This window comes from Ylistrum balloti, unplaced genomic scaffold (assembly GCF_031769215.1).
Source record: "Ylistrum balloti isolate Yb309-2 unplaced genomic scaffold, AGI_CSIRO_Ybal_v1 Utg369830, whole genome shotgun sequence".
In the NCBI taxonomy this organism is placed as follows: domain Eukaryota; kingdom Metazoa; phylum Mollusca; class Bivalvia; order Pectinida; family Pectinidae; genus Ylistrum; species Ylistrum balloti.
The window spans coordinates 770,389-892,284 of record NW_026781993.1 but is presented as its reverse complement, the minus strand read 5'-3'; the positions used below and the strand labels follow the sequence as shown (position 1 = coordinate 892,284).

The window sequence follows — 121,896 nt, the reverse complement described above, 5'->3', positions numbered from 1 at the left end:
ATTTTAACATTGGGTTTCTAGATATATTCATCATGAATGTTATGACCTCACGGATGTTATGACCTCATGGATGTTATTACTTCATGGATGTTATGACCATTGAGTGTTATGACCTCATGGATGTTATGACCATTGAGTGTTATGACCTCATGGATGTTAAAACAGTAAAACTCATTCCGTAGATGAATAGTTTTTGCTTTATGTAAAAATGTAAAGAATTCCCGATACGATGTCAAATACTCGGTAATTATTTAATGTTGAAGTCCCGTTGTTTAATAATTTTCGACATTACAGAATTGTTTAAGTCCAACGTTAATTCAGTGTACTCAGTCTAAGGCGTTGCTTTACATCAAGGAGCAAAGCTATTTCCAAAATGAATACTGCATGTGTACCACTCTCTGCTTTTGCCATGATGTCGGCAAATTCCCTTTTCAGACTTGGTCATTTGTTTTTATACATCAGAAGACGTACACATCAGAAATGTCACTGGCAAATGTAAGTGAATGAAAGGAAACTAACTAAAGGCTCAGTTTAATTTTGTTTAGTTATCAAAACGTAATAAAACAATGTATGCGACAGAGGGATTCAGTTGGAATATCTCTTAAAGAAATTATATTCAAGATAAATGGGAATTAATATATTGTACGTAATTCTGTAGTCACTGGATGTTTTAGAATGCAGCAGATAAGAATTCGGATTTTTTTTAATTTACAGGCAAAAACACAGAAATAAATCGTTTGGTAATTTTAACGGGGGTTAAGCAGAGTTTTATGAAGAAGAGAGTTGGGAATTTGCAGTCCATTAGCCGTCTGCTTATCTGAAGTTTCGTGCGGAACAGAGAGACTTGGGAATAACAATACGGCGTGGATGATCACCGTGTGAGGGAACCAACTGACAAAAATCACACAGGCCTCAGAGTTATGTATCGAAGACATTATGGTAATTTCTGAAATACTTTTAATATTGACCAATCATTAAATTAGGTATAGTTTTGTTTGTTTATTAATATATACTATTGGGGGAAAAAGGAAGAAAAAATTGTAATCTGATTTTTTTTTTTATTTATTATTTAGTATGCATTTTCTTTTCTTTTCTGGTTAAATTGATACATTTGATGTTTTGGAAATAGATATGATCTTGAGCATCCATCAATTATAAGGTCCATATAACAATGAAATTCATATCTACGACAAACAAGATTTTTACTATTACAAAATGAATTTAAATTTGTTGTGCAAATACGGAAAGAAGTTATTTCTGTCGAAAAACTCTATCTCGTATCAACATTAAAAAATCAATTTTTTTGTGTTACCCGATATAATCATTAGACTTGATCAACGTTAATTTTAGAAGTTAATTTAAGCTGTCAGTTGACTTCCTAACATTAGATGTCAGAAGTTGTTAACGAAACTAAATCTAAATAACTTACCTTTACCAATTGGACTCACCATCAATTAGAATAGTCTGTTTTGTTCAAATGAATGATAAAAAATGAAAATAAAAAGTAGATTTTTTCAAGAAACACTTACATATTTTGCTTACCTTGATAAAACGTTACTTTTCTTGCGTGGCATTCTTCATTCTGAAATTTAATCATAAGATTAAATGTTAAACAAATATCTGCTGAACCACAGCCGATATAACTTTATTACTTTTTACACATTCGGAGAACATCGAAGCCTTCAATTCCATTAAATCGTTTGCTTTTTCAAAATATAAGTTAGAGCAAGATTCGATTTCTATATATTATGGTCGATGAAGCAGAAGACGCGTATGTTTTGGAACGCCAGGTCGTATTCTCCTTGTTCATTTTCAGGAGTCTCCGTGTAAGTGTTTTGTTCATATTTGCCCTAGTGTTATTGAATTTGAGTATTTATTGTGCTTCTGTTGATATGTTGGTATTTTGTTATTGTTGATGATGATGTTTATGTATGTAACAATTACGTAAGTATCCTGTTATGATGATTTATTAGAAACTAATTGCACTAATTAATATGCACTGCTGAATATTTAAAATTAAAAATCCACAAGAGCAACAGCAAATTAAATGTATAACCAAATCAAATCACAAATGAATTACTAGTACATTGGATGTTCTTGTAGTAATGATTATTCAAAACTAGCAACGGGTGAAAGTTGCATCAGCAGCACATCAGTAACATGTATCCAGACAATAGGATCAAATACATGTGAATACTAACCTGTGTATTAGATTGTATATTTGTTCTCACTAGCCTCCTATTGAGTGGTAAAGGTGGTCTGAAATTATTTTCCATTAGGCCGTCCCCTTTACCGCCGGTAAAAGTCATTTCTCGTAATAGATGAAGCTGAAAATAACAAAAGAGTAATATATCAGCGCTGTGGAAAAATCATATCTCATCTTAAATATTTGATAAGAAATTACTCTTTGCCAGCTTTTCACAACTATTCAATTTTTAAGGTTAATAACGAAGTTAACAGAAATTCAAAGTAAGTGAGAAATGTTGGCACCTTGCCACCATTTCTGAATCTAATAACTTACACATTAAGTTAAATTAACACATCATTTTTGAGTGGATGTCGGTACATGCGGTACCTCTACAGTTTCAAATATCACCACATGCGGTACCTCTACAGTTTTAAATGTCACCACATGCGGTACCTCTACAGTTTCAAATGTGAACACATGCGGTACCTCTACAGTTTCAAATGTGAATATATGCGGTACCTCAACAGTTTCAAATGTCACCACATGCGGTACCTCTACAGTTTTAAATGTCACCACATGCGGTACCTCTACAGTTTCAAATATCACCACATGCGGTACCTCTTCAGTTTCAAATGTCACCACATGCGGTACCTCTACAGTTTCAAATATCACCACATGCGGTACCGTCATACGTCTAACGTCAGTACGTCTGTTTTTATTATCTTTTAATGATTTTTCATTGTAAAGTATCTACTATTTTGAAACAACTCAATCATCCAGCACATTGATAGAATAAATTCAATTGTATAATGTAGAAAACAGATGTCTGCGTTGGAATACTTTCAGTGTATATTGCAACCAAAATGGTAATTAGATTATAGAAAAATAGCTATCGGTATCCTTTGGTGTTTAGAACATTTCTTTTGCGAAAAAAACCCCGAAAAATGATAGATATCGAAAAGCAAAGCCCGCCTTTAAAAGCCAACGATTAAATGCATTTACAAATACTGGATTTGTACTTATGATGTTAGATTTTGATTTCTTAAATGATTGCAACTCTTTTTAACAATACTATAACCCCGTATTTCATGCTTTACTCTCTACAATTAAATCAGAAAAAAAACGATATAATCCCTATTATTTCTGATATGTATAAAATAAGGAAATAAGAAAAGAAAGTACCCTGGCTGCACCTAAATCATCCCCCAAGTAATGCACATTTTGTTATCATATATTTATAGGATATATAAAAAATCTTTACGATTCCAATTTACCAGGTAAATCATAGGTAATAACTATCACTAAATGCCTGCCATAAACAGGGGTTACTATGCAACTGCACTTATGCACGTGTCCAGAAGTTCGGCAAACCTGTCTGGGTCAATCGAGTTCTTCAACATGTGATAGATGATTGCACTTTCTTTGAGACTTTGGTGAGAAAATAGTGTATATCGCCAGCCCTTAAAAGATTTAATGTGAAAAGCCATTGTACAGTATCACACATGTATATGAAAAAGTTCGGTCAGCTTGTTTTTGGTATGTCCTGATCGCCAAATAATGTCCAATAAAATGGACGAGCTTGATCAAAAGGTAATTACAAGATCCCGTGGCAATTATTTGTGTTAATAATAAAAACAATTTGAATAATTTTAAAATTCAAATAATATCAAAAGCTGTTCGGAACACTGGTTTGTCTTGCCTTTAGACTTCAACTCCCTGGTCAGAAGATTATCCCCTGAATAATTAACGTCGATGTTTACACGTTAATGTCTGGTGCATAATTTAAGATTGGATTTCAGATGAGGTGATCGAAATTTGATTGTCTCGCTATTCACTAGAGATTTTACAAAGTGTCTGTATGTTTTCCATTCTTTACTGCACTTATATTGTTAATACCTGCATCTTTAGTGTACGTATGTTAAGAAAACTTGGAATACAATCCTTTCACTAAAGGGTAATACGATTACATGTGTTGGGTATCACAAATGGTAGTAAATTGAGGGAATTACATTAGTCAAAGGCTGGAAAGGTAATTCACTGGTAACGGATTTTTCCCTCGTTCTTGTAAACATTATATAAATCTAAATTTGTATGAACAGTTACTTTTGTATGCATTCGGACACGTTTCACAGTTGAAGATGAAACATGACGTATGAAAGAACTTTTAGCAACCGTACATTGAAGAGAAAGAGACAGACATCGTCTTATTTCAAATGATAAGGGAGAATATGCATGTATAAAAAAACTATATTCATAACAGAAATCAATATGTAATCTGGGTGTATTCAATTCTCCTATCATATAGGTTGCATTGGGTATCATGTGTACGGCATTCTTACGAAGCGCCGCCAGTTTTTACTTGTTTACTATCGCAAAGATAATTTTGTCTACAGTAAACACCTCCTATACATATTTTGAAACTAGATAATATGTAGCAATCTGGTGTAGCCTTTCACCGCCCCTCTATTTATAATTCTATCTGACTTACCTTTTATTTTTGTAATCTGTGCAGTAATTGAAATTACACCAATACGCTTACGTTTTAAACTTTTCCCCGTAAGATACTGTAGCTAAATTTAGACAGTTCTGAATCTCTTATCCCTCAAATTCAAAATCTCATTTTGTTCCTTATATTAATTACATAAAATAATTAGCCATGTGATCACGTTAATTTCGTAATACGTGTTTATAGTCCGTTACTTAATAGCAAGAGTCCAATTAAAATAATAAAAAATAAGGTTTTATTAACATCCTGTGCTAAAATTTATCCTGAAATGAGTCATAGTGGTTTTTAAGTATACAATGTGAAGTTTATTTTAGGAACAAATATAGTTTTTCCTAATTGAAGCTTGACAATTGTTTGACATTCACTGTAATAATGACTAACAGTGGAGAAACGGCTATGATATATATGTTACACAGCACAATAAAAAATATGCTCAGGAAATTACTTCGACAGAATAATCCTTCACCATAAAGGTTGAAACTTGTTTTACAAGGTTGGGTGTTTAGACCCATCAATTACAACTGTAGAAGGCATTACATTTTACAAACCTCAGACTTGTTCTATCATAAATTAATAATGATTTATATTAGGATCACAATAATTAGTTGAAAATTAAGAAAACATTAAACACGTTTAAAGTCCATCGTGAAAATAACAGTTCATGAAATTGCTTTTGTGATAAAGCAGGCCTGGTAGACCTTCATTTACACGCGACAGAGGTAAAAAAAAAAGCCTTGACAGATGCACGTTATTGTGATTTTTCCCCTTAAGACCAAGTTTGTGATGATTAGGACTATGTACGGCGCTATGTTATTGCCAAGGTTTAGCTTTTCAGACAAACAACCTTCGCTGGTCGTATTTATGTGGACTTTGCACAAAACCATTTATTTTCGCATTATATAATTTTAGGTTTCTTATCTTAGATATCTGCATATGAATTCTTAAAAACAACGTCCTTTTGCAGTGTTCCATAGTTGGTACACAAACCTAGCTTCATTTGTTAGAAAAAAACACACATCCAAATAAGATTTTAGACGGACTTCAAGGCGGACACACCAAGGAAATATTGTGTCTGCGAAAACAAATCGTAGGTACATGTCATTGGTTGGAATTACTGTTTAATCTAAAAGAGCTGCTATTTGTCATGTGTATCAACATTCAATCACGTTGCAAATATGTAATTATTTCATTTTAACTTCAGAATTCGATTGAATTATAACTTGAATGATGCAGTTGCTAGGGAAGTAAGTACGCAGGCAGGGACTAGATTGCCCCTAACACGGTATAAGTCGAACACAATTTTGTTGAATTTGAATCGATATTATTTTAACATACTATCGGGACTTCAGGGCGACAACTTAATGATTGTGCAAAAAACACAAGAGAACCGTACCTTTTAATGAAATTTAGAGTTAGATACAGTAGAGTCAAACAGTGAATTACACTGCATCATTTAGCTGTGTCGTCTCTCTAGGACTCTTCAGTGATGCTAAGGACCTAACGTTTGAAGCCTGGGATGTGACTGAGGAAAATCAAAAGTAATTGAAAGAAAACTCGAAATCCTGATGGGAAGGTACACTAGCCCAATCATTCGATGTTCATCATATTAAGACGATTTGTTTATATATATCTAATATTTTTTCATGGTCTATAAATCAATAAATTACGAAGTAAGATCACATAAATAGCGTCAATGTTGATCAAGAGTTTAGTTAATATGTACTTAACAATCACTGACCACGTATTACTGACATAGGCTCTCTATACTGTCGCTATCAACTAATTGACAATACGATATTTTCCATTTGTCCTTTCATATAGAACTTCCTGTATCCCCAATAGCTTCCTACATCTATTTGATAGCCAGTGACATCTATCAGCAGGTACAGTAAGTTTTGTCTCTAGTTTGTGTATAAAGTCCTCCTACACTACAAACAGGTTCACTAGCTGTTAGGCATCGACACAATTCAGTCGATAATCAATACTTCGCATAATTATTAGTACGGGAAAATGGGGAGTAACTCTATCGGACTTGAGGTGTGCCATTCAAACACGGCCATTTTTTCATAATAGTATTGCTTTTCGAATACACAATGTATTCATGGTAAAGGACGCTTTCGCAATATTTTATACTTAGTTTCTGATGCCCATAAGATGACAATAACAATCACCTGCAGTGTTGTAGCCCCCACATTTTATGTAAACCATCGCTATTAGAATTTCATCAGTGTTGGTTATCTTTATCTTGCATTCAGGTTCCATTATATATAGAATATGTATACAGTACAGCTGGTAATTATCGCAATCATAGTTCACTCTATTCATATTTTGTCTACTGCTGTTGGTAAAGGCATAATCTTTTGAGTGTTATGGAGACGTTATGACATTTAAAAAAACAAACTCCTCTTTAAAAATGTCAGGGGTACACGCTGTTTTGCCAGTCGGTGTGAGAAAGCTTGCATAATGACCTAAATATCAGCTTCTAATGTAACGGGTTTAAAACTGTACAAAAAACACACATGTGAATATCACGTTTTAATTAAGATACACCACACAGCTGTTTCGGATTAAACCTGTCTTTAGGTCATTAAGATACATATCACAGCTGTTTCGGATTAAAGCAGTCTTTAAACCATTAAAATACATCACACAGCTGTTTCGGATTAAAGCAGACTTTAAAGCCATTAAGATACATCACACAGCTGTTTTGGATTAAAGCAGTTTTTATGTCATTAAGATACACAACACAGCTATTTCGGATTAAAGCAGTCTTTAAACCATTAAAATACATCACAGCTGTTTCGGATTAAAGCTGTCTTTAGGTCATTAAGATACACCACACAGCTCTTTCGGATTAAAGCTGTCTTTTAACCATTAAAATACATCACACAGCTATTTCGGATTAAAGCAGTCTTTAGACCACCAGTCCTTCACGTGTTGGAATATATATACATAATTGATCGTGTCGCTAACCCAGTTTGAGTCCTCCATGCTTACTTTGACTGTGTCTATGTCCATCATCTATTCGAATGGTAATGTGCATATCGCGTGTATTTTAGGATGCCACATTCTATCAACGCAAGATGTGGCGATTACATCTGTCGTCTTTAAACAGATCGTATTACTTATATTGTAAAATATTAATAAAGTGATACCGAAATAACGCTAGATTATTCAAACGATAATACCCATTAAGATCAAATTTATTTTTACTTAACTGAACCACGCAATAGTATTCGTGTCTTCATGGAAGCACTGTATGTTTTTGTATGGTGTTTTTTACCTTCGAGGATGAAATAATAAAACATATTTTGGTCAATAAACTATATCGTTGTTTGCGAATTGTAAATGTGTGGAGGTAATAAAACAACTCCAAACGAAATCAGATTTGACAATTTGTGTGGAATTTTGCCATTTCCTTTTATATCCGCCTATAACACGTTATATACCCGTAAACGGAATCGCTAATAAATGTTATTAGGGTAGATATCTGTATTTACGTCTGGCTTCGGGTGATGTGTTTCGTGACCTAATCTAATTCAATTCATTGCTTTATGCTTGATGGATGTACAGAGTCCTTCAGAAATGTTTTTTGATGTTTACGTCCAAATTCCATATAAATTACTGATTTCATATGTCTTTGTATAATCGCTTTGTATTGTTTTAATGCATCTGTGTTCTGTAATAGTTTTGACAAAAAAAACTTGTTATTGTCCCTGAAAACTATAACATGCTGGCTATCAAAGGGCCACCCATTAGAAACAACAAACTTTACAAGAAGCAATGAAAAAGGACAATTTCATGGAAATTCTCTGATGTATCCGAACTCGTGGAAATCAGCAATTTCAAACAGAGTAGAACATTTTTGTTGTTTATATGTAATATAAAAACCGGACAGAAAATAAATATGAATATATTTAGAAATTAATTTATGGACAAATAGAATTGAATTCACTAAAACAAACACATTAATAAATGATTCAGTACTATGTTACACTAGATGTTGACTCTCATTGAAATCATCCATTTCAAACCGAAAAGTACATAGTCGTTTTTTTATGTAATTAGAAGTAAAAAAGAAAAAAAAGAAACAATAGCAGTTTTTTTTTTAAAAAAAGTAACTCCCTTATGTATATAAACAAACAGGACACCTTTCACTTATTCAAACACATTAACAAATGATTCAGCCACTGTATCACGCTAAATGTTCATTTCACTATCATTCACGAGAGCCGATATGTTTAAAACGACAGGATACACGTGCTATCGCATCAGTGACGTTATCATAATTTGTACAATTTCAGGGGATTCATTGTACTTTAAGCACATTGCCAGCTGCATAAAAGATGCATAAAATCTATATGGTATTCAACGACATTTGAAACAATTTAACAATAAAAATCTCATGCAAGACGAAATCAGCTCATGTCTGTCTCGAAAATTCCTTTTAATGTAATTAATCCAACAGGTAAAAAATATTCCTCTAAACGAAACAGCTTCGTATTATATATCACAGTTTTTTATAACGTGGAAATACAGATATTGTGATGATCAGTTAAAGAGTTCTACCTCGAGTGTGAAACGTCTATTGCCATGTTAAAAATATCTCTATTCCTTTCTTCAGACGAACAATAGTTTCCTGATGTTGACTGGGTTTTGTTGTATGCGTTTATACAAAGTCCTTAATGTTGTTGTTTGGATTGATACAAAGTCCTTAATGTTGTTGTTTGGATTTATACAAAGTCCTTAATGTTGTTGTTTGGATTGATACAAAGTCCTTAATGTTGTTGTTTGGATTTATACAAAGTCCTTAATGTTGTTGTTTGGATTGATACAAAGTCCTAAATTTTGTTGTTTGGATTTATACAAAGTCCTGAATTTTGTTGTTTGAGTTTTACAAAGTCCTAAATTTTGTTGTATGCGTTTATAAAAAGTCATGAAATTTGTTGTATGCATTTATATAAATTCATCCGTTTTGTTGTCGGAATTTATATAAAGTGGATAATAATGCGACATTTGACTTCTATCCGTGTTTACGTCAAAGAATGAAATGACTACCTAGATATAAAAGAATATCAAAAATGGTACATCTTAGATCGATAGCATCACCGCCGTCATAAGACAGATACATTCTCATTTGTAATATTCCACATTTACATGTTGTCAACACATTACTAGTTTTCCATGTCTGAAAATTGTCTAATCTGTTGAGTGAGATATTTCGTCATAATTGCCTTTCTGTTTGGAATTATATTTCACAATGGCGCCATATAAGGGCGAAGCGGACAATACATAACTGTAAATAGCATTGAAAAACATGTTGTTTATATCATGTATGTATTCTATGTCTGATGAAGAGTAATGGACGAAAAAACAGAATGATTTAAGGCTGGCGATGCGTTGTTGTCTAGAATAGCATGCCATGATGACATCAGCAACATTAAGCGAAATAGAATTACGGTGAGATTTTTAATAAAGAGAGGCAGTGGAGTTAGTCACCGCTGTCATAGGCAAATGTCTTTCTGGCTTCAAATTCTGTAAAAGAACATCCCCCACATTGCGATTTAGTTTCATCCTTTCTAATGTGTAGTGTTACACCTCTAACAGATAAACGCTATACTTGACTAATAACACTTCTCACCTGATCTTTTGATACGTGTATCGGCTTATTTAAAATTATCCACGTGACCGTCTCATGGCAACCAGGTTGTGTGAGTGACCCCTCATACGTTATGAAATATTCTGACGTTGGTAACATTTCTGATACAGAAAAGCCTTGTATGTCTTTTTGCATTCCTGTAACATAAATAGAATGCACACTAAATCAGAGAGGCAGTATGTCCCATGGGTCTGACTGTTCCATTTTTTATTCTCTTTTCCCAATACTATCCTGATTAACCTTCTCCGGTCTGTGCAAGATCTTTTATTAAGATTGCTCGAACTGAACGACTCAAGGTATCATGAGTGATTTCCCTTTGAGATAGATCCCGTTATGCCTGTGAGATTAAATCGCGTTTTGCTGATTGTTTATTGAACAATTAACACACACATATTATTTTCTTTCAAAAATGCGCTATACAATGTAACTTTTTTTTACATTATTGATTCATAATATTCGTCTATTTCATAACTAAAATATCATAGAAGGACTGAACAGCTGTATTATTAATGCATTTTATAAAATATTCGGATTACACTGTTGGCTATTGTCAAATATATTCAAGATAAATTCACCTGTGTATTTCCTTGCAAGTGCTTCAATTGAACAAATCCATAAAGCATTTACCTATGTTTTCACTATGGAATTGTAATAATCTTTAAGTTACAGCGTCAGCAAATTGTACTTGTATAAATAGAAAAACCGGTAATGAAATTGGACGTTATAATATGGTGCTATATAGAACTTACGTGAATAATTCTAAAAAATACCATGTACCCCTACACTTAATGAGGCAGTGAATACATTGTATTGTTCCTTCCTTCTTGTGTGCTATTAAAATCATATCCACACCTCGTGAAAATACAATAAATAAATAAATAGTTTATCAAATAATATACCGCTTTCATGTTACTTACAGACCCCAGCATTAATTTCCACATACGTATTTTCTCTATCTCTCTCTTTTCATTATGAATTACCTACTCTATCATACGTTTTATACATTGACAGAGAAATACCATACCGGAAGTGGGGTTATCACCGAAAAAAATACATACCTCTTTGTTGAATACTTCTTGACATATCTACCAGTTTTCCAAATTGTTCGTTTCCTGATTCGGTTACCTAAAACATAACGTTTAAAAGTGAGAAAAAATTGACAAAAAGAAAAAAGTCAGATATACCATTACACCATGGTGACGTAACCGCAATCTCGGTCTATCTGTTAATTTTGTAGAGTTAACATGCCTCGTTTCACCTGACTAGACACAAACAATAATTATAGCTATTCTTAATTAAGATCGTTACTTAGATAAATGTTTTTCTAAGATATTTACGAAGACCTCCTGCAGACAACCGCTTGCGCTCAAAAATCGATAAATACAACACAGAACACATCAGCCAACGACAGAAGTATAGACGGTACCAGTTTGTGGAAAGAAATCAACTTGACGGTATGCTTACTGGGAACTTTGACAAATTTCAGAACTGAAATGGACCGTAATTATTCCCAATTAAACAAAAAAATATTATTAGTTCATATTTTACAGAATATGTGAGAAATATAAAAATCCATGTGATGAAATCAAGCTTACAAAGTTTGAAATGAAAATAATTGTTTTATTTAGTTTACTGTGGCATGTCGAATACAATTGTATGCGGTCAATACATCAAAGGCAGAGTGACATTCACATTGTTTTGTCTATGTTATACGGGTAGTTAAGGTAGACAGGTCACAGAACTGTTGTCTGCTCGCAGGAAAATCAATATAAATCCAGTTATACATCTCCATATCCTTGTCAGCTTGGTACTGTTTACATATGTTTTAAAACGCAATTAAACTGAAATTGTTTGAAATAGTGTAATAGTATTTCAATAGTTGAAATTGTCTCGATTTAACCAAAACCTTGAAGAGAAAAAGATATTGTTCTTGTTTTTTTGTTGCTTTTTTTTTTTTTTTTTTATTCTTCCTTATTTGAGGGTTTATCTCTATAATTTCTATTTTCAACGGATATGCCGTACTAAATCCTCGAATATAGAAATATATCATTTAATGGTCAGTATGTTATATAAGATCAATCTGTTGAAGGATTTCTCGTGATATCTTGTTCAAAAACTTTCTAAATTCGAAAGAAACTAGGTATGATCTTCGACCCATCAGCATGACCAATAGACACGTAGTCCTCAGGTTGAACAATATCTTTTATCGCCATTAAGTCTATGGAAGAGGTGACTACATACGGAATCTTCATGTTTTCTCATTTTCTCATTCACGTCTCGGTGTCATGTAACTTTACTTTTGGCCCTTCGAGAGCAACCATCCAAAAGAGGGGTTCTTTCATCTGACTTAAACAAACCGGCATCATTTGAGCGGCAAGGATAACTGTTTCTGTCATCAATACAATATGACCAAGAGAGTTGTCTTTCAGTTGGATAATGTGGATAGTGCCATCATGTTATTTACAAGTGTCATCAAGTTATTTACAAGTGTCATCATGTTATTTACAAGTGTCATCATGTTATTTACAAGTGTTAATGGTTGTCTACAGTGACTTACAGATCGGTCTTCCATTGGCTGTTTTCTTTTTTGTCTCGCGTGCGAGAGAATCAAGATACAATGTATTGGCGTTTTTTACAGTGACAGCTGTACATACCTTAGTGTTGAACTCCAAATTATTCATTTAAAATATAAAACTATTATCAGAAGACCTTACTAACGGTAAGATATTAGCAAGAACATCTAAGCACATGATTTCAATTTAGTTGACAATTAATGAGACTTTTTAAAAATAAATTTTGCCCTGACAAAGTTTTGCGTGAAGGTCTACATTGAACTCCATTTACGTACACAGGCTATCATAACAAAACACGGAATATTTCTAAATATATCCATCCAAACATAAACTGTGGATTCACAATCACGTGAAATCTACTGTTAATAAGACTTTGTTGCTGTATGTATAACACACAACAGACGTCACAAATCTTCAGTTTGCTGTAAATTGAACTAGTTAATTGTACCATATAAAAGTTTGCTCTTGAAATGATGATGATAGTACTACCTAAAATAGAATGTAATGTTCGATCAAATTTTCTGTATTGTTACAAAACTTTAGTTTTCGCGTTGTATCTATCGCTACCGACATCAGCTTTCGTCGTTTAAACATGTCTTCTTCATGATGTATTTATGTTGGTGATACTATTCCAAATAGTAATTGTTACTGAGGAATGTCTCAAAATAACTTTTGAAAATATATGTATGAGTAACCGTTGATTTGAAGCTCACGAGAGTTTTAAAATAACGAGGCGGTCTGATTATAAACTTTAGAGAATCATGTCAGCGCATTGTGAAATGATGATGGGTGAGAGCACTTTCAAGTGTTCCGAGGTGACGTGTGAAACTAGGTTTGTTCAAAGGCTTACAAACCTCATAGGTGGTAACCATGCTTTCAATAATGATAATTATTACCAATCTTCAGTTTTAATAATACTCCTTCTGATATATATGGCTGCGATTTATTTTCAATATTTCATCGAATCGAATTAGAATCATATTTTACTATTTTCGGAAAAAGGAGGAACCACAACAATGCTCTGTCCAATAAAATTACTTCTCCGAGTTTTGACTCGTCGGAAGTTGATATTGTAACTCGTCGGAAGTAGATATTGTGACTCGTCCGAAGTTGATATTGTAACTCGTCGGAAGTAGATATTGTGACTCGTCGGAAGTAGATATTGTGACTCGTCCGAAGTTGATATTGTGACTCGTCGGAAGGTGATATTGTGACTCGTCGGAAGTAGATATTGTGACTCGTCCGAAGTTGATATTGTGACTCGTCGGAAGTTGATATTGTGACTCGTCGGAAGCAGATATTGAGACTGCGTACTGCAGCATAGACAGGATGTTGGTTAACACAGAAAGATACTGAAAAATATATCAACTTAGCGATTTGACAGGGAAACGTTCTCAGAATTAACGTCATTAATTCGTTAATATGCTGACATCGTGCTATGAGCTATTGGATATCATGGTAAGAGATCACCAGCAATTATGACGATTGTCCATTAGCTAACGAAGACTTAAATATTACGAATTGCTGACCCTAATATTATCTATGGTATAGTGTAAATATGATATCCTTTGACATAAAACATTCTATTTCCATATCATAGGCGTCATGACCTTCGAACTTTAAACTTTGGCTGATAACTACCAAACTATACTAGGTGTATATAGTGACGTCGCAATACAATGATCAGCTTTATCTGTTTCGGATACATGAGATATCGTGTTGACGTTTTAAGATTCTGACATACTGAAAGTAACACACACAACAATGCTGACAAAATAACTACTATTACAATGGTAACTAGTTAAATACATGCTAGTAAAGCTGAATATGAAAGTTATTCGGGAATCGGTTGACAGGAAATTAATTGATTAACAAATTTAAAAGCATGATTTTAGGATAACACGTAAAATCGATGGAAAGCGGTAATTGTTCGACTCTGAGACGCCAACAGTGACCAGCTGGTCTAAATTATTAAAACATACTTTGTTATATTTGAAAACAAATGTTGACTTTTTGTGAGTTGATATGAGAGTACGTCGCCAGAGAACGCCGAGCTCGGAAGAAAAACAATGATATCAGTCATGGTGAAACAAGGGGAAAACTTACCATCGCCATAACTGATATTGCTGCCAGTCCGTGTGGTGAAAGGAGGGCTTGTGATGCGTTGGTATAAAGATCTCCATTGTAACCCACTATTTGTATCTGAAATCATACAATATTTCACAAGATATCAAGAACGCGTTAAAGAAATTTTATAATATATATAAATAATGTGGGTTTCTTTTCGCTTTAATCGTTTTTGTTCCTGCAAGTAATGCAAGAAATGAGACATGCGCTAAAATTCCGGATATATCATGAATAAGTATTTTTTTATATTGGAGCATTTTTCATGGTCAAACGAGTCGAGTTAAACGTTCGCTCTGGTTGAATGGAAGGTATTAAATACATTAAATATCATCTTTATATCTAAGTACATTATATGCCAAGTAATGAATCACACTACCCCATTCAACTGTGTTGTCCTAGCAGGACTCCTTAGTGATGCTAGGGACCTGTTTTTAAACCTAAAAGGCGGGTTTGGTATATCAAAACCTGACTATTCATGGTAGAGAAAGGAAGATGGAATTATCTGATACTGCACCTCAATAAATTTCATAAATGTTCAATATTGGATTTTTTAAAGAATGTTTAGTACAAGACATGGCTATTTCAGACACGTAGATGTCCATGTTGATAATATTGACTGTTTGCGTGCGAAAAAGCAATCGATCATCAGAAATGCGTCAATAACTCGCGTTTTTTCCTGCAATTATGATGCATATACTACTTTGAATTTTTACCGACGGTTCGATTATTTATACATAAATTTCCCTCATAAACAAGTACAGTCTTTTGATAGCAGTCGTTACATAATTTTGATGACCTAAACAAAGACAAATAATTATTTCAAGTCGATATTTTTATCAGATGATTATAAAAAGCAGCAGTTATTAATGAAACAAACTTAACATTTTGATTTTAGCCAATGATATTTTTTTGCAAATTGGAAAAATAGCCCCGACTTTTTTTCTAAGCTAATTTCTCTACAATGGTTGATGAAATTCTGAAATGACCCATCGAGAGGTAATTGCACAACAGCTGTGTGTTGTAGCGTACCAAAGAACTAAACATATCAGATACAAAATTCACCGCACGCGATCTTCGTTAGCCAATGAAATTTACCAGCAATATTATAAAAAAGATATGGATGTTATGCATGTGATTCCTGTTACGGACCAACTGTTTGTGGAAAAAAAGGAATAACGAAATACGGCTTACTAAAAAGGATAGATTAATCATCCAAACAGGTGCAGTATCCAGCTTTCCTAATTTTCAAAACGGAAAGCGGAAGAACATATTTTGTTATGACAAGTCCCAAAGATTGGACAAAGACACAACTGTCATTAGGACTTTTGAATATAAATTAAGACTTAGATATAGAGTAGCCAAATGTTGAATCAAACTGTATCATACATCTGTTTCGTTCTTCTAAGGCTCGTCAGTGATGCTACAACATGCAGCTGTTTCGTCCTTCTAGGACTCGTCAGCGATGCTATACCATACAGCTGTTTCGTCCTTGACTGTGAAAAACCCCAATGGGTCTAAATAGATGACGAGATAGAGAGGCATGCTTACTCAAATATGCAATAATCTTTATTTGCAATATTCAAATACTTTACAAGAATGCCAAGATATTTATATTCTGAACCTTGCCACTCTTAAATTCAAACGAATAAAACGTGATATGATGATTATGGCAAACCTCGGGGGTTACATGGCTACCAGGTATGCAAAATTTTTTCTTCCGATGTCTATTGAAACCGAAATGACCAAATATGCAGATGATGCAGCGATGCATTACCTTGACGATACAAATAGCACTTACAGATGATAATAAATATCAACATCTTATAATAACAAACCATGATACTTCACCCTCTAATGTGAATCAGCGGGCAGAGCAATAATGACAATGAATCATTTAATTCAGATAAAGTTTTCAGTGCATTGCAGAAAAAACACTAGCATTATTGTTCTTGTTTTAGTGGGTCGCAACGGTGGTACAATTGATAAAATTGTACATATGGATTGAAAGTCAGTTTTTAAACGTTCTTGGTGCTATAAAATCAGCGATTACATCCATATGGCATAAAACCTGTTAAGGAACACATTCGTTTATAGGGATTATCTGTCTTTCTTACGTAATTTCTCAGAAATGTGAGACATTTGACAACTGGAGAATTCTCCTTTAAAATATTTTCACAAAATGTCACGTGATTTTTCATAGCCTTTTGGGGGTAAATTTTTTACGTATTTAAAATCAATTATGAAAACATGCCGACAATTCATAACAACAACCTGTATTTTAAGTAATTGGAATGCGGATAAAGTCTCAGTTTAGACGAACCTTTGTTTAAGGTGTCCAATTATTTCTATTGTGCCTCGGAAAGTGTGTACATCACGAATTGCCACTCGGTCACAAGATATCAACTCCTGATCTTACATAAGCACAATAATGTATTCAAAATGAATACCCTTATCCTCGGGGACATATACATTGTTTCGAGAATGACGACCCCCGATCTGTCGCGCCCAAGGGAAGTAATGCGCGTCTTTATGTACGGTAGGAAGAGCGTAGTTTTAATATAAAGGTCAGCACTTGGAATGACAGCTGAACTGTGATCTAGATACAATATCGACTGATGTGCTACTAAGGGCGGTAGGAATCTAGCATGAGAGAGAAACAGAGTCATGTAGGTCGTGGGAGTATTGGTAATTAATTTGATGGGTAACCTTTCGTTAAAGCTGCTGTCCTTCCATAGCTAATGGTCTCACGAAAGTTAAGGGAATTCCCTAATGGAGTAACTTTAGATTCTGTTAGGTTCTATTGATTTTGAGTCTGGTTTATGATTATGTTGATCTCTTGGTATTTTTTACTTCATTTTACTTGACACAGCTACATGATGTAATTTCTTGTTTTGCTCTACTTTACCTAACTCTAAATTTGTATTAAAAGGTGGTATTTATTTTCGCGTTTTTTGTATAAGCATTTTATATAAATGTGAACTTAGTGTTTCACGCATTTTCTGTAATTTTTTTTTTTTTTTTTTTTTGCATCATAGACATGGGTAATCATTGGATTACGAAGGAACATTATTAAGCGTATTGCCATGTGTGTACCTAATTTAGCAACTTACTCCAGTAAATAATAACAAATAAAAACCCCGAAGTAGGCTATAAGTCGGGTCGTATGGCGTTAGTTGTTCTTGAGCCTTGTTAGTATGCATGACGATTCCATTGTTCAACTTATTCTCTTTTGGAACGTGACATTAATGACTTTGTTTAACCCAGATTTACATAGCGAGGTCATAGATCAAGCCGAAGACGCTTAACCTGTCAGAACACGTGGGTTTTTCCTCGTTTCCGTGTTGATCTGTGTTTTGTCTTTTTGTTTTGCCAAACTTTCGTCGAATTTGAGTTTAGATTAAGAGTCTGCAGTTGGTAATTACTTCGTTGTATGTGTATGATTTCCTGTGTTTTGATGATTGTAGCAGAAGTCTTGCTTGCTGCCAACGAATGCAGGAAATAAAAATATAATTTTATCACCGGTGTACTTGAAAACAGTTTTGTCATCCGATTAAAGAAAAAAATAATTAATTACATTATAAATAGTATCTTTTAACAGTTGAATACGTGTAATTAACCCGCACTCCAATTAGTATCTTGGATTACAAATATCCACCTTCTATACACTGTACTGTCTACGGTTTACACGTGTTTAGTAATAAGATGTTTACCCTATTCAAGTGTATGCATATTTTAGCGAACAAAACAAGATTATTTAATGGCGTTTTGTGTAAACTTTCAGAATTCCGAATTATGATAGCACAGTGCACATGAGACCAGAAACATTCTGGGTTTCAGGGTCGATCAGGCTATTTACGTCATTAACAATCGAGAAAATTGTGCACGGTAGATCATGTTTCTTCTGTCGAAAATTACTTTATTGGCCAATCAAATTTCCTTTTACATCTCGAATTAATTGGAATTTAGTATTAAGGATTGGCGACATCTGAAAAACAAATTTAAAAAAATATCATCGATGAAAGGCTGCTTTAAACAACAACCATTACAGGTTTTTGAATGAATTTTGATGACATCGTTTAGTGCGTTTTCGCCGATCAAGGATCAATTCTTGGATTATAATATGAAACACCCAGCAAAATAATTGCTTTCAAGGCAAATAGACGTTAGCGTTGAACAAAATGGTTGACTAGATAGCTAAGTCATTTTCGTTCACATTTGTCATTCCTTTATTTGTCACAATACAAAAAAATCACTCACGCTAGGTATAATTATTTATAAAATCAGTAATATTTCTACTCATTTGTTTATTTAACTTGCTTTGTGTAGTATTTCTTCGTACCAGTCATTAATTAGCGACTCTTTTCTTTGAAATATAAATCCTCCAATTAAAAGTTGTAATCTAAATCCTCAAAAAAAAATCTACGATATGTACCTTAACGAAATCCATTTTCCAATAAACAACGTTCTTCATTCCTGTCATTAATGTAAGAACAGCCATTTCGATACAAATAACCAATAGAGTTTTATCACTAAGGATAAGTATGAGTGGGGTGTACTTTACATGGCGTGGCACGTTGTCATATCATCCATCCCGTGCTACGTGTATCTGTACATTCATTACATTAATTATAGAAGATTATTTGCACTGTAACGAGCGAGGTATCAGCACAGCTTATAATGCTAGATATGTGGTAGAATGAAACCGGATTATAAAACATTGCTAATGCTGTATAATTATAGCAGAAACTGAACATGAGAGTTTACAGTAAGAATGGGATTATGGATTTTGTCTGATTTCTCAGAATATATGTATAAACATTATGTGAGGAATAAATCAATGGGAAATATAAAACTAACTGTTTAATCGGGAGCCGAAGCGAAAACAGATTGCTCTTTTTACCTCTTAATTTCAATTCGCCTTTCGGTGGTATTGTCATGGTTTATCATGTAAATCAAGCTTGCATGCTGCTACAGGACGGGAAATTAGTCACTCTCATCCAAGGATATGGTGTGTTATTCAGGGTAATGTTTTGAGCGTATTGACAGTCATATGACATCACGTTATGTTGCTTATCAACATAGTAAGTACGTTAATATCACTGATATACCGTGAAAGTTGTCTTTTCCCTTGTTTCAAATTTTCACGATTTTACCAATTTTTATATACAAAATAGGTAAATTTTTAGCGAATATCATTAAACGAACTCTTCTTTATCTTTGTTTATAATATTTTCAATATATCGTAATTTCCATTTATGAAAACAACAAGAAAATACTAACATGTCAACATAATCATAATCAAAACTCAAATGCAACAAAACTTCAGCAAGGTACGAACAAAAGAAAGCTTCAGATAAGGAGAAACCTGAAAAAGTTCAAGGATAACAACACAAGGTGTTTCGGAAGAGTAAGCGTCTTCTGCTTCATCGACGACACCCGTCATGTTAACCTTTGATCAATCCGTGTAAATAATGTCAAGTTCTCAAATGAGAGCCAAGGTATAGAACAACGGACACCAAAGACGTACTATTGGGCATCAAATACATCTTCATATCTCAAGAACATAATTAGAGCCGTTGGAAGATAACAACCTTTCAATTAGATTGTCTCTCATTAACAACGGACTCAGTGCTCTTTCTTGGATTGTTGATACCATATAGGAAGGTGGCAATTAGTTGTCAACATATTAAGGCATTCAAAACAACGTCTAAATCAATGTTAAATGGACGTTTTACAGGAGATAATCCCTTACATCGGTAAGCATTCAAACTATATCCGAATAATTGATAAGTCATGTATATGAGCGTCTCTGCATAGTCAAAGGAGCTAACATAACACACGACACAAAGATATTCTCTATTGTAATTATTCCTAGCGATAAGAGAACCCCAGCAATATATTCCGTGAATCTGTTGAAAGTTGACACATAAAAAGTACATACCTGACGAACAATTAATTTTGAAATTAAATTACTGCGATAAATGTTCCTTGAATAAGTTCTAAGATTAACTGATAGCTTTAACACGCAATGATAAAATAAACACTTATAAAAAGTGACAAGTTTCAATTGGAAAACGTCCGAGAATTTTATTATTGTTTTCTACAATCCAATCTAAGGTACTGTATTTATTGTGTGTACATTAAATCAAATCGGTCATTAAAACCCGTCTGTACACGCACTTTCAACGAATTCACTATTCCAAGAAAGTATGACGCTGATGTTGGAGATTTTGTTCAACTTTTTACTATATCTACACATGTGATAGCCTACTAGAGATTCGCGTTGCGCTAGATAGCGTTTATTGGCACTTAGCACGTTTGGTTTTCAATGGAAGGATGGACAACATGTAACTTATCTAAACAAAGGCAGTGGACTGTATTTCTCGTTCTTTTTTTCTGATTATACATTACATCAAGTATATGACCTTTTTCTATTCACGTTAATTGCGTGCACGAAAACTGAAATCTACCCAGTAGCACTTTTCTAGAAATATATGGCCATGAAACAAGAAATAGATATATATGACAATAAATATTTCAGAATACAGAAAAGGTACTTTTTTTCGATGGATTAAATCTTACCAATATCACAATTTCGAAGAAAAAAAATCAAGAAAGTTCGAAACAAACAATGGCTGCCTGTATTGATTTCGGTTCCAAGGTACGATGTGTCTATTTTTAGTTGTTTATCCTATGGCTTATCCTATCCTATGTATTATTTTATGTTTGTGAAAAAGATGAGTAAGATATCGGATAACACAACGACATTATACTGAAGTAACAATGAAGCGTACATATAAGCAAAACTTTATGTGGTTGAAGTTTGTAATGACTTGTCCATTCAGTATCCTTTTCCTATAAGCTGCTTCAGCAGGCATGCTTATTTGTCATGTTGCATTAACAACAGAGAAAATGCTGACAAGTCAACAGAATCTTAACGCCAACCCCAATTCGGTGAGACTAAGGCAATATATCGAAAATAACAGATAGTAGGAATAAGATTATGTGTTCCGCAAGAGTAAGCGTCTTGTGATTATTTGACGACACCCAGGATATGATCTTATATACCAGTAACGTAACGTCACCAATTGAGAACAAGGGAAATAACATAACGGAACCTTCAAGCATTCTTACGAATACCAAATCCCACCCTTTATCTTCGTACCAGGAAATAGAATAGTTCGCAACCAAATCAAAATGACGACAATCGGCATGTCTCAAAAACCAGTGATATCTTCGATGAAAGTCAAGATCTTGGGAACCAGACCACAAATTTCGAATCAACTATGACACTTAACTACAATAAGATGGAGAAGCAAGGATGTTGCTATCTTGAACTGAAAAAAAATCACAGTAGGAAATGCCATTATCAAGCTTATCATACAGTTAGATAGAAAGTTGTCCGTGTTGAACTGTGTGAAAAGAACTAGGAAAGTGGCTGATGGAGAAGAGTATGTGGTGTCCTTGATTTCTGTGGGTTCATACGATTGGCTGGGTCAATAGGTTTTGCTATTCAAATATAAGACATTATTAATATATCTAAAGGTGAAATTGGAAGACATTTGTAGGTATTTTTAAACAATTTTGAACTGTTTTTTCGATAAGTTCAGACTCGTATGTCAAGAAAAAAATCAGCCAGGAGAAGACGGTTTGTTTCCATAGGAACATCAATAGTCTGTTGGAATATTTTCCAAACATATTTTTAAAAAATGTTTTTCAATCGTTTTAGAAGCAACGTTGATAATACTATGACAAAACATATCTCAGCCAATATTCAAGAAGCCGTAGATCTGACCAACGCGTGCAAATCCTATTGTAAAGTCGGACGACCTACTTTGTTTCAACAGGGATTAATTATAGATGGAAAGGTGAAGAGAAGCAGACGAGGCCACAAGCATTCTAGCTTTCCGACCAAACTTCGACAATATTTGCTGCTCCCACAGCAAACTCGTTGTTGAATTAGAAGTGACCACTTTCCGTATTTCCATCAGCATAAATCTACCTCCTCATTGTTGTTTGACCGTAAACTTTACCGATGGCAATCATGGTCAGCTAATTTCACCACGCGATCAGGAAGTTAATCCCGCGTCTCTTGTGAATCATTAACAACAGAATAAAGAGGACAAACGGTCGATATAAATTGACTGAAAAGTGAGAGAAAAGGTAATGAACAAATTTGATAAGAAAGAAAACAATCCATACACTAAATTGGAATTATCGGAAGGTGAAAAAACACCGTATGGAAATATAGATAGTTTATGGAAAAATAGGTTCACGTTTCATTGTTTTTTTATCTGAATTTCATGTTTATAATGAATGGGTCAGTATTTTCTCTATAACCTTCTATTTGTTAATTGAAGGGTTTTTTTTCATATTGTGTTTGTTAGGTTTATCATCCTATAAAAAGATTCATTTTGAGAAAGCGTTTCCTTGTCGTATCTGGTGGCTACCTCACTGAATATCATACAGAAGGTTCTTTGCATACCCTTCAGAGCAATTTGGAAAGGACACAATCATGACAACAAAGACGGATACTTTTCACTGCTTCCTGAAAAGGAAGCAAACCGTCAAGGAAAGGTAACGTGGGACCAAGGTCACATGTTACACACGCCATCGTCACTAAAGGGTTACACATATATTAAAGGGTTACAGATATAGTAAAGGGCTACACATATAGTAAAGGGCTACACATATAGTAAAGGGCTACACATATAGTAAAGGGTTACAGATATAGTAAAGGGCTACACATATAGTAAAGGGTTACACATATAGTAAAGGGTTACACACGCCATCGTCACTAAAGGGTTACACATATAGTAAAGGGCTACACATATAGTAAAGGGCTACACATATAGTAAAGGGTTACACATATAGTAAAGGGTTACAGATATAGTAAAGGGCGACACATATAGTAAAGGGTTATATATATAGTAATATAAAATGCTGATACCATTATTATAAAACATATAGATTATGTTATATATATATATATGGACCATTCTAATATAAATAGTAACTTGATACTGACTTGTCACACGATTTAACTTTTACGTGATATAAAAGAGCAACCGTTTCGAAGGCATTTGACGATGCAATCCACACTAATGCTTTTTTATATTTTTTATGGACCTTTGATTGAAATCATTAAAAGCTAAAAAAACAAATGATAAAACTATATCTAGAGATAAAAAGACATGTCATGAACTTAAACGATTTCCGGTAAAACAAATTGACAAATTAGTTTTAAAATTAAATTATCTGTTATTAGAAACGTCATGGGAGCGATCAGTAAGTGCATCACAATATCACATGCTAATTACTCAAGTAAATTGAGATACAGATGTGTCTCTGTTATCAACAAAATTATATATGATCAGTATTAAGTACACGTAATAACTGGTGTTCGGTTTTATGTTTCATCGTTAATAGGTTAGAGGACAATGCAATATCGTTGTCACTTGGGTCTACTTTGTAACGTCAATTCCATAACGTGGCCTCTCTGGACCTCTGTAGTTGCACGTGAGCTCGTGACATGCGCGACTAATGCAACAGGAAGTGAGTGCCTGCACGATAATGTCTAAACCAAGACCAATCAATTTTTAATTACATTTAAAACCCCATTAATCATCCTTGTGCTAATCAAAGCGAGCCTCGTTTTAATTTGATTGCATTTTTTTTCAGCACTTGAAGTTGTATTGTCAATATATTGATTAGTCTTAAATAATTTTAACATTGTGAAAATATTTTTCTACATACGTATTTCAAATATAAATATCAACCTTAAAACCCTTTCCAAAATGTTTATATAAGCAAGTATAAAAATGGAGTAAAATAATTTCTAAACATGGTGAAGTAAACCAACTACAACAACTGTAATAATGACCAACATTAACAGAATTCAATCTCAAATCCCATGAGTGTACGATACCATATGAACAGACGAAAGATTTACACGGAGATTTCTGAAAAAAAAACACATGGATAATCAGAACAAGTGTTCCGGAAGAGTAAGCATGTTCCGTTAATCGACGATACCCGGATGTAAATCTCGGTCAACCCAAATATATACAAAAAAAATAATAAGTAATTTGTACAGTAATCATTCACTTGTCCATAGATACCAATAATGGCGTCAGTTTATGACATTTCAGAGAGATTTCAGATGACCAATATACATAGGTTATTATAAAGATGCTAATAGATATAAAAGATAGATGTCTAAAGAAAACAGGAAAGTGTGGACATAAAAAAATGTGGAAAAAATTCAAACAAACAAATAAAAAAAATCACGTTGAATGTCTGTTAGATGCTTACATATTTCTATATATGCGGATAGTTAAGAGTTTCGTTATGAACCGAAATTAGTGATACACATGTTTGTATGATACAAATATAATATATCAATATACCAAAAATATTCATTACGTTAATTGTTTTTAATTTTAATGGCTCAGACATTTTCTAGGAAAAGCACCATATACGCCTCAGATATTTGGACTGGACCGTTAGAAATACAATCCCATAACAAACACTGATCATCACAAACACGCGCATTCAGCATCTTTAAAGAACCCGGTACTTTATCAGTTTCGAGAAGGTTTAAAGTACACAACAGAATGCCTCCAATTGAACTAAACAGATAAGTATAATTTAGCACGGCGTTTCAGATAATTACATATTTCTAGCTAGAATAAAGCTATCTTTGTAATAAATCATTCACCTTCAGTGTACATGATCTTTTTTTTAATTATATTTCTGATATTCCGTCACAATTGCACTTGTAGACAAATGATGCAATGTGATTCTCTTGCAAGTTTTTGAATTATGACTGCTCCTGGAAACTATTTATCTATAGTGACGACAAATTTGGATCCTTGCGCAGCAAAATTGAGTAAAGGAACGGCGAGGCATCAATCTGAGTACCGATTTCGTTGAATGAGATTTACAGGGAATACGGGCTGCATGTGTGTGCCAGTAAATTAACTCGTTTAGTGGAACATGACATTTTGATCAGAACTCGTGTGAAGATTATCCTGATCACTGATATAGTGTGGTGGATGTAGGCGTAATGCTTGTTTATCGTTCTCGGACCGAATCGGATGTGTCAAGCTTATCGCTATACCATCGGACATAGTGAAACAGAATATTGTTTATTTACAGCGAAGATTAACGCTGAAAACATACACAAAAATTAATATCAACAAGGAAAAGATTTTAAATCCACTGGGAATATTGAACCACAGAAACTGAACGCCATCACAGAACTCTTTTTCCTTCTAGTCTTTGTCAGTATCACTAAAAGCCTAAAGTGTGGCAACGTACAGAAGAGTTAAAGAAAATCTGTAATTTTACCCATGTCAACAAGTTCAGATATATTAAGAAGATATGACGAGATAAGAATGATGTACGTTGATGTCATTGAAAAGCCTCAGAAGGTGGCTTCTCCATCGACGGTACCCGCCAACCAATCAAGTATCGTCTCATACAACTACTAAAATGCGAGAAGAGAAATGGGCGTATTTTTTCTGTATCAAAATATCTAGCAAACACGTCTAAACGTATCTAAAGTGGGTTAAAAATTCATACACTTGATACAAGATGCTGTGTTGAAGTTGAGAAGGAAGTTTCTACCTAAAATCAAACAGAATACAAACCTAAACAAGACTTCAATATTACAGATCTGTTGTGTTATCTTGTTGAATTTTCTATTGAACGTTCAATTCACGACACTGGATTCTCTCCATTTTTTAAAACTCATTACTGTCCTTTATTAAAACAAATAAACCCGCCAAATATCCTATCCATGCCGATATTTTACGTTTCAATGGGTTATTTAAAACGACTAAGGGTTGTAATGTGTGGTAATCCTACGCACGGGTTGTGCCATTTGCATGGTTTAGAGGTGGTATTTACATGTAATGAAACTTCGGTATAACCCTTAAGTGTGCATAAAACCAGTAGACAGTAGTTCCCTGTGTCAGTCTATGTTTTGAAAGAAAAAAAAACAAAAAGATCTATGATAGGACATGGTCGATTTTCCGTCAGAGAAATTTGACTCAGATTTTGAGCTTCTACTGCGCTTGCGTTAAATGCTCGTTACCGTGTGTGGTAGTATTGCTGTTCTGAACATGTCGTCTATGAAACAGATGGCGTTCAACTTTCTCTAAAATCTAATCGTATTCTCCTACAGTTTCAAGTGCATCCGTGTGAATTTTCCGTGATTCAAATTGTTGGTCTCGTCTCATAATTTTGAGCTTGAATTAAGACTTTGCTGACATTACAATATTCTCTCTTTATTACATATGTAAACATTACATCCACAATGCGTTTAGATGACAATGTTCAACTACCCAAAGGTTAATAGTCCGGAAACCGTAAACAAGCCGGACCTAAAACTAGATATAATTAGACTGGAAAAGTTCTGAACATTAGCATCTCTCTTTCCCTCACGGGTTTTGTAATGACTGATTTGTTAAAAGTGTTTAGTTTTGGAAATATTATCAAACTTAAATTAATTAGTCAACGTTTTAATCATGTACAAATCAAATCGATATCCTGAACATCTGATTTTGATGTTTATTTCAAATATGTTGTCCGCGACGAACGCACCTGATAAGTTAACATATTCATGTGATACTAAATTAAACTGATACAAACAGATGAAATAGACGCCATAGAATCATTATAAATCCGCCCCACTATATATATTTAAGTCCAATACTTTATAGTATAATCTTTTTCAAAATAACTTATCTATCTCAAATAAGGCACACGAATGTATTAACTTAATTTTACCATGTGAAATGTGATTATGTAGTATAGAATCTGGCTTTGGAAAAGGTTTGAAAAAATGAAGTCATGAAGCAGACAAGTAGATATTAGTGAGTGGTTTATGGCAATGACGTCAAATTGTGGGCGGAGTTTATGTGAGACAACCCAGGCCACGAGGTATCCGACCACGCCAGGTCTGTCACAAATCAAGATCGAAAGGTACGGTGTGAAGTGTAAGGAACAAGATTCCGTGATGGTAGCCATGCTTGTTTCTTGTCAAAATTTCGAGCTTATATGATTTTTTTCCTGCATGCATGATTCACATCTGATATGACTCTAAGATTCGTAATTTGCATAATCCATAATCATAGGAAACTGATACATAGATATTCAATAATGTATAAGTCACACGACTCGCCAAGACGGCGCATACTTCAGAAACGGTCAATGTTATATCTACATGACACACGTCAAGTAAATTACAACTCTCACATTCACGTTCTGATTGATCCCAGCATCCTCAGACATATTCTTTAATAATATGTAGCTTCTCGCCAATAAATAATTGAACATGTTAGAAAAATAAATGATTCAAGCGCCCTTATAAATCCTGGCCGATACTCCTGAAGTAACGACTGCTTAAAAGATAACAAAAAATCAAAAAAAAAAATTTGGTTTGCAGTAACATAGCATGTAGTTAAGTGTATGACGTACATATCTGAGCGGAAACGAGGCAATATGTACAGGTATTACCCTGATCAGGATGAAACAAGCAACAGATATTTCTGATTGGCGACAGACAGAACACACAAGCGATCAAATATCCCCAAATCAGACAGTGAAAGCGATTAACGAGTCACCTATCTTAGAAAAGTATAAAAGAACAAAGAGAATTTAAGAAATATTATATTTTCGTGTTGAACAGGATCTGTCAAAATCGATATTGAAATCACAGCATTGCATTGTGTGATAGGAGCGCCATACTCATCAATTAGTAAAGACATATGGAGCTCCACTGCGTTAAAGTAATGCTATACAAACATACCAATAACTGCACCAAATAACATTGGTTTTCTCTGATTAACGAACAATTTCATAGTTCCATGCTAGCATTTTGTTGTCTATAGTTAGCGTTTAACTTGTAAACTCTCTCGATTCAAACATTTTAATAGTGAAAAATACGTTTTAATGTCGGGCTTATTATACAACTGCATTAGTGATATTATAAGATGTAATTAAACAATGGTTATCCGTGGAGAATTAAGGTAGGCGTTGTAAACAATCAAAATGTGTTAGACTTCATTTGCAGTATGAAGTGGTATGACACTATTTAGCAACAAACCAATAAAGAATCTCCAGATCATTTTTTACATGTGCTTGGAGTGTAAGAACACATTTATACCGAGGAATATGCATAATCTGGCACATATTGTGGCATACGATAATTAGTAGCGCTAAAAGTATGAATAATGCGAAATACGTACTGTACATTGTTGAAAATAGTCTAACAATGCCATGATTATATTTGGCAAACTTTTTTTTATCAAGCTTTGGTTTAAGAGTATCCTCTTTGGGTTTTAAATGGGTGGTTAGTTGTCTAAAATCACAAAATGTCTAATTTGTCTTTCTACATTAAATAAATACATTTTATACATTTTCCTAAACGTCAAGATAAGGATAATTGGATGACGTCACCTTTTCACAATTCGTAGAAAGATGCTTGAAGCTTCACTTTTATAATTTTTTTCCACGCGGAAAACGGTAGAAAATATCATCATTCTCTTTGTTAGCATGAGAAAAAAGCCATCAACATCCATGTGATTGAGACCGACTATCCGTGGTGTGGCTATCAAACAATCTTACCCCTTGGGTACAATATTAAAGTGCATCGCTCGACACTATTTTGCTGACCGAAATTTATGTTGATTTTGATCATTAACGACATCAAAAGGCCTAACTCATTTCAACGACCTTATAATTATAACACATGCTATTTTTAACTTGGTCTCATGTCTGATTTGATTTTAATTAGTGTCAAGAATATAACATTTTGATTCATTAATTTCGTGGAAATTGATTTCTAATTTTTTTCCAAATATTGCAAAAAAATTCTATGAAACTTTTATATTTCTCGAGCTCTCTCATTTATTCCGTTTTTATTCGTTGCATCGATCGAATCAGAAAAAGTCTTGTTTCATTTTGAATCATAGGCAACTTCCTTGTTTATCTGAGAAGCTCACGTGAAGTTAAGTTTAGATCAGTAGGCGTATGAACCACTTTCTTGTACAAGTCTGTTTCCTTTTGATTATATGTCTTTCGGAATGCCCGTTTGACGAAACACGAGTCTCTGTGACGTGAAGGATTGTCAGTTTGACGAGGACAAGTTACTCTGTGACGAATAAAATTGTGAGTTTGACGGGAACACGAACGTATCTCTGTGACGTATAAATGTTAGTTTGACGAGAACACGTGTCTCTGTGACGTGAAGGATTGTCAGTACGACGGAACACGTGTCTCTGTGGCGTTTAGAATTGTCAGTGTGACAAGAACACGTGTCTCTGTGACGTGAGTGAAGGATTGTCAGTATGACGAGAACATGTGTCTCTGTGACGTATTAAATTGTCAGTTTGACGAGAACGCGTGTCTCTTTGACGTATAAAATTGTCAGTTTGACGAGAACGCGTGTCTCTTTGACGTATTAAATTGTCAGTTTGACGAGAACACGTGTCTCTGTGACGTGTAGGATTGTTAGTTTGACGAGAAAACGTGTCTCAATGACGTGAAGGATTGTCACCATGACGAACATATGTATCTGTGACGTGAAGGAGTGTCAGTATGAAGGAACACGTGTCTCTGTGACGTGTAGAATGGTTAGTTTGACGAGAAAACGTGTCTCAATGACATGTAGGAATGTCAGTGTGACGGAACACGCGTCTCTGAGGCGTATAAATTGTTAGTTTGACGAGAACGCGTGTCTCTTTGACGTATTAAATTGTCAGTTTGACGAGAACACGTGTCTCTTTGACGTGAGTGAAGGATTGTCAGTATGACGGAACACGTGTCTCTGTGATTTGTTGGATTGTCAGTTTGACGAGATCACGCTGTGACATATCCTTTTGTCAATGTGACAAACATGCTTGTTGCTGTGACATGTTTAATTGTCAATGTGACGGGTACAAATGTTACTGTGACAAATATTGTCAATGTGACGGGTACAAATGTTACTGTGACAAATATTGTCAATGTGGCGGGTACAAATGTTACTGTGACAAATATTGTCAATGTGACGGGTACAAATGTTACTGTGACAAATATTGTCAATGTGACGGGTACACATGTTACTGTGACAAATATTGTCAATGTGACGGGTACAAATGTTACTGTGACAAATATTGTCAATGTGACGGGTACAAATGTTACTGTGACAAATATTGTCAATGTGACGGCTACAAATGTTACTGTGACAAGTATTGTCAATGTGACGGGTACAAATGTTACTGTGACAAGTATTGTCAATGTGACGGGTACAAATGTTACTGTGACAAGTATTGTCAATGTGACGGGTACAAATGTTACTGTGACAAGTATTGTCAATGTGACGGGTACAAATGTTACTGTGACAAGTATTGTCAATGTGGATATGTGCACTTGTCACTGTAACAAAAAAGCTGCCAATGGAACGTGCGCATTTTGTGCTGTCACGTGTAAAATTGCCGACGTTGCGTATAGATATTATGTTACGATATCGCCTTGTTTTTCACTTTGTGCACCTGTATAGTTGCGTGTGAGTTGTATTATATACTATTCTTAAATGCTATCGAAACAAGTTGGAATGTGAATCTAAAGAGTGTACAACAACCGGAAATACCTCGTCGTCAAAAGGTTCACAAAGAGATATTGATAAATATCGAAAACAGTCAACTTGTTATGTAAGTAAGATTAGAAATACAAAAACAACGAAGACAAGCGGCTCATAAGTCCTGAACGGCCATCTTTGTCCTGTTATCTTAACATTAATGTATATACCCCTAAATGTCATATTATTATGTATATTATAGTGATATCTAGCAACTTCCTTGAGGGAAACGGGGGACCAATTTGATAACGCACCCTGGGAGTTTTGTATCTTGTAGTTTGCACCTTCCTTAATTCTAATGAGGAGGAGGGGATGGAATCATACAGTTTGATTTTTTCTTCATTCTTCAATTGAAATTCCTGCAGAGGTTTTTTTAGAAGAAATCAGAAATGTTTAAATACCATCGGACGGCAGGTGTTTCACGACCACAGACAAAGACGGTCAGAAAAGATCACTGAGCTTCGCTCTGATGGCCTTAAGATGCCAACATGTCAACATGCAGAATCTCATTTCCCGTTTTAAACTCATTCGATGAAAATAAAACAAGTTAGGAACAAAAGGATGACTGACAAGGTAACACCTGAAAAAGGTAGAAGAGTAAGACCAGATGTTGTGTAACGGTAAATGTCTCCTGTTTTATCAACGACACTTACCACGTAATTACCTGAATCTGGGTTAATCGAAGAGATTCCTGTCACGCTTACAACAACGATTAAAACAAGGTAAACATCCACGGGACCAAAAGGCACAGTAACGAGCTTAGAGCATATCCAACTTTATAGCATTCAAGACAAAAAGAATATTTCCCAATGAAATAATGAATGCGACCGTTAAACTTCTTTATGATCTTTTCGCTCTGTATCTCTCAAAACCGTTTGTTGCGGATATATCATTTGTCATCTGTCGACGTGCAGACTCTAGCCTTACAATTCCCAATATCTCTCACTGTATTATACAACGATGAGAAAGCAGAATACATTTGTCATATTATCAGCTACCCATCAATTTCCTTCAAAATAAATATTCCCTGAACAGTTTAATTCATCGAAGTGATTAATTTATCGATTAAGTAGCAAGTGGTTGATTGATTTGAACATCTGTAGCAAGAGATCGACACAAATGCAAAGATCAAAACCAATTTATACAGGTAGATAGTATATTTAGTAATTACATTTAAAAAATTCAGTATATATATGAGGGCTTGTTTTGTACGGGAAAGTGATTTGCTTAATAGAATATTGGAGCATACGACCTTGACCCCATTGTAACACACGCTGGTCTGAAGGTGATTTTTCAATGTTGTTTGCATGCGGGCTTTGCTTCCAATACATAGCCAGATTTTAATTCATTGTTCTCTGTTTTCCTTCGTAAAGATGTGATTAAATTTCAAGAGTCGATTCTAACTAATTTGTCTTTTCAATCACATTCGTTTCCTGAATAAATAGTCGATTCTGACATTGTTAGTAAATGTTTTCTTTCATATTGTAGATCGTTTTCCTGATTTTCGCTCTTAAACGTGCACGTTGTATGACCTAAAACAATTGATATTTTATAAACATTCTAATTGTGATTTCAGTCAGAAAATAACACACTTAATCATAACGTACATGAACCGCAAATTTATATAATTACATGTATTTCTATTCAATCCTCAACTGCACCAGTTGTTTGAAGACATATCTCTTACAAAATGTTAACTATAACAATATATAGACAATAAAAATGTTATAAAATCTGATCACATCTAGATATTGCTGTACCCAACTCGACAGTGATAATATTTTTTCACAACCTATTCCATTCATTGATGTAAATACTACGGCCGTATGTGTGCGTGTCTTATATTAGTCCTCATGGACTGAAGCGGTGTATTTTTTATTTACCGATATTATATTCACAAACCATACTCCTGTACGGAATACTGATGTCCGGCAGACCGTGTCATATATTAGATACTTCTTAGGTAGCGCGTTATGGTACCAGTGCCTGATGATGGATGACCAGACTCCGGACCGTCGAGTATCCCTTACTGACATATAAATAGATTTTGGGCTACCATATACAATATTTCTACTGATCTTGTCAGCGTAATGTGTCCGCGAACGTTAGTCATCATGTCACTTGTTCAAGCTGCAGATTGTGAATGGGGTTCCGAATGGCATGGAATGTCTTTCCGAAGTGATAGATTACAACATGCACGCAATATTCGAACTGTTCATTGTATACCAACACCAAATCGTCCAAAACACCCGAAATCCTCGCGATTAGACTTTGAACTCTTCTTCTTCTTCTTCTTCTTCTTCTTCTTCTTCTTCTTCTTCTTCTTCTTCTTCTTCTTCTTCTAACAAACATGGACAAACGAGAGAAAGGAATGGTGTTAATGTAAACAGCAGACAAAATCCTTCCTTTCCCCAAAAGTGTTATAATGTGACGGATGGACTACTTCGCGACGCGGAGGGTTATATAATTCATGTAACTGATTACATACCAGATGCGGAATGAACTATCATGACAAATTATGTCTTTGCTTTTATGATAATGACGCAAAAAACTACTCAACACGTAACGGAAGCAACTCATTCATCTACTGCTTTTAATTCTACAGGATTCTTCTTCACATTCAACAGAAATAGGTTTATACACAAACAACTATAACTCTTTAGCTAGATTTGGTGCAATAGTTTCCGTTTCAATTGAACAGAGGAGACAAAAAATCAGAAAAAGCAATAGATGGCTTTCTTACAGTGCATGTCACCCTCTGATATCCGGTTATTGTGGCGAGTTTTTCAAAGTAATGTTATTTCCAAAGTCAATTAGATAAGCTAACAAGATAAACCGTCCGTGAGTCTAATATCCTTGCTCGCCTATCTCCTGTTCCAAACACATCGACAACTTTCTCCAATTCACTATCTCTTTTCCACTCAAATGATCTCTGTGTGAAGATATCTAAATGGTTTGGTGTCATGTCACACTGAAGTGTTACTGTGACGTCATTGTGATTTCTTCTTTTCTACGTAAAATGACGTACTTAGGAAATTAAATAATTTATAAAAAAAAAACATTGTTGTTCTCTGTATATTATTTCTTGTTAAATACCTGTACACTGATATCTTGCAACAAATTCTTTAATCATCTTGGTATGGTTAGGACGGAAGACAATCATCTTGGTAAGGTTAGGACGGAAGACAATCATCTTGGTAAGATAAGGACGGAAGACAATCATCTTGGTAAGGTTAGGACGGAAGACAATCATCTTGGTAAGGTTAGGACGGAAGACAATCATCTTGGTAAGGTTAGGACGGAAGACAATCATCTTGGTAAGATTAGGACGGAAGACAATCATCTTGGTATGGTTAGGACGGAAGACAATCATCTTGGTAATGTTAGGACGGAAGACAATCATTTTGGTAAGATTAGGACGGTAAGGTTAGGACTCAATCATCTTGATAAGGTAAGGTTAGGACGGAAGACAATCATCTTGGTAAGATTAGGACAGAAGACAATCATCTTGGTAAGGTTAGGACGGAAGACAATCATCTTGGTAAGATTAGGACGGAACACAATCATCTTGGTAAGATTAGGACGGAAGACAATCATCTTGGTAAGGTTAGGACGGAATACAATCATCTTGGTAAGGTTAGGACGGAAGACAATCATCTTGGTAAGGTTAGGACGGAAGACAATCATCTTGGTAAGGTTAGGACGGAAGACAATCATTTTGGTAAGGTTAGGACGGAAGACAATCATCTTGGTAAGGTTAGGACGGAAGACAATCATCTTGGTATGGTTAGGACGGAAGACAATCATCTTGGTAAGGTTAGGACGGAAGACAATCATCTTGGTAAGGTTAGGACAGAAGACAATCATCTTGGTAAGGTTAGGACAGAAGACAATAATCTTGGTAAGGTTAGGACGGAAGACAATCACTTTGGTAAGGTTAGGACGGAAGACAATCATCTTGGTAAGGTTAGGACGGAAGACAATCATCTTGGTAAGGTTAGGACGGAAGACAATCATCTTGGTAAGGTTAGGACGGAAGACAATCATTTTGGTAAGGTTAGGACGGAAGACAATCATCTTGGTAAGGTTAGGACGGAAGACAATCATCTTGGTATGGTTAAGACAGAAGAAAATGTCCGAAATTGAAAAAAAAGTTTGATCAAGTTATGATTAATAAATATATGGTTTATGTATTGGTCATGAAATGGGTAAACTGTGTCCCGAACATTTCTAAATAATGGTTAAGAAATGTTCTTCAAACTCAGCGTGGATTACATAGCTCGAACATCATTCGCTACAATCAAATAAAACCTGAAAAGATCACCACCTTAAGCTGTCCTAGGCAAACTTCGACACGTGATTTCTGACAATTAGCTTTTATGCGTACATACGGTACATGTGAACGTGTTGCACGTACTGTTTCACGTTCCCTTATATTTTGGTACCAGACCCAAGCTCTGCATATATACCTGTATTTGTACACGTGCTGTACACGTTTTCCCAAAAATTGCGTCGCTACCTTCGTGTAGGTATTGTAAAGAATTTCTCTCCTTCTCTAACGTGTACACGAGTTGTTTGACTTTGAGAGAGTTATGACTTTAAACTATGAATGATTAATCAGTGACTATATTTATCTATGTAGTATAGTGTAAAGGAAAGTCTTCGCTCTCTTTTCACTTTGAGTCATTACACAAAAGTTGCACCTGTGACCACAAATGTTGCGGTAATGTTAATCTTAAAGTTGATCTAATTGTTAGTACACTTAAAAAAAACTGACAAATTTCTCTAACTGTGCGACGCTCGTACATTCACGGTCCCTTGTGTGTTTTTATAGTAAGCTTTAAGAGTATTTTTGAAGCACTGTAGAGAATTCCCAATGTATTTTTTCGACTACGGTAGTCAGCTTTGAATTTTCATTTGCGATGTCTGATTTCAAAATCAGAAAAAGTACTGGTTTCTTTATCTCCTTTTAAGTACATCAATTTTCTGATTTTTTTTTTTTTTTTACAAACTGTATCAATGTTTTTATTTCTATTTCTATCTCACGATATTGTACCCTTTGCTGCTAAACATGAGAAAAACAGTCACGTGTAAAGTTGATGTTTTAAAGCACCACTTACTTCCATTGGAAAGGCATTTCCTCCCACTGTGTGTTCCGATCCAATACGATCCGAGTTCCCCAGATGTAGCTTTATTTCGTAAACAACGTAATCATAGGACAATGGACCCCCTGTAAAGGTGAAGTCAAGGTCATCTACTGTCAAGGTCAGATCGTGACCTGTATTTATTAACTTTCCGTCTATCTGAAAAAGGGAAAGTTATTACACATTAAGAAATAAGATTGATACACGGGCATATCAGTAATAATAATGAAAACTTCGACAAGCGCAAGAGCCGTCACGACTACCATTACACAATCTGTCGCAAGATGGTAAGCAATAGCCAAACTCAGAGTTCGATCGTGTCCATATTGTAAAGTTATCGTTTGATTAATTTATGGGAAGGAAATAAACTCGTGCCGGAATAACATCTTAGTGTACACATCTTTATATATCCGTAAGTCTGACGTATTTTGCTTCCAAGACACCACAACCGTATTTCAGAATCCAATAATACAACATTAACAGCCGTTTTCTAGCTCTCTATTTTATTCTTGTAAATGTTACCAATTCTTCTCTGTTCTATCAGATATTGCCACTAAAAGTCACCCCAAATGAATTGTCGCACTTGAATGCTTGAACTCATTGCAATGGGCAACTTACTGAAAAGTTTACATTCTAAAAACAAACCAGGCATCATTCTTGTATACACGTCAGATCGTTCTGGCCATCCGACACTTAAATCATTGAGATCTAAACACATAGTGTTTTCCCTGTTTTCACCAGTACAAAGATACAGGTATAGCTGTGCTGACAGTTACTTCTTTTCGTTCATTTTTCATAAAATGAATGGATTTTAGAAAATAATGTAACATCATTACCTGCCTATTCATTATAAATCATTAATTATATGTGTCTTTTGTATTTTATTAAGAGTTGCGGTTCTTACTCTTCTTATTTATTTATTTATTTATTTATTTATTTATCTATTCATGTAATTGTTTATTTTATTTCTTATTTTTTTTTTTTTGTTTATTTTTGTAGTATCGATTGCATGTTTAGATAACGTTTCTCGTCTTCAGAGCTCACTCTTTCGCAATAGGTTGTACATGAATGTTCGAAGTGATCTCGTAACAAGAATAAGATAATAAGATAAACACAAACAAACAAACAAACAAAACACGTTAGCGTTTTGAACTACTACAATGTATATTGTAACACCCAGGTTATCTGACCCTGACTTGTTACTTTAGAAACACTTATTGTGATAAGTTTTTAATCATTTCATTTAAAAATGTGTTTATATCCGATAATTCAGTTATATATTGCTAATCTTAATATATATGACATATTTTTGTTTAAATAAGTAGGACATCATGATCGGTACTGTAGAGTGGTCTGCCCTTGTGTTTGTCAATGCTAACAGAGTTATCGGCCCTTACCTTGTCTTGGCCTATTTCTAACTGTCGTAGATTTTGATCATATATAAGATTGTCAGGATCAATATTTATTGGAGATTGTAATTTTCCTTTCCGACACAAAATCCACTCCGGGTTATGATATCCCCAGAACTTCGGCCCTGAAAAAATTGAATAAAACAAATCATAAATATTTCATGTAAATATGAAAATACATCGTGTGCTTTCACTAAAAAACATAAATCATAGATATGTGTTTACATGTAGCGTGTCTTAAGTTAGGTTAATTAGTTAGGTATCCTTGGGACAAGCTTTATAGATAAAGACTTCCATTATTCATCACAACTATCCTCAAGAATACACGCCATCCATTGTTTTCGTCGAAAACCCACATTTATTCGTCACTGACACGACACAAAAATTAGAAACGAACTTTTCCTAATTCGGACAATAACATTCAAACATCGTTTCGGAATAAAGAATATGAATGCCGTACACGGCTGATAAATAGATAGATATAATCAATAAATAAACCAATCAATCAATAAATCAATATGCAATGTCATCGAAATTCCACGTTGTCCTACATGCATGTCATTTAAACCCCAATATACGCAATTTTTACTGAAGAAGCGAAGAGAATATATAATCTTAAACAGATTATCGATATAGTTAAAAATCATTTACCTGAAAATACTCAAGATGATATCGTGCGTTGGTATATAAAAACTATTGATATCAACATTTTAAAACATGCCTTACGATCTTTGCCGAGCTCAAGCCGGAATATTTTTTAGAATCAGCCGAGTGAACACAATTTTGATAGTGTACCATCCCCTTTCTATGTCAGCAGTGATGACGTCATAATGATAACGATTTATACAACACCGATATTCTAAATTAGATTTTTTTTTTGTGAGTGTAACAGGTGCGAATTTAATGTTGAAACCAGATATCGAATTTACGAATTCCTTTATAAAAGAAAATTCATTCCGAATCGGAGAGATTAGTTCAATGTGGTTCTTTAGTAAGATAATCATGTACAGTAATGTCGGACCTCGTCATCTCGAACTCAGCAGGACCATGGGAAAACTGCGAGATAACCGAATATTCGATTTAAGCGAGTTCGAGTGTTTTTTGGAAAGTTAGACAGAGACCGACGAAATGTTCCGAATTAAACGGGGTGTTCGAGTTATACGATTTCGAGGTAACGAGTTCAAATGTATATCCTTTGAAATGAAGATTTGAATGTAAAGAGACATTACAATAAAATATGATCAGACGAAAATAACAAAAGGTTTGGTTATAGTATACAGTCTCTTTTCATATTTACAGTAACCGGATTTGGTAAGATTTGAGAAATGTTCAAAAAGGAAAAAATGGAGAAAGAAAATTGTTTGCTAACTAGATTTTTATAATTAAGAACAGTTGTCCTCAAAGGTATTAGCATAAACCATAATATTCTGTGACAAGGATCTTGATGTTTAATGGTATCACAGAGAGCAACTCTACATCATTCTCCACACGTGTATTGGACATGACGTATATATATCTCTGATAAGGAGAGACTTTTTTTCCGTCCCGTATCCCCAAGGAATGTTCTAGACAGCTTCTTCACCTGACAATAATAAGGGGAATATGGAGACAACGACACACGTTTACATAATCTGTGACAACTTCCGTGTCCATGTGGATTCTGGCGTACTTCGATATCGTTTCGTAGAATCTCATTTGTTTGACGTATGTGTACTCCATTCGCTCCCACTGTTAAATACTCAAATCATTGTCTATCCTTCCTTATCAAGCACACCACGGATTGATATTGAACATTAACGCTTCGTTCTTTTTCTTTTTTATCATTTTTTTTTTCACGTGTACGTAAATGGAAAACTTCTAATGAAAATCTCGGCATATCGAGGAACGAATTGTCAAACCACATAAAATATCAACAAAACAAACAAAAGTCAAAACACAAGACAATGTCAACACAGTAGCCAATGTTATATAAGATAATATCAACACAGTAGTCAGTGTGACACAAGATAATGTCAACACAGTAGCCAATGTTATATAAGATAATATCAACACAGTAGTCAGTGTGACACAAGATAATGTCAACACAGTAGCCAATGTTATATAAGATAATATCAACACAGTAGTCAGTGTGACACAAGATAATGTCAACACAGTAGCCAATGTTATATAAGATAATATCAACACAGTAGTCAGTGTGACACAAGATAATGTCAACACAGTAGCCAATGTTACATATGTTAATATCAACACAGTAGTCAGTGTGACAAAAGACAATGTCAACACTAGCCAATGTTACATGATAAGTTAATATCAACACAGTAGTCAATGTTACATAAGTTAATATCAACACAGTAGCCAATGTTATATAAGATAATATCAACACATTAGCCAATGTTATATAAGTTAATATCAACACAGTAGCCAATGTTACATAAGATGATATCAACACAGTAGCCAATGTTACATATGTTATTATCAACACAGTAGCCAATGTTACATGATAAGTTAATATCAACACAGTAGCCAATGTTACATGATAAGTTAATATCAACACAGTAGCCAATGTTACATGATAAGTTAATATCAACACAGTAGCCAATGTTACATAAGTTAATATCAACACAGTAGCCAATGTTACATAAGATAATATCAACACAGTAGTCAGTGTTACATATGTTAATATCAACACAGTAGTCAGTGTGACACAAGATAATGTCAACACAGTAGCCAATGTTACATGATAAGATAATGTCAGCACATGTCACAGCATAAAACAATACCCACACACAACGTCAAAACACAAGACCGTGCCCTAGACAGTCTACGTTAACCATAACAAGGTAATATATCAAATGAGACTGTAATCCTTACACTGGACAAGTGATGTATGTTTTCTAAGGTAACTCAATTTATCTCTCCGTCCTTCCTCAAAGAAATATCAAAATGCAAGATAAGGTCAAAAACACAAGTCGATGTTAAAAAACACAAGTTAATGTTATTCAGAGCGTCCGAGCTAGCATTAGAAAAGGTTGACATTTGTCAACCTACACAGTGGTAGAGAAGGGCTGTCACAGCTTACAGCAATTACACACAAGTTGACAGCTTCTCTGCAAATTACTTCCGAGTCGACCTGTCTCGCGTTTATTGCTCAAACATCTGACAGTAGCATCTGAAAATGTATACCGCTTGGAAAACTCATAATAAACCCTGGTCTTGAAAATACATATATATATATATATGCCATAACACCAACAGGCAAAAGGCAAAACTGTATTTGAAAATACATAATTATAGTAATCCATTTTTACTTAAAAAAGATATCAATATTGTTATAAGATCTTATTGTAAACTCAAAATGTAAGTAAAAAAGGGAAGACGTTAAACAAACGTGAATCTGACGCGGTGTTTAGGAATGGTAAACATCTACATTTTGTTTGCATTTTCGCAGGGTATAAAAGTCTTGGATATAACCATAATTTGATTTCGTGTTTTGTAAAGATAAAGAGTGTTTTTAATTTTTATCTGACTCTCTTCTTATCCTACTTCCGGTGCTGCTGTAATGGCGATCCTGGCCTGTTTGTGCTCCACTCATCAACAGATTGCAGATACAAGTATTGTTTGAAGCTTTCTTTATATACATTAAGAGCAGCTTTGGGAATTCTCTATTTGGATTTAGCACGCTATCGTTTCATTTGGTGCAAGCACCTCTGGAATGTCATAGTGACATATTTTATAAAATGCCTTCATTTGGTTCGATGTAGCGTCATCTTTTTCACGCTGAACTCTCGTTTCTCTTTCACGGTCACCGTTGTTGAAGTAATTATATAATATATAGAATATTCAGTTGGTTATATTCTACTATAATTGTAAGAAAGGGTAAATTAATGAAAATAAAATCAACTGTTTTTTTAATTACTTGAAACATTTCTTTAAACTGTATTTTTGGAAATTTTACAGTTGTCGTATTATTTGAATCAGGCATGATTTGCTTTTCTTTCAAGGGTAAAGAGTTTTTTAGCCTCCATGTATGACATTGTTGTATGTTCTGATAATCACACTTTGAAGAAAACTATAAGCGATTAAACTCTACTATTAAATTTACTTACTGCCCCCATTAAAGCTATTTACTGCTTCTATCAAAGCTATTTACTCTCCTCATTAAAACTATTTACTGCCCCTATCAAAGCTATTTACTGCCTCCGTTAAAGCTACTTTCTGCCCCTATTAAAGCTATTTACTGTCTCATTAAAGCTATTTACTGCCCCTATCAAAGCCATTTACTCTCCTCATTAAAGCTATTTACTGCCCCTATCAAAGCTATTTACTCTCCTCATTAAAGCTATTTACTGCCCCTATCAAAGCTATTTACTGCCTCCGTTAAAGCTACTTTTTGCCCCTATTAAAGCTATTTACTGTCTCATTAAAGGTACTTACTGCCCCTATTAAGGCTAATTACTGTCTCACTTAAGTTATTTACTGAACCTATTAAAGCTACTTAGTGTCTCATAAAAGGCACTTACTGCCCCCATTAAAGCTATTTACTGTCTCATTAAAGGTACATACTGCCCCTATTAAAGCTACTTTCTGCCCCCATTAGAGCTACTTACTGCCTCCATTAAAGGTACATACTGCCCATATTAAAGCTATTTACTGCCCCTATTAAAGCTACTTACTGCCTCCGTTAAAGCTATTTACTGCCCCTATTAAAGCCATTTACCGTCTCATTAAAGCTACTTACTGCCTCCATCAAAACTATTTACTGCCCTTATAAAAGCTAACCCCCCCCCCCCCCCAATTAAAGCTACTTATTAACCCTATTAACGACATTTCGAACTAGTAAGAGAATTATTAATCAAAGATATTTAACTATTATCTATTTTGTATTAATTGAGGGAGCGAGGGGTGTGTGTGGGTTGGGGGAGGGAGATGGTAGGAAGGGACAAAAGGAAAATACAATGCATTATTTTATGTGCTATGTATTCAAATTCTGTATTTTTGGTTTCTGGATTTTTATCTGAATTTATGGATTCAAAGAATACATTGAATATAAGTTAGTAACTACAAATGTAAATTAATTTTTTTTACACAACCATTACAACAGAAATAGTTACTTTTGTGGTCTGTCGATTGCCATCTTCCAGAGAGAATGTTCAACATCGGTCTGTGATACTGATAGGATATGTCAAGCGTCGAAGTGAAATTGCTTCAGAGTACTGGTAATTCTGGGATTACCAGCAAATAACTAGAGTAGTTTTAATTTCAAAACTGTTAAATAAAAAAGGGGTCGGTAGAGAAATTAGGAACGAACTGGAGACATGAAACACATTTTTTTCTTTTCTAACTTTTTTTGCGTTACATATATACTGTTCAGTTGCATGCAGAAGAATCACTTAATACGTAAACAGTAAGACATTTCTACGTAACTGAATTGGCTCCACACTGAAAGTGTCCCGAATTCAAAACCTATCACACTAGTACGTTGAATTCTGACTTTTTGCATTTGATAATATCTATTTCACTTCCGGTCTACCGAACCCGTTTCTTCACTGATATCTCTTTCACTTCCGCTGAAATCAAGCGATTCGTGTTTTATGTGTATAGATATTTGTGACCTGGGAAGCCTTTGATGTCATCCTTTGTTTTTAAAACTACAACTCATCCGTAATTTACAGTCCGATGTATTTGTCACGGAAGAGTAGAAATTATGTCGCCCGGTGAAACATTTGTTTTGACAGAGAAAGGAACTACTCTCACGAGATCTCGTGCCCCGTGATCAAATGTCACAAAAACAGACATTAAAAATCATCAAACTTCTTCCGGTTCTATCGATATACAACGAAAAAACAAATGAATGAATAAAAAAATTGGTTTGATGCTTTTATGAAGAAAAATATTTTGGTAGATTAAACTCTGAATGTTCAATAGCAGCGGCCCTAATATGTGCATCGTTGTCACGATCAGTTGTAAAATTTGGGTTTAACGTTTCGAGGAGTACACAGTAACCTGCATCAGACAAATGACCAGTAATAAGCGTACTTACACTAAGCATAGGAGATGATAGTGACAAAGTACTTTTAATAGTAGGTACATTGAAGTGGACGACAAACAAACGACAGGTGCTCTAATAGGGATATTCGTTTAAAAAGTACCATTGAAAGAAGGCAAGGAGTTTCGGAAGGAAATTGTGAGTGCTTGTTATAGTAAATAGTTCCGCTGGAAGTTAAAGAGGGTTTGTAGGGTAAAGGCAGACCACATGGAGCTAGTGTATTATCAAAGGCACATAGAATTGATTTGTATCAGTTAAATAGCAGACATTTTTTTCAAATGGATACAACATTGCAACGAAACATATAAATACGATACTGCACCCTACAATACCATTAGATTATACTAGTGCTGCTGGTGTGTATTTACACAGTACAGTGGTACTTTGGATTGTACAAAAGACACAAGGGTGCATATCGCTTTTCAATGACATTAAGGATAGGATAAAATATGGTGAAATACTTTTTACTGTTCCATATAATTGTGTCGTCCTTTTAGTGATATTTGGGACTTGAGTGATGAAACCTTAGAGACGGCCGAAGAATAAAATAATTAATTGGAATAAATAACACTGACCTTGTGTTGTTTACTCGGTGTTGTATTGTTTGCAACTTCGCAATAAAAAGCATAACAATGCCCTGACGAAGTCTAACACAAAAACAAAACACGGCGTATATGTGGTTTCAGACAAATTACGTAACGTGACGTCATCCAAATTGGAACTCTTTTTGTTGAAAGTTGTAAACAATTTCTATAATGAGTGTTTGAATCCTGTTTTTTTTTCTTTGTATTCCAAAAATAGGTTCCTTCAACTTTCATTCATTCATGCCAGGTTCAGCAATGCGTTTCAACAGGTAGGCCTCCCATAAGAGAACGCCTCTCAACAAGTTAATATAAATAACTGATATAATCTTCAACATTTTCTTCATTTTAAAAAGTTCACTACTTCACTCATTATGTTTGTCACAAAAATATTAATTTCAACAATAAATCTCAGTGTTTTAAAACATGATACAATATTTGTTGTATCGCATGGCATTATTTCCAAAGAATTTTTATAATTTCATTTTTTAAATTTCAAATAGAGATAACAAGCAACATAGAAATATAATATAATTTTCGTATAGAATAGTCTAAAATATCTTGCAATGCAAAATACAAAATGCTGCGTCAAATATGTGTGTGTCAGCAGCGTTTCATTTTGGGTAGCATTACGTTAATAGGTTAAGCCGCTTCCTGGAAGAACATGATACAGAAATTCACCTATGATAAGGTATAGAGAGCGTTTTAACAAGTGTGTAGACTCGGAGGGATGTATGGGTTTTATAATGTAAAAACAATAGATTCTGGTGTCTGTTAACGATAAAAGGTTTCTGTGGAAGGGCGGACTTGTTCTGAATGTCTTTCCATTTCTGAATAGTTCAAAAGTCCCTCTCTTTTGATTGGAATGATGGTTTCGTTAGTCACATGAGGCAGATTTACGTCTCTCTCTCTCTCTCTCTCTCTCTCTCTCTCTCTCTCTCTCTCTCTCTCTCTCTCTCTCTCTCTCTCTCTCTCTCTCTCTCGTACGGACTAAGCGGCGACTTCTCCTTCGGAGACCATAAAAACATTTGCAATGCACATTATAGCGTGAACTGAAGGAGCGAAGAATAAGGTATGTCACGCTATCAATACACAAGACCACACAGAGGCAAATATTCCTCACCCTCAACTTACGACGACAAGATCTAGTTTATATTGAGTTTATCGAGCCGTCAAAAGCCAGGGCCACTTTCGCTATTCCACTGAGCAATACACGGGAGGTCCGTCGCATTCCATCCAGAACATCTGGAGCAAAGTGTCTTGCCCAAGGACATGGCCATTGGATCATAGCGATAATCCGGTTCGTATTGGGTCCGAAATACCAACCATCATGCCGAGGTATAGTCGAAACAAACACATTGAATCTACCCCTTAGGCTGTGAAGTCTAACGCTTTACCGACAGAGCGGCACTCAAACAATGAAGATTATAAAATCAATTAATGATGTCAATGATACCCAATAATACAGTATGACAAGACTAAAACATGTGCTCAGGCGTGCTATATCATCCCTTGATTATTTGTATACTTTCATGATTTTTTCCTTCTTAACGATTTAGTTATTTAAATTATTGAAAAAAAGACATTATCGATGAATACGTTGGTTTTAATTATCTTCTTGAATTACAAATTAAATGCCAAAATTTAATAATCGAAAAAAGGAATGTGATTAAAAGAGATTTGATAATGCGAAAAAAGACTCTGTTTTTAGTACTCTTTGATTATTTTTGTGCTCTGGGTATACGTTACGTAAAAAAGAAAACGATTCAAATCCCGATAAAGAATTAAGCGTTGGCGTTTGTGGCTTCTTAAAACATACAGAAAAAAAGCAGGATTATCACTGTCTGAACCAAGAGAAACATCACCTCGCTAATGAAGATGAGCAACCCCTTGTCATAAGGTCATTAGAAAATCTTCTGTTGCGTCATCTGGCTATAAAAAGCTTCTCTACGACTAAGTTTTTGACTAATGCAGTCAACGTAGCTGAGATGCTTCAGTCAGGAACCTTATGGCAATTTTTAGGCCCTCGATCAATAGGCATGAAAAATTCAGCATCTAAAAGTAGACGGTATTACTATCTACACGATCTGCGGTATTGGTAATCGAAGAAAGAGAGTCAGGGTGTCATCAAAAACTGCAAAACGGCATGGAAACTGCTCAAAGTAATTGATCCGACAAAAATGTCAGTGATATTCTTACAGTAATTTATAAGTGTGAAAGTGACGTTTTTGAAAGACAGAAAGCCATTTATACATCCAATATTAATGACAAGAACGATTACAAAAACTACACAGCTATAGCCAACAATGTATTGGATTCCCAAGAAATTACTTCTAGATATTCCTAAAATAGATTTTTCTTCTTCTGATTTCCCTATAGTTTTTTTTCCTCTTCTATATTTTACATGTTGCGTCTATCGAAAACTCTGGCGGTTTTTTTGGACACAAAAATGTACATTTTCAAGGTTAGAGCTAAAACGGTATTCACTAATCGTTCTTTTGCCCGGCATTTGTTAAAAAAAAAAAGCAAAAGAAAAACAAAACAAAAAAAAGAAGAAAAAAATTTAAAAACTCGAATCGTGCCTTCTGGAAGATAAATCTGTCAGATTAGAATTTGAATACATTGAGGTTTTTTATACTTTAGTAAAAAAGTATATATAGAACATACGTTAAATCCCGAAATTTAGATAATGTCACACTATGAAGACATTTCTATGACAGCCCAAAATATTTTGAATACGTCTTTATATTAGAAGTTTCGTTTTAAGACCACTTCACTATTATGATCCTTTCGCTATTAAGACAAGCTTCATTCCATGTTTTTTTTTTCATTTTTGTTTTTTGTTTTTTGTTTTTTTTTTTTTTTTTTTATTTTATTTTTTTACCTATATAAATGTATATCCAAGTGTATCGGGAGGACAATTGCATAAGGCTTGATTAGCACAACAAGCAAGTTGACAAGTTGTCCGAGAGTTCTTTTAAGACTGATTAAAACCCAAACATCCCTTCCTTCTTCCGACGTGGTTCGATAGCGAGACAACGCTGTACTAGCCGTGTTTAACTGACATTATGTGTGTGCTTGGACGTCGTGTTTTTTCTTTCTTTACAGAAATAAATCAATTTAAAATCTATCGATCAATGGTGTTTATTCCGTACAAAAAATCTTAATTTCTTGGTCAAGGAAAACCACTATGTATAATGTTACAGTGTTGTCGCTACATGTTACCTTTCTCCAAGTAAACCATGATAACATTTCAAACCGTTGGTTTATGATTGTTGTTAGTTTTTACTGTTCAGCCTGAAATCCACACCTGCAATATACAGCCCATTGGGCTTTTGGGCAGGTTGTTGATTCACGGTAGGCAGACTGCACTACCAGGCAAAGTGCGAGCGTGTGTACTACTGCTTTAAATTGTGTTTAAAACGACACGGGGTCCAGACCCCAATACTGAAGACAGTTTAAAGTACATGTGTACATGGTAATGAAAACTTTGTCTGGCAGGTACGTACTATGAATTAAAAGTGCGGTCATTATTTCTATTTTTCTTTAATGCAAACGTCATATGTTGATGGTTTTGTCGACTTTAATATGTTTTTGCATTCGACTAGATTTTTCATTGACCAGACAATTGTGGCACCCTCAGATATATGTATTTAAGATGGAAAGACTAAAGGTTTCTAAAAATAGTGTAAAAATAAACATAACAAAACTAGGATTTTAATGTAAGTGTTTTGGCCGAACAATTAAGGTTGTTAAAATAACAAGTAAATCCGTACATGGAATTCTTTTCTACACGCTACACATATAGAAATATGTCTATAAATACATAAGGAAAAAGTAAAACCTATATAAAAAAATCTCTCGAAAATACGATAAGAAAATGAAATATAGATTTGATATTTAACTTATTCCCTGTTGATATTTCAACTACTTAAACCGATTTTCTCTTTATTATATTATACATCCAAAGGTCCATAACTCTGTTAATTAATGCCATAAGGAATTGAACAAGTAAATTCATATTTTAATTGATACTATAAAGCCATATGCCAAATTTTGATCGTTTCATTATCTGTAGGCATCGGTTGGGGACTTATAAAAACTGAATTCATTGAGTTTTTTTCTCTCTTGTATTTAGAGACTTTGAGATAACGTTCATATCACCTGCCCAGGCTCCCCATGTTCTTCGTGACAATATCTGTGCTGTGTAAGTTTCGCTATGGACATTGTACATGTGTACATAACCATAATATTACATGTACCTTTGTTTATGTGTGTCTACAGTCTTTAAGTATGGAAAATTCTATACATTCAGAATATTGTATTCGAGAAAGAACAGACTATGTTTAAGAGGCTGTTGCTGTTTTTTTCTGTCTGCAAACTCCTTAAAGAAAAGTTTAAGTATGCAAGGCACCTAAAACATGTTTCTCTATATTCCATGTCTTTATCATATATAACATTTGGTAAGTATATACGACTTTTTCTGTTTTTTTCGGTATAGGTCTTATTTCATAGACTTAGCAATGTCAGAAAATTGTATACTGCCGAGATAATCATACGAAATTTACATGAATGTCTGAACTGTCAGGAATATTACCATTATAAGGTACATTTTTCTTAAAAAAAACTTGATCAATACTTTTTTAAACAGATTTGCAAATTGCATGTTGAGCGTTCATCGAGATCATGTGACTGACACACCCAGCAGGAATTCAACATGGATTTTGGCAGAAAACCTTTAAATTAATCTTAGTCATTTCGTCGTTAGAACTTTAATATACTATAATTAATGTTCAGATCTAGGTATATAAAGTGAATATATTTATATTATCACACGAACTTCTAGTCCGTTCGGATTCTATAATGTCTATCAAGCGTTTTTGAGACCAAATGACAGATGGAGGAAAAAGTTAAGTCAGGTGCACGCTTGTTGGTCGTCAGATTTTGAATACACTGAGCAGGGAAGTTGTATATCGATTTGCCAAAATAGGGACAGTTCGTAACTCTCCCGTTACATGTGAATTGACAGAAATGCCATCCATGTTGATTCAGGTTAAATATAAGTGGCGATAAAAAGAGTTAATTTTAGAGAGTCTTGTTCGGAGTAGGGGGTATTTTTAACAACTAATCGCATTCTGACTTGATGTGGCGCGACATTTATGATACAAGAGAGCCGATATGAAATGATGGTTGCAGAAAAGATTGAATTAAAACTTCATTTCCTTCAAATCAAGAGAAATATTGACCCTGAAATGAACTTTAACGCTGGCGTTTTATGGTGACAACAGCAATCAAATAATTCTGGTTGATTTTTTCTGTAAAACCTCATTTTGGGTTGTTTAATTCATACTTGTTTAACGAAAAGGACGTTGAGTCTAAAACAATTGCCCTTATATGTATTTATCCTAAACCAAGGTCCCAATTCGAACAATAAAACGCGTCAAGTATATCCCAAATTTCCAATGTAATATAATTTGATTTTATTTCTGAAATGGAGATATGAGTGTAAAAAACATCTGCTTGGTAAAAAGGGCATGGAATCATCCAGGAATAATCCAGGAATTATAGGGAATGAAATCAACCCAAAAAAACTGACGAAAGTAAGATATTACGTTTGTGGGTACACTGTACATTGTATGCAAAGCTAGATCTCGACGCGCCCAAACAACGAGTCTAAACAAAACATTACATTTACGCGTAAATTTAAGGTATGTCAAAACTGATAGGCAAGATGAAGATCAAGGTAAATTATATCATGTAAGTGATTTTAAAGTCTACATATGAAATTATCCTTACCGGTTCTGATTTTAAAAATTTCCACGATGATCAATTGACACGTACTAAATGTACACGAATTTTACATCCTATTTCTCAAACACTAAACAATAAAATAATTGTATTACCCATATCCGAAGATGAATTCGTTGTTAGTTTTACGCCAGAATAATCAAACTTATTAAATGATGGTAATTCTTAAAGGAGTATTTTCTCGCATTTTTGAAGCATTTCACGTCGATTTTAAGGAATCGGACCACTGCGTAAAATTCTGAGGAGGTGAACTGCACTGTGCGCCGTAACACTACCAAATATCCCCCTTCCCTTTCTTTAAGTAATACTCCCTCACCTATGATTATTGATCATAGGTAGGACATTCCTGCAAAATCACGTGACTGACGTAACTGAAATTAACGATAATCTATTGTGTTATTTGAAAGGCCGCTATAATTAAAGCGTATATCATAACGTTAGACACATTTCTTCATTACGTCACTTTGTTCCAGTTAATCCTATCAGAAAACGTTGATAATTGATAGAGTACATATTTTGTAAAACTGATACTAAGTGTAGCGTCTAGAAATGTGGACGAGTTACCTATTAGATCCTGCGAGACATTAGATAAGACAATTGTTGAACATCTATACCACATGAAACCGTAGCCTATCTAACTGTAATTTCAGCATTTTCCTAATTTGATTAATTATATGGACGGATTTCTCTTGTTAACCATTAACCTTGCCCGACACGGCAGCAGATGAAGCCAAAATTTTACTCGCCAATCAGATTTCAATTCGTTTGGGGTCTTAGCTAACCTCGGGAATGGTTTCCATGAAGTTGTAAATCGTCTTTGTAATATAGTTGAACTAGGCGGAATTCGAAGCCGTCGTGTCACGTTATCGAGATTTTATTCTAACCTATACCTAATTTGGACATGCACGTTTGCAGACGACAGTTGTATAGAAAAGATTGGATCTTTTTTTCATTTCGAAGAAGAAAAGTCTTTGGTATGTTTAACACAAGGCCTTGTGACGGCGTGGAAGGCTAGTGTGATTACCCGTATTTATTTATTGAAATGTTTGACAAATGACGAAAAGTCCCGTATATAATCACTAGTTTCCTCGGCCAATGACTAAAATCTTCATCAATCATCAGTGCGTTTGTCCCCAAACACTGCCATTACTTCCTGTAAGCCGACTGTTGTAGAGATCCTTCATTTGTCAAGCTTGTCTCTGAATCAGTCGAAATTGCTGTCTGCAGGAACACTACAAACCCACAAGGGCAGCACCAAATTGAATCAAACCTTAACAGGCTGCCCAGTTGCAATCACACTGGACTTCACCATTACCACCCCTAACATTTATTTAGAATTAAACCCTTTGGTTTGGTCCGCACTTCTTTATCAGAAAATTAAAACCTCCGGTCTCTTTTCCGTCTTCCAAACCGACAAGATTGTTACGCAATAACAATCAGCCATTCGGAACACACAAGATTTATCTCTTAAATCCGAGTACACCCCAGGATCTCTATTGGGAATATCGAGACAATCTATAAATAATTAAGCAGAAAGAAAACCGAATAAATACGATCGCCAGGGGGCGTGACATCTAGTTTGACATTTCTTTATGTGTCTAGAGGAAGTACCACATTACTTATCATTTGCAAATCAAGAAGAAATATCACATAAAAAAGTGACATGATTTATTGTTGAGGACAGTATCTTTAAACAATTAAACTATAAATCTCTTGATTTTTTGACGACGATTTAGTCGTCAATCAAAACCTAGGGAATTCTGGCAAAATCATGTATTTCCGTGGGGCTTAATTTTTGTGGGATTTTTAACGCTGTTTCGTAGACATCTGATTTCTTGGATAAACAAAGCTTTATCTACTTAAATTATTTTTACTCAGTTCGTGGACATTCATGGAATGGGAGTACCCTAGAAATCAAGGAAAATAAATTTCTCACGAAAATGAATGACTCTACAGTAAATATCTAAAAAACCAAATACCTTAATCCCGGATAATCATTCGTTCTTCAGATTATACAAAACGCAGACACATGTGGATAGCATCAAACATCCACATCATGTGCGTAATAACAAACAAAATTGCTTCACACTCCCTATTTCGTCCTTTTTTGACTCATCAGTCTGGTGCTAAATAGGTAGGAAATCCGGAGGAAATATTTAGAAAAAAAATCAATCGATCTTCACAAATATTAAAATAGGAAAGAGAAGATTCGGTGTTTTAATTGCTAATTCAACCATGCGCTATTTATTCATTTATTTTGATAATAGATTTACGAGAAAATTCATCAATTATCTTTTGTTGTTTAACAAAGGTACAAACTAGTAACAATATGTCTCTTAAATGTTAAATGGAGTTTAGTATAACATAGTTAACTGCTAAAAACTGTTGGAAATGATCTTAGAAAACCAAAAATATAAAATCGCAGTCATCTATCGAGGGACAATGACTTTTGATCTTGGAAATAAGTTCTTAGGTCTATATATAGATATAGCGCAGTAATTACCTACAGATATCCTTGTGTTTAGAATAACACCGAGCGGATATTTTGGTCTCCTTTCTTTGTTAAATATATATGCGTACTGTGTATTTTGCAAACGCTAAACCCATCGTGGTTTACAGATTTTTTGGGGCCATTTAATGTACAAGAAACCTCTGTCTACGGTTTCCACATAGATGATGGAAGGCCCCATGTTGCTTTCCCATTTATTCACAAGACATCACGAATGATTTTTTCCTAAAAAAGGAAAAGGACAGAGATGATAAACCGCAAATCTTTCTCCATACGATAAATCTGAACGCGCACCTGTCAGTCACGAGTGTTGATTACTGTAGGATGAAATTTTATTGTGTTGTTGAACTAGTATAGCTGTGGATTTTTCAGCATTCAGATCACAGTTGTCAAATCTTGGTTTATGTAAACTAGCGGCCAGTGACTTTGACTAAACTGGAAACATAATCTAAACCATCATAGCAAAAACCTTACTGCGGCTCGTCAATTCAACATGTTTACGTTTCAACATTGCTTTGATTTATTTGTTGTTTTCACTGGCAACAATCTAAATGTACTATAACCATGATTTGAGCAGCTGGTGCCAGGTGTTACTGAACAAAGGTTCACCAACGGACATTTCTGAATGAGTGTTATAAGGGAGCTCCTAACACCATCCATGAACTTGAGCATGTCTAATGCTACTGTTTACCTGGGTTTACAATAAACGCTCATTCTATTCATTACATTGTCAACGTGATACAACGTGTTTCTGTTTATTTGATGCAACCTGAAAACGATGCATGCATTATGCCATATTGTCCAGAATAACAAATATTGTTCATCAAAAGCTGAATGTAAAAAATGAATTAGGTCGATTAATATCAAGCATGTCAAAAAAGAAAACCAGGTGTTATGATTCTATGAAAGCGAGACATTGTATCATACTGATACCTAAAGAAGACAGATTACAAATACATTTTACATTGATTTTATCACGTCCAAAACCAAACGTCAATAGTATCGTCTCCGTTCTTCCTGACAGGAAGACTCCTGAAATTATCAATTATTGATATTTGTTGTCGGCAAATAAAACACGATATAATTACCTACTAAAATATTAAGACTGTTTTCTGTTCACCCTCATATCATACCTTACATACGGTGATCTGAAAGTGTTAAAACTGCACTCAATACCATGGTGTCAAAACTACATGAATAAATGACATCAAACACAACTGTTTTCAAAATACCATATTAATTGAATGAGTCATAATATTTCTATAGCAACAAGGCTATGGTATTCAGGATCTAAATCAAGGCTTAACTTGTATCGAAATCTGATGCATAGAGTCCAGGTAATAACCAAACCCGATTTTTAAATTCTTTACCTTTTTTGAAATTATCAGGTGTGTATGAAAATCATAAATCCACATCCCGATTTTGAAAATCATTCGATTATTATAGATTTTCTTCCGTCGCCTCGTAGGCTTCAATAACATTACTGACGAGCTCTAGAAGGACGAAACAGCTGTTTGATGTAGCATTACTGACGAGCTCTAGAAGGACGAAACAGCTGTTTGATGTAGCATTACTGACGAGCTCTAGAAGGACGAAAGAGCTATTTGATGTAGCATTACTGATGAGTCCTAGAAGGACGAAACAGCTCTATGGTGTAGCATCACTGACGAGCCCTAGAAGGACGAAACAGCTGTATGATGTAGCTCTAACGTATCTAACTCTAGATATACAATCTTCTTTTCTTGGCTTGGTTATATTGTTGTTACTAAGACACATTATTGTGTATTTTACAGGTATTCAGATTGCTAAATATTTGTTTATACTAGGATTCCAAACTTTCATCGAAAATTTTCACTGCCATTCTTAGTACTTTGATACTGTTTACTCCAGAAGTGGAATCAACGTAGGTAGATTTAAGAGTAAACTCCAAAGAACTTTAAACGAATCTTGAACCCCTAAACACCATTCCTTCTCTAAGAACATTTCATTTCCCACAATGTACACTACGAAAGAAGAAATATAGGGGTACAAAATCGAGGAAACAATCGAAATTTTGGTTGATATCTTAGTCGAGCTTGAAGGTGAGATCCAACAAACTATTTCCGCACCAAGTTGATCTTCCTCGCATTTTATCAGAGGGTTAAACCATGAGAATCTATCTTGTTGATATTTTAAACCTGTTTCATCGAATTTGTGTTTCAATGAAAATTCTGTTGCCATGTCATTATTTTCTTTGTTGTGATTTTCACTGCTTCTTTTTTATGTTGTAAGTCAAAATTTAAATGTGCATTATGAAGCTACGTTTTCTTATCTTTCTTCCCTTCTTCTTTTTGTATAAAGTATTTACAAAAAATCTGAGAAACGGGAGTAAGGACAAAGGAAGGTATTAACCGATAATATTTAGAGAATAAAGACCAGATGTTTCGGAAGTGCAAGTGCCTTTTACATTATTGACTTATGGTCAGTTTGATTGTATTACGTCATCAAATTGAGAACTCGGGTCGTAGCAACGGCACAAAACCATTAATTGCTCCTTTCAACAGCTGGACATAAGATTATATGAAAGACTTCATGTGCCTTAACTTTCAGAAAACCCCTTAGATTTATCATCATAGCAAACTCGAAGGGTTATTATAGCAAACATTTGTGTTAAGCTTCCTGTCCTCTCACCCTTTGCTATGGAGATGTCTCACTCAATGTTTGCATACTTTTTTTTTGAGAAGACGATATTACCAATTGAGTAACCAGACTGTCATTGTTGTAACATCTTTATTACATTAACGTAGGCTATTCTCTAATTATTCCCCGCGAAACGGGTTTTAGGGGGACGTTAATTTCGGTTCCTTCCGTCAGTCTGTCAGATGACTTTTCCGAGATATCACTTCATAATTGTCTACTGTCGACATTTAATTTTTTATAGTTTTTTTGTTACCATGGAAACACAGCCAAAAAACACAAAATTTTGTTAACTTTCCTTTACGGGCTAAAACTTCGAAATCATTCCACTAAACTCCACAAAACTTTCTTTTTTCCTTATCCGAGAACTTTGATCGTTACAACAATCCCTTCACATGTTAAAATCTTACCCCACCTTCCTTTTGACATTTTTTGTAATGAGTTGTCATTTTCCTAATCCTAAAATAAATGTTATCGCAGGTTTTCACATTTGATTGTCTAGGCAAAAACTAACACCAGCGTTGTCGGTGTGTAATGACATCAAGCCAAACGTGCAATAATCTCCCCGTATGAGCAAATTCTAATGGAAGGGTACAAAACAAGGAAATATGTTTAGAGACAAACGAATTTCAAATACAATAATGCCTATTTTAATCTAATTCTTTTCTTGTCAAATAGAATTAAATTTGCCGTTACATGTACTAAACCATTAGTACCTTCCTTCACCAGCAAGCTAAGGCATCATAATGACTGCAGCAATCCCATGTTCTAGCATCAGTCCCGCAAGAGTAGTAGTGTGTGTATATATATATATAACAGTGATCAGTCATATGATGGACGTAGTAACGAAATGACGCATACCAGTCATTTTGATATAGGCTCCGACAGACGTCTTTATACTTGCTACACATAAAAAAATATCTAATTAACAATAATGGTTATCGTGACACGCCGAATACTTCTATCGTTGTTATGGTGATTTATCATTGCTTTGACACGTGGAAATTGACCATTGGTCACTCTGTGAAATAGTCATCAATCATACGTTGTTTATCAGATTTGCGGTGTAAATGTGACCTTGTGTCAACTCGTTATGGTACAAGTATTGGTACCGTTTGCAGTTTTTTCTTTTTCAAATACTGTAAGTGTAGCTTAATTGAAGTTTTTTTCATTCTAATTTTTTCTAAGATTGTTTTTCTCTGGTGTTTGTGCGCTTGTTCCCTACCCCCATACTTTTTACTTGCTTTGATTGCATTCTTTGAGCGTGCGGTATTGAAAACTTAACAACAATAAACATTGGTAAGGAAGTCTATATTTTCTTGATTTATATCCACAGAGCAAAATGAAACTTACAACAACAGTTTGCATGTTTGAACATTCCGTGATATATGTAACACTTGAACACCACACGAGTCAAATGTGTAACGCTTTATTCAAAAGTATGCTGCAATAAAATAATTCATTTGTTACATTCAGACACTGTTCCCCATGTTTTCGACCTGGTTTAAAAGTCATTTTTAGTTTTCTCTAAACAATCAGACACTGTGACCCATGTTTACGACCAGGTAATTTTCTCTTCACATTGTGACACTGTTACCCATGATTGTCACCAGATTTAAAAGCCATTTGTAACTTTCTCTTAACATTGTGACACTGTTACCCATGATTGTCACCAGATTTAAAAGCCATTTGTAACTTTCTCTTAATATTGTGACACTGATACCCATGAATGTCACCAGATTTAAAAGCCATTTGTAACTTTCTCTTAACATTGTGACTGTTACCCATGAATGTCACCAGATTTACAAGTCATTTGTAACTTTCTCTTAATATTGTGACACTATTACCCATGAATGTCACCAGATTTACAAGTCATTTGTAACTTTATCTTAACATTGTGACACTATTACCCATGAATGTCACCAGATTTACAAGTCATTTGTAACTTTCTCTTAATATTGTGACACTGTTACCCATGTATGTCACCAGATTTACAAGTCATTTGTAACTTTATCTTAACATTGTGACACTATTACCCATGAATGTCACCAGATTTACAAGTCATTTGTAACTTTCTCTTAATATTGTGACACTGTTACCCATGTATGTCACCAGATTTACAAGTCATTTGTAACTTTATCTTAACATTGTGACACTATTACCCATGAATGTCACCAGATTTACAAGTCATTTGTAACTTTCTCTTAATATTGTGACACTATTACCCATGAATGCCACCAGATTTACAAGTCATTTGTAACATTGTCTTAACATTGTGACACTGTTACCCATGAATGCCACCAGATTTACAAGTCATTTGTAACTTTGTCTTAACATTGTGACACTGTCACCCATGAATGCCACCAGATTTACAAGCCATTTGTAACTTTATCTTAACATTGTGACACTGTTACCCATGAATGTCACCAGATTTACAAGTCATTTGTAACTTTGTCTTAACATTGTGACACTGTCACCCATGAATGCCACCAGATTTACAAGTCATTTGTAACTTTGTCTTAACATTGTGACACTGTCACCCATGAATGCCACCAGATTTACAAGCCATTTGTAACTTTATCTTAACATTGTGACACTGTTACCTATGTATGTCACAAAATTCACAGAACATTTAAAGCACTGTATGGTAAATAGAGATTACTAACCTGTTCTAATACTGTATATCTGCACTAAAATCAACTAGACAGAGTGGCTCTTCCTGCTTGATACTTCATTTCCAGATTTTTTTTATATGGAAACAATGATCGGTATTTGGCGCATTATGGTATGTGAAAGCATATATGTCAATCGTTTGGGCGCAACAGCCGGTTAAAACCACACAGCCATAACATGACAGATGTAACACGTAGAGTTATTGTGATTGAAGTACGAATGGTATGTTGTTCTAAAAATGGTGTGCCTTTCTATTCCGAAACCATTCCTTGATCAGACACGCTTAACTGTCTCTGCCGTATGCAATCAAAGCTGTCTGAAAGCCCTTAGCATGCATTCATACACGTTTGCACGCAAATATAACTCATCTTTTCGATCACATCCCTGTTTCAACGAACCGTAAAGGTCACTAGAAGATCAAACAGTCCAGTACTGATACATACTATTCGGAAAAAAGAGCATACTCTGAGGTGGTTCCCAAATATCTTTATGTACATTCCATTATAAATATTTTTGTCAGTCAATTTAATATCTGTATGAAGTAGGGTGCAGCTGATGCTCGATAGTATGCCTGGTGAGTTCTGTATTTTTTTCATTTTGGGAGGGATATCACTTTTGTCAACATCTAAAGGACAAGTGCAGTTGACAAAGATGAAGACGCCTACCCTTACGTGATATCTCTTGTTAACCACATAGTATTTTTTACAATGGATTCCGTGTGAATCTCAGTTTTTCTCTAATAATTTTTCGTTTTTGTTGTTTTGTTTTTGACTGGTTTTTAGGGGGGAGGGGGGTTATGAAAAGGGTACAATTCAGATTGTTATGTTATATCTTCATTACATAAAAACATTCCATTCATGTTTAACTTCACCTACATTTATACGACAAATATAGTATTTTCATACATTTATACATAATCTTTTCTATATAGTTAATAACGACGTTACAAACAACATTGTTTTGCCAAAGCTCATTTTAAACTGAATGTTATTTCCAGATTGAAAACCGTTCTAGCCGATCTTTGTGTTTAGGAAATGCGCTTGACCTAACTTATTTATTTCCCCTTTCACAATGTACTGAAAGTCACAAACCTTTGTTTGGAAACGTCAATACGAATTATTCAAAATATCAATTAAAAAACGGTATTGCGCATTGTTTTGATGTTACCGATGCACTATAAAGCGGTGCAATGCAAATAAAAGACAGGATTATTTAGAGCTTAAATATGGCCATTAAAACCTCCTCTTATTCTTCTGAACAGATTAAATCCAGACTAAAACTCATCAATTTGTCATCCAAAGGTAAATTATTGTGACAACAAACTTAATGTATGGCTGCTAGGAGACATTCCACCTAAGCTGGTCCCAAGGGAGGTAATCTAAGTACTCGGTCACCTATTAAGCAGAGACGGATTTTGTTGATCCCAATGGTAACAGTACATGTGTTGTCTTAAGATGAATTCCGGAATGAATATGATATTTTAGATAATTTTGTAATGACGAGGAGTGACATTGAGCTGGTCACAATAAGACAATTAATGGTAAAAGATTTAATTGGAAAAAACAAACAGGAAGATATTGTCATCGGTATTCCCTCGTCGGTAAACAGATCAGTATAAATCGTTTTAATTACAATACAGCAAATATTTATGAATGATAAATCTTCCTTAATGCTGAATTTCTATTAGTTGTATTCAAAGATACAAACATAACCATTGGCTTTGCCATTCAAACACCCGTACTATAAAATCGTATATTCCCCTGGGGCTCAGATTTCGTAATTTTCCCAAAATATACATTTTTGTGTTTGCACCTCATTTCGTTGATAAATTGTTCTCACAAAATCCAATACAATTACAATCCATGTCAACATATTTTATCTGTTCATCATTCCGCGAGCATATAAATTCGTGGATATACAATACCAACGTATTCAACGAAAATAAATCGCCCACGAAAATCAATCTATTTACAGTATGTTAATTTAAACGTCTTGAATATACATTGTATCCACAACAAAATTATTTCAGTTTCCTTGAAGTTAAAAGTTTTAATAAGAAATACGTACATGTTACTGTTATGCTATTTTACTTGACTTGAAATCCAAATTAGTGTATAACATAGTATGATAAATAGAACCATCTGATGGTTGTATTTGGGCACAAGGTGCACGTTTATGCACAATAAAACACCTACAAATCATCACTTGTACAACACGTATATGTGAATGTTGAAGAGTGACGAAGATTCCTTTCACTCTAATATATGAATTAAAGCAACATATTCACTTGGAGAACATCCGATAATTAAATTACTATATTTTTCGTATTTCAACTCGTGTGGAATTGCGTTTTTGATCTAAGTTATGGTTTTGATGTCATTATGTCATCATTTTACTGCAGCTTTCCTCGTTAAACAAACTTCAGCTCAGATTCAGAGATATGCTTAAAATGTACAAAAGACTTATATATGGATAACATCTTTAAATACAAATATAGAATTAGATACAACAGAGTCAAATAATGAATTCAATTTATCACACAGCTGTTTTCGTCCTTCTAGGATTCATCAGTGACAGCAAGTGATTTCTCCAATGTCAGTTTATTGATAAATAGGGCCTAAGGCGAAGGACAAATAACCTTTTTGAAATAAAACATGTGATATTTCATGTGGTTACTTCACCTTCTCCATGCGATCCAAAACGAAACAAGACACTGTTTTATTTACCAGTAAATGGGGCCACATCAGAGAAATGTCATATGAAAAAATAATTAGGTACAACAAGGCGTCTGCTAAAATACTGAGTTCAAGATTTCACTAAAGCTGCGCTGAGGACAAATAATAACAATTGTAAGTCAGAAAAAAGGGAAGTAACGACAGGTTGATGAAGAATACAGAGACGTGTTACGGTCGTCATAATTATTTCACTGAGAAATATTTCTTTTTGCGATTTGAGACTGGATGTGCTTGATGCTCATTGGTTTGCTTCGTGGTTCTATTGTTGTTAACCTCGATCTCATTTCATTTGGAAACATTACACTAATGATTTGGATTGACCAAGATTTAAATGACAGGTGTCGTCGATGAAGTAGAAGACACCTACCCTTCCCACACATCGGGTCTTATTCTGCTTGAGCTTTTTCAGTCTCCGAGTTAATCTTAATGTTAATATTTTGCCCAAGTTTTATTGAATATGAATTTGGATTATTGTTCCGTACCCATGTCGATTTTTTTATTGTTATTATAGAAATTATTCAAAATAGACCACAAATATACAAAACCGTCTTTAATCATTAAAGAAGTATAAAATTTATTGAATTTTAGTATTAGAGCACATCCTATTATCACATTTAACATTCAATTCGCCCAATTGTAATTATCCTAGGTGTCAGCGCTTCTAGTCCCCGGGATCACTGATGGGTGAAGCAGCGGACGCAGTTTAATTCCTTATTTGGCTAGAGTATAACTAATCCTGGATTGGTTTTTGAGATGCTCTATACACATGTGTGTCTTTCCTTTGATGTTGACTGACGTTATCAGAAATGTCATCATCAGTAAATGATAAAGTGGCCAGATATATACTTGCATTCATACCTGCATGTTAAAGAAACCTGACTGTTATGAATGATGTTTACTAGAACGTTCTACCACTGTTTCCAGTCATATGCTGACTCAAGATCTCATCTGACATCTGTAACAAGGTAACATTTATCACCTCTTTTTTTCTTTCTTGTTGACGTCTGGAATTCTGATATACATTGTGCAATAATAGTTCTAAAATATACATTGTAGTTCATACATCACAGAACCTATTGTCAATCATGATGCATTGTTATGGGACCTAGTCTGGACATATAATGAAACTTAAAACTCTTTCAGAATTTTTTTCTTCTTGCGAACATAGCTCATCAACAAGAAGTGGCAGATGTCAGGAGATGGTAAAATCATGGGTTCTAATGAAGGTCTCCCTGTGCACATACTGATCAATGTTCGTTCGAAAAGATAATTTTCATACTTTTCGACAAAATCATGAGTGACATCTGAAACGTCTATGACTAACTATTCACAGCGTTGTCTGTTGAAAGATTATCGTATGTTCTTAGGTAAAAACATCGTGTTTTATGTAATAAAGATATCGAACTGAAATTTGCAACAAAATGCCATTGTTTTATATCGGAGTAGGATTTCGTGACACGTGAAAGATGAATAAGTGTCTCCCTGTGTTTATAGCAACTGAACTCGGAGAAACATGTATATACCAACAGCTGTTTCCCACTGGGGATACTTCTATATCTATGATAAATATACGTCAAAACACAGAGACAAGTTTTATCTACAGTTAGATGTATTTCATGGCAAACGTTCTCAACCATTTCTCCTTAACCTTAGTAAGTATAGATTTCCTAAAATTGAATTATCAAGACATATGTGACGATGCAATACCAAGGTTACTTCACAGAATGTATTTCATGGACCAGGGGTATATTATAAGCGCGTCGTGAATGTCTGGATATGTAAACAATACTATGTACAATTTTGAATTATTTAAACAATTTAAAGTTTTTACCTTGAAGGCTGTTGTTTACAACAATATTTCGGAGATATGATATGAAAAAAAACTTTGTCTTACCGCCTCGCGTATTTCATATTTCAGTTTATTTAAAGTTACAACATCCGTTCGGTTTAATTTCATAAGAATGAAAAGAAACCTCAATATTCTATTACTGGATAACAACATACCTGCTTCCCCAAACTGGTGTTTATATATCACAGTTAATTTTATATACAAGGACTGGCTATGAATATCAGAATATTCGTACAAAAGGTCGAAAAGTGTCTGAGTATGTCTGCTTGTTTACACTTTTATTCGTACACCTGACATTATATATTTAAATTCAACAAGGTTTACATCGACGGAGAAGAAGACGTTCATCCTTTCGAAAAACCTGACCTTATGTTCCTTACTCTTATTCAAAGGTCTCCACCAATTTTCTGTCTTCAATTTATAGTTTGCCATAGCTTTATCGAAATCGAGTTTAAATTCAGATTCTGTTGACATGTCGGTTTTTTTTATTTTTATGGGAAAGCAAAGAAAAAATAAATGGATTTGATTTCTTTTATGTTTTAAATTCCATTTCAAACACTCAGTGTATTTTTGGATAAGCAGTAATATCTTTTATTGGTTTATTCTTTCTTCTTGTCATATCAACAGCCTATGTAATTTAAGGACGTGTCAGGTTTGGGTGGAGGAGGAAAGTCAGAGTTCCCGTATAAAAAGCATCGACCAGCAGCTAGTGCATGACCATTGCTCTCCGTAGGCCTCGAACCCGATACCCAGAGTGGGAGGACTAGAGATCAAACATGTTAACTAGTCGGCCTAGACAGCCCCTTATATGTAGCTTCTCAATTTATTACGAGATTTTTGTTAGCAAATATAAACAAAATGAGATTTTCATCCCATCTTGACCAAACGATAGGTAACTGTACTGGTACTTGAATCTTGCATGACCGACTAAACAAAAAAAATCAGGTGAAATCTCAGGAGTACAACAATAAAAAAATCCACATCAAGTAAAAATAATCTTTATCACCATCTGTAAAATGCAAAAGCATTGTCTTGTCACTGGAAACAGGTTTCCTTCATTCACTTCCTGTTTCCTTTAAAACATTTCCGGATATTTGAAATAAAAGTTTGTTTACGACCGTGTCTTGATGGAGGACAAACATAAGTCTAGTTAGTTCGAAAGATTCTATATCCAGACTAACGAATCTCTGCCAGTTCATAAATACGTGTTACGCATGCTGAGTCACACATTTTTCTTTTTTTCAGAATCAAATAAGTCTCTCTATTTGGATCGGGCCATCTTTTCTTAGACTTGACTAGTAATAATTGCGCGACCTGTTGACCATCGGTCAATTTATAGTGACACACAAGAACGTAAATACTGATGACGGGGTTTGGCCATGGCATGGTCAATATATCTGCTATTTTGGTGGCCTTGCGATAAATACTGACAAAGGGCAACACTAGGTCACGTATGATAATCACATTACAAACTAGGGAAACATCATACAGTGTCTGTAGGAGTCGACAAATTAAGGAGGTACAGAACACTCGAAAACAAGAAATTAATTGTCAATGACAGTCCATAGAAAAGAACTGAAGAATACTGCAAAAAGTATAAAGCTTAATCTACCAATTGTTGATGACAGTGTTTAAGAAATATACATACATACAGTCGAACTCGTATAATTCGAAGTAAACTTTAAACAAAACATTCAAACTCAACTCGAATACTCGGTTATCTCGAAGTTTTTTCCATGGTTCCGTGAAATTGACATAACGAATTTAAAACAGCAGTTCTACAAAGGTTGATTGACTTTTACGTGGAATCAAATGGGACAGAATTCTGTAGATTCATTGTTTGAAGCCCTTGTTTCGATGTTTTCGATATAAAGCTTGACTTGTGTTTTATGCTCGTTAGTTTGCTTTTTGGATATTTTGTTGTATACTTTGCTCTCATTTGAGAACATGACATTACGTACTTGGATTGACCAAGATTTATATTGCGTGTGCCGTCGGTGAAGCAGATAACGCTTGCTCTCCCTGATAACATGTTTTTATTCTTATGCCTTTTCGGGTTTTTTCGATCCAATTTTTTTTTATTTTTTATGTTTTGCCACTGTTTTATTGAATTTGATTAGGATTGTGTTTACATGTTGGTATTTCTTGTTTTTGGAGTTATTTTTCAAAATTTTCAAGAATGGTTAAATCGTTGAGAACCATAGTTTTCAATAATTTGGTTGATGTGTGGAAGAGATATAAGATATACATCTATACGTCACGGAAAGGGTCTTTTTGTGGGAGGAAACTGGAGTACCCGGGGAAAACCCACGCGGTCGGGCAGGTGATCCATATATTTCACGTCCATTCTGGGAACTGAAAGGCGAGAGTTTTATCACTGCGTCAACCGACCACTCTTCTAAAAAACAAGCTTAGACAATAAACACTACTAAGAGAGAAAAAAACCGAAATCCTTCTTTCCATGTGTTGTCTGTCATCACACTTGGTTCACAAACGAGTTAAGCTTTACTTGTAAATTTTAAATAATTTATTTCGACAAAACTACTAGATAAGAGATCACGTTTAACTTGATCTGCAATCAATAATAATTATTTTGAAATTACAGATGCACTTCTTACTTTTTTATCCCTTGCCTAGAAAACGAAATTAATTGTGTTTGTTCACCAATAGCACACATATTCATTCCTCTTTTAGTTTGGTGAAAATAAATCTGTCTTATATATCCAGACAAACAAATCTCACACCTGTCTTTAAATTGATGATGCACTCTTTATTTATAGTATCGTGTTATCGTTTTTATAGCGTTACTGTCTGTCACAAGCAGAAAACGTCATCGTTTTTGCCAAATGCTATGTGATATTTATATTGATATCATGTATAATTATCAGCATTACAAGGATTTCACTGTGATAAAAATGTGGGAAAATATCTATCACTGCTGTGTGATGTAGACAGAATTATTTCAATGCTAAAGTTGATTTGATTATGATCATCGGATGAAAATAACTCTGTATTCAGCACACGTAGGTAATGTTAAACAATATAATGTGCCTACCTGATATACCCTGATACGTCCACCATTCTGACCAAAGCTCGCCTGGAACTGAAAAAAGATGAAAAATATAATTACGTCATCCAAAATAAAGAGCTGTCGTTTTTCTAGTCTGATTTTCATTATTGAAAAAAAATGGCTTCGAGGTTGGAAATACTACTTAAGATTTCATTGCTTGTCTTGTGGGTTGCAAGGAAGTGGGTAAAGTGTTAGGGTGTAAGGGCAGGAATTGGCTATGCTCACTTTCAACCCTTTCAAATCATCTAAAAAGAAATTTGTATTATTTTAGATGATTAACTACCTCAAGATATATTCAGACGTGGCCATAATTTTACTAATTACGTTTAATGATATTTTATTCTACAAAAATATTTTAATGATTGGTATAATAACAATGTACAATTTTGTAATATGTTTTAAAGGACATGAAATGATAATCAGATTACGCCCGTAATACCTGTATACGCTTCAAAGAGAGTGTTTACATGCAATTACACATTCCAGATTGGAATAAACGACGCCATTATTGGAGCTGTGAATGGAAAACCAACAATAAAATGAGGCCATTTTAAATTCAATTCAAGCATCGATTATTTTTAATTTCGGTACACTCGATGTCGAAGGAGGTGATACAATGAAACGGAAATGACATAAATCAAAGAATAAAAGAATACAGAAAAGCCCAAGGGGCCTGTTGAGTGGGTTTAAATTGACAACATTTCATTAATTACTCGTGAAATGTTATTGGATCTCTCTGACACCAATGAATTACATCCTTCATTTTTTTATCCGACTTTCTGCTTGTTTGAAGCAATGAAAAACAAGAAAATAGTAACATCTCAACATCATCATAATACACGTTCAATTCAATAAAACTGAGGCAAAACATGATTAAAAGGAAAAATAACACGGAGACCCTTAAAGGATAACAAGACCAAGTCCGGTAGAGTAAGCGTTATCTGCTTCATGGACGACACCGGCCATGCAAATCAATCAAAATAAGTAATGTCACGTTCTCAAATGAGAAAATGGTATACAACAACTGAACCAGCAGGAAACCTAAGGAGCATCTAGCTTCATATCGTACAAAGAAATGGATTGTTTCTCATTGATATTACTATAACGACAGTACAACTTCAGTATATTTTCTATAAACCTATCGTGACTTTCATCTTTTAAAACCCTGTGTTACGAGTTTGTCCGTCAGTTGAAGACTTATTTAACGGAAAACGTGATAATGGGACCAGGCCCTTGAATCTCGAATCAACAGCGACATGTAACCTATATAGGTTTGGGACGCAGGCATGTTGCAATCCAGAAATGGAAAATACACAAAAGGGAAATTGAAATCATCACGTTTATTATGCAGATTTATGGAAAGCTGACCATGTTGGTTTTATTGTAGAAAGAGATCGAGATCAGCGGCTCATGTTTATAAGTCTGTCGTGTCCTTGGTTTCCAATTGTGGTGTGTATATACGATGGACGTGGTCATAGATTTCTAGCTATTTAAAGACAAGACGTCATCAATATATCAGAAGGCGAAAGTAAGAACATTGCAAGGTATTTGTAATCGTCGATAAATTCAGTCTTGTATGAAATCAAAAATAACAGAGAGGCACAGTATACCAATATTCTGTTGAAAGATCTCACCAGCAAAATCGACTTGAATGTTGTTAACCAGAAACTCGATCGTTTTTATTATATATGTATCTAGATTCCGACATTTTTTTACACGAAATAATTTCCAATAAAGTTCACAACCATACCGCCGTTTACCTCTCTGGTAAAAGAAAGCTCTTATAACAAGAGAACAAGTTGAAAAGTCAAATGTTCTTAAAGAAGTTTTTAGAAGAGGGTGTTGAAGATGGGTTAACTCAGCATTTCCTCGCTTCACTCATTTTCTTGAATAGTCTTCCACGGATTCCATAAGTATATTGAAATTCATATTCCAATGAACGGACGGGGTATCATGATAACTATGACCCTTGATGAACAGCTCTCGCAGCTTAACATTTTGAATAATGCTTAAAGCACCAGTACCTATGTGCCAAGATGGACCATAGTTATAAACAGAGATAGACATCGAGAGAGGTAGAACAAGAAAAAGCTGACGGAGTAATAGTTCTTAGGTCATCTACATTCTACTGCTTGTTTGTAGTTGAAAAGTTTGGACGCAATGGGCTTTGAATAACTGTAGGAAATTACATGGGCATGTCTGCTATGAAAGTATGTTGGACTGTAAGCTTGAACAGACTTCTGGTGTCAAATATTGGTGATGTTAATAGCTTCCACTCGACTTTCATAAATTGACAAGTTAGAAGGCGATTGCGGTGATCAGCAAATACGTTTTAATTCTAGCTGATGTAAAACAAAAGTTACATTTATGTCGGAAGATGTGTTATCATCATTGTAAACTAAAATATATATACCCCAACGTTTTAAGATTTTGATGTTTAAATGTCTTAAAAACAATGTCGAATTCTAGGAGACATCTAAGCATTACAGTCATTTGCTAAACATAACGACCGTGTCTCTGTATGATTAAAGATTTTCAAAGTATACCAACCGGAAACTGATTTAACATATTCGAACAAGTTACAATAAGATCAAAAATTATTTATTGTATTATGTGAAAATGAGCTTGACATCGATATCAAATATTAAAATGTATATCATCGATATTTGACAAAAGGTACGAGACTGCGCAATATTGGAAAACGCGATTGGTGATAAAATCAAAATATCCCGTTCTCAGGTACAAGTCAAAATAAAATAAGAAGAAGACTTTGTATGTATAGTGATCGACACAGCACGTTTAGTTGAACAGATTGTTTAAAAGATAGAAAAAATTAGAGTTAGATAGAGTAGAGCCAAGCAAAGGAAATAAACTACATCATACAGCTGATTCGTCGTTCTAGAACTCGTCAGTGATGTTAGTGAGGCTAAGGGTCTAAAGTGAGAAGCCTAAAAGGCGAATAAAGAAAATCTAAAGAAAATTTACATTTAAATCTTAAAATTATTCAATCTAAAGTGAACAATTATAGGAGAGCTGTTGGACGGGAAAACCTATTCATTAATCAAAATATCGTGGCTTTATCAATAATTCGTTAAAATCCACAGAGGAAGTCGACCATTTCTTACTTACTTGGACTGACCAAGGTTCGCATGGCGAGTGTCGTCGTTGAAGCAGAATACGCTTACTCTTCCGAAATACCTTATCTTATTGTCCTTGTACTTATTTTCAGGAATCTGCGTGTAAATCTTTCTTTTGTTTATATTTTGCCCTAGTTTTATGGAATTTTAGTTTGGATTATGATTATGTTGTCATGTTGGTATTTTCTTGATGTTTTTAATTTATGGATTATAGTTAAGTATGGATATTATGTTTGATTTGAATTGCAGCTTTCTTAGTCCTTTTTTTATCAAAAGCAAGAGACTTCATTAGGTATTCGTATGTATCTACCTTCTGATTATAAACGTAAATTTTATCGGTATGAAGATGTCAGCGTGTTTTTATTTACTTTCCTCCGAAATCATCTGCTATCAAAAAATAATGAAATCTATTGAAACCGGTGACAAGAGCCCCTCCAGATATATATATATTACATCTATTTTGGCCAATTTTTATTATTGAGTGAACTAACATGACATCTACCCGGTTTAATTGGCGTCATGGATACACAATTAAAAAAAAGAATGCCTATCTAAAACAAACTTAAAAAATCTTTATCATTTTCTCACCGATTTCTCTTAAAAGGAAAACATTAACGTTTGTATAACGTATGGCAGTTAGTGTTCCTTTTATACGGCAAATAAGAGTCTACAGGCTCTTGGTATTTGTAAGCGTAGACAAAACAGCGTTATAACAACGAGCGAGCGATATAAACGGGTTTACTGACAGTGTTTCCTTACCATATATTAGAATTAAGGACTGAAACATCTAGAAAGATTTTGACAGGACGACTCGGGAAAAGGAATTATTGCTCCCAGTAATCTACTTCACCATCAGACACGTCAGGCTTGGCTATAGTCCTACAGGCATTGTTTCAAAAATTGGGAATTAATTGGAGGCTATGGTATCACAGTTTCTGATACATAGCCACGGATTCCCAATAAAACACCAATACATGAATGTAATCGATACGGAAGAAAAATGACGGTTTATTTCTTGTATGCACTTTTGTAAAAGAAAATATTGTCCTGCATATCTTCTGAATAAACATGCATATGGATGTAAAACATCTTACTTTTTTTTTAAGAAATATAGCATTATATTGGGATATATGAAACAGTTATGAACACCATTTAGAAAACTATTGAATCAAACCTTTATTAAGTTGTCTTAAAAGGAAGCAAATATAAAAACCGTTCATGTGAATTGCACTATGTCAACGAGATGCTTGGCAGTCCGTTTTCAAAATTGTAGTAATTAGCTTTGAAGCAATTGCTCAGATGACAAAGATTTCTTCAGCATGGCATCGCAAACGGTTATATTGGTGCTTGCGACATGTCAAAGCCTAGGATAAAGGATTCGTCATATTGGAAGAGTCGACAGGAGGAAGGAAATAAGAGCTTGTTACAGAAGGTGGAAGTGGGTTTAGAAGACGTCTTTACTTTACCATTTATCTCGGATTCTATGAAATAGAGAAAAAAAATCCCAGAATTGTCGTCTTATACAAATAGATGATAAACAAGTGAAGAAAGTAAACTAAAAAATAACCAACAGGTCAAATTTTTATTTCAAATGCATTCGTCATAAAAGAAACCCAGAAAGTACCGACATTTCAACGGATGATTATTAAAAATTCGATATAGATGAAAAACTGGCAAATCATGAACTAGAAAAAAGTGGGATAATAACATAATATAAAAATAGGAAAAACTGGGACGCCATTGTCAGAACAACGAAATTACCAAGCCAGCTACCGAACATATCTGGCTTCAAATGGCACGAGAAAACAGCAGATCATGCGTTTTAACTATCACCTGTCGACATCCTGAATGAAAACAATGATATTACGAATGTAACAGATGATGCAGAATAAACCACGACATTGTAACACCACATCATGAAGAGAAAACAAAAGTCCGAGGAACAGGAGAGTTACTATATAAAAAATGCAAAGCGAAAGTATCACGCTTATCATCGCGTTCTGTTGAAAGTAGTTGCTGCTGGCTTTTTTGTAGGTGGAAGAGTCTATAATGTCCTATATTTTATTTGGTATAATCAGTGAATGCTAAAAGACAAGACAGTATGAGCATTTTAAAAGTGAAATTTAAGGACTTTGGAAGGTGTTTGTGACCTGCTTTGATAGGATCTCCGTCCACAATGATAATAAAATCAAGTCAGCTGGTAAACGATAAATGTTTATTCCCAGGAGTTGCAATAAGTAGTGTAGGAAGATTTAACCACCAAACTTGGCCGAATAATCCATACTTAATGCAAGAAAATACAAAAGTTCGGACAGAACTGAATTTGAATTCAACGAAACACTGGAATATCAATACTTGATATTCTCATACATAAACTTACTTGTTCCCACGTTAGAACTTGTTAAAATATTTTTCCAATTCGGGGATGAAGTCAGCTGATTGAAATATGCAGCTCTATGTATAGAGTGTTAACCAAATAACTAACGGTACATTCAATAGCATCGTTACGAAAGAAATTTTAGTTACAACGATATGACGAGAAATAAAGAAATGATTTAAAAGAAATTGCGGGACACGTATTTGTAGTGATTTATTCAGAAAAAAAATTGTGATTTACCTTCATTTTGAACCATTTTGAGCAATAATGATGACGTGAAATAAGAACTTTTTTTTTTTCAAATGCCAACTTTATCATGTGTTTTCTACAGATTTATAATTTACAAACACAAATCTATTACATTTATTTGAAGGTCGATTGATTGATGCTGTATATATGTAAACCCCTAAAGATAATATAAATGTCGAGGCTGTCAGCAATTCTTCCATTGTGGGACAGAGAAGGCACGACTGACTTTAATCAGAAAAGATATTGTGGTTCCCACGACTTTTCTAATTTTTATTTGCAGAACACATTCATTTTTTATTTACATCAGAAGACAAGATATAGGTTTACAGTCAGATTTCCGAACACGTTAACAAGCAGTCGTAAATTCAATTTTTTGTCAAAAACAGATATTTCGTAACACGAAAAATCTGGAATTATGGCAAATGAAAAAAAGGGGAGGGAGTCGTATCACACATTTGACCTAATGACATCAATACAATTGAACTTCAGAAAACGATCCTTACAGAGGATGCGCATATATAATAAAAGTCAACTCCCAGGAACAAATAAAATGTGACCACTCATCTAGTTATCAAATTATCAAATGATAATAGGGAGTAGGGAGTTGGTCAGAACCATGACCAGAAGCACCAATAAACCAAAGATCACCCGGGTCCACATCAAAGTGGTGAGAAACAGATAAGTAAGAGGAAGCCGCCTCTACCAAGATCTGTAGATAGACGTGACAAAATCCTGCCTTGTCTATGAGGCCCTTAAATGCATTGGACCTTCTAAAAGCACAAAACAACGGCTCTCACCTTGCGCCAGGTTTCCGGACGGAGATTTCCGCATACAGAATAAGGGATAAAAATGACATAAAATGTAGCAGACTCCGTAGTTATTTAGATAAATCTGTACAAGGATGGCATTCCTCCTGATCCCTGACAACAACCTGGTTCAGACAATATACATTTATTTTCTACATCGCGATATAGTACCGCCCCGTCGAGTCGTAATTCAGTGTAGAATCATGTGTCGTACGAATAACAGATAATTGTAAGGAACACAGAACCTGCTTAAGCGCTTATCTGATTCAGACGTCATAAACTTTGGCAAATGGAAAATGGATCTGCGTAGCTCCGACGCTTATCATGGTAAGCCATATGTATCTTGATTTTCTTGTTACTCTTTGCACAGCGCTTGTATTCCACTAAATCTGGATATCGGTGAAGAACTGGTTAACACTGATCCGTTCCTGATTTACAGTTCCAGAGACGAATATAAAACTACAATAACAGAAGTATATCAAATAGACTTCTCTGATACAATCGTTTACATACAAAAATACCCAACTTTTAACAGTCATTGACAAATATAAAACTGTTACAACATGTATTTATCAAATAGACCTCTCTACTGATACTTTACAAGCTAGAGCATAACACACGCATCCAACAGAGCTGAAATCAGTCATCCCTGCGCTTTAAAACGACCTGTGATGTTTATACAATCGTTTACCAAGTGAGTTGAATGTTAATTAAAAGTTGGTTGTCATGTGTCAATGCATTTTAACTCGTGTGGCTATCGACAACAATTTAATTAGAAACAGATTAATCCTACAGGAAAAACGATGCCTGTATACGCGCTACATCATCACAGATGATGATTGTCCCGAGACGAGAGATTACATAGAACATTTACAGACCTGTTTCTCTCCTGGTGTTAAGGTAAATGACTGTTCTGTGTAATTCTCTTTGGCATTACTCTTTGTTCTTTTAAGTCCATTGCACAAGAGTAATTTCGGTCTTGTCGATTTTTTTTAATGCTTAGACATTGTGTTGTCAGTTCTAACGATTTTACAGCACAGTTGCTTTCATTTGGTAAATACTGTAAGCTAAATCGTTTAATTTACCATAAGTTAAATCAGATGTTTCAAATCAACACTTGAATGTGATACGGCCTTGTACTGAATATCCTATTTCTCACCGAACTACGAGTCAATAAAGATCAATAGAAACTAGCCCTACATAGTTACAAACCAGCTACAAACACCACAAACTTAGAGTACATTTAAACATACTACACCTGTAGAGGATCTCGATCCCAAATAATCAAATCTGCATTATCTGTAGACAGTAAATTATTTATGAATTCTTCTACGAATCTGTAAACTTATGATACGCACCTTCATCTCCTGAAACGCATGGCTATCAGAAAAAAATCGAGACCCGGAGACACGACCTTTGACCTTTTGTATTCTATGACGTGGTTGTACATGTCTACATGTACATATTTTTTATATACTGTGTATAGACAATGTTGGTATACACCATACATAACCAAACAAAAAAACCACAAGTGGCATCATTTGAACCCTCCTTTGATGAAACTAAGGCAAAACATGAACAAAAGAATTCCTTTCAAGGAGACTACTGAAAATGCATAAGAAGAATAAGAGCATTTGATGCGGAAGAATCAGTCTCCTGCTTCATCGACGACACTCACTTTGCTTGATATGCATAGATAAAGCTATATTGTCATGTAAACCTCTAAAAAGAAAAATGAAAATAAGACCATCGGTTCCGGAAGCGTCACCGGCTCGTCGCTGATGACGGCTAACGACTTAGTTATTAAGGTTGTAGATTAATGTTTGATTTTATGTCCATCTCAGTAGGTATAAAATCATTAATTCCGATTCCTCACGAATGTTTCTTTGCAACAAAAACAAACTAAACAAGAAAATCAGATACTACATGAATTCTCATTTTAGCGAGAATGACGTTGCGAAACGTCTATAATATTCTAATTCACAATCATTCGTTTTAAAGCAATAACAGATCTTGACATTTTATGCATGCACTGAAAAAAATTGGATATTTTTCATACAAGCAATAAATGCCAGACAATAACCATGACGTCAAAGTTGCTATGATATCATTACAAGTGTGGAAATTATTTACAACACAGTGAATGCAAAAAAGAAAAAACACTGTTTTCCATAAGAAATGGTAACTTTTAAACTGATCTGTCTGACATTTCCGCATGACATTCACACAGAGTAAGAATGACAACAGATCAGCATATCAAAGTTGTGTCAAAGGATTACAAACATTTGATGCAGACTAACACGGGAATAATTTTACAAAGATATTGACGATAAAAATGCAGCTGACATTTCTAACATCCACACACATCCAGGATATTCCATACTTTAACGATGAATAACATTTCGTGCGGAAATTTCACTAAAAAAAACTAAATCCTATTTATAATCACTGATCGTTACCAAATATATTTAGAAAATCGATAGCATCCATGTTCTTCGACAATATGTATAGGTTAAGATACAAAAACCATAATCTACTTATGTTATATTATTCATCTAAGCAAAGTAAACAGTTGTCATGCTTTCTTTATGCTTCGTGAATGTTTCTTAGTTTTTGTTCTTCTCTAACGGATCAAACGTTTCGAAGAGGATTATCCATGCGCATTGGATTGTCCATTTTTGACATGTTCGATATATTGCACTCACTCGACTCACCAAACTAATGAAGCCACATCAAACGATCACTCCTGGAATCGTATAATGTAGAGATGATATGGCATTTATATGAACTTCGTTTCCGATTCACGGAACAGTTTCGACGTGTTCATGATGATTTTTAATAAAATTAATGTCAATGATTTATGAGTACACGTAGTTATATCAAAGATGATGTAATCGCAGTATAGTCATTGCCAAATTCTATAATTACAAGTCACAAAAGTGAGCCCAAGTTTCGTTGTATTTGTGATCGTACGTAGCAAAACGAAGAGCATGTGTGATTTTTTTTAAATATCAATAGAAAAACTTAAACATATACTGTAAAATAATTAATTTTCGTGAGTAATTTATTTTCATAGATTTCGTAGGTACCTTTTATACGTGGATTCAAATACCAAGAGCGAGGTATTGGCCAGTCAGATGAGGGCAAACACAGAGAATAAATTTTAGCATTGGACATTAATGCTATGTATCATGTCATGGTTCTAAGCGGGTTTAGCTTATGTTTTGTTCTAAGAAGTTCGACAACTAATTAATTCACAGTTATCAACATAGATATAGTTTTGTCTTGTGTTAGCAAAGAACCTCATTTCACGTCAAAGTAGGGTATATCCTCTCCATGAGTCTTTCGGTAACTATCACTATATTTTGTACTATGGCCTCGCAACGTGTACTATATAGTCATATTAAATTCAGAACAGATTGTTTCACACAGTGAACATGACGTAAATGTACATATATAGACTGCACGGATGAATTAAACATATCTTTCTGAGTGGTATTTCAATTGTCTTAACTATATAAATGGTTCTTATATCCGTAAAGTGACATTTATCTATAAGTAACTATAAAAATTCAATTTATTTCTAGAACTTAAATTACATGTAAAATTTAAATTATAAAAGGTAGCATCTATATTTTCAGATAAGAAAAATGTTGAAACATTTCTTTTTTTTCTAATGTTGATTTTTTCCTTGATTTTGGTACAAAGACTTAATTCCCATCCGAATAAATGATTATTGAATCCTAATTTTTTAAAATAAAAAGTCTCCTGATGAACAAGAAATTCCTTTAAATACGAAATATTTCTGTCCCCTATCCCAGATGGACCCAACTGCTATTACAGAATCAGGTATTTTATTTCGTGTCTGCTACTAAGGGGATATTGAAGTTACTAAAACTGATTTACGGTCCCCATTGCGACACCTTGCCGTAGTGCTTTCTTTTTCTAATCGGTCTACTCAGGCTTCCGTACTATTCTTAATTCAGCTTATTGCTCCATATAGCCTAGGTAATGGCGAAGGCGTTTAAACTCAAAACAATCTTATTAGATTCAAAAAGCGAAATATTTTCAATTATGTGTGTTCCCCTGTTATTCACAATTGAATAAAAGAATATATTTATGTGAATAATGTTCGATGGAGGTAGCCAAACCTGATCAATTTACAAAGAAAGAGGCGTAATCCTTTAGAATGGTCGATTAAAAATATCTTCACCCGTCTAAGTATTGAGTTTGCCTGTGGTTTATTCTATATGCATCACAGCTTCAAAATAGGACACGTAGTCACTTTTTGAAAGGTAAAGCTATATTTTTGTTGGATCGCATCAGTAATCACACATTTCATGTTCCATGTTTGTAGCTTCGTGCATTATAACAAACTACAGGACGCACAGTATTTTAGAGATGGATGATTTGAAAGGGGGGAAAAAAAAGCTGAACGTTTTGAGTCCATGCTCATAGAGTGCTTACTAACATACACTTCAATTGAGACAACAAGGATGGATTCCCGTTGCATCAAAATTCGTTTAACATGTGGATTTTAAGATAACAGCTTTCATTATAGTCGATGATAATTTTCATCACAAGAAAAGTCATTCATAAATTGTTCGACCTTTTTATTATCGTACAAATCACAAGTTTCACTGATTAAAAAATAGTCAGGGATACTACCCAGTACTCTGTGACAATAAAAGCATCCATTAACTTTACTTAATACCTTTATAGAAATACAATTACTTCATCGCCCAGGGCGACGGTTTTTGTGTATTTTCCCACTAATCGAATACTGAAGTATATCCGATGTTTGCATAGCCGGTTCCATGTTTCAATGTACCGCTTTTGTAAAATCGATTCCAGAAACCATTCCTTTTCATTTTACACTTCTTTAACCCATCATAACTTCAAATACAAAAGATTCGATTTGTTTTTCTGTCAGTTTCTTTTAAATGCTTTTGCACTTGAAAACATCAATACATTTCTGGTACAAGTAGATTCTTTATAATGGTGTAATGTAGTTTTTTACTGTAAGAATGAGATAGAAATGTACTTATTAGGCCTGCTTTAAAAACGTTACACTTGAAATAGCTGGTTTTAACTATCAGTTAAAAATGTGCTTAAACAAAGCATCCAACTTCAGTGTATCGTTAAGCAGATCCCAGTTAAAGACAACTAACACCTAATGTGTTTCATGTACGTGTAAACAAAATCATTTTCCTGAAGTGAATCAACACAAGACAAATAAAATGTAACATTAAACTCCAACGGACATTCAACTTTTACATTACGTTCGTCAATTGGTTATCCTGTCGGTAGTTCATCTTTGGTATTTTCTGTGCCACGTTTTGATTCCTTCGAGATGAATATGTACATGTACTTGACAATGTTCTTAAATTATCAGATACATGAAAACTATCACTTGGGATTTTTTCAGTTGCCTCATAGTCTTCAAAGTTTAGGCCATGGGCAAAACTGACGAGTCCGAACAGGAAGAAAAAGTCGTACGACTTTTTTATGACGTTTAATTCATTGTTTGACTTTAGTGTATCTTATCTAAATTTGTATTAAAAGGTGCCATTCACTTGTGAGTCCTTTGTACAATATATAATCTGGTTTCATGTCACTAATCGTTAGGCTCTCGACACAACACCGTGAAGGAAATGCACGCTTGCCGTTTGACACTGTCTGACGCGCTTTCGCCGAGATTGCTGAAGAATGTGTTATTATTGTCATTGTAGTGTAAGCGGAATAGACAGTATTTGTCTGGAAAACCACCAGATGAGAAATACATTTACAAGCATAGTATCTGTGTGATTGCTTGAGGTGGCACGGTTTTAATTCAATCATTGACTGGCGAAATCAAACCAGTATGAAAGTACTGCAATAAGTTAAAGTATTCGTTGCAGGCACGACTTTATTAAACTTTGATTTTTATACTTTATGAATGATATAAATATGTGATTGTGCCTTAATACTATAAAAGTACACGATAAAAGGCAAAAAGAACCATATCTGATAAAGTCTCGTTTAGAAATGATTCAAAACAATTGATGATATCTTGTTGATTTGTAGATCACACTTTCAGATCATCATTCATGATCCTGCTTTCTCCCCGTCAATCGTTTACGTTGCCTGGCTTTTGTGGTAAAAGTTGATATCGGGCATTTCTTTTCTCTTTCTGGCGTCTTTCATTATCATACATATTTATGTAATGCGTATATGACACAATTTTGCAAGGTCTCACCGAAACGTTTGGTACCTTCAGAACTTCATATATTAGCGGTTTGAAATAGACAGATGACCTAATTGTAGTTTTTAGGTTGTGAATAAGTCATGATAAAAATCTAGAGTAATTCTACAATAGATTAATTCAAATATTTGCGTCATGTTCAAATTAAACAAGCGCAATCGTATCTCTAATATGTATCTTGCTTCTAAATGAATATTAATTCTGTAATTTGACCAATACAAGTATTTCACATGTAACATCATCTGTGAAAGTTGCTACAAAACGATGTATTTGAAGAGAACAGTGAGATAATGTTTCGAGCCTGGCTGGGAACACACCTCGAGGGACTTGTCATTGCGTGCTACATCCATGTAATGTTTGCTCAAGCTTGATATAAATCAATGAAGATTAAACACAGACGCGACCACGATTTCAGCGTAAATAATGTAAGGAATGACATTAAACGTGGACCGAAATATTGACGCTGATGCGGTTAAAATTTTAAACCAAAATTAAATCATATACATGATTATAAAGTCAATTTAAATTCTGTCAACATACAAATAAATCAAACGCCCCAGTATAAAAATCGATTATTCACCCGCATATTTATTGATCACGTGACAGATATCTTTTTTGGAATGTCACCTTAACTGTTCACAGACTTTTACATGGACGCAAAAATGTTTTTAAACACACGAACGTGTCTTCGTCTCTGATACACCTTTGAATAGAGAATATTTAACATTTTTATCCTCTCCGCTACAGAGGTCTTATCTTTGAAATGGCATGTGAAACATTCTTTAAAGGGGCACGGACACCTGGTTGTGAAATAGTTACATTTGCCATCAAGTTTAGAATATTCCTACTGCTGATATTTACTGACTGAAACATCACGTAACTTGTTGATCGGACGAAGATCAGACTCCGATTTTCAGTATAATTTACAAGAATTAAACACATGTTATATTTTTGTTACACAAAACATGGCGACCTTTGTTCAAAATTTAAACATATGCCCCTGACAAGGTTCCTTTTTAATAAACAACACTCATTAAGTTACGAACGATGCCAATAACACTAGGACGCCAATTGGTTTTTGTACTATTTGATATAATATAATCAAACTGTTTTACACCTGGTCTAATTCTCCTGGTATTTTTTTCAGAAGTCTTCGTGCAAATCTTTCTTTTGTTCAAATTTTATCTTAGCTTTATGGAATTGGATTATAATCTTGTTGCGATGTCGGTATATATTTTTATTTTTTTTATAACGCTACTATTTAACAAATGTAACATCCCAGCATCCTTGGATATTGTAGCCGGAATTGATTTTTTATTTGTTCATGGAACCTACAGAAAAAAAATAAATGAAAAAAGGTACATCGATTTGTCCTCTTATTCAAAAAGCACACTTATTGATTTTTAAGTGTAAGCTCAGTTTATCGGAAACAAACATTATCAATTAAACTGTTTGATAGGAAAATTATTGGAAAATAATAAATTGCATGAGGGAGAGCCTAGTTAGATAATAACTCTAAAAAATAATCCTTTTGAGAAAAAAGAACATTAAAATTCATAAGCGTCATGATAGCATGACGTTGTAATCAGCTGACATCATCGTCACCTGATCACACAATCCTGTTTCCTCTTTGTCCCTATGTCATTTAGTAGTAGCATTTTTACAATGATATTGCAACAGATTTTTCTTCAATCAAATATAATGCATCACAAAGCTACATGAGACAACATTACATCTAGGGATCATACTGATATTGGACGCATACCACAGTCATATAGGGCAAAATGGAATACTGACAAGTTGGTAAGTCAATGAGACATGAGACAACATCACTTCAAGGGATCATACTGATATTGGACGCAAACCACAGTCTTATATTACAAATATGAGAACAAAATACTGACAAGTTGATAAGTCAACTTTAAAATGATGTAAACAAGAGCTTGGGTGTATTAATTTTTTTCTTCCTTATTCTTAGTGTAAAATTGGTCGGAACAGTGAATAATGGGAAAGGAGTGCTTTCTAACACAACCTCCTCCTACACAAACACACATATGCACTCACCTACACACACGTTTACATTGAGAGACAGTCTGATTAAACACGCAATACACTGCACCTGCCCCAATCTACCCGCAGGGTTGCATGAAAAAAGAAGTGCTGCTGACCCATTGGCTGGTGTGCTATCATTTATGTATGACCGACCGATCTAATCAAATAGTTTTTGCGTTTCTGTTATCAGGACCAACTAGGCAATGTGCATCTCGAGAGGATGGTACACATACCTGGTGGATTCATAATTCATTTCTTAATTGGAAGCTTTGATTATTCGAGTGATTGTAAAATAATAACTTTTCCCTCGGTCTGGAAACTTGCGGACAACCTGATTGGAAATCGCCACTGTATGCAGCGTATCAAAGCATCACATTACGATGAGGGTTTCATGTGTCAGGTGTTGATAGAACAATAGCTCAACGTATAAACTAAACAAATACATACCGTAATAATATCCTAATAACCTAGTTCACACCATACCATTTAGCTATTTGATATCTCCGGTTAAATGTTGGCCATTTATTTTTTTTAAAAATCCGATTTTTATTCAAATAAATGATAATTCAGTATGTTTTCACTTCTTCTAAAACCGCATGTCTAGTCCTTCAGTAGAATATATTTATCTCAATACATAGTGCTTAAATTACTGTTATTTTCATTTCGACATCTGTGTTTTTATTATTAGAAATGACCTCAGTTGCAGTTCCAACCACGTATGAGTAGTGGAGGAGTCTAATGGGCAGGGGGAAAGGAGTAAATGAATTCAGGCACTTTTACATACAAAAACATGTGTTTAAACAACGTGTGAAAGACCACTGCCACAGCCAGTGAGTGTCATTCGGATGACCATATTCTTTCCAACGGGATCAGTTTTTAATCGCAAATCAAGTAAAAATAACTATGATCATTCTAACAGTTAAAATCTCAAAAATTTAATTAAATTCTGTTCATTCATTTGTCAAAATTCGAATAGAGGAAGAAAGCTACCCACGTAACGTTCTGAGGTATAAACACATTCTTTAAGATGAAGGTATAACACTTCACGTATATTTATATAATATTTTTCATTTCAAACAGGCAAACAATAGGCGGTGTCAAAGAGTGTAGCAGCACATCCAAAACATATTCTACGCGCTTCAATTATATATCGAGAATCCAAGATAGATTTGGTATGATATGTTAGAATCGATGTGTATATTTCTGGGTTCTCGTTGTATGCATTTTTATGATAACTGATACATTCAGAAGCCTGGTAGATTAGTCTTTCTAGACACTTTATTGAATTAGATTTGAAGGGCATATAGAGACGTTTGGAATAATTAGGTCTCTAATACTGTTTATGGTGTATGTCGCCAGCGTGCCTAGCATGATACTATACACATAACAGGATTAAGATATCCATAATTTTATATGGAAAATTCAAATCGGTGGCTTTGTTTCATAACACCAAGGCTACATTTATCGCTTAAATACGACAGATAACGACATCGTGTCCAATGCAGACGTCATAAATATACATTGCTTCCATAAGCAAAATTTGAGAATTTTTTTCTATTTTCATTTCAAATTTATATCGCAGAAATTCTGAACGTTTGTAAAGGGCATATAGGGGTATAATGAGAAAATCGAAAATCATTGCTAACACTTTCATGAAAATGATTTATTTCAGCATTCAACTCGTGTTTTAAACGTTTTAAGATAATGATGAATATGAAGAATAAATTTTGATATGAAATTACTCCTACACTTCGATTTTTTGTATTTTTTCTGCACTGGAAAAGTCATTTTAAGAAGTCGATATTGCTATGATGTCGTGATCAACCATTAAATGCCCAATTAGTCAAGATATCACATAATACTTAATCATATTTTCCCTCATTGCTGTTAAGGTCAGATGTCACAATGACAAAGTCATTTCGGTCCGAAGAGTGTCATTAAATCCGTATTAATTTTATTGCAGCAAATTTACATTCAAACAATTTTACGTGTATGGGCCCAATTTAACATGCTACGTTAAGAAAATCACCTGGCATCTCGTCTTTGAAGCCTTAAACAACCCTTGCAAGGACAAAACTAAATCTGCTTTCTATAAGAGAACGAAGTCATACAAATAATTCTCATTGCTATGAGTAGATACCAGCACAGTGAACGTCTGCTCTTCCAAACCGCTGAGAACAACTATCCTAATTGTCAGAAAGCAGTCAGAGCAAGATCAATGCTTTCCAATCTCGGGAGAAAGAGAGCGTCTGATATAATTTCATTAAATGAAGCCTCGTAAGGATCTGTATTACATACTTATAGAAAGAAAGTGATTACAACAATTTGTATATACCGTAGGCACGAAAACTTTCGGCTACAACACTTTTTATTGCAATAGTGATTTATGTATAGGAATCAGTGCTCAAAGTTCATCAAAAAATTTGCTAACTTTTATTTTTAAAGACCGATAAAAAATACTTTATCTCCGCCATTTTTCCTATGTTTAAAATATTAATAAATAGCATGGCACAATTGTTGCTAAATCATTGATAGCACGGTCTAAATTTCAATTAATTTTTAATGTCTATTTTACATATCCAATGACACCTTTATTTTCAAAAATGTGTTCGCAAGATTGAAGCAGCTGATCACAGAACACGTGACTACGTTTAACAGATTTGAAAATGAGGCAGAGCTTTTTGTCTGACGTCATCAAAACTGTTTCTATGCGACATTCCGTAGAAAATTACAAAGAAACAGAAATATGTGTGTTAATCTTTGTAGGGAGTTCTGGATAGAGACAAATTGTTTCCCTACTGTGTGTTGTCAATTGTGAAATATTACTTTCTGTTCAGATTGAATTTTGTCCACACATCTAAACCAGCTTTAACATAGCAACATGCTACACTATCTATGCTTTGAATCATGCATCAAAGCTAACCAGGAAATGTACTCTAATTTTGGAGACATTATTATTCCCAGGAAATAGAAGGTCCGCATGGATGACAGTGCACGCACACATGTCAAGCATGGACTTCATTCTAACTGTTTAAGTGCTTCCTCAAGACCTCCACGGCGTGTTTCTAAGTTAAGCACTTCAAAACGCAACGGGCGTGTGTAACTGTTTACATCTTCCGTTCCTTTGATTTTGTATCCGGAAAATGCTCTAGGTCCAGAGTATTTAAAAATACCTGTCATCAATTCGGGCTTGATGTTATCACTGGTAGTTTAGCCCCACGTCTTTGCGTCAACGTTTGCATGTTTGTCCCAAGGGCAAATTATGTCGACAAGGGCACGTGAGGGTCATAGTCCGTGTCAGAACACGCGTAAGGTATGACCCAGGCATGCACTAAATGCATGACCAGTCCGATCTGCAGGGATTGACAAAGACGCACATCAGACAGATGTGAGACCTCAAGTTAACCTAATGATACATTATTCCTTTGAAGTCTATTGTGATTTTTTTTTTACTTTTTCGTTTTCAGTTTTATTGTAAGACTAAGCTATCTCTCTATGAATACATCAAACACCCAGGGAGGTAGTGCTTTTAAATCTGATTTGCAAATCAATATCAGCAAGCAGCAAAAAAAATCAAAATACGAACACATTAGCTACCGAAACAACACAATAAATGGACGATAAGAAAGTAATGCTCCCGTAATGATCTATTAGAATCCTTTAAATAAAAGAATACCGTTCACCAAATCATTACTAGTACTAATTTGACATATCTATAAAACAAGTTATAATGGTTATACAGCTTCAAACATCCGACAGCTGAAAACATCAGACATTCTGCTATGATATAGCATTATATAGTTATGATCCCGTTATGAGCTATTAAGACAAAGATCATTTTGAAAAAAAAGGGTCTATGGCACCCCTCGTCTCTGTTTAGTACTGGCCCGCTGCGGCGTATCCATATGGCCTCCATAACGAGCCGCCTAACAACGTTGTCTGACTAAGTTGACCGTGTGGTCATCGAAACATCACACATAAATCTTCTACTGATCATAAGAACTTCTATTCTAAAGACATTACCAAACTAAAGAAAATGTTCCGAAATACCATTCATCAAATCATAACGAGTACTGGTTTGGTGTATTTAAAATACAAGTCTTACTGACTACACAGCTATAAAGATCCGACAGCAGAAATTTTTAAATATTCTGATGTGAAATAACATTTCAGTCAAAGGGAAACTTAATATAGCTAAATAGTTTAGAAACTTTGATCCCTGATACGAAACCAACAATAAAACAAAGTTAATGGCGAATTATTGTCAACAAAATTGTCGTATAAGTCTAGTGTCACACTAACTACTTGTAGCAGGAGTACAAATTAGCGGTATAGTCGGTACTTCAGTGTCTATAATTTGGCTGAGGTAACAGATCACACAATAAGAATCATCGTTGTGGGTAAACACAGTAACTCTTCAAAAGGAAATAAGTTTCTATCTTCAGTATCTTTCAACTGACGCAATGTCATAATGTCAAATTCCAAGATCACTGACACTGTGTGATACTTTAAAATTTGGGGTATAAACCGGCCCTGAATCAAGTCTGAAAATTACATCAGAGATAATAGGAAGGTGTCTTGAATGTTAGATGTTTTAATAAAAAAAAATCAACTGCTGATTTGTTGCAGCAATGCCCAATTTGACGCTTAACACTTCACACTCCCACCCATACCCCAACTACGCCAAATTTATGGAGAGTTGCTACATATCTATCAGATTAGTTCGCTTTTACTCATCAGTATAATGTAGAAGTGGTAGAATCAATAAATATGCCTTACTTGGCTTATAAAACAATAAACTTAATTTATTTTACAACAATTGCAAAACAAGTTATTTCAAATTATATTAATCACTCTTGTAGGCTCAGATGTAAGCGCACGAGGGGTTTTACTGTAGGAGGAAACCGGAGTACCCGGGGGAAACCCACGTGGTCGTGCAGGTGACCCCTTACCTTTTCACGTCCGTTCCAGGTGTCGACGGCTTGGTGAAAGGTGAGTGCGTTACCACTGCGCCACCCGACGACCTGGCTTGAAACTAAAGTTCATTAGACATTACACCCGAAAATAAATCCCGTGATGTAGTTTTACTCTTTTTGGTGTTTTCCGACATCCTCACACAACACATGTAGAGAGCCTACTTAAACCGTGGTTTTATTTCCTTATTTCAAGACCTTCTAAAAACGCGAATGTTAATAGAAAAGTTCCATAAAGGTACTTCATTGTTTTATAACATCGGGATTTTTATGCGCCCGGTAATGATTGCATCTCTTAAGGGATAAGTGATAATTCAATACGGCACAGCACCTTTCGGTAAGTGCGTCAGCTGGAAATACACACATCATCAACTTTCTGATGCATACGACTCTCTCATACTAGCACAATGGCGGCTGAACACGGAGTCAATACTTAAACAATTTGTTGACTGAATTAGTCCAAAGCTGCCTCAAAGGTTTTGTAATACTTCCGAAACGTCTCAACCCATATATTTAGATTTTCGTTTGCAAGCAAAATGTAATTCCCCAGCTCTGTGTATGAATAAATCATGGCAATTCGAAAACACGAACTGCCCAAATAACACACGTATAAACATGTTTACACATACAATTTTACGGCATAGTTTTTTTATCAATAATGATTGTTTTTCGAATTTTGTTTCTCAGTTTGTAACACATTTATTGCCAATTTTTTTTTTGTCAAAATGAATAGACATTTCCTTTTGCAGAAAAATAAACTGAAACGACAGTGGCATCCTTTCATTACAGTTGTGCAATAAAGCTATAGAATCAGGGATAAATGAGATAAATTCGGATTTGTAATTACATAATCTCATTTATGTAGGATGTTACAAATTATGTGAGATTTTTATTTCAACTATTGGTGCAAATCTTTAAAACCTGCAAGAAGAGCTAGAGTTTTTGACACACCATCGAACGGGAAGGCAAAATCCATTAACTAAATTAATCCCATGTTTATGAGACAATTATTTCTATCACAGGGATACGTTCCAGCGTTTATGGGCCTCCAGAAATAGTATCGTTGCAGCTCCAACGTTACAGGACAGGCCCTGAATTTCCGAGAATGTCGATAAATACGTCCAGGAAAACATGCAGCCGTTTAAGATAAGACCCTGCTAACACCCCCGGAACAAACCTTGGGAAATAATACCGTACAGAAATAATACTTTGGATAGGAATATGTATTAAAATACTGATCAAAACGATGTTTTTCATTGTTTTCTGAAGCAACACTTTCATATCGCTTCACAATGATCTGCTGCAGTTAAATTTGGCTGGAAACGATTTGCAAAGATTTTTCGGTTTGGTAGCTCTCTCGAAAAAATATCAACGTGGTTTATGATCATCCTTTGTTGGTACTTAAATGTTCTCTCAACTTTGGTACATTCATTTACAGTTACTAAACAATGACGTTATTGTAAGAAAACTTCAACTTACTCAATATGAAATAAAACATCAAACGTTTCAGCGATTCCGAATTATTGATAGCTTAACTCTTGAAGCACTGTAAATGTGAATAAATGTCGACTTCCATTTCTACCCACTTCGCATATGATAAATGGTATAATTATAACGAACAACACACCGGAAATAGATACCTGCACGGCTGTTTGCTTAAAACATCGATAAGAACTAATATACTGTCCTGACCTTTAATTTGCTATTACCAATTATATGCATGGTAAGACTTTCAGTGATTAGCTTCAAAAGTTGTAAACACAAAATTTCGATTCTTTTTCCTAAAGGAGGTTTCAGAAAATTCTGTATACTTATTTTTTCTAAATCTAAATAAGATTTTACTTGATCTATAATAATTGCAGTGGAGAGGTATATTTTCATAACAAAGGTCACATACAATACATTTCATTAAAAGATAACTACTTAAACATTCGGTTAAATATAGTGTTTATATCCCATTAGAATATAAATACTATGCAATTGTAAATTACTAGATTTTAAAGGAGATTTTGGTTTAAGCATTGGTTTTGTGTTTCATATTTAAATTCATAAAGATAAACAACAATTATCCATGATATTTTCAATTCCAAGCACATCCTGATGTCGTATAATTAACTCTTCATCACTGATAGGCTACTCTCTTCTATTTTCATCCTTTACCGACATTTTCATTTTGTCATATCTAAGAAATATATGGGATGGGCGACCTTGGAGATAAAATTTTATTTCCTTCAGTTCGATATAAAGTTCCATTATGTGTCTGAATTATGCTTTAACCACAAATCGTAAATTTTAAACAAGTAACAAATATCCAGTCTGTGTACCATTTAATGTTACAATCTGTTTACCGGTCGATCAGATATAAACAAAGCCGTTGTAACAAATTCTTCAAGCCCGTATATAATTAGAATTATTCTCGGATTCTTATGTAACAATTACAAAATTATTTTCATGGAGAATACTTTTATTATATTTCTATTTGAATTTGAAATGCTTACCCATTACCACAAATAGTTTAGATGTTTTAGTGTCCTTTATTCATAAATATTGTATTATGTTTTACTTCTCCAGGCATAAGGTTAAAAGAATCCGTATCACAGTGCTATATTCTTGCATGTTTCTTAACTGATTTCCTCCCTCAGAAGGAAGAGATTGTTGGGATACCGGGTAGTGCATTGTCGCTGCAAATTACCAACATGAATATTGCTCTGTACATGTAATTGAACAGTTCAGTAGAAGTATGTTCACGATGAAACTTACAATAAGGGACTTCACCGACATATAAGTTAGGTAGAAGGATACATTTCTAAAGTTAGGCAGAAGGATACATTTCCTAAGTTAGTAGAAGGATACATTTCCTAAATGAGGCAGAAGGATGTATTTCAAAAATTAAGTAGAAGGGTGTTTTACTTAAGTTAGATAAAAATGGTCCGCTTTTTAAGTTAGGTAAAAAAGAACCATTTCCTAAGTCAGGTAGAAATATGCATTTCCAAAGTTAAGTAGAAAGATGCATTTCCTAAGTTAGGTAAAAGGATGCATTCCCTAAGTTAGGTAGAAGTATGCATTTCCTAAGATAAGTAGAAGGATACATTTCTAAAGTTAGGTAGAAGGATACATTTCCAAAGTTAGGTAGAAGGATGTATTTCCTAAGTTAAGTAGAAGGATACATTTCCAAAGTTAGGTTTAAGGATACATTTCCAAAGTTAAGTAGAAGGATACATTTCCAAAGTTAAGTAGAAGGATACATTTCCAAAGTTAAGTAGAAGGATGCATTTCCAAAGTTAAGTAGAAGGATACATTTCCAAAGTTAGGTTGAAAGATACATTTCCAAAGTTAGGTAGAAGGATACATTTCCAAAGTTAGGTTGAAGGATACATTTCCAAAGTTAGGTTGAAGGATACATTTCCAAAGTTAGGTAGAAGGATACATTTCCTAAGTTAGGCTTAAGGATACATTTCCAAAGTTAGGTAGAAGGATACATTTCCAAAGTTAGGTTGAAGGATACATTTCCAAAGTTAGGTTGAAGGATACATTTCCAAAGTTAGGTAGAAGGATACATTTCCTAAGTTAGGTAGAAGGATACATTTCCAAAGTTAGGTTGAAGAATACATTTCCAAAGTTAAGTAGAAGGATACATTTCCAAAGTTAGGTTGAAGGATACATTTCCAAAGTTAAGTAGAAGGATACATTTCCAAAGTTAGGTAGAAGGATGCATTTCCAAAGTTAGGTAGAAGGATACATTTCCAAAGTTAAGTAGAAGGATACATTTCCAAAGTTAGGTAGAAGGAAACATTTCCAAAGTTAGGTAGAAGGATACATTTCCAAAGTTAAGTAGAAGGATACATTTCCAAAGTTAGGTTGAAGGATACATTTCCAAAGTTAAGTAGAAGGATACATTTCCAAAGTTAGGTAAAAGGATGCATTCCCTAAGTTAGGTAGAAGTATGCATTTCCTAAGATAAGTAGAAGGATACATTTCCAAAGTTAAGTAGAAGGATACATTTCCAAAGTTAGGTTGAAGGATACATTTCCAAAGTTAAGTAGAAGGATACATTTCCAAAGTTAGGTTTAAGGATACATTTCCAAAGTTAAGTAGAAGGATACATTTCCAAAGTTAGGTTTAAGGATACATTTCCAAAGTTAGGTTGAAGGATATATTTCCAAAGTTAGGTTGAAGGATACATTTCCAAAGTTAAGTAGAAGGATACATTTCCAAAGTTAGGTTGAAGGATACATTTCCAAAGTTAAGTAGAAGGATACATTTCCAAAGTTAGGTTTAAGGATACATTTCCAAAGTTAAGTAGAAGGATACATTTCCAAAGTTAGGTTTAAGGATACATTTCCAAAGTTAAGTAGAAGGATACATTTCCAAAGTTAAGTAGAAGGATGCATTTAAAAAATAAGAATAAGATTAAAGAATTAATCCAAAAGTTATGTCGATGATTTCATCGCAAATTTAGGAGAGAGGGATGTGCCTCAACAGTTAGGTGAAAGGACACATTCTCACGGTTGGGGAGAAAGTTATGGCGCAAAAAATTTGACAGGTATGACGTGAAATATTTTCCTTATTTATAAAGGTTCTGATTCGTTTAGAAGATTCGTGACAATAATATCGAGAAGAAATGAAGCCCCATACTATTTCTAGCAAATCAACACCATTTTAGTACATCGTATAACCAACAGAATGATGAAATTATGGCAAGAGGCGTAAAATTAAATTAACTTTCTAATTACTAGTTAAACAACTCTCAGAAGCGAACGTGCTTATTTTAATGACTACTTTTACTGAAGAAGAAACCACGAAAAAAATGAGGTATTTATAACTGTTAATTATTCTCGCTTGCTTTTATAATTTATCGACTGTATGATATAATTCGATACAATTTTCGATATATTGTTGAAATTTAATTTAAAACATGTTTATCCTGTTTCTGAAGATGTTTTTGTTATCGCTTTTATATGCTATATCTATAGTCATCGAACTGAATTAAAAAGAACAATAACACTGAATTGAATATTTGTACAATTAAGCATTTTGATAGAGATATTCAGTACAGTCGAACCTCGTTATTTCGTTGTCGTTTGGACCATTGGAAACTTCGAATTATCCTGGTATTCGATTTAAGTAGAGTTCGAATGCTAAGTGAGAATTATGACCAAGATCGAGGAAATACTTCGAGTTATACTGAGTCTGCGAATTATAAGTGTTCGAGGTATTGAGGTTCAACTGCATAATGCTCACTGAAATTATACAAATTTAAGGGTTTATGCATATACTTACATGTTTTGGCGTCTACAGACATAATTCAGAGGAAAATGGATACAATTTTTAGTAATGTTTTTAACGGGGTGTGGTTTCCCCTCTGATTCTATTTACATGATCTACGGTTTTCGTGGTTTTGTTCTAACCTCCAAAATAGCTAGAAGAATTAAAAAGATCTATAAAACATCAACCTGTGCAATAAATCTGAATAAACAGCTGTTCACGCCTACAACCTCGGAAGAAACCAATGTCATTATCTTATAAATAGTTCAAAGATAAAATATTGTGGGCAACAAAACGGTATCAAAAACGGTCAATTTTATGTTACTAATTGCCAATTAAATGACTCTTTTAAATCTTGATCTGTTATGGTCATTTTATCACACAATGAATCAATCTGGACACGACGTCAAACCACAACTCCATCGACGTATTCGCAAATCATCACCGATATCATTTTACGGGTTTATTTCAAGCAGAGCGCGGTCACGTGCACCACCAACTTTGAGTCGGTCAAAGTACAGATTCCATAGCTCTTTCGCAAACTTTTTGATTAAAGCCAAAATTAAAGTATTAACAAGAACTGCATCAGGGGACGAACCTTCTGTTTGTGTTGAAAAGGAGATAAAAGGATATTTAGTCATTAGCGAAATAAGAAAAGAAAAACGATTCTGCAGCGATAAAAATCTTACTTCAGTTGTTCACGTCACGCAGTGTTATGGTACTTGTCTGCAACTTAGACGACTAGAGTTTGATTACCCAACACAACGGGAATATGGCTATGACATCACGTCCCCGAACACTTGGAAATTCCTTCGTGACTTTGGTTCCCTCCATCTGAGCCGACAACAGTATCTAAGGCCAGTTGAGTAGCGTAACTTCTTAGTTGAGGTAAAATATAAATTTCCACAATCTCACTGGCACTATTCATACATGTATTTAAAAAATTCATTAATCAAAGAACTTCGGAAACTGAGCTTCATGACTTCAACTTAAAGCATTTTAGACCGTGTAATATTTCTTTCGATTAATTCTGGACTAGAATAAATTGCATTATGTAAGGTTTCTATAAAGTAAATTTCCAGTGAATAGACGCAATAAACAACGCAATTAGGACATGAAAAATTATATTAAATCATATTTTATCGGGCTGCTCAAGTTGATACAATTCAGATATCTGTAAACAAGAAATTAAAAACAGTCACTCAGTGTGTCAAGCTGAAGGAGCACCCATTTTGAAAATATCACTAATAAGTATTTCTTGGGCGTAAATGTCGTTATCGAATAAATAATGGGATATTTTCAGTGCATGCAGGCGACAAAAATATCGGTTATTGGTATGAAGTATGAAACATTCATTATACGGCGAAGCCTTGATAGTATTGTGACATTACTCATTAATGATAAATAATGGAAATTGGTTTGACAAACTTATAGCAATACTTGTTTCTAATTTAACGGGTCATTAATTACAGATCTCAAAGACTTGGTTTCTTTTAGATCTGTTATTTTACTGGAATAGCTGTGAGTCAGATGGTTTTGTTTTTATAGAAATACACTTAAGTGTTTTTGCCACCACATATGATTGTGTTAACATTGTATTAAGAAAATATAACGCAGTTTTACCGTTGAATATAAGGATCAATATCTATTACATTTTAACCAAGCGAAATATAGAAATTATCAATCTGATTACAAAATACGTTTATTACTTTTTTTCACAGTGAAATATAAGGATTTGAAGTAAAAATATCTCTTATAATTTCACTGAATGAAAATGGAACGTTTTGATATTTCACCGATTTTGCCTAATCAGATCACGGTATGTTTAGCGATAATGACAAGTTTACCTCGAAAGTATTATGTACTAATGGCTGAAAATATCAAAGTTTTTTGTATCCTATTCGATAAAATATTACCATCATTCACCAAGAAACAAGGAACTTACAAATCAAATCATATACGGACTGATCCAGAGGAAAGTAATATAGACGTTTTGTTATCAAATTAGGCACCGATATGGGACAATATAATTCATTTGAAAAGAACAGAAAGGTTTTTATAAAGCATCTAGTAGAAGATTTTGATGTGACGTTTCGGTGACGATACTGTCACCTTCATCAGACAAATGACGTGAGTTAAGAGAATTAGCACTGACGTATGCAGTGAATGAGATGGTAGGGACTCGACCGACACAGTAAAAAAAGATTTATTTCAAAGTAAAAAATATTAGTAGCAAATTGCATTACTAATATAAACGAGGGAAAAACGGAAATCCTGATGGGAAATATAAAGCAAACAAAGGTAGGATTACATGGCCTTTAAAACAGAGGCCAGACTAACTAAGTGCTCCAGAAGGTAAACCATTTACCTTTAACATATATAGATTCATATTTTTTTTTTACTTCCGTTAAATACAGGAAAATTTTACCACTGAAATGTCGCTATGGAAACTAGTGCATTGTTTTGACAGTGAAATGCAGTTCGAACAAGAGTGGTCTGGGAAGTAATTCATTTTCTGAAATGATATGTTACTCTTGTTTGTCGATATTGGAGCTTACAAGTGTTCTCACGGCAGAGACCGGTTTACCATCGGGAATAATATCATGTGAATGTAGCAGAAAACGCTTACCCTTCCCGTTTGCCTGGTCTTGTTCTCCGTTTCCCTTTCAGAGGTCTCCTCTTAAGTATTACTTTTGTTCATATTTTGAATCGTATTTGAGATTTGGGGATTTTTAATGTACATGTATAAGTAACAAATATACTAAGGAGACTAAATTATGAGAGTATTCGCTAATGAAATGTTTTGTTCTAAATTTACCAACACATCATTTCAGGACAGTGCCAACTTGGGTGGGACCAACTTGATGTTTTGATAGTGCCATTTTACCGAAAAGTATAGCCTAGACACCCGTACAGGTCCATTATCACGACACTGGAAATGCCTAGTTGTACTACCTTGAACATCCTTTTCAGCGCTCAGCGAGGAGCAGGGAGCACCGAGTACTAGCTTTAATGACTATTGTATGTCACGGCTTGGAGACAGAACACATAGCCTCTCTTCGGGTAATATCTCAACTTAAAGGCCAAGAGTGAAGCAGCAGCATGGGAGGTATAAACACAGAAAAAGTGAACAATAAATGAAGAAATAAAAACGCTGATTTTTTCTATACACGTTGATGACTTTGTGATAATCATTATCAAAATTTCAAATTTATATATTTTCAATTACTCTTTAAAAATCGCTAATGAATACACATAATTGAATTAGGATAGAAAGATATTCTGAAATCCGTCTACTTTATATTAATTTGGAATGAGAGTATAGTGTTGAAATGTATTCCTGCTATATTTGTAAACAAGCATTTACTACGTGTTTGTAAACTCGGTTAAGATTAACAAACGGCAACATATGACTGTTTAGATAACGTAGTCAATTAATTGTCACGCGTTGATTCAATTAAAACCTGACGATATTCTCTTTAACTCGACAGTTTGCTGTGTTACGAAAGTCTAATCAGTTTCACCAAAAAGCACACAAAGCTGTTTAATGTATTGTTCATGTATGGCAACGACCTTCTGTAAACTAACGTTGCTGGCGTGTGTCCTCAAACCTGCCAGTATTGCTCAATGTTAAAATAGTTTGTGATTAGTGGGATTGTGGTAACATTTGTCCAAAAATGACAAAAACGAGGCATCTTTAACTGGAATAATTCCAATTAATACCAACGCAGTAGCCATCCAACCCTCGTTATTGACAGGATTATGTCTCCTTTGTGATTTGAAATGTTGATGACCTTTACACTGAAATATAGATGACCTTTACACTTGCCTTCTAATTCCAACATACAATTTGTCTTTGGAAAATGTCAATTGCTTCGTCACCTTAAGTCATGTAGATGATTATAACACATCTCAGTGTTTTATTGTATTGGAATTTTACAAAGACAAAATGTCGAAGGTTTATATAAGAACATATTCAATAACACAAAGTTATCCGCTGGTTCCACTTAAAGCTGATAAACCACATAGTATTGTGGAAATATTTTTTTCGCTATAAAGAGTATTTATGGATTTCTTTATCTCAGGTAAATATCCCAAATGCGTTGTTCGAAGCTCCCAACGAGTAGCAGATTGTGTTTCTAATGACACTATGAAACGGACAGGACTGTGCGAACGTGTTCTGGGAAAGGGCTCTTAAGACACTTTACACTAATTGCTCCAGATGACCTGCGACGGGCCTTTCATATGTTGTCTTGTAAGTTAACCATCAGCTATTACAAGGAGACCTCACCTTAGTATGAGTGTTCATGGAGTGAAAAACAAACTAATAAATCATTTATGGATTCAAAGTACCTAATAATAATACAATTTTTGAGAGTGATTGGTTATAGGCTCAAATTGATTCATTTAACCAAGCTTCTGGATTCTTACATTTCCGCTCCCTGTTACCACGAGAGAGACGTCCTTCCGCAGCAATCTAGATGTATTATCATTTTTGAAAAGGCTATTTACTTCTTTTGATTATTGAATATTATTGAAGTTTAATGTTACGATGCCTAATTCATAGAATATGGTGTATTCAAATCAATTTATCTGTCCTGTTATCGGTATGTTGACAAACCTCATATTCAACACTAGATCTGTAATTGCTTAAGGTTGTTGCAATAGTTTCAATTGTGGTGCCACCGCTTCATTACGCCACATACACATTGTGACGTCACATATGGAGTGAAACTATTGCTAATTTAGATTTTTTAACATATGACGTTTTCGAGTTTGCTTGAAAAAGTAATTTAGTTACATGATAAACTGAATCTTACATTAGTGTCAATGATTATTACGAAATGTTAATTTTACCAAGATTCTATCAAGAAAAGAAAATGATATATCAGCGCGAGATTCATCGATGTTATATAAAACTGGAAACAATTTGCAAGGTTCGTTATATATTATCGAGCATGGTATTGTCATTTTTGGTGATTAATACAGCAAGCAAAGAGACTGCAAATGTAACTTAAATGGCTTAATAATATCATTGGCATTCTAGTATATCATGCAAAATCAAGATAGATTATGTTTGTTAGTAAAATTTGAGAAAAAGGCAACAGTGTCAATTAAATTCTGAATTTCACTGTGTATAGCCTAATTGTTTATATCAAACAAGAGTTGACGATATATTTACATAAAACAGTTGTGATTGAGACTTGTAGTATATTTCTTTTTTTCTGGTGTGAGTGGTTCACTTCGCGTCGATTGGTTCAACGACTACAATGCTCTCCATCTTCATTTTAAAAAAAAACCGAAGACATTTGGTTTCGTTAGCGTTTTTGACAATAAATGAGAAACAACAACGCCATATTTACATCGACTGCTTGCACTTAACAGTAACTTCCTGTGCTCGAGACAAAAAAGATATGTCATATAAGGTTTGGCTATAGTAATGTATCATTCGATGTCTCACCGGAACTGATCCTCATTCAGACGACATCGTTCACTAGCGAGCACAGCGTTGACCGGTGACATAAGATGTCGACTTTATCACTCAAGCATGTACCGTCTACATTCCAGCACAGCATTAAATGTCGATGGTATGTGTCAGCTGCCCTAAAGCAGCATGCACTGTCAACATCTGTTTCTTAAGAATACCCGATACCTAGTCGGGGGTATTCACTTGTATTTCTGAGAACGTTTATGAAAGATATCATTGAGTAAATTTCATCAGTTCGAACCATAAAGAAGATTAAAGCAAAAATGTATTCAAACTACTCAAGTATGAAAAAATAACCATTTCCTACATTGATGTTCGTTTTATCGAAGAGCGCCTGCGGTTTGCATTTTGAATAACATTATCACTACGTCAATTTTCTTCAGCATTTGTCGCGGCAATAACTCTTCTTAATAATGCATTTTGTCAAAAATTGCATTAATGAAAAATATAACCATAACAATTATAACATAAAGAATAATTTCGAAAGCTCCTTTTAAAATCATAAGATTAAAGATAGAAGAACAGGTCTTATCAGATATCATCTAGTCGCCTACAGATGGAAGCAGATCAGATCCTAGATTCGAGTTGATATTAGGCTGGAATACACATTGCTGTGTAGCGCAGTGCAGTGGAAATGTGGGCGCGTCAACTATCATTGGTCAATATCAAGGTATAAAAGTGACAGTTGCTTTCGCAACAAAAATAACAAATTTTTAGCAGTTGTGAAATATTTTACTGTATCACTGGCGGTAAAATATTAACATAACCAGGTATCTATATTTATTTAAAAAAAATAGCAAAGCAGTATACCACACAGCATTTGAAATTTTTAATTTTTCAAATGTTTGTTGCTTTAAAACGTTGTTTCTATATATTTGTCAAGAAAACAACACGAAAATACTGACATGGGAACAGAATTTTGATTTGACTTGAGATCAATTGAACGAAGCAGTACTAAGAAAAAGATCATTATTTCCTTGCAGATCCATGAAAAAGTACACGATGGGTAAGATTTCTCTGTGTTATCTATAAAACCCATCATCATAAATATTGATCAATTCAAGCGATAATGCTACGTTCTCAAATGGGAACAGGTTAATACTTAGGAAATCATCAAACATGCTAGCAAGCATCAAATATATAACACTTCATTTCGCGCAAAGAAATAAAATATCTCGCTACTAGATTATGGAGGGAACTATTAAACTTCCCTGTAATCTTCATTCACCTCCATCTTCTAGCAACTGTCCACATTTTTTACGGAAATCGTGATGTTTAATTGGATAACATATTTTGGCAAAGCAGGTTTGTTACTATAAAGCAGTGGGAAATGTACGGCGGGGAAATCTTCATTTTCAGCTTAGTGAAGACTTGTTAAACTGTTGTTAAATTGGCGTTTACATTGTGACTCAAACGAAAAAAAGTCGGTCCCTTCTTTTTATAATTTGAAATATGCTATATATATATATATATATAACTGCACAAAGTCTTTTTCTCGTCCTTAAAGGTAAGAAAGTTACTTGCTACGTGATATAATTAATTTAAAATCATCATTTCCATTACTGTTTAGTTATATAATTTGAGTTAATGCTGACTTACATATCCTATTGTTTAAAGTAATCGTAGAGTATCATATTAGGGAAATTAGTTCATTAAATGAGGATAATGATATACCGTTGTCTAAACGCAGAATCAACCAAATACAAGCAGGTTGTGAGCATGTCCTCTGAACTATATGTAAACGACCAAATACTCTGTTGTACTTTACAATGTCTGGCTAAACGGAGATATAACATTATGAGTCCTCAAAGAGACAAATTGCATTGAATTTGTCAAGCAGCTGTCATGAGAAAGTGTCGAAAGGCAATTTCAAACTAATGAAATTCGAAAGCAGACAAAGAAATAAGACTTCGAAATGTAACAGTGTCCGTGACACGGATATTGATAATCAATAATCTTTCTATATGTCACTGGACCTGTTGCCCTCATGTTGATAAAGTGTCCATATCTGTTGCAAAAAATGTTATCTATTGTGCCTTTTGAAAATCTTTTCCCAAGGCCAATCATTGCCGTTGCAGCAAGAGTAGTGGAATATTTGACAGCCGGTGCTATGTAAACTGTCGATGCATTAAGCCTCTGTAACAATTCATCAAGATGATATCTTCAAGGCCAAAGCTATTCAAACGGCAGAGTCATTATTGTTGTCACGAATTACTTCTAAACAAGAGGATTGAACACAAACAGTATACAAGGTCTCTTCGTCAATTACATGGCTTTAAATTCAACCGTGCTTTTTAGGTTATTCGGTAACGTATTATTTTCATCATTTTTCTTTTGTCTAAGTATATAATGACTTGTAGCTAGTCATTTAAGCTTAAAATAGAATCCGCAATTAATCAACTTTGTGTTGTATATATCATCGTCTTGAAATTAGATAACATGGTTTCTCATAAAAGATATTTAAAGGTAGACAACATATCCATTAATACCCAAGACTTCCTGTAACAAACCTGTATCATTAAATGAGTAAACAAAAGTCACACAGGACAATATCATCATTAAATTTTTAATGAGATACAGTTGAGCAAAATGATACATTACACTGCGTTATACATTTAGTTCCTTCTTCTATGACAAGTCAGTAATGCTGTCTAAGTTGTTGAAACTAGAAGACGAAAAATCCATTGTCGACGTAAATCTCGAAAAACATTCCTGCCAAGGAAATATAGATAGCATATCATGAAAAGTTATGTTGAAGTCCTATTTCAGGGTTTAATGTCATAAGACACAGTCGAATATGTTTCATTTTTTAGAACGTCATGATTCCTACCAAAAATCGATGTTATCTAACAACAAGAGATTTTTAAAGGAATGAACTTCACATTTACAACGAATTCAATTTTGCATTAAAAGCATTGAAGATACGATTGAAATTAGGATGTTGTATTATTCGTTTCTCTATTATTGACAGACTTCCTGACAATAGGTTTATAAGTGATGGCGATATTTGCAATGCTACTGTTAATTATCTATAGTAGGAGCAAACACGTATTTCATAGTCTTATGACGAGACAAGATTAGGATTGTCCAATTTTGGTAAAGATTTTTAATTCATTACAAAATGATGACTTAACCATTATTTTATTACATTAATCGGTACAAACCTTTCTATCGATAACGCCATTTTCTATACAACGCTTTGATCATTTGTAAATTTGTTCCACAAACGCTGATCCTTTTTTCAGATTGTATTTCCATATAACAGCGTTAATCCCTTACCCATTGTCAAGTGGACACAACATATGCGCCGTAATAATTACATTTGCTTATATCAAGGATTTCCCTAAATAACAAAGAAAGTATTGATTCATCATTGCACGATCATCCGACCTTTTATTTACATGGGATATTAAAGTCAATCAAATGAAAAGCGTCCCTTCATCGCACCGTAATTCATTACCATGTGTAGCATTCACAAAAGCAATAGATTATCAGGTAACATTTATACCAGGAACATCAAAGAAAAGAACATTTGTTAAATAATGGCAAAAACCCATTAAAAAGATTCTTCATCAAAAATGAGGATTCAAAATGAATTCAGATGGAAGATCTACTTTAACGCAAAACGCGCTGACACATAGCATTGGGGAAATGCACGAAACAAGGCTTTATATAACAGAAGTAATCCAATACGCCAAAGCCAATTATCTTCAATTGTGATGAACCGCAATACACCTTACTTGAATGCATCAGTTTGCTAACACCATGGCAGGGTAATAGTGATGAATGTATGGATATATCTCTAAATAATGATCTGCTTTCTTTATAATGAAGCGATTTCTCGATAAAATTGACTGTCACAAGCTCTTTTACTTTGGTTAAAACCTTCATAATTCACAAATGTATACAATTCATACAATGTTAAAAATTTTCAGTTGTACTGTTTTATTTGCTTATTTCTCTCTATATAACAAGGGACACGCAAGTGAATAGCACTTTTCAATAAAAACAAAGTTATATGTAGACGTCAAATTATGCATTAATCTACATACAGCTGCTTTGTCCTGCTAAAACTCGTGAGTGATTCCGGGATCTTCTAATAACAAAACAGTTGGGAACAGAAATACACCTGATATTTTAGTGGATGAAAAACAACTGCTTGACATGTAATTAAGAAATTCACTTAAAAGTCTATAAAACGCACGTTGCTTACATAAAATATATCATTAACGTAAATATTACGATTCGAGCGAGTTTCTTAAATCCATATTTTTGTCTGTAACGGCGTGATCAATGTGTTGTCTTATTTCTTCTGTCCCCTCGATTAACAATTACCGGAAGGTCTGATCGTACCATAAAATATTTACACTGCGTACTCTTACGCTCAAAGACATCTCTCAATGGTATTGTTCGCAGTGAAACGAATAGCAATATTTCTTCATAAGAAGAGTGTGTGTATGTAATCCTAACAACTGGTTTTCTTAACAGTGCCTGGCTATATACTGCAAGGGATGCTTTCTTTGTGAGTATCTAATTTCGTCTTCGAGTCTTTTCATATATAGAATTTCTCAGTAATGTGATTGGGCTGGATTTATGGTATTCAAATTTACATCATAGGTTGAGATAATTCGCGTGTTCTGGAGAGAGAGTGAGAGAGAGAGAGAGAGAGATCTATATGGATAAGGTAAGTTCAAGAAGTGATGAACAGAGATGAAGGGGGTATCAGCTAAGTCATTTTTATTATCCCATTTTAATAGGCAATGCTGGGCGGAATGGATGAAACATAAACCGTCTTTAGACCACATGCATTTTAAGAGTGCTATGTAGCATTAGGACAAAAACGCGTCCTTAAAAGATAATAGTGATTTTATTTTTCAATCAATGCGCCAAATAATGAGCTATCGTCTTGACTCAGTCATTCTTTCTCGCTTAATAAAAGAAACGGTCGTTTTCAATTGCTCGTAAAAACAGTTATCCATCACTGTTTGCGCTACAGATAAACATCTTTAAGATAAACGAAGTGATGGTTAGAAAATAAAGAGTCATCAACATAGCACGAACGTTATCGACATTGTAAGATCGATATCAGATTGTACCCACGTCATCAACATGTACGAACGTCATCAACATGGTACGAACGTCATCAACATTGTACCCAAGTCACCAACATGTACAAACGTCATCAACATTGTACCCACGTCATCAACATGTACAAACGTCATCAACATTGTACCCACGTCATCAACATGTACAAACGTCATCAACATTGTACCCACGGCAACAACATGTACAAACGTCACCAACTTTGTACCCACGTCATCAACATGTACAAACGTCATCAACATTGTACCCACGTCATCAACATGTACAAACGTCATCAACACTGTACCCACGTCATCAACACTGTACCCACGTCACAAACATTGTACCTACGTCATCAACATGTACAAACGTCATCACAAACGTCATCAACTTGTACAAACGTCATCAACATTGTACCCACGGCAACAACATGTACAAACGTCACAAACTTTGTACCCACGTCATCAACATGTACAAACGTCATCAACATTGTACCCACGTCATCAACATGTACAAACGTCATCAACACTGTACCCACGTCATCAACATGTACAAACGTCACAAACATTGTACCTACGTCATCAACATGTACGAACGTTATCAACATTGTACCCACGTCAACAACATATACAAACGGCATCAACATTGTAAGATCGATATCAACAATATATCCACGTCATCAACATGTACAAACGACATCAACATAGCACGAAAGTTATCAACATAGTAAGATCGATATCAACATTGTATCCACGTCATCAACATGTACGAAATTCATCAATATTGTACGAACTTCATCAACATAGTACGAACGTCATCAACATTGCACCCACGTCATCAACATGTACGAAATTCATTTACATTGTACCAACGTCATCAACATGTAAAAACGTCACCAACATTGTATCTACGTCATCAACATTGTACCTACGTCATCAACATTGTACCTACGTCATCAACATGTACAAACGTCATCAAAATGTACAAACGTCATCAACATAGTAAGAACTTTATCAACATTGTACAACGTTATCAACATGTACTAACGACATCAACATATACAAACGTCATCAACATTGTACCTACATCATCAACATATACAAACCCAATCAACATTGTACAAACGACATCAAAATTGTACCTACGTCATCAACATATACAAACCCAATCAACATTGTACCAACGTCCTCAACATTGTACCAACGTCATCAATATATACAAACCCAATCAACATTGTACAAACGACATCAACATTGTACCTACGTCATCAACATGTACAAACGACATCAACATAACACGAACGTCATCTACATTGTAAGAATGACATCAACATTGTACCCACGTCATCAACATGTACAAACGTCATCAACATAGTAAGAACTTTATCAACATTGTACAAACGTTATCAACATATACTAACGACATCAACATATACAAACGACATCAACATTGTACTGATACTTTGATCTAATTTACATTAACACAAAATGGAACTGTTAGCACATGCACTGTACAGCGAAAGCACGAAAATAGAAAAACTTACTATTATTCAATTTTTTAGCCATTATGAAATCGTTCTTTCTTTAGATCAGCATATACGTATGTAAAGTAAGATAAAACATTAATATCATTTACATTTAATCCTGTACTGATATATTACACCGGGGACGCCGACAAAATGGAAATTTCATCCTTTAGAGACTGAGATAGAATCAGAAGACTTGATTTCCAGGTTATTATCAGAAATCGTGTAAATCGTACGACGACTTATATAGACCACACGCTATAACATGAACGACACAAGAATACAACAGAAATCAATACAGACAATAAAACAACACGAAACCTACCTTCTATGAAGATTTTATCCTTTAATAAAATTTACCACATTGACTTTCTCTTGAGAATCAATGTGACGATGAAATTCCGTATCTTCTAAAATTATCATCTACAGAATAAGAGTGTCCATCTTTGAGTAGTTGGTGTACATTTATCGTGTTCCTATCCTTGTTACCATACATAATAAATAGCACAAAGTCAATTCCGAAATTGAAATTCTCCTGTGACCTGATTTTATATATCTATTCCCCAAAGTGGATTGATGTTCCATATTCTTTGTCGTAATGTCCACGCTAAAATCTGTTTAGCAAGGATTCTTAATCTATCTATAAATTCACGCTTATCTCGTCAGAAATCGAATGTAGGTCGGCTTTTCTACGGAAAATAAATGAAAGTATCAGCCTTTGTATCAAATAATAGTTCTATTTTTGTAAAGCTATCATTCTCCCAAATATATCTTGTCAAAAGGATAATTATCATATTAATATTTCACATGAAACCAAGACAGGTGCTTTAGTCAGATTCATTTTTCGTGATAACGAAACAAAGAAAGACCCGTTGCCTATGTCAGCAATGAGTAACATTTTCCTTCCCTTGGCCGCGGAAACTCTGTACGCATAACATTTGATGAGGAAATTATTAAAATTGTGGTAGACGTTTCTGTTGCTTAAACAAGAAATAAAGAAGTGACATATTAACAGAATTTTTATCAAAATCCGATAAAACTATGAACTATAAAATTATGAACAAAAGAATAATTTGGACGGTTTGAAAAAATACCAGAAGAAAATAATACCGGATGTTTCCGGAAGATTAGCGTCTTCTTGATCAGAAACATATTACAACATACCAGTATCCAATACTTATGTCAAAGAGCTTTCAAAGAAATGTGTGTTATCTCGATATTAACTAAACAGTAATCTGTTAATGCAATCTAATGTTCATGACAAAATAATACTTAAAGTAATGTTAAAATGTTGTGGTGCTAAATACCTCACATTTCTGTTCCTTTTATATATGAAATAAACGCCTTTCAAAAGTACAAAATATTTAAGAAGAAATAAATGCAAATTATTCTTATTTTGTATTTTCATGCACTTCTTATGATTTATACCATATTGTAATTGGTTCATACCATTTCCTTGATACTTCCGCTACTATCCTCATTGTAATTACCTGCAATATACCCAAGCACTGGCTAGGATAACACGTGAATTATCTATAATTAACCATGTTTATAACTGGTACTGTCGACCGGCTTGTGTAGTATCCCAAAGGAGATACATACCGATGTTCTTGTTAACAATAGTATTCTGTTAACTCCCACTGCTGTCAAGGGAGACTTAACGTTATAAAGGTCCTCTCGTTATCTATTCCGGATATAATGATACAAGTAATTCGATGTACAGTGTTATGCAATTGACGGTTGATTGCAATTAACCTAATTGTGTCCATAGTAATCCTTCTTAAAAATATCTTATGTAATTTTGACCAAACGTTCACTTCAGGTTTTGAAATTTTATGTTGATGCAACGTATCTGTCTACAACATAATGAACCTTTAATGTAGAAAACTCATTTTCACTCTTATGATATTTCAATATGACTGGTTAGTTGGAACCCATATTTCTCGTGGAAAATATTCATTGCTGCTTCCTGCATTCCATGTTATGGTAAATGTTCTGATTGTAAAACATTGGCGCTAGATGAGAACTGGCTTTAGTTTGGTTACATTTCAGAATTATTCGATTCGATATGTTAAATTAATAATATCTCCGTTATACTTTTGTTGGACGTTAGTTTAAAGAAGTTATCAATAACATCAAAGACATTGTTGTTGAACAAATGTTGACATTCATCGGAAGATGTTTAGCAACTTATTGATTAATAACATGATTAAAGTATAATAATTAATATGATATGTAGGTAAGATGAAAAGATCCAGCTGATAGAAGAAATATCATCAGAGATTGTTCATTAACTCTGGTCATGGCTCTAATTATGCATAACATATTGGATATTGACAAAGGCATCAGTCAATGCGTTCCATTATATTAGCAGGGTGAGGAGTAAAGCCATTAAGGCGATGTCCCACGATGAGCTCGCTGGTCATATGTCCCCCTAACACAACTCACCCGCGTGCTCTGTGTGCACAGAGTTTGCCTGATTGCTATTTATTTATATAAGCGTACAAGGCCTTAATAGCCCAAGCATTGTTTGCTTTATTCGTAAGAGCTTTACACAAGTTATTCATATATATATATCGATTTATGTGAATAAAATATATTACCTAATTTGATGATATCTCTTATTCCAAAAAAATATCTGTGCTTTTTTTTTATTTATCTTATTTTTTATAAATATTCAAATGGACGTGTAAAGTTTCCGCAACAATCATATTAAGTTGAGCAGGTTTCAACTATTTGATTGACTATGTGGTCTCCTGGAAACATTGTGACCATTAGTAAATTAACTATTCGTCATGGCGTTGGTCAGAAGAACAGTTTCATGTAACCGAAATGTAAGCCTTTTTACAGACATGATGTCGGGGTGATGGTAACGAAGGATAATAGAGGATGGCGCTTACATAACAAAGCCAAGCAAAACATCCTGCTCCCTAATATAAAATTCATCACATCTGTTTTTAATCATTTACGTTTTTCTTTACGAGACGTGCGTCCTTTGAAAATATAACTTTAAAGTTGTATTTTATTGTTTTGTTCAGGATCCGTCTTCTCGCTACCGCAATCAGTGAATTGTTTCTAAAAAATTATGACACATCTAGAGCGAAAGACTGTAGACAATTTATGTTTAATTAGATTTAAAAAGTCAAACATAATGCATGGTGAAGGTAAAACATCATTATTTGGAAAAGGCATTGTCATAAGGCTGAATGTTGTTAAAGCTGGCAACCAATTTTCTAATTGAAACTTGTTTGTTTTGGCGTATTCGAAAAGTTGTTTGACATAAACCACATGCCAACCATTCCTCGCTTACATAGTGGTATTTAAAGAATAAGGACCAACAGGAAATGCTGACAGACATTGCCTTTTGATTTCACATATTGCCTTTTCACATAAATGATTGAGCCAATCACATTGTGACAATTACAAATAAAAATCAATTTTATTTCAAACGTTTACCACACACTACGAATAGTTCTTAGCGAAAAACAGCCTCCATTGTATTTTTGATACACACCATTACAACTGCTACTGGAAATTGGCACCGATATATCTGAAGCAACGACACGTAATTAAACAGTGAATGGCAGCGTGTTATACAGTGATTTTTATTGGCAATACAATTAAGTCAATATGTATGTGTTTTTTCACACGCGACTCACATTGAAGTCTGATTGTACAACAATGAGTCTCTTTTGCAGACGATGCAATGCGTTAAATTAGTTTTTCTGCATAGATTGCCTATTTAAACAGGACTTTTAAAAAAATATTAAATTTAAGATAAAAAAAATAGATTAGTGTCGGTATTGCCAGTTTGTTGAATTTACAACAAGAAAAAATAATGGTTCACATAACTGAAAAAAACAGTGATAAGTTTCTTCGTGTGACAAAAGCATAAAATCAATGCAGTTACTTGATAAGATCTATTCTTATCATGTACTTCATATTGATATCAAATCTTTCTCATTGATTATATCGATGAAATAATTCGCTTCCTTCAAGAACAAATACTTGCAATATGAAAAGGAAGTTTCGTTTGACACCGTTTATGTGCTTCATTACATTTCGCGAAAGTGTGTCAAAGGAAAACGTTTTCAATTTTAATGCCTCAGATATTCACTTTCAGCAATGAATTAATGATAATGCAATCATCTTAATCCTTTCATGATTTGAACTTGTGATTTGTTTCATACCACAACTTCCATATATTGATCTAACGTCTGAAAGTTATACATCGACTGGGTAATGTCATTAGCTCAAACATTTAAATTTTTCAGAATTAATTGAATAATTGAACAAGTGATTATTTCTACTATATTCGAAAAAATGTTACGAACGATTTAGGTTTCCATGGTTTGCCTTTCAGATTTCCACACTTTACGACTGTAATATTGCTGAGGAACCATGAATTTCGAAACAGCTTTACAGCCAAATTATTTTTTTTAATTATATCTAAGACTAATTTTGAATTGCAATGTGTTTCTGAACTTGTGCGTCTTTTGTACAATCACTCTTATCCTTTAACTCTGCTACCGTTGATGATTTGCAGAACTCAATATCGCCCAATATTGATGAGAAGGCAACTGCGTGACATGCTAAGTAGGGAGTACGCCATCAAAAGAAATAAAATCCGTGCGATGTTAGCTTGCGATCAAATGCCTTCAACATCGCCCCAGCAATTAAACTCAATCCCATTACCTTAATTGCCCGTTTTGGGACGTCCCTCAAAAATAGATATATACTTTGATATATAAAACTCTTGGCCTCTCGGTAACCTGCACTGTCCACAATATAAGAAAAGTGTATTGTGTGCTTTGTTTTTAATTTCCAAATTGTGTTATAAAAACTATTATTTGATTATATCATCTAACATTAAAACATTTTTCTAAGTGCAATTTACATAAACGTAATATTGATTATTTACCTACATTAATATTCCTACCAATTTAAGACTTGGGGTTTTTATTGGGTTATTTTGTGAAGCTGGTAATGCTTTCAAAATCAAGTTGTTCTCTGCTTTGGAGTCTCTTGTGCATTGTTGTTGTTTTTATACCAAGTGATGAAATCTTGATGACGAGCGATGCACCTTTGATGACAGGCGAACATATTCTAATCAAACATGTAGTTCCGACCTACAAGCAATGTTTTATCTAATTACACGAAACTGTTTTTTCAGTATGCATTGATCTTTCATGGAAAAACAATAGTTAAAGAAAACGATCGCTTTAGCGAAAAGCTGCGCGCTTAATGAAAGCGATTGTCAGTTTAATTCTAGAGCTGGATAAGCATGTGCTTTCTCTGTAATATTACCAGCTTCCTTAGTTGATGGATCTCGTCTGAATACTACGGGGAATATCCGAATTTCCCCAACCTGGTTATCTGTCGTTCATTAATCTCATCGCTATAATGGGTTTCTGACTTGTAAAAAGACCGAGACATGTTAAGCACAGATACTTAGGTCTCATCATGATCTGCTTTAATATCAGAAATGTATAATTAAGTAACTTTTAGATATATACTTGGAATAGTATCATTATGTGTCATAGGTCGATATCGTTCTCACAAACTAGTACAGAGGACGTAAACATTTACTTTCCAATTTGGTATATCTAATATTTTTCATTGAAAATTTAATTCTCAATACATTGTGAAGTATCAACCAAATTAACATTAATTACAGCGATTTAAATGTTTTGATTGTTAACGGAATGTTCCTATTGGTCAACATCTATATCATCCCCTAAAAACTCGTTCGCTACAGAAAGATAATGGTATCGGACCATAAACCTCAATATACCGCTATCACAACAGAGGTTTCCAGATGTTTTATAATGTCACTGATTTTAGAAATTTGCGATATGCATTTCTCTGTGTACTGAATCGACCTCTTCTGAAGTTTGAATTCAACATCCTGGTTAATTGTAATGATTTTGGAGGGTGGATTACGTGCCGCTCCTTATGTGATGTGAAACCTGTCATGCAGATGATTGCATTCATGACCTGATCAATGTCACCCCTGCTTTCGGTACTTATTCATCAGTTAATATTGCATAACATATAATGCATTTTATATCTCTAACTTGACACATTACGTACGGTAACGCTTAACATTGGTCGTTTGGCTGTTAAAGGTGATTGTGTAGTCACATCACACTCAAATATTTTAATGGTTGTGTAATAAGAACTTTTATTCTATTGACATTACCAACTCGAAGAAAGTGATCCGAAATATATAGCATTTGTTTTCTGCCGCATATTGTAGTTTCTTATTTCAGAATAAGACACAAGTAATTTTTCGTTCCAAATCGAATTACCATATTTTATCGACAAGCTTTAGTTGGTGATTGATCATACTGTTTTTTCATTTTCAAGGAACATTTTCATTAATCGGAATGAAAAGATTAACATTTAATAGATATAATTTATTTATGAGTTTGCAAAGGTTATGCACTGTAGAACTTAACACACAAAAAAATATGGGGTATAACTATCAAAAGAGATATTGTGTAAATGTCTGGTTGTTCAACTTAACAATATCAAATGTCACGTGTCAGGTAACGAACCAGAAGGGCGAAGTCGATAACGTTAAATGTTTCTATCGTTGTCTACACACAATCTTTTGTGATGCCGTCCACTGTAATGTGATAATTACCATAGAACATTCAATTAATTATTGATTAGATCGAAGATCAGGTAATTTTTTTGTCAACACTAAATAATAATAATGAAAAAAACGATATGATATTAAACCAAGCTTGAAATTTGTGAAATTGTCAGTGTTTCCGTTTTACCATTCACAGGCGAAAATTAAAATTTAGAGGGGCTTCTAAAGCACATGCATTGATAGTTATGTCACGTACAATTCTTTATGATGTCGGTATTCAACAACTTGGCATGAAATTGATCTCTTTCATGAATCAAATAACCGCACAGTAATGTATTAACATTTCGGAGTAAACTACAAGTTTTTGATTCGTTGCAAGACCGTAAGGATAATTGCAGGTTTAAATAATCATATTCTGATTTCGGAGATCAAGCTTAGGTATAAGGTTCTGTAATTTTTTCGAAGTTCATCAGGAACAAACAATATAAAAACGCTGTGAGATTTTGACTCCTTGTTTCGTGGTTTGATCGCGACTACGAAGTTCTGTAACAAAAGGAATAGAACTTTGCCTAAGTACACTATAGAACTTCACAGCAAATTTTGTTTCTATTTCTTTTTATTTCTCCCAAAGACATCGTATGTAGGTGATCATTTATGAAAGCTTCTCCTCTATCAAATGTGCTACTTATTACAATAAGTTATCAATATGTTTTACAAAGTATACAATTATTTTTGCATACAAAGAAAATACATGATGTTTATTTTAGTCTATTTCGGCCTTTGCAGACTCGCCAGTGATGCTAGGGACCTTGAGTAAGGAAATTTGGTGAGTGGAAATATACATAAGTAGGAAATTAATATGGTAAACTGCGTTAAATAAGTTTTTACTGATCTCAACTTCGATATATTCTGCAGCTGGCCACAAGTCGTTGTTGTGTTAATCGAGAACTAAAACCCACAAACAAAATGTCCAACCCATTTAACATTAAACCTTCCATATCTGTTGTCATCACTTTGAAAAGATGGTTGAGTTCAAAATCCTACTTTCAATGTTTAATTTACAAGCTGCTCATAGTGTAGATATATGTTTATGCTCTTTAGTTTGCCTGTTGGTTCCGTTGTTGTATACCTTGTTCTAATTTGAGAACGTGACATTGCTTACTTGGATTGACCAAGGTTAACATAGCGGTACACCTGGACTTATTCTCCTTGTACTTGAATACACTTCCTTCGTTGACATTTGCCCTAGTTTAATGAAATTTGAGTTTGAATTATGAATACGGTGCAATGTTATTATTTTTTGTTTTTCTTAATACGCAGTCTAGTTGGAAGGTTTATACAAGGATGTCAAATTGTTTACTTCCAGACATATTCACGTTCTTAATGAAACGCAGAATGAAAATTTCAAAACAAATATTTTAAGAAACATATCAAAAAGACATAAACAACGCAAACAGCAAAGAACATAAACAAATACGAATACTAGTCAACAAAATAAATTGACCAAATAATTTATAAGCTTTACTATTGTACCAGCATTGTTGAATTTCTGCTTCGCGGTCAATGACATGTGATGTTATTAAACCCCATCACGTGACCATAAATCATAATACTGGCTGTTGTTTGCGCATAGAAAATAAACCAACAAATGTACGGTAATAGCTGTCATTTACGAAACCCTATGGATTTTCTTCAAATGGCTTTTGTCTAATGAACTGTCCTACGTCTTTATTCATTACAATGGTTTTTGTTCATAAATCAAAAGCATGAATGGCCTCAAATTGCGTATCGTGGTACTTCCGGACAACGGAATTTGGTTTACTAGCATAGTCCGTATTTAGTAGACAAGAAGACAAAGGAAATATCGGTATTAACGACAGTCAACATCTACTAATCAATATCATGTGATATAATAATAAAGAAGAAATGTAGTGACAATTTCATTGTTGGATGTTACATCTACCACGCAGTGATTGTTTACAGAAATGAATTACAACAATAACAATCGTTAATCTAACAGAGTCACTCATAAAAGTTTGCTGTGATATATAATAGGAGTTAATCTCTAAATATTGTACACTTACATTTATACTCAACTAGATATTTAAAGCTCACAGTCGGGGATTGATAATATCATTAATATAATATTATTATGAAAACCAATATCGACTGTGGTGTAAATGGACGTATCAAATATACATGTTGCTATGAAAGGCAGCATATTTCAAACCAAACATCAGTATACATAAAACAAAAACTACAAAGAACATGGAAGCCAACAATATCTTGATTCAAGCTTGAACTCGATGAAATTGGGCAAATATGAACGAAAACAATATTCACAAGTACAAGCATAGACGATACCAGATGTAGATTTTAGTTAATTTGGACCTACCAAACGTAGGGAAAAAACAAAACATAGAAATGATTGCATGCTACCACTTTCCACTATAGCATCGATAAGATAGTGGAAAGGGTTGTGATTATATAAAGATGAAGTATATATCGTCACTTAAATGCAGATTGATGAACTAAAAGTTCTCCGCATGAGACGATAGAACAGATAACAGATATTGTAAAATTGCATTTTACTTTCGTCCATTTCATCTTTCGATATTGTGTTTAGAATTATTTAAATCTAACGTGTCTAGACTATCTACATTCCATTGAGAAAAGTGCGGAGGCCCTAATAAGATATTCCATATTTTTCTGAGCTCTTATAGGTGCTTCTGAAATATGCGTCTGGTCGTAAATATCAAAAGTCGACCATTTTCGCCTGCCTAGCCCCTTAAACACTGACTGTTTTTCATGCGGCATTCTAGATGATTTGCTTTATCGCCTCTGCAGAAAAGGTTCGTGACATTGAATTGCGGCCTCTCTTTGCTCTTCATGCAGACCTGCGACTGTTGTTGTAGAACTAAACACGATTAGTTTCCAGTGTAATAGACTTTTCGAGAAATTTCTGAATGGTGCCGAGTTAAAAAACACATGTACTATTCTATCGTAGCTTGCATGCGACGTTTTCATCTGTCATTCATTGATCACTGGCACGGCTGAGAGTAAACATATGTACCTCATGTTATTTCAAATCATGAAATATATTTAACAATGAAGCCAGCGCACCTTCTATCTATCTGTCCAGAAATTCTGAATTTCCTCCATCACCTCCTAATTTCGCGATCTTGGCCCTCAGCGTCCAAGATGAGTCCTAAAAGTACAAAACCGTTTCAAGAAAACAGTTCACTATATTATTTAGTTTCAAATTATCTATTTATCTAATTTTGTATTGAAATACGATATTTTATTTTGTGTGTCTTGTAACTTATTAGGCATTTACCTGTGTAATTGGTATAGAATCTAACAGATGCAACATTATAATTATAATCCTATGTTATAGTCTTCAGACAGGAAAATGTGCTCAAACATTTCTTTGAAACTGTCATAGCAAATAAGGTTTCAGAATGTCCTAAAATGACACCCACTGGTAATAACTGGTACCATATGATACCACAAAAGTATATGTAGGTCGCACGAACAATAGTAAGTACATGAGTGTGTAGGTTTAAATGTGTAATCAATACTCAGTAAAAGAACATGTAAACAAACGAGAAATCAGATTGTTTTATTTAATAAGTCTCCAGTTTTCTCTTACTTATCATTAACACGACGGCAAATCGTACGGAATATATGAAGCCATAGATTCCTTTACTAACCATTTTAATGAGCCGCAAAACTTAGAACAATGTAAACAAAGGACAAAAAAGATACTTCGATTTGTAGCTCCTGAAATTGACAGTGATTCTGTTTTTTTAAAAAAAAAAAAAAAACAAGAAAATTTACAAAAGAGAGGGTGAGAAATGCTCATATATGTCCTATTCCAGGATATAGCATTAAATGTTAGTACTCTTGGAGTATCTCAGTTCTTCTGGTGCTGATATGTATATATATATATAATACCTATGTAACAAGAGAAGCTTCATTCAAATTATGAACAAAAGAAATGCAGTGACACCGGGAAAAATACAAGGAGGAAGAGTAAGTGTCCTCTGGTTCAAAGACGACACATGCTATGTAAACCTCGGTCAATCCTAGTAAATAACGTCACGTTCTCACACGAGAACAGTGTATACTATAATGGAGTCACCAGGCAGCCTACCGAACACCTGGCACGCTACCGAACACCAGGCAGACTACCGAACACCAGGCACGCTACCGAACACCTAGCACGCTACCGTACACCAGGCAGACTACCGAACACTAGGCAGACTACCGAACACCTGGCACGCTACCGAACACCAGGCACACTACCGAACACCAGGCACGCTACCGAACACAGGCACACTACCGAACACCTGGCACGTTACCGAACACCAGGTAGACTACCGAACACCAGGCACGCTACCGAACACCTGGCACAATACCGAACACCAGGCAGACTACCGAACACCAGGCACGCTACCGAATACCAGGCACGCTACCGAACACCAGGCACGCTACCGAACACCTGGCACGCTACCGTACACCAGGCAGACTACCGAACACTAGGCAGACTACCAACACCTGGCACGCTACCGAACACCAGGCACACTACCGAACACCTGGCACGCCAAGGTTCATTTTACTTATTATCTATTTGATGTATGCAATCTGTTTTAAAAATGTTTTGTAGTGTTTATCATGTCTAGGAGAATATAATGACAAAATTATAGACTAAAATCTTATGTTTGGAAAAATCATGATAAAGTGATCTTATGGAAAAACATACCTGGACATTAATGTACAATCAAATCATATATAATTGCACGTATAATTTTAAGATTTACAGTTTGTAACTGATAGTAAAGTGAATGAGATCACTTAATCCAATTACCAATGAAAATTCAAAGATTTCTGAAATTTTAAAACGCCGGAAAGAGTATGTTCACAATCTTAAATAATAAAGTTTGACAGGAGCTTCTCACAGACGACTTAATTCAAAGAGAACAGTACTTCAAGTTTTATCTGTCCTCAACACAGTTGTCGACCAACTCTATATTTTATATACAGGTGCAATGTAACCTCAATTCAACTTCTGCTGTGTTCTTAAACGTAGCTAAAGTATGGTTGTCATTTGGGAGGGAAAACTGGAGCTTTTATATAGCTCTTTATGTGAAAAGCCAATTGTTATAAAACAGGTCAACACGGAAAGATATGTTTTCCATCATATATCTCTCGTTCCATTCCGGAATACGTCAAATTAGAATAATAAGAGGATTGTACTCGTGTTAAACTAGATAACATATTTCTAAACATTGAAATAATTTGTATATCAATTTATTTACAAAGTAACCTCTTAATTGATTTATTAATGATGTTAATATACGATGTAAAAAATTGTTGTTTAACATCATCCTATTGTGTATATCTAGTCCTTGTATGTTACGTTGTGTGAGGTCTACAAAATGTCCATTTCCTTACAACAAATAGGTTCCGTTTCATTGACACTGTACAGCGCTGTCACAATTCATTAACATCTTCACTATAATACATTACTGGAACGAAAGAGCGCTAATGAAACATATCAGCAATCAGTTGTGAAATTTGATTGAGAGCTCTATCTTTTCCATCTTTTCATGTCTGTAATAGACCGTTGTCATTTTTTTAATAACGATATTGAATTTTGTAACTGGAAACAAGTCTATATTTTCGTGACTGTAATGTTTGATTATAGAGGGAATTTTGATTTGGCTTACAAATTGATCAATGTTTGTTATAGTAGTGATCAAATGCCTGATTATGGTTATGTAAACAGCAAACTTAAACAAGATTTGAAACGACAATGACTGTTAGAAAGAACAATAAGGGAGTAATTACATCCGCTAATATGTATCGACCGGCACGCATCAAAAAATAATAGCAACGGTAACGTGTATGATATCAACACACGTTAACACTTCAATGACTACTGTGTGTTACATCAGTATAACTACTGTGTGTTACATCAGTATAACGACTGTGTGTTACATCAGTATAACTACTGTGTGTTACATCAGTATACATCAGTATAACTATTAGTTAAACTACTGTGTGTTACATCAGTATAACGACTGTGTGTTACATCAGTATAACTACTGTGTGTTACATCAGTATAACGACAGTATAACGACTGTGTGTTACATCAGTATAACGACTGTGTGTTACATCAGTATAACGACTGTGTGTTACATTAGTATATCGACTGTGTGTTACATCAGTATAACGACTGTGTGTTACATCAGTATAACTACTGTGTGTTACATCAGCATAACTACTGTGTGTTACATCAGTATATCGACTGTGTGTTACATCAGTATAACTACTGTGTGTTACATCAGTATAACGACTGTGTGTTACATCAGTATAACGACTGTGTGTTACATTAGTATAACTACTGTGTGTTACATCAGTATAACGACTGTGTGTTACATCAGTATAACGACTGTGTGTTACATCAGTATAACGACTGTGTGTTACATCAGTATAACGACTGTGTGTTACATCAGTATAACTACTGTGTGTTACATCAGTATAACGACTGTGTGTTACATCAGTATAACGACTGTGTGTTACATCAGTATAACGACTGTGTGTTACATTAGTATAACTACTGTGTGTTACATCAGTATATCGACTGTGTGTTACATCAGTATAACGACTGTGTGTTACATCAGTATAACTACTGTGTGTTACATCAGTATAACGACTGTGTGTTACATCAGTATAACGACTGTGTGTTACATCAGTATTACTACTGTGTGTTACATCAGTATAAGTGTACACCACAGTTATGTCTGTGTGAACCATATCAAAAAAGGTTTCACCACTGTGTGCATCATATTAACAAAAGATTTCATTTAAGTAATTACCGAGTGCATTACATGACCCCAAGTGTACACCTCAGTAATGTCTGTGTGCATCACATGACACAAGTGTACACCTCAGTAATGTCTGTGTGCATCATATGACCACAAGTGCACACCTCAGTTACGTCTGTGCGCATCAAATGACCACAAGTGTCACCTCAGTAATGTCTGTGTGCATCACATGACCACAAGTGTACACCTCAGTAATGTTTGTGTGCATTACATGACCACTAGTGTACACCTCAGTTATGTCTGTGTGCATCACATGACCACAAGTGTACACCTCATTAATGTCTGTGTGCATCACATGACCACTAGTGTACACCTCAGTAATGTCTGTGTGCATCACATGACCACAAGTGTACACTTCTGTTATGTCTGTGTGCATCATATGGATGCAAGTTTACGCCAAATTTATCAGTGTAACTACATAGCAGTAAGATTTCATGTCAGTTTTAAGTGTAGCTAACATAGCAACATGTTTTCTTGTCAGTTACTTGAAATTTGAGTCTACATCATTGTTTTAAATTGCATTATGCTGTTTAAAAACTACACGGTTTTAAAGTACCGGAATAGCGATCAATAAGCTGAAACACTTAGTCGTCATTGAAATGACGTAAATCTCATAGTAATGTGCAATAAAACACAGAAAATGGTTAAATTTAACTCTCTGGTGATATACAACTATAAAAACACCTAAACAATGTTCAAGGTCTGTGCTGAAATTTAAGAGAAACAAATACACATTTAAACAAAAGAACAAAGGGAGGAACAATGTGGCAGAGACACGTGTCAGGTAACTATGCAGGTAGCAGTGACATGTAGGTATGAAAGAAAGCTATTCATATCATAATATACTGTCTTGGGGTTATGCTGATGATGTCTACTGCCTTGGAGAATCTGTTGTCTGTCGAAATGATGATGATGTAACACATATGGCTTAGTAAACAACAACAGTCAGTGTGAAGATAACGTAAACATACTGCGGAATGCCACCGTCTGTTTCTCTCCGGAATAAATGTATATTACAATTTAGTAGATTTATGTATGTGATTAAACAGAATTCCCGACTTATCCAAATATCACAAAACAAAACAAAACTTTTTTATTGCCCAAAATTACAAATTTTTTAACAAATAAGTGATATCTTCATTGCAATAAAACTGTCTTTGTGTGACATTCATAGTAGGTATAAATGACAGAACTTGCAGGCAACCGCCAAACATTCCTTCAAAGCCTCTATTACTGCGTTTTGTACATGGTTTGAAATAATCGCCTCTCCGATTGCACACGAATGGTTCTTAATTGCCATGTCACATTGAAGACACAAGAAGGAGATCCTGTATTGAAATTACTCAATTTGGGACTGATAGTTTCTTCAAAAAAGTACAAGGATTCGTGGTGATATTGCAGAGAAAGCCGACGTTAGATCAGGCTCTTGCAGTATATGAGGAAGCAATGGGTAAGAGTTTTACTGAAAGTAATGAAAGGAATAAAAATACAGTTTAATTTTAATCTTGGCGTACGGCATTGACATTGCGATTTTACATAATACAAACAGAGGCGTTTATTTCGGGTTTTCCAGACCACGTTATAGCAAGGTTCCATTATGCAAAACAATTACCGTTTAGATAAATGTCGACACTCTTTAAGAAATAATTAATCCAAATATTGCCGCACAACAATGGACAAGATTAACGAGTTTTAGATACAGACAATATTGACATTAACCTGTCAACAAGAACGGCTATAATATGTTATATTACTGAATGTTAAGATTGCATACATAATCGACTAATTAGGAAAATTACCAATCCTTTAGACATATTGATTTCGTGTCGCGGTCAGCACATTCTGCTAAGAGGTCTCACTTGTTGAACACTCTTAAATGCATCTCTGAATGCCGGGTTATATTTCCACTTGATAGATGCTTAAGCGTTGTATAGATCCGGCTTCATACCACGCTCCATTCTTTGCCAGGAAACGTATTTCTGTGACCCGATAGTTTTACTAATTAGAGCAGCAAACGGGAAATATAACACCATTTCTACCGTGATGTCTTACATTAATTATGGTTTCCGAAATACTGTATGATTTCCGGTCGTATTGTTGATGAGCGTTGTACTCTAGGAGGGTCAAACAAGAACTTTCTTGGGGTGGGGTGAATTGGTGGAGGGGGGATTCATGGTTGTTACGTAAGATGATAGTCAGGTTGGTTAGATCTCTCTTTTTATTATATATCGTTAGTTTCTGTATAATTGTTTTACTTCCCAGGACCGGTTTTCACCGATTGTCCCGGTCGGAGATACTGAACAGGAAGTAGCTGTCGCGAAATGTCATTTTAACAGTTGACGGTCAACGTTTCCCTTTAAAGAGCCACGAGCCACCGAAGACATGAAAGCATTAAAGGAAAACAGTCGTTGGTTTTGTTTTTATTTCTCTAAGTTTTTAACTTTTTTTCGCGCTGTTTTAAAGACCGCTAATGTAGGAAACTTAAATACCCACGAATACTTTAATGTAGTACAGTAATTTCCAAGTGGTAACCTTAATACAAACAATACAAATATTTATAATCTGATAACCAACCAATTATGATATTAAAAACGTAAACAATTAATTAATTTTCTAGGCGAGACATTTCCTGATTTTCAAATGCTACATCATTTACATAAAAAAATAAAGAAAATTAAACACTTGTTTGATGGTATACCTTATGCTCATAAACCGTAGACTATTAAATATGTCATATCTTATATACGGGGCTTCTTTGTCATTTGGCTTCATTCTATACCAATCAAACAAAGATGCACAGATAATCCTTTTTGCAATAAAAATTGCCGACCACAAACTCTTGGTCTTCCTTAAGAATCCGAGTGTATGATAACCATGTGACCTATACTATGTACAAATGTATGTATATATAGAGACTACAGCGATGCAGCGTTACTCTGCCGACGTGTTAAGCTCTTGCCCTTTCACTGCTGGGAAGCTAAGCCAAGCTGAGGTGTCACAAAAATGGTGCTTAGTGTTGAAATGTTACACGATGGCTGTCAAATTTGCGTGCAGAGATGCGACTCTGGGGGATGGAAACAGAGAACTCGTGTGATACCACAGGCAGTTTGTATATGTCTACGAACGCCTCAAGTCTGTCTTTCTCATAGCTTTTATAGTATCCAAGTGTATTAAAAGGTTGTAGGATGTGATCATTGGTCTGTGAAATTGGATAACATTTTTCTCAAAGTATAGGTAGGAGAAATATTTTTTCAGGAAAAAAAATCTCCACAAAACATGTCGTTATTCGAAACTCAGAAACAATGATATTTCACTGTGGATTTCTTTTAAATGTCAGAAAGAAAGACAGCACATAACAGAAAACAACAATTGCATATATAAAAATATTTCTTTTACTTTTGTCAACACAAAGCCACGTTGCATTTTTTTACAAGGCGCTCTACTGTTTAAGTCGAGAAAATATGAAACGCTTGCCATTTATACAAACAGCAACCACAAGCTACTAATATCAGATGCATCGTTTAACTTTGTAATGTATGTTTCCGATATTGTTCAATATTTGTTACTTAAAAATCAACTCGAAAGTAAATGTTATTTCACATTCTATGATTACTTAATACTATCCTTAGTACCCTTACTCTCTTTTTGAAACCAAGGCATTAATGTGATTTGCCTAGCTTGGCAAATTTTGTCGATGAAGTAGAGGTATCTAACCCTTTTATATCACTTTATCAGCATTAAGTTATTTCAAATAGAACGTTCCCTTTAATAAATACCTAACCTTCAAACCATCAATTCTGTTTGGTTGTCGTTTTTTATTTCCTACATGATTTTTTTAAATAACAATATAGTGCAGCATACATGTACGTTTATTTTAATAAGTTAACGAAGACTATACATTGCATTTGTCATCATCTGTTAATTTAATCTAGGAATCAACTGAATAATTTCTTTCAGAACGGGTGAACAAAAAAAAAACAACAAAAAAAAACAAATAATTTCCTTTTGTTAATTAATTTACCCGGTGACCTCGTTAACACCACCACCTACATGATGGACAGTGGGTATTGTTCTAAGTAAGGCCGATGTAGAAAGATGGCCTTGTTGTGTTGCCAGTAAAAGCTTTACAAGTGACACTTCTCCTGTTAATTATTATTTACAACAGTTCTGGTGGAACATCTTCTCGCGAGTGACCAATATTTGGTGCGATAACTACCAAGGCTGTGTATGTCGTTAAAATAGCTATGATGATCGCATTGACATTTTCTTGGCCTAGAGAAGTGGTAGTGTACTCGTCAGGAAAAGCATCTGGGACATCAACATTAGATAATAAAGCATCTCTTCAGCTTTCACATTTATTTTTCTTTGTGTAAATAGCGTCTCTTTTCTAAATCTTTAATCCTTGTGTCTTTGGTTTTATTTGAGAATGTCATCATTTGTAATCCAAAGCAATTTTCAAACAATGATCGCATGAATATGAAATATATCACATAGCTATGAAAAAATATGCATCTCACTTCCTATAATTCTTCAATTTTGATTTATTTCACACACCGTACTAAAACATGCATACTAATATAGTTTTCCAATTACTGCGTTAAATTTAAGACGTGTATTTATGTTTAAGATAATTTCAGCAAGTTGCATTTCTATCAAACCTATTATTTCATTTTAAATCAATCACGCGATGCAAGCATACAGAGGAATCTTGGACCTTAACAGACGCAATAATGGCATTTCAGTAAGTTATCAACCATAAGAAAGTCAAGTCAATTGTATCCCCGTGACAAAACCTTTACAGTAGAAGGATCATATTATAGCTCCTGAAGACCTTAATTATCATTGACTTTTTGTAATTAATGTTGCTTTGTAACTTAATGTTGTTGTTTTGCAATTAAATGTTGTTGTTTTGTAATTAAATGTTGTTTTGTAATTAGATGTTGTTTTTCAATTAAATGTTGTTTTTCAAGGAAATGTTGTTTTTTAATTAAATGTTGTTGTTTTGTTGTCTCCTAGTCACATTT

The 121,896-nt window shown here is 34.4% G+C and overlaps 1 protein-coding gene across 1 annotated transcript; it reads right to left on the bottom strand.

The window, feature by feature from the left end:
• Nucleotides 1-1,525: 1,525 nt before the first annotated feature.
• Nucleotides 1,526-71,950, bottom strand: LOC132545192 (carbonic anhydrase-related protein 10-like). Its single transcript, XM_060208868.1, has 9 exons — nucleotides 71,935-71,950; nucleotides 66,166-66,213; nucleotides 38,222-38,358; nucleotides 36,801-36,983; nucleotides 15,033-15,128; nucleotides 11,412-11,478; nucleotides 10,336-10,490; nucleotides 2,202-2,327; nucleotides 1,526-1,582 (listed from the first exon to the last, which is right to left on the bottom strand). Exons 1-9 carry the CDS (start codon nucleotides 71,948-71,950, stop codon nucleotides 1,526-1,528), a joined length of 885 nt encoding a protein of 294 aa, XP_060064851.1.
• Between the last annotated feature and the right edge of the window lie 49,946 nt (nucleotides 71,951-121,896).

Bases quoted from the DNA above. Each gene is read 5' to 3' on its own strand.
- LOC132545192 (XM_060208868.1), bottom strand. The intron at 38,359-66,165 runs GTAGGCACATTA...CAATTTTTTCAG, and splicing joins GACGTATCAGGGTATATCAG to GGCCGAAGTTCTGGGGATAT. The intron at 11,479-15,032 runs GTAAGTTTTCCC...GTTATGTTTTAG, and splicing joins CAATATCAGTTATGGCGATG to GTAACCGAATCAGGAAACGA.